Source organism: Falco rusticolus, chromosome Z (assembly GCF_015220075.1).
Source record: "Falco rusticolus isolate bFalRus1 chromosome Z, bFalRus1.pri, whole genome shotgun sequence".
Lineage (NCBI taxonomy): Eukaryota > Metazoa > Chordata > Aves > Falconiformes > Falconidae > Falco > Falco rusticolus.
In genome coordinates, this window is record NC_051210.1 from 17,648,544 (window position 1) to 17,792,722 (window position 144,179).

General features: G+C 41.2%; 4 protein-coding genes and 1 long non-coding RNA gene across 6 annotated transcripts; 2 read left to right on the plus strand and 3 right to left on the minus strand.

The window, feature by feature from the left end:
* Positions 1 to 23,323: 23,323 nt before the first annotated feature.
* On the minus strand, positions 23,324 to 31,731 carry LOC119141385 (transmembrane emp24 domain-containing protein 7-like). Its single transcript, XM_037373672.1, has 3 exons — positions 31,430 to 31,731; positions 28,449 to 28,694; positions 23,324 to 26,229 (listed from the first exon to the last, which is right to left on the minus strand). The coding sequence occupies exons 1-3, from the start codon at positions 31,607 to 31,609 to the stop codon at positions 25,993 to 25,995; spliced, it is 663 nt and encodes a 220-aa protein (XP_037229569.1). The 5' UTR covers positions 31,610 to 31,731; the 3' UTR covers positions 23,324 to 25,992.
* A 287-nt stretch (positions 31,732 to 32,018) lies between these two features.
* LOC119140959 lies at positions 32,019 to 67,540 on the plus strand. Its single transcript, XR_005101797.1, has 2 exons — positions 32,019 to 32,229; positions 50,485 to 67,540. It is a non-coding gene; the product is annotated as an uncharacterized LOC119140959 (long non-coding RNA).
* CDO1 (cysteine dioxygenase type 1) lies at positions 67,213 to 77,710 on the minus strand. Its single transcript, XM_037372614.1, has 5 exons — positions 77,479 to 77,710; positions 75,058 to 75,135; positions 72,890 to 73,047; positions 70,222 to 70,391; positions 67,213 to 68,027 (listed from the first exon to the last, which is right to left on the minus strand). Exons 1-5 carry the CDS (start codon positions 77,673 to 77,675, stop codon positions 67,998 to 68,000), a joined length of 633 nt encoding a protein of 210 aa, XP_037228511.1. The 5' UTR covers positions 77,676 to 77,710; the 3' UTR covers positions 67,213 to 67,997.
* A 9,400-nt stretch (positions 77,711 to 87,110) lies between these two features.
* Positions 87,111 to 91,253, minus strand: ATG12 (autophagy related 12). The gene is made up of 4 exons (XM_037372617.1): positions 90,993 to 91,253; positions 90,679 to 90,815; positions 88,616 to 88,678; positions 87,111 to 88,247 (listed from the first exon to the last, which is right to left on the minus strand). The coding sequence occupies exons 1-4, from the start codon at positions 91,159 to 91,161 to the stop codon at positions 88,188 to 88,190; spliced, it is 429 nt and encodes a 142-aa protein (XP_037228514.1). The 5' UTR covers positions 91,162 to 91,253; the 3' UTR covers positions 87,111 to 88,187.
* A 10-nt stretch (positions 91,254 to 91,263) lies between these two features.
* On the plus strand, positions 91,264 to 126,621 carry AP3S1 (adaptor related protein complex 3 subunit sigma 1). 2 transcript variants are annotated; one of them, XM_037372615.1, is made up of 6 exons: positions 91,264 to 91,533; positions 94,912 to 95,003; positions 97,652 to 97,763; positions 106,361 to 106,432; positions 115,292 to 115,399; positions 125,335 to 126,621. In XM_037372615.1, the coding sequence occupies exons 1-6, from the start codon at positions 91,465 to 91,467 to the stop codon at positions 125,461 to 125,463; spliced, it is 582 nt and encodes a 193-aa protein (XP_037228512.1). In that variant the 5' UTR covers positions 91,264 to 91,464; the 3' UTR covers positions 125,464 to 126,621. The 2 variants fall into 2 exon arrangements, with proteins under 2 accessions (XP_037228512.1, XP_037228513.1); XM_037372616.1 differs by lacking the exon at positions 125,335 to 126,621 and adding an exon at positions 118,380 to 118,430.
* Positions 126,622 to 144,179: the final 17,558 nt, after the last annotated feature.

Sequence of the window (144,179 nt, forward strand, 5' to 3'; positions counted from 1 at the left end):
ACCCCGACCCAGACACCCCCGAGGTGCCGGCCTCGCACGGCGCCGCCGAGAGACCCCCCTGCCCGGGGCCGGGTCCCGCCCGCCGCACCACGGCGGGGCAGGGGCAGCGCGGCACCTCCCGGTGGAGGAAGGGCCCCGCCGCGAACGCACCGCACTTACCGCGGCGCTGCCTCCGAGCGCGCCGCTCGCCCCCGCCGGCCCCCGCCGCCCCCCCGCCGCAGCTCCCGCACCCCAGCGCGCCTCGGCTGGCGGAGAGGCGGGGAGGGCAGGAAGGCAGCCGCGTCGCCCCGGCTCCCGCTGCCTCAGCGCCCCCGGCGCCGCGCCGGGCTCCCGCCGCCGGCCCGAGCCCTGCCCCCGGACGCGGTGCCGCACAGGCGGGCCAGGCCGGAGGCGCCGCCGGCCGAGGGCTTCCACCCTCCCCTCGCCGCCCGCCCCGGCCCTCCGCATCTCCGGGGCCGCACGGGCAGCGCCCGCGGCGCCCCCGCGGACCGGCCCGGCTCACCCCGCGGTGCGGCGCGGCAGCCCCGCTACGGGCGGCGGTCTCCATGCGGGCGGGCGGAGAGCGCCCGCCAGCCGGGCATCGTGGTCCGCCCTCCCTCCTCGGCGCGGCGGAGAGGGGCGGGGGCCCGGGACGCCCTCCCTTGTCCTTGTCCTTGTCCTTGTCCTTGTCCTCCTTCTTCTTGCTCGCCCCCTCCCGCCCCCTCGCCGCCCTAGCGATGCCCGGAGGGTGGCCAGCGCGGCAGCGCCTCCATCGCCCGCCTCTCCGCCTCTGCCTCCCCGGGCGCCGTACCCGGCTTCTAGCCCCCCGCCACAGCTGCGGAGTGGAGGGAGGGGACAGGGGCCGGCCGGGGAGGGGCGGGCGGAGGGACGGGGAGGGAAGGTGTCACCTCCGGCACGGCCGCAGCTGACCCCGCCCGGCCCGGCGCTGCCGCGATCCCGGCCGGCCCCGGAGCCCTCCTTCGTGCTGAAGCCACCGGTCCCCAGGGCTTTCCCCTCTGCCAGACGCCGCGGGGCGAGGAGCAACACGCCCCCCCAACCCCGGAGAGGTTTCTACCTGTCATTCGGCAGCTGCCGAGCGGGGGCTGGACGCGGCCCGGCAGCTCCCCCCTGCTCCTCCTCCCCCGCCCCCCGCCCCGCAGAGCACGCAGCCCCAGTGGCTTCCCCCGGCACCGCCGCGGGCTGAACTGCACGCCTTCCCCCGGAAAGGGAGGGAGGAGGAGACTGAAAGCAGGCAGCCAGGCGAACACACGGAGGGGTGAGATCCGGGCTACCTGTGACAGCATCGGTGCCCCTAAACCCCAGGGATGCTCTGGCTTACAGAACCCTCGCAGCCCTGAGCACAGCGCGTGCCGATGGCAGCAGGGTGGGACCCTGCTTAATGCCCCATCATATCCTATCTGGACTAATTTGCACTGCCGCAGCTGGGAAGATTCCCATCCATATGTTTTCCCCTGCCAAACAACTGTTTTGCCGTTCTCGTCACCTTTGGTCTCCTCAGTTGTGCAGATGGAGATGGCAAAGAGTGCGTAAACACTAATGTGACAGCATATGTGTTTGTCAGTTGGTGAGGTGTGCCTTGGACATGTGCCTTAGCACACAGACTGTTCTAAGCAGCAGGCTGCTTGGGTGCAAGTCTTAGATTATCGCTACTACAGACTTTGAAAAATACCAGTGAACATTGAAATGACAGTAAAAGCTACTTGAAGTGTGGGAAGGTAAAAGTAACCCAACCGATATGTTTAGTCCAATTGCCTGTTTTGCCATCAGCTTCACATGCCTTCATCTAAATACTTTGTGACTCCAGCCCAGTGTGCCTGTAACCTATCTAACCACAAGGGCAATCAGGTTCATGAATTGCAAGGTAGAAGACAAGCTCAAGATCCATTAAGGAAAAAAAAAAAAAAAAGAGGATGAAGCTGGGCTTCTTCACATCTTGGGGTACCCCTAACCTCCAAGGTAGAGCATAAGGTTGGAAAGGTGGGGGTACAGGGACTACATTGTGTTTTATTTTGAAAGACAGATGGTCATACAAGCCCTTTTTCTAAAAGGACATTCCAGGTAAGCTCTTTTAGTTTGAGGTGGGAACATCCTGGATCCTGGTGGGAAATCCTCCTGTGAATCTAGCCCTCACTCAAAGCTAGTAGCCAAGAGTTACTAGAGCCAGTAGCAAAGAACTGGAAGCACCTCAGATAGTGTAGCTGTAAAATCAGTTGCAGAACCCCCATCACCAGCAGGCCCTAATACTTTGGGATAAGCTAAGAGGACTTCTCATAATGTCTGTAGTCTGTAGTAGTCTATAATGCCTAGCAGGACTGGGAGAGCTTTGAATCACATGGGTTACTTTATGTTTTGATCTCTGGGGGCTGGAAGCAGAATACCTGATGCAGTTTGCAGTAACTGCACGAGGACCTGGCACAAGTAACAGTTTCTTGTGTAGAGAGCCCTCATTTAGTGAACATACCTATTTTGTGATGATTTGCACCTGAGGAATACACATAGTGTTTGAACACTGTTGACCTGCAGTGCTGCCCAAAACTGAACAGTCCCAATTCAGTTACTAAGGAGCACGCAGGCAGGCAGACAGGTACGTAGTGCAGGCTGGACGATTCCCCCGTTATAAGGCAGCTTGAAGTAAGAACGGTGTGCGAAGCGGAGCTATTCGTGCTGGCCTCTGGAGGAAAGAAATCTTTAGCTCTGTGATGCATGTAGCACTGGAAGTTGGCAGAGGGACAATTCTTTCCCTCGTGCATAAAAATGCCTCCAAGACCTCAATACAGCTCTGCTACCTTAGATTGCTGGTATCCATTCTTTATCAGCTGTTCGAACAAAACCAGAAATAATAATAAAAAAAGGCCTCTATATCCTTTGCTTAGAAATGTCTGCAACCTCTTCAGCTAAACTGGAATTTCCACTGCTCCTCAGTATGGACCATTTGAAACGTTTTCCTTACTTCCTCTCTGAAAACATAATACGCTTTGGCATGAAGCTGGTCATGCTTTTCAGGATAAGCCTCTCTCACTCTGTTTCTCAAGTAGTAAGTACTTGCTGGCATGGTTTGAAATGTAGGGCTTGCTTCTAAGCCAATAGTTTTGCCTGAGCTGGTTCCTAAAAGTATATCTGAAGAAGATGTAAACTTTAAAATGCTTTGACAGAACTCCTCCCATCCAGCCTCATGGTCAGCTCCTCAGGGATGACGTGCAGGACATGTGAGCCCAGGACCACTTTCTGGGGCTGGCCCACGGCTGCACTTTGGTCAGATGGACATTCAAACCCTTCCTCATATTCTGGTTTGTGTGTAAGGAAGATACTCTAAACAGGCAAGCAAAGAGCCTTGATGGATTCCAGAAGGGCCCATAGCATTGCTGATGCTCCATCAGAGCACTGACTGCACGGAGCAGCACAGCTCCTCTGAGACCTTCTGGAAGGACAGGATGTTGTTTGCTTTTAGCTCTTTTCCTAGCTAATACAGCTAATATCTCTGTATTATACAAACTCTCTATTAAAGTGTTGAAGGAAAAAAAAGTAATCTGTGTATGCTGAGGAACCTTAAGATAGAATGGAAATGCTTATGGCACTGCAAAACAGAATTCCTAGAATCAGAAGACTTTATACCGTAGCAAGGATATATGGAAGAGAAGCTACAAAATAGATGAAGAAGCTCTAGCATGAAACACTTCCCAGCTAGCTACATACCTACTAAGGGTCAGATCTGAGAAGGAAACATTTATTTTTTTATTAGAAGCATGAGGGAAAAGTAATTGACAATGCTAGGTGTTTAAAGGCCCTCCCCAGACTCTTCCCCTTGAACATTCAGCATCATTTCTCCAAAGAAAATAAATTCTCCTATCAAATCCCTTTCATCAGCCCACTTGGTGGAAAGCTACCTTCTCAATCATACCCTACTCCACTCTTTGGTTTTCAAAACTCTCTCCCCAAAATAACCTCCTCACAACTCATTATCCTCTCTGGAGGGCTCCCAGGAGGGCTCAGTGATCTTCCCCCCATCGTTTCATTGTTTACCTCAGCTGGAAGAAAAGCAATTATCCCTGGCTGGGCCAAGCCCAGTGGTTCTTCCTGGGACAGTTGTTTTGTGATGGGTTGTGTCTGCAAACACTACAGGGCTTCCTGACTGTGAGATAATCTCAGCTTAGAAAAGGCAGTGGCGGGTATTCGAAGAAGAGATGTGAGACTAAATTGTATGATCCCCAAGCAAAAACAGAGTCTCATTATTAATACAACTGTTCCGTAAGGATAATGCCTTGCAGTTGAAAGGCAGGCAAGAAGTGTAGATGTTGTTTTCATGTGGTATTTGTTTGTTGTTGTCCAATTACAGGTAGAAAACTATTTGTCTTGGCTCTTTCATACATGTCATCACCCTTATGGCAGAACTGCCTTTCTGTTGTCAGTTGGGTGTTTCTGATTTGCTGCAGAGACATTGTCTTACACTTTTTCTGCCTTCATAATTAGATTGTAGCCACAGGCTAGATTAAATAGGGACAGGTTTTGAATGTTTGGCACCTAGACTTGACCCAGCAAACTATCTGAAAATAGGCACCACATAACATTTCTGAGTTGTTCTGAATTAGAGTTAACATGCTATAGTCGAACAAAAATTTCATGCCTTTAATGATACTAAGAATATGCTTCTTCCACTCAGTGTTGATTAGTTTACTCAGGAAGGAAGGTAATGACATGAATGTGACCATTTCCATTCTTCTGTATTTATTAAAGCAAAGATTTTTAGAAGCAGTTGGAGGTTTTGTTTGCAGACCATGATGCAGTGTAAAGGGACCATTTTCTTTATATTTTAATTAAAGAATAAAACACCAGCCTCTGGAAAAGCAGGCCTTTTGCAATGAAAAGACTGATATCATGAATGACTTCTGAGAAAGGTGATCTGACCATGCTAACAATACTAGAGCTGGAATCGCAAGCTGTTTATACCACATTCTTTGCTTTGCTCTGCAGTTCACATTAAGTCCATTTTTATTGACTGCACAATTTGTCAATCAGAAAATGGGATCATTCTATAGTTCCAGACCAGACAAACAGCTCCCTTGTAAATGCATTTATAAAGTACCTTTATATGCAAATACTTATTTCTGCAGACAATCAACAAGAAAATGCCACAGTACTTTAGCAGCTGCCAAGCAGATTGGAAGAGTAGGAGAGAAGATGCTAAGACTGAGAGCAAGGCAGGAATACTCACTTTCAGAGCTGTTTATCTTCCTCTGCTATGTCCCATTGTAAGAGAATATTAAATCTAACTCTATGAGCAGCAAGGATCTCAGATTCACAGTAGAATTGAGGATACTACTGAGCCAAGCTGGGTCTGTAGTGCATTGTCAACCCAGCATAAGTAATTTTAGGATTGCACATGGCAACACAGAAGCTAATGAGTCCTTCCTTCCTTGCTGTGTGAAGGTACCTAGCAACTTAATAGGAGGTAGGAAAAGTGATAAATTACACTGTGGTTTCGAGGGCTGCAGAAGAAGAATGAGGTGACGGGTTGCTTCTGGGTCAGAGTTGGGGCTGAGCATGTATGGGTACAGAATAATAACCATACCATATACTGCCCAATTTCAACGAACATGGCTGACATAATTGCATCTCCTATTGCCATGTTTCAGCGATCCTACTCACGGGTTGCAGTCTATATAAATATACTGTCATGGCTTAACCCCAGCCGGCAACCATGCACCATGCAGCCGCTTGGTCACTCCCCCCCACCTGAAGGGATGGGGAGAAGAATCAGAAAGGAATGTAAAACTCAAGGGTTGAGATAAGAACAGTTTAATAGGTAAAGCAAAAGCTGCACACACAAGCAAAGCAAAGCAAGGAATCCATTCACCACTCCCATGGACAGGCAGGTGTTCGGCCATCCCCAGGGAAGCCGGGCTCCGTCACGTGTAACAGTTACTTGGGAAGACAAATGCCATAATGCTGGATGCCCCCCCCCCTTCCTTCTTCTTCCCCCAGTTTATATACTCAGCATGGCGTCATACGGTAGGGAATAGCTCTTTGGCTAGTTCAGGTCACCTCTCCTGGCTGTGTCCCTTCCCCATGTCCCATGCCCCTCCAACTCTCTTGCTGGCAGGCCCCAAGGAACTGAAAAGTCCTTGATTTAGTATAAACATCACCCAGCAACATCTAAAAACATCAGTGTCCTGTCAACATTGTTTTCACACCAAATCCAAAACACAGCACTGCACCAGCTACTAAGAAGAAAATCAGCTCTATCCCAGCTGAAACAGGACAGCTACAAAAGATCACCACAGGTATAGGTCATACAGTCATAGATCTATTCCTGGCTGGATAACTCCACTGCATGGTTTTCCCCGCTCTAACACTGACCTTGCATTGTTCAAGTTGATATCTCATTATCACTTTGTCATCACCACTGCCAAAGGAGAGGAGCTGGATGACTTTAGCAATTCATCTTTTATCCCCACCCAAAGAGAAGGAAGAAAAATGCATACCTCTTGGGGTTTATTCTCTCACTAGTCTAGAGTTGTGCAATATTCTCCAAGAGCAGGAATAAAGTGGTGAGTCATGAACGTGTCTTAACTGAAGGGATATGGGAGAGAAAACTTAGGGGAGAAGAAGAGGGTGTCATTCCATCATTTCAGGGATCATCTAAGTAGGCAAACATCTATGAAGGTTTGGAGGTAGCAGACAGTGGTGTTAGAAGTATAGGTGGAGTAGAGGGAAAGAAACCTTTTCTATGAAAGGATGTGCAAAGTGCAGCGTTCAGCAGAGTCCTGCAGTAAAATCTTGTATGTTTGCAGCTGAGAGTGTAAGACTATGTTGACAGAGGTATCTGTTTGTGGATAGTTGTGTTAAAAGCTGCAGGCATGAAAGTTCAAAGAGAAGAATGAAGAGTCTTCAGTGCTTCCAATCTCTTCAAATATTTATGGCGCTGTTGTCTCAAAAGTTGCAAAAGCTCCAGTAACAGACATTGTGTACCTACCTGAGGAAGCATTACATAGGTCCTTTTACAGAGGATTTGGATTGTGACTGTACCTGGTATTTGCTGGTGAGATGAGCATCATAATAAGCCATAACTAACTAAACAACTAGATAGCTTATTAATTTAATTTACAACTACTATCACTTTCTCAATCTCAGAACCCATCGTAAAGCAGAAGCAGCTAAACATTTGCCCTAGGAATCGAGCCTTACCAGAACTTTTCCATTGATTATGCTTCAGAGAAAGGCCCAGAAACTGAAGACAAATCTCTCTGGGATTGTTTGAACCAGTATTTGGTAACCTTCTCAAACCTGTAATATGAAGTCCCTATTTTTGTTGATACAGCTGTAACTGGGGTTTATGTTTTCTATGCTTCCCTTTGCTTTCACACTAAAGCATACTCAATTTTTCATTAGTTTTCCTGGTTTTCATCTTTTTTGTGCACTGCACATTAGCAAGACATCTAAAACACTTAGCGCTCATGTCTTTTTCCATTTCCCATTGATCTATCTATGACCACACATATTTAGTGTTATTATCAAGGTGCAGAAATGCAGTAGCCTCTGACTTTTTGCATGCTTTTTCTAACCTTTGGCATTGTTTGCTAAGGAGTATTTGTAGATTGGTGATCAGTTAGGTATCCTGGACTACCAATCTGTTAATGTGTACACTCTTTGTTTCTCTCTTAGTATGTTACAACTAACTATTTTTGGAGATGAGACAGAGACGTCATAGAGAAAATTTCTGGTGCCCTCATTTTAATGAATAAACCTGTGTGGCATCCCTGTCACTATAGTGGAAAAGAGATACTGAACTTATATTTGAGTATTAGAGGTGTATTATTTGAATGATACTGTAGTGGATTTGCATGACAAAGTTTTAGTAATGGGGGGGACTACAGGCGTGGCTTCTGTGAGAAGGTGCCAGAATCTTCACCCATATGGAGCCAACGCCAGCTGGCTCCAAGACGGACCCAGCGCTGGCCAAAGCCGAACCCATCAGCAACAGTAGTAGTACCTTTGTGATAGCATATTAAGAAGGGGGAAAAAAAAATTAAAATCTGCACCAGTGGGAGAGAGGGGTGAGACTATGTGAAAGCAACAACTCTGCAGACACAGAGATCCTGCAGAAGGATAGGAGGAGGTACTCCAGGCACTGGAGCAGAGATTCCCCTGCAGCCCATGGAGGTCCACGATGAAGCAGATCCCCACCTGCAGCCTGTGGATGACCCCATGCTGGAGCAAGTGGATGCCCAAAGAAGGCTCTGACCCATGGGAAGCCCATGCTGAAGCAGGTTTGCTGGCAGGACTTGTGGACATGTGGGGCACCCACGCTGGAGCAGTCTGTTCCTGAAGGACTGCACCCCGTGGGAGGGACCCATGCTGGAGCAGTGTGTGAAGAACTGAAGCCTGTGGGAAGGACTCATGCTGGAGAAGTTCATGGAGAACTGACTCCCATGGCTGGAGCAGGGGAAGAGCATGAGGAGGAACAAGTGGCAGAAACAACATGTGATGAACTGACCGTAACCCCCATGGCCTGTCCCCTTTGCTACTCAGGAGGAGGAGGTAGAGAAATTAGGCATTAAGTTAAACCCGGGGGGGGGGGGGAAGTGTTTTTTCTGATTTGAATGGTCATAAATTCAACTAACTTTCCCAAGTCCAGTCTGTTTTGCCTGTGACAGTAATTGCTGAGTGATCTCCCTGTGCTTGTCTTGACCCATGAGCCTTTCATTATATATTCTCTCCCCTGTCTGGGTGAGGAGGGGAGTGATAGAGCAGCTTTGGTGAGCACCTGGCATTCAGCCAGGGTCAAGCCACTACAGATATCCAAAGAAGAGGTTAATTTAGGTTTCAAATTAAAAAAAAATAATCAAATTTGTAATAAAAAGTAAAATCTGTTATCTGGTCAGTTGCTGACTCTTTTTATCTGCACTGTATCAGCCAGTTGTGTAACAGCATGGAAGTGTTCCCATGGAAGCAACATGTCTGTGTAGCTCAAGCACATGCCCAGAGGTAAGCAAACAGGTACTGCTTTAGTCCATTTTGGATAGGAATAATCCATCCTCATCCTGCTGAAGTCAGTGAATGACATACCCTTAATTTAAAAATTCAAGTAGCAGCAGAAATGCCTGACAAGTTAGTTGGTATGACAAGACACCTAAGCTCACACTACATGCATTTTCAATGAAAAAATAACCCTTTTGCTGAAACTGTGATTACAGCAACGTGTCAATTTTAACCCACACTTCTTTTCCCAGTTCATTTTGTGATCATTTGTCTATTCTGCTTACCTGTCACTTTCCATCTGATAAACAGATTATCAACTTTCCATCTGATAAACAGATTATCAACTATTTTGAAAGGAAAATGCCCATACCATCTGTCTGATCAACATTCAGCACAGCAAGACCCTGTTTGAGCTGGGAGTCCTGCACACATCTAGACAAATACTTGACCTTAAAACCAAGTGAGAAAAGGGCATTATCAATTAAGCCAGGGATTATATGTACATTTTGAATTAAACAGATGTTAACTTCTGGATTCCCTCAAGAGAATTTAAGGCAGGAGAGAGGTAAAGTGCGGAAGAAATCCATCACTGATGTGATTTTTTCTGTGATGAGGTGAAGTGCCTTATAGTACCTCAGTGTTAAGACCAAAGTTCAGCTGCAATCTGATGTCTGTGCTTCATTAGTAATCATCAGGCCAGCTCTAATCATGCGCCAAACTGGGACAACAAAAGTGCTAAACTGAATGGCTTTTGACCAAGAACTATTCCCCAGCTTAATAAGCTGAATTCCTAACCGCAATATGATTAACTATGGCAAACCACTTACACCTATAGGCGTAGGAAGTGCTAATGAGTGCTACACCAATCCAGGTGGTTGACAATGTAAGTCTGGGTGCTGGTGCACCTGAGAGAAGGAAGCTGTTGCTGTTGATGTGACTTTGTACCTTGCCAGTTGAACAGAACACACTCATAATCAACCAATGACTTTGTTGGACTGTTTTCCCCTTAGCTGAACTTGCCCTGGCAAATAATGTGCATACCAGTCCTGTGAAGGCTTGGTCTTTTCTCTGCTCCTGCTCAGTCCCCTGAAGGGTCAAGGTTGGAAAGTATGGTGTGCGGACACAAAACTGCATCCACATCTCTGTGAAGACAGAAGAGAGACAGCCTCTTCCTGGCTGTCAGACCAAGCTGTAAGCTTGGCTTTGCTTCGTCTGCAAGATATGCTCAGCTAGCTAAATCTTGCTTTGTCTTCAAGATTTTGCTTAGCTAGCGAAAAAGTTCTCTGCCTGTAACACACATTTGCTTCTGCAAGAAAGGCATTTTGTGGTCTAACAACAGACTTTGCTTTTAGGACGGGCTATCTGGACAAACCTGGTATTTAAACATCAGATCTGGTAGTCCCTTCTGGCTTGAAGATCTGAAAGTGGGGCAATGTGTTGTCAGTCTCTTTGGCTGCAGAGTCTGATGTGTGCTGTGGTGGAGAGACCAAGAAAGCTTCTGCACAGGCTGACTCCTGTCAGCTGTACTGGCTGCTGCCACAGCCCAGCTAGGGCCTCATCACTAGGGATCTGGGTTTATACTGGCATATGATTCATGCGATAGAACATGCCTTGATACATGTATGTATTCATGACACAGTATCTGCAATTTGAAGTCTGTCATTCATTTCCAAGAACAGCCAAATAGAGGTTTGGGTTGGGAATTTTTGCCCACGTGGTGGGGCTTCAGGGACTTTCAAAGCAGTCCAGAGCAGACCCATAATAGATGTTGGGTCCTCTGAAAAACTACACTGTCATGGTAGAAGATCCCAGCTGTCTGTGTTGGGAAGAGCAGAGTGACAGAAGAGCTATTAAAGCAGAAAGCTGGGTCCCAGCAGCTGGCAAAATCATTACCTCTTTCAGGAACCTCTTGTTTCAGGAAGGTGCCAGCAGCTTGTGTACATACAAAGAGGTGAACCACCAAAGCACTTAGTCCTTATTATTCTGGCTGCTGTCACACCACACATATAGGATGCGACTTCCAGCTTCATTTCACGACAGCTTTGCCTTGGCCAAGCCACCTAGTCATCCCTGAGCATGTTTTGGCTGGAAGAAGGCTGTTGTGTTTATAGGTTAAAAGTGGTTTTTATTTCAAGTACACTTAGATGGAAATGATGTATCTCTTTGGCCTCAATTGTGTGACAAAGGGTCACCCGGGGTGCCCTGAGGGCTGGACCAGAGAAGCCAGTGTCTGGTGGGAAGGGGCTTGTGCTGACCCCACATACAGGTTTCTTGGGCCCTACCAGCAAGAGAGCTGGAGGGGCATGGGACATGGGGAAGGGACACAGCCAGGGCAGGTGACCCAAGCTAGCCAAAGGGATATTCCATGCCATATGACACCATGCTGAGTATATAAACTGGGGGAAGAAGCAGGAAGGGGGGGACATTTGGTGTTATGGCGTTTGTCTTCCTGAGCAACGTTATGTGTGACGGAGCCCTGTTTCCCTGGGGATGGCCGAACACCTGCCTGTCCATGGGAAGTAATGAATGGATTCCTTGCTTTGCTTTGCTTGCATGCATGGCTTTTCCTTTACCTATTAAATTGTTCAAATTGTTCTTACCTCAACCCTTGAGTTTTACATTCCTTTCCAATTCTCCTCCTCATCCCTCCGGGTGAGGGGGAGTGGGCAAGCAGCTGCGTGGTATTTGGTTGCTGGCTGTGACAATCCTCTGTACTTCTGAAGCAGTGCTTTTCAAGGAACTTGTCTTAAAATAAATTGTATTGGAAAACTAAACCTTCCCAAAGCTATTAATCAATGTAATTTGTTCTCTAAGTGCTGTAACAATATCAAATAGTGCAGTCTAGCTGCTGTTACTGAGGTGCACTTGTTTTTGGAAAAGTGAAAGTGTTCCTGTAGTTGAGGGCAGCCTATGTTTTAGTGGTAACATTATAATAACACCTAAAAGCTCCACACAGAACTCATGGCCCTGGTTTGTTCTGATCTGTGTTGCTCTAAGTAGAATGGGAAATAATTTTTCAAGCTTGTGAACACTGCAGAGAGGACAAATATTTTTCCCAGTTCTGAATCAGGTTGTAATTATTGGCCATTTCCATTAAAAAATGTCCTATGTTTTCATTTAGATCAGACTTTAAGTCCAGAAATCCATTCATTTTACACATTTCTCTGCTCTGTTAGATCAAGGTCAGTATGTGAGAATTATTACTCACAAAGGTACTCTTCCACAGCAATCCTGTCATAGATCAGCCTCCTCTTTGATAAGTGAAATAAGTAGATTCCTTTAAGTATCTCACTTTAAGGGATACTTAAGAAAGTATTACTAGAAAGATTTCTAAGAAGAAAATTAACTCTATCCCAGGTGAAACCAGGACAAGGCCCTAAATGCTGTCTGATGTCAATGGTCAAAATCAACCCCAAATTTTCAGCTGGCCCTTTTCTCATTCTGTTGTTTGTTTTTTTCTTTCCAGATGATCAGTTTGCAATAAACCAAAACTAATCCAAATAAATGAAAAATTTAAGGCTGAATTTTAGACCTGATTTGGAAAGAACATTTCAAATTCTTTAGTTGATAAATGCAATGAACATCACATGTCCAGTTGTAATTGCTGCCCTTCTGTTCTTCCCACATTCCTCCCCTGTGATTTGCAGTATTTCTCATTTGTGCCTTCATCTTACAGCAACTCTATGTCTTCTCACCAGGGGTTGTACTTCCCTGCATTTCTGGTACAACAGAAGCACAAGACTAGCATCCTTCAGACACTTGTTTACCCTTGTGTTGGACAGGTAGCCTGAAGGTGGGGCGATGTGGGCTCATCTCTTTCCTGAGCCACTCAGCCAGTAGTTCAGCCTCTGTGCACAGGGCAGCAGTGATAGGGCCACATGGGTATTAGGCGTACTGCAGTAGAACAGTTAAACTTGCCCATACATATTAGACAAAGGCTGGCAGACAAGGAGGAACAGGGCTCAGTGGGCCTGTCCCTGAAGTCAGTTGCGAATCTTCAGTTAGGTTCAGCAGTTCTCTAAGGACCCCAGGACAGACCCTGTAACATGGATACAGGTATGAAACAAAGGTGACAAGTTACCACCCCAAAATAAAATGGGGACATACCTTCTCAGAATGACACCTCCCATGAGTCAACTGAAGAATACCCTGAGGTCTATGCACAGAGCAGGAGTCGTCCCAGCCATGTAGCACCTTACAGCAACACTGCAGTTTATCACTTTCCCACATCACTTGTAACTTTTCAGTTTCAATGTCCACACAAGCTCTGAGAGTTGCCCTGAGGAAACACAATCCGCAGATGAGTCTCTGAAGGCAAAGGTGGAAAGAACAGATCTCTGGCTATCACCTCAATCTCAACCTAACGCACGTAATCAAAACAGACTCTTGCCGTGCCAGGCTTTTAGAAACTCTGGACATGCTCCAGTCACCAAGATAAACACTGCAAAGTGAGGTTCACAGAAATCTGTCCTTGGTTTGGGCCCTTCTCAGTGAAGTGACCAAGGACTGGTGGCTGCAGCTCCAGTGGGGAAGAAGTCTGCGTGTTCCTCTCCTTATCTCAATGAGTGATTGCATACATACTTGTAATGAATGTCAAACACACACTTTCCCACCCTTGTCTCCTGAAAACACCAATTCTGCAAATGGCAGCATAAGCTTTCCTCCAATTTCTCCTGTTAATTGGTTTAATGGATTTTAGATCAAGGAGAAGAGAATGCTCAGCCAGTGCTGTGTTAAATATATGTAGAACTGCTAGTATAAATGCTTAATAACTCTTTGCCTCTTTTAAACAGCTCTGATTATGGACATGATAAGACAGGAATCAAGAACACTCAGGCTATGAAGTGCTTTAAATTAGTCCTTTGTTTTGAATTAGTAAATATCTCAGTTCTGCATTTAGTGAAATAGGGGAACTAGCACAGAGCCCTTCCAAAACCAGATGTGTCTGTCTGTTCCTTTCACTAATATCATTTAAATCCAGTCAGACATTTGCATATCATGTAGCACATGTTTCTCATTCCAGCTTTGCAGATGAGCAGGTTGGGGTATTTCTTTTTGTACAAGGCTTACTTTTGAACGTGTGTCTAGTTCTGAGGTTTGTCATAAAACAGGTATCAATCTTCTGCAAGCCTCAAGTTGAAGTGGAGATTTTACAGTAGGGAAAGTGACTCTTCCAGGAAGAGCCTTGGGGTTGGAGAGCTGTGTAGTTTGCTGAAAAGCATTGCAGAGTTTCATGGTAACACCTGCAGAATACACTGCATATTACATATCCTGAACATATCGGTTAGAAATTAAGTTCTCTTGGATCATTTGGCCTCCCAAGCCCATCTTGATGCTCATTGATGTCAAACTCAGCTTGATTTCACTGACATAGTTACAGTGCTATGGTAGCAATAAGTGACATCACAGGAGGATGCACCTCCAGAACAGACTGGGGTTCTTCTCGTCATGTGCAGCTGTACCACAGGTTTTCAGGCCATTTGCTGCCAGCAGAATATCTCTGGCAGCATTGTTTACCAAATCCCAAAGAAGCAAATGACGTAACAAAACCCAGCTTCTGGTCTGCTGTGGTTGCTAAAGTTGGCAAATACAAATCTGATAAACATACAGAGCAAGCAGAGCTCTTGAATGAAGCACTGCTCTTTTTTCCTCCTTCACAGAGTCATAATATTGAGGCAGCATCATATTTCAGTAATTGCCAGTGGGAATATCTATAATGAATCCACAGCCACCTGCTCTGTCCTAAGGCATCCCTGGGGTGTGGCACTGTCCTCAGAAAGGTTTTCCACTGCCATCTGCCGTCCTTTAAACAGTGTTTTAGCTTCTACAATAATGGCTTAAGGCTTGTGCTAGATGCTGTGAAACAGTTTGGACCTCTGCGAGTCACCACAGCCTCTGGGTTGCCAGATGCTCCACATCCCTATAGGTGCTGAGCGAAGTGCTGGGAAGCAATCTACTGCATCTCCCCTCTCCCTCTGCTCTGACCTCTGTTAGCCTTCACTCCCACTTCCAAGTGATCTAATCCATGATACCAGCCATGCAGGCCTGGTTGTGCTAAAAGCATAAACAAGAACAAGATTGAGGGTTATTAATTTTCACAAGTGGGGTAGGAGGCACGCGGTGCTGTCCTGGGGTCTGAAAGTTAAGATGGAGTTGAGACAGCCTTGCTCCATAGCCTGACTCAGGTATGGCCTTGAAGTTCCTTCCCCAAGCTCACTGCAGGACTTGAGTCAGAAGGATTTGCCCTGCTCTGGTTCACTGTATTGTCTGTAAAAGGGGAAAGAGAACTGTTCTTGCTTCAAAATCATGTCCAAGAAGCTAATGTCTGCCATGTGAAATTAAATACCCATCCAAATGCACCTGTTCCCTTTTCCCATCTGATACCACCATCTTGGGCATCAAAGTCTGGGCAATTAATAGATTGTGAAGAGTCTGAAGAACACCCACAAGTGGGTTGAAAGTTTATGGGAAACAATAAGAGACCGAGGCAACAAAGGGAACATTGTGGCTGGTATTTACCACAGGCTGCCCAATCATGGCAAGCCTATTGACAAAGCCTTCTTAATCCAGCTACAGAAGGCATCACACTTGCAGGCCCTCATCCTTCTGGGGGACTTGAACCACTCCAACATTTGCTGGAAAAGTTGCACAGTGAGCTGTAGGCAATCCAGGAGACTCCTGGAGAGCACTGAGGATAACTTCTTAAGCCAGGTGATAGACAGCCTTACGAGAAGGGATTTGATACGGGACCTGCTGGTCGCCACCACAAGTGAGCTAATTGGTGACATGAATATTGGAGGCAGCCTGGGCTGCAGCGATCACACTGTTCACAGAGTTCACAGTCCTGAGGGACAGGGGACAGGCAAAAAGCGAAGTCAGGACCCTGAATTTGAGGAAAGCAAACTTCCATTTTTTCAAGGAGTTAGCCAATGCTTCACTAAGGGCAAGTCCTGCCTGACCAACCTAGTGGCCTTTAACAATGGAAGAAAGAGTTCTGAATGTTAATTGTTTGGATTTCTGTAATGCTTTTGACACCATCCCCCACAAAATTCTTCTCTCTAAATTGGAGAGACATGGATTTCCTGGGTAGACTGGTGGATAAGGATTTGGCAGGATGGTTGCATCCAGAGAGTAGTAGTCAGCAACAAAATGTCTGGATGGAGATCAGTGATGAGTACTGTCCCTCAGAGGTCCATACTAGGACCAGTATTGTTTAATATCTTTATCAATGACATAGACAGTAGGATCAAGTACATCCTCGGCAGGTTTGCAGGCAACGCCAAACTGAGTGGTGCAATTGACTAGCCTGACGGATGGGATGCCACCCAGAGGAACCTGGACAAGCTCGAGAAATGGGCCCATATGAACTTGATGAGGTTCAACAAGGCTGAGTGCAAGGTCCTGCACCTGGGTCAGGGCAACCCTCAGTATCACTACAGGCTGGGGAATGAAGGGATTGAGAGCAGCCCTGTCAAGAAGGACTTTGGGAATACTGGTGGATCAAAAACTGAACATGAACCAACAAAGTGCACTCTCAGGCCAGAAAACCACCTGTTTCCTGGGTTGCATCAAAACAAGAGTGACCAGCAGGTCAAGGGAGGTAATTCTGCCCAGCTACTCTGCTCTGGTGAGATCCCATCCAAAGTACTACATTCAGCTCTGGAGTCCTCAGCATAGGAAAGACATAGACCTGTTGGAGTCCAGAAGAGGGCACAAAAATGATCAGAGCAATGCAACACTTCTATGAGGAAAGGCTGAGAGAGTTGGCATTGTTCAGCCTGGAGAAGAGAAGGCTCTGGGTAGACATTATTGTGGCATTTCAGTACTAAAGGGGTCTTATGAGAAAGATGGGGACAGACTTTTTAGTAGGGCCTGTAGTGACAGGACATGGAGTAATGGTTTTAAACTGAAAAGAGGGTAGATTTAGACCAGCTATCAAGAAGAAATTCTTTACTCTGAGGCTGGTGAGGCACTGGCACAGGTTGCCCAGACAAGTTGTGGCTGCCCCCTCCCTGGAAGAGTTCAAGGCCAGGTTGGATGGGGCTTTGAGCAACGTGATCTTGTTGAAGGTGTCCCAGCTAATTGCAAGGGGTTTGGACTAGGTGACTTTTAAAGGCCCCTTCCAACCCAAACTATTCTATGATTCTGTAATTGCATCAGCCTGCAGACTTGCTACATCATGTGAAAACAGTCCTTCATCTAGAAGATCTTTTTGGTGGATCTTGAGATCTGGGGCTTGTCTTTGCTTTGCCCCATCTCTTGGGAGAGTTTGAGACAATGAACATCACCTGCTACAGAGCTTCTTTGCTTTCAACACAGAACGCTTGTGAGGATAGCCCCAAAACTCCCTTCAAAGCAAGCATGGAGGAGCAAATCTGTGTGCAGAGCTGTGTAGGGTCTGATATTTCCAGTACAGTGCCAGTTACCCAAATAGGCAAGTTTTGGGGGTGTGACAGCTCTAAGCCTTTCAGAATTCCCTTGTTTCCACTTCATCTTCTATCACTGACCTTTGTTTCAGATTTGCTAACAGTTTTCCTGCTAGTGTTGCCCGGGAAAGGTTCATTGAGACTTTGGAGTTTGTATTTTATGACAAGCCATTTATTTGCTATTACAAGTGCTGAAGGCACCCTCTGTAGTGGCTGGAGGATGTTCTTTGGGCCCTTCTAGAATAAATGTTTACTTCATGGTGCATCTGCACAAAATGAGATTCAATGATCCACGTAATCCCTGGTTTTGTCTTGCCACATGCTGAGGCGTTCAGTGGAAGTGAAAGGCTGTGTGTGCCGTGAAAAGCGTAGATGCCCTGGTGGGATCAGGGCTCAAAAAGGAGGAAGCACATCCAGATGGCCCAAGTACTAGGCTAGCCCCAGTCTTTTTTGTTATGACTTAAGAACTACTTTTAGTCCAAGCTTATCAGGAATTTGGGCTATATCATTGTACACCATAGGTATCACAGGGATGGAGGGGTTCATCATTATCATTTGAATAAGCAAAAGCTCTTCTGGGCTTTCTTTCTAAACAGCCCAAGTCAGTGAGAGCTGTCAAGTGACAATTTGCATTCATCAAACATGGATCTCCTGATGACAATGCAGTGTTTGCATTGTTGGTTCCTGTGGTGATTTCAGGCTGTTGAAATTCTCACCTTACAGCAAGGCATCCTGATTTCAGCATTTCTGAATCCCTTCCAATGCAGAACCTGGCTCCTGCCACGCATGGGCATTGGTTTTCTTTATGCGTTAGTAAACAAGGTGTGCTACCAATGCATTTATTAGCACTCCCTGCTCTGAATCAGTCATCCTCACCTGCCAGAAACATTGCCTGTATGATTTTCACAACTTCACTATTTCTATTGATTTCTGTAATTAATGGATGCTTTTATCATGCATTAGTGTTGGGATTTACAACAAGAAAATTCAGTCCCACAGAGATGAACTGAAGGTAAGTGGCAGCATCTCTGTCTTGGCATTTATAATCGTATTTATTTAGACTTGCAGACATGTGCCATTCATCCCATTTCTGTATCTCGTTGCATTTAATACACTTCTTCCTTCATACTCTTGTCCAAGCAAGTACATCAGTAAAATCACTGCTTCCGAACAAGTGCTCAAAAGCAATCCTATTTTATAGCAGCCCTGCAGGCACACAAGGTCATGAGAAAATGTTATGGAAACAGATATGCCAGGCCCAACCCTCCAAAGTGCTATGGACTTCCAGGACACCCATAAGTGTTTTCCTTCTTTTGACTGTGGTACGTGTTGGACTTCTGGCTACCTACAGACTCAACTTTCAGCTCTTGGGGTTTTGCAGTATAACTAAGGGAAGCTTTTGGGTTTTGATTATTCTTACCTGTGCGTATAGCAAACTGTAGGATGGCGTTTTCCAAAAGGAAATTCTGGCAAGATAAAACTTCATTTTGAGACGTTGTTTCAGATGTCTTGTCATGTGTTTAGTTCCAGTGTACGGTAAATAATACTAGTCTATAACAGAAAGTAAATTCCAGTATTTTGACTGACAAGTCATATACTTTTCAGTAAAAACATTTTTTCCAGTGTTTTTCAAATATCATGACTACATTTTGAAATGCAGGCAATTTCTTTCTAAGGTGGATTTGCAACAGTTCCCCTTGCTGTGCAACTCCACTTAATGAGGTATAACCCACCTTGGCCCAGGGATTTGTACCAGTGATGAAACAAAGCCTCATTTTCTGCCCTGTGAATTTTCAGGGGTTTGCAGCTTTTGTTCTAGAAATAAGCAAGCATGGTGTGGTACTACATGAGGCCTGTAATGTCTTACACACCTTTGAGAGTGAAAGGTACATACAGAATTGGTGGGCAGCTGACCATCTTATGTCAGTTCAAGATGAGCAATGGCACTGACAGCTGACAAGACATGCTGAGTTTCTACCGGTGGCATGAAAGGCTGGTTTGATGTCAGGCAGAGTATTTCACAGGTGACAGCACCTCCTGGTTGCTACCATACTCTATTATTCTTCCATAAAAGGCTACTGGTCTTCCCACTTCCATTCACCCTTTGACAAAAGTTTCTTCTCATTTCCCTTGAGGCAACTTTCATTGAATTCCTCATTACCAGTGTGCCAGTATGCATTAGAGAGAGTGGCTTCTGGTGTGAATCACAGCTGCAATGTGCAGATTGCACTGCAGACCTGCACTAGGGGCAGCAGCCACCAAAGGCCATCTGCACTCCAGGAGAGGGAGCACCTCTTGTCCATGGGGAGCACACTCCTCAAGCCTCCTCTCTCTGTCCTGTTTTCTCTTCCTTCCTTCCCTTTTCCTCCTTCTCTTCTGCCTTTCCTCCTTCTTTCTGAATTCTGTTGAGATCTTCTGTTGGGATTCTTGCTTGACACCAAATAGTACCTTTGAACATCAGAGGAAAAGGCAGTGTCATGCCAAAAAAGCTCTTATCCTTTCCCAAAGCCTTTTCCCTCATGTTTAATTTCTTCCAGAAAGAAAATGCTGCTCCTCATAACAAAAATATAAATATACTTTCTTTTTGGTAATTTATAAAGGATATTATTTGACAGTAAGGAGTGAATAAGATCTGCTGTCCTTGGCATCAGGAAAATCTGTCTACATAAATGTAGGGAAGAACACCCGAGACATGGATAGGAACCAATCACATCCCTAACAAGAAGGTTCTTGTTTAAACCAGGAATACTGCACCAAGTGGAGACCTCTCAGATATGCATCTGATCACTGACCCCTGTCACACATGCTTAGCAGGAGGTTACAATACCCTTCATGTGGGAGCACACCAACTACAAAACATGTGCCTGAACAATGCAGGCTGTTGAAGCAATGGCATCCTGCGGTATCACATCTCATCTGCTGCACTGCAAGCTGGACAGTGTGAATGGTGAGGGATAGAGGCTATGAAAATATTTAGGCAGTCCTGTTCAACAGCCTCTATTGATAGCCAAACACAGAATTGACAGCAGTGAAATCAAGGAATGTGGTGTTTTGTTCGAGATTGTTTTCTATGCTCTGGTAAAATCACAGCATAAGAGGGTGGGAATATGGGTACAGCATACCCCCTGCGTCACTCCCTTTCTGGTTAGCCCACCAGCAAAACAGCCTTTAATGCTAAGAAACATGAAACATGGGTGCACAAGATGGTTAGTTACTTAAGAACACTGTGTTGCACACCAGTGATGCTGACCAGACTGCTTACATATATACGTCCTGGTTCTTGTCAGCAGGTGGGAGAGAAGATGTGAGCAGGTCAAATCAATCTGCTTATAAGTATCTCAAGTAAAACCACCTTATGCTTACCTAAGATCTTGCCCTGGGGTTCGTAACATGGACTTTTTAATACAAATAACGAAACTTTTGAGAGTTGCTACTGTTGGGTAACCAGAGTATTTCCTAAGCTGAGATGGGTCACCGCTTCCCCTCATGTCTCACAACACCTACTCAGTCAAGATTAGTAGCATCCTCAGTATGCATGCACAACTTTGCTTTTTTGGAGCTTGATTCAACCACCACGGAAATCAAGGGGAGGAATGTGAAAGACAAACTTTGCACCTGTCTCATTCAGTGACCATGTTAAAAGCTTCATTTCATCTTACCCCTGGAGGACCGCTCCTCCACTGAGTTGTACAGAAAAAGGAGTGTAATCTGTTTTTAACAAGAAATCAGGTGATGTTGGAAGATTTTGATCACTTCAAGGAACATGTCCATGGTCTTAGTGACAAGTAGAATTAGCACTCATCAGCTGTAAATGCATAAAGACTACCTCAGTGGCTGAGGAAAATAATTCAGTAATGAACACTACTAAGGATTGCTATACTTAGTTTTAAATAATCCTTGATGTTAGATGACGCTATCCCTACTGGTGGATTTCTCTGTTGGTATCAATAGTTACTTCCTGTGAAGAGCCCCATTGGGCAGAAAGCAAAGGTATGAAAATTTTGCACATCAAGAATCATTAGGAGAGACACTTTGATGGCACCTCCAGTAAATCATAGAATGGTTTGGGTTGGAAGGGACCTACGCTCAAGATCACCTAGCTCCAGCCCCCCTGCCATGGGCAGTGACACCTTGCACTAGACCAGGTTGCTCAAAGCCCCATCCAGCCTGGCCTTGAGCACTGCCAGGGATGGGGCACACACAGCTGCTCTGGGCAGCCTGTGCCAGTGCCTCACCACCCTCAGAGTAAAGAATTTCTTCCTGATAGCTGGTCTAAATCTACCCTCTTTCAGTTTAAAATCATTAGTCCTTGCCCTATCACTACAAGCCCTACTAAAAAGTCAATCCCCATCTTTCTCATAACCCCCCTTTAAGTGTTGAAAAGCCACAAGGCCTCCCTGGAGCCTTCTCACCTCCAGGCCAAACAACCCCAACTCTCTCAGTCTGTCTTTGTAGAAGAGGTGCTCCAGCCTCCTGGTCATCTTTGTGGCCCTCCTCTGGACTTGCTCTGACAGGTCCGTGTTCTTCTTATACTGGGAGCCCCAGAGCTGAACACAGTACTCAGTGGGGTCTCACAACACACAGATCCACAGAAAAACCTCTGAAATCAATAGTAACGACTCCAGAGTTGTATCAGGCAATGTAAAATTCCTGATAATATGCAATAAGCTTGCTTGCTCTCCTTTAGAGAAGTGGAATATAAACAGCAAAACCCCACACTGCTGAAGAAACTGGATCCGTGTCACATGATGAATTTCACTTACATACGAAGCACAGAACCTGTCCTAGAATAACCTGGTGCAGTACACCAGCTTTCTGCACAGTGATCTGTTACATGGTAACTCCCCGTTGAACCCCAAGGCCAGGCTTTAAAAATTTCTTTCAGTAATTTTTGCCATTGCGCAAGTCATACAAAATCCAGGTTGCAGTGCCTCTGCTGCAGTTATGCCCTCAGGCAGTCTGAGAAACTTTATAGTGGGTTACAGTGGTCCAGAGCACATTTCTACTTCTTCTTTGATAAAAGCCTTCATCATCACCCAGGTCAGCTGATCCACTGACTCATCTCTTCACCTATTTTTTTTTTTTTTTTTTTTTTAAGATTATCAGCTTTCGGTGGAAGAGTGCTTCTGACTGCAACTTACCTTGAGCTACTTTCACATCCTGGGTGCCGAGCACCAAAAAAAGCCCCAGAATAACTACTTGACCATAACAATAACCCTGAAAGAGGAGAACCTGCCCATACTTCTAGAAAAAAGCTTTTTTAATCCAAGTACTGTAAAAATTCTTGAAAATTTTTAATGTACAACTGACATACGAGAAACAAACAGCAAGAAAAAGCCATTTTGGAAGATGCCCACACAAAGCCACGATGCCTACTCCATCTGGTTTTTAAAAACTGATACGTGTTAAGATTCAGCAAGAAAGTACACCAAATATCTCAAGTCAATCATTTAGTTGCTACATAATACATGAAGTTTACATCTCGTCATTAGACAATGCTAATTGGATGCACTTTTCTAGCTCATCCCATATTAACCTTCTATCGACAGAACTTATCAGAAAAGATGCTGTAGGTCTCAAGTCATTCCAGGCATCTGTAGTCACATACTTGGAATTCCACTCCAACAGGAACAGATTTATGAATATTACTGCCTGCACTGCTAATGTTCTGAGCAAGAGCCAGTAACCACACTATCTTGCTGAAACTTGTGACTTTCCAGTGACCTGAAAGCACAGCTAACTATGAATACCAGTGAACTGATACACTTCCTGATGTAAGCAGCAGAAGTAATGATCAAGTGTCAGATGGCAGATCAACTCTGATGTGTTAAGACACAAGCTGACTATTCCAATCATTATTCAAAGCTTTTTTGAAGAATAATGCTCCCACTCCCACATGCAAACAGAACAACCAGACCACATTCATATATTAATTTTTATTTTCCCATACAATGTTCACAGGGTCTGTTTTTTGTCTTATTCAACCTAAAATTTTTGTCCCCCCAAATGAAACTGACGTTCCAGGACATGAAAAGTTCTGTAAACATAAAACATCTGAGGAATAGCTGAAAATTGGGGTCTTTAGCAATTAAAAACACAGTTATATCCCCTTTAACACAGGACATTTACTTGTGTATTTCATCATTAACCAAACTGTTCTCTTCATACGTTAAAAAGGTGCAGCTTTAACCAAAAGTCACAATGCATTTCTCCAACCACTGCATGTTAGCATGTGTTTTATTATATCCTATTCAGTCACTTATTTTAAAAACTATACACAGCTATGTTTAAACATGTGTATTTGTGCTGTGGTTTTAGTAACACAAAAATAAAGGCATTTTTAATCTACTGCTGCATATTATGCAGGAGGATACCAGAGGACTGGTTTGGATACCTAACTTCAATGCAAATGTCAAGTCCACTAAACCTCTGCAGTGGGAGTAATACCGAGCTGAACAGTTCCCACTTCACATATTCAAACATTACAAAAGAATTAAGAAATGTGTATGTCATGGCCGACTTACCTGTTTTACCCCATTGTTTACCACTTTTGACAGCACACAGAACCACTCAGTGGAAAAGGAACCAATACATTTCAATCTTTAAAACAAATGCTGTTGTTGTGATTAAAGCTACACAAGCGATACTCAAATTCCTGAAGGTAACAGTGGACACTATCAAAATTAAATCATGTTTTCATCCAAAATATGCACCCAAAGTGTACCACTTGCTTCATTATTGTATGCAATGCAGCACAAAATGTATCAGTTTCTGAAACACAAGAATAAAGCATACAGGTACAGTCAAGAATATTGTGTGCAGGCACAGATTTGTATTGTAAGAAAGCACTGGGTTTTTTCTGTTTCCTGACCTTTGTGAGTCTATTTCCAAGAAGCTTGCATCCCAAAATGGGACTGCAGTATGCAAAATTCAGTACAGGATAGAAAAACATTACATGCAGTCCAGAATTTTACACACATTAAGCTTTTAAATACCCCTGTAACCTTTTAAATAATTTTTCAGCTGTTTGAGGTTTTTCCTCAGTTTCCAAAGGAGCAGTCATTTGGTTCACAACATTTTAAAATCAAGTCATCTTAGACCAATTCTTCAAACCGCTCAAGTGTCACCTGTACATGCAAATTTGAATTTTTGCTACAAATAATACAGGCAATTAATAAGGGTTTAGCATTCTTTCTCTGCTTGCTGAGAACCTGTTTAAGAAGCATCTTTTGATTCAGCCAGTAATATATAACAGAGTTTTTCACCTTAGTTTACTTTGTGTGCACTTAAGAATTGGTCAGTCTACTCATTCCCCCAGAGTCATGTGAAGGAGTTTAGCCTTATTTTGACCAGCTCAATTCAAGCTACTTATATGTACAAATATTTACTACCTTACACATCAAAATAAAACAAGACTTTACAGTACATAAGCTACTAAAGACATGAGCAGTGGAAACAATTTAACTATAAGTCTACCAAAAAGATAACCTGAAACACATTTCCCAACCACTAGCAAAAAAAGTGGCAATTAGATGCACAAGGCCATCACGTATCAGTGCACCACACACAGAAAAGTAAAATTTACAGCACTTGTGCAATGCAGTATCAATATCAAATTGGCCTCTTAACAGGAAAAGAATTCAGTAAAAAGCTCTGTATGTGCCTAACACATAATATAACCTCATCCAGTGCTGGTGCTGTGCTGCTTAACAAACCAAGCTACTTCTGGTCTTAAATCCAAAAAGCAGCAGCAACATGTATGAGTACAGAAACTGCAGTTTCAGTGACAAAGTTAGAGGATTTCCTATTTTATTGCATGTTTTTTAAATAATCTTGAAGATTTGGGCTTTTGAATACAGAAAGTGGATTTCCTGAGTAGTCTCAGCTTACAATTTGTTCAGTAAAACAAACATTGTAAAAGAGGAAATGCATTTATTTTAATACAGAAGAATGTGTATTTAAGCAAATATACTAAAGTATAAGATTTAGCAAGGTTGGAAGATGGTGACTTACCAGGCTGGTGAAGAATTTGCACCATGATGTAGTGTCAAGCTTGCAACAATTTTACAAATAAACGAGGGGTACCACTGGATTATTTTTTAACAGCAAGTCAAAACAGTGCATTTCATTGCATTTGCTTTTTTATAATGCAATACATTCATCCTGAAAATTAAAAGCCAAATCAAATTTTCATATATATATATATGTATGCATATATATATATATAGTCTCTCATATCAGACACTAGACTGTTGGGTTATTTTAGAAGTGTTATACTGCAGATTGTTAATCTTACTGGTCAATTCAAACTCCGTTTGGATTTCAATCAGTAGAAATACAGAGGCTGGCCACTGCCAGATACTTAATACAGGAATCGGGAAACACATAAAGTTCCAAAGTATTTTAAAGTATTTCAAATCATGTGTTCCTTTCATAACTTTTTGGGTCTGTTTCGTGATTTTTAAGGGATGAGGGGTAGAGACATTTGAATGTTGCATATACTGAGATCTTTTGTAACTACAATTAACTGGAAAACAGTTATTTCTACAGATGAGTAGCACACAATGACCTGAAGCATTACCACTACTAGTTATGATCCAACACGGGTTGTTGTGGTCCTTTTATCTGAGAAGAAGCTTTTGAGGAGAAATACCTGCCCAATACTAACAACAAGAAGAATGATTGCTTCCCCTATGGACCAGTAGGCCACCCTCGTGTTTAAATCCTCTGCTCTGCTGCGGCCCTGTGCTTCCCTCAAACGGAAGTGAGTCTGATAATCGATCACAGACTTCAAAGCTTCATGAATTGAAACACACGCAGACTCCATCTAGAGAAGCAAACAAATACACAGCACTGAATTAAGAATTCTTCTAGTGCTTTTTCTGCAAGATTTGTGGTTTGGTAGTTAAAATTACTATTCATGTAACTCTGCAAGCTAATGATTAACCCTGTCCATTGTCAGATTGAAATACTGTAAATGTAGTAATATTTAACCTACATTGATCAAACTCTACACACAGGAATGCAACAGACTCTTTAACACACAAGCATGTAAAACTAGGTCTAATAAAAAGCAGCAAGCTTTGAGAACTAAATAAATCTTAAATTCATGTATATTTGGCTTCAAAATTAACATTAGAAACACTTTTGAAATGTCAGTGATCTCTCAGTTGTTAATACCATACATACCAGGAAAACAAGTAGTTGCCTATAATATTAAAATGCACACAGTGTATATTAATTTCTCCTGTGTTTCACAAGTATGACATTCTTCATTGCACAATTCTCACTCAAGTTGTACATCCTAAAATCTGTATTACTGAACTCAACTTGCTCTTTGGGCAAGAGAACCTTCTTAATCATGTATGCAAAAAACAACTGAGAAAGGACAATTCTGTTACCTTTCAGTGTTCCTGAATGCTCCGTAACATAATCATATTACAAATACTTAACAAACTGCCCAAATTCATTGCCACTTTTCATTAAAAAAAAGAGGTAGTATTACCAGTTTTCCAAGCCCTAGACCATTTTTTCACATAAACTTCTTGCGCTTTCAATTTATATTCTGTAAGCAAAAGTCAATACTCCTTACTGTGTTTTGATCACCAAGAGATCAATCACAATTTGTTTTACTATTTTATGGCTTAAAATAACTATTTCCTGAAGATTAAACATCACAAACTATTATGAAAGGAAATGCTTAACACTCTGATAGAACCACTCTCAGTTACTTGTATCTGTGCCTGTCTTTCCAAGTCAATGACTTTCAGGACAGGTGTCTGAAGAAGCCCAAGATATTCTCAACAAAATCCAGGAAGAGGTCTTCCAAACTAGCTTCTGCCATTGGTCTCGCTGATAAATTACAGAGCTCTCCTAGTCTGCACAAGGGATTTAAACACAGAGTCACTCTGGTTTTAGGGATTTACCTTTCACTGTCCTACAAAAGGCTGCCCAAATTTGGTCATGATACAAGAACCTCCCCTTTCCCAAATACCTTCTTTGCATTGCATATGCTACAAACCAGTAATAAACTATTTTTTTCATATATCTTCTCCCACAGGCTGCAAGGCGCTGCAGAGATGCTAGAGCCAGGAATTGCACGTTCTGCATTGTCAAAATCCCTCTGTTGATGCCAAGATAGCAAAAGAAAAACCAGATGTAACAGAACACACAGACTGAACAGACTGAAGTCTAAAGTTAGGAGAAGAGATGGAAAGACCCAGGATCAAGAATCAGAATATGAAATAAAGCAAAGCAGAAGAGTGACAAGAAGAAAGAGCTCTAGCTGAATTCACAGCAAGTCATCTACTCATTACAGTTCTCAGCTACTACAGACTTATATGAGATAAATTCAAGTGAGATTGGCATTTGAGAAGTGGTATTCATACTGTTGTGTCCGGACTAGCAAAATAACAATCATATACAGCATTCTTTAACGGTTGTTTAAAGTGAGGTTTTATGATGGTAAGGACATGAGTGGGAATTAATGAAGCAAGCGTTCCAAAGAAAGTTTTGATGGATTTAGATAGGGTAGAAGTACAAAACTGTAAAATCCTGAGAATATAACAATAATGTTCTGATACTTCACAGTGTCCTACAAAGGACAAAGAGCTAGAAGCCAGCTAAATATGGCTGACACTGTTCATTTGTTTATTTTGCTAGAATTTTCTTCTCCATTTCAAAAATGGCTGTTACATGAGAAGTCAATGTAAGTCTGCCCCCAAAAAGACTACTATTTTAAATATAAAAACAATTCTGAAAGTTTCTCTTAAGTTTGGAAATACAATAATAATAAAAAACATAGTAGCCTAGAGTTTAAGTTACTACACTAATTTTCTCTTAAGCAATTGGTGATTCCTTCTCAGCTCTGTTCTGTGTTCTATAAATCTAATCTTCAGAAAGAAAGCTTCTTTGTAGTAATCCAGATTATTTTAAAAGCTCAAATCCATTGATTTTCAGAAATTATATAGATACATAACGCAGCTGAACTTGAAAAAAAACACTGCCTCCACCAAACAGCCACTGTCAAACACAATAGCATTTTACCTGGGTAAGTGCGGTGACTCTGTTCTCACTAGGAAACAGCGGTGGATCTTCTCCAACCTGGAAATCAAAGTACACAGTTTTGTGTGTGAAAGTAGAGAATTCATTGCTGAAGCAGAACTTGTATGTTCCATTTCTGGATGCAGTAAATGTGAAGCTATCGTATTGTTTCTTCATTTCTTTGTACAATACAATGCCATCGGGATCTTCCAGCCGACAGTCAACATCATAGTGACCTCCAGTGATCACCTGAAAACAAAAACCAAAAAATTGCCTTTTTAAAAAAACAGGTATTTATACATTTCTTCTAAGAAGTATCAATTGTCACACGGCACTGCAAAACCTTTTTCTTTAACTAACGTTTTAAAATGTAATTTGAAAATCTTTCAAAGCGAGTCTGCAAATTTTTTTTTTATGGAAGACACAATGTAATTCAAAATACTTTAGGTTCAGCATATATAATGTCAATTATCTTTTCAAATTGTTTAAGAGAGCAATTTTAGTTTGTTATAAATAATTGTACAACAGCAAAGGCTACAGTAGATGAAACTTGATGGGGCAGTGAAGACATTACTGCAACGAAAACAGTTTGCTGTATCCGTGAGTCCTCCGTGGAACTGATTCAGCTGGCTGAAACTGCTAACAAGGAGTAAAACAGCTCCTTTCTGTATGGCCAGAAGAGTGTAACTACCGTATTAGCTCAAGCTGCTTTAGGCTGCTGGAATGGCGTTAGACCAGTAGAACAGGTATTTCAACCTGGGCTTGTGAACCAGCAATGATGGGGAGGGGGGGTGGGGTGTGTCTTGCCACTGCCTCCCTCCTGCACAGTTAGCCACAGCATTTTTCTCGAAACCTGCCCATCTGGGTAATGCCAACTCGCATAATGGTCTCCAGGGCTTTTTAGGCTTTGATTATTGTTGTATAATGTACAGTAATAATGTAATATGTACAGAGCATATTGCTCTGTAGACAAGCTATCCCACCTCAACAGACTCATCGGTAGCTTACATATTCATCACTTGGTGTACCAACGACTCTTACACTAGTAGTTCTACACTTAATCCTTGCTCCAAACTTTTTGATTTTAGGATAAAGCACGCTGAAGGAGGAAAATATTTACATCTAAAGGCATGTCCCTTGTATATGTGTGCAGAAGTCACTGAAATACTTTAGTAGGAGTATCTGCACTTCAGTTCACATAGTATTATTTAAACTCACATCAGTTTAAGTATCAAGTTACTAAAACAACAATGTTAATGGTAAAACTGAAATAACAAGAGATCTGAGCAGTAGCTACTCAGCAAAGAAGAAGTTTTAAAAATAGTCAGGTAGCAAGCAGTATCTTCATAGTTTTTCCAAAAGTGTGATGACAGGATAGAAAGAGGAAAAAAACACTTTGGATTTCTGTATCTCTGGATGTCTCTCCCCAGGTATCTGCATGTAGTTGGGTTTTTCATACAGAAATGCTTACCTTGGAAATAAAAAACAAAAATAAGATTTTTCTATAATGAAACGATGGTTCATTTTTGAAGCATCATACCAAATTTGACAGGGTCGTGCTTTTTACCAATTACACAGAAGTCACTCACATTGTTATATCACACACACTGAAAAGGCCAATTTATATGTACATGGTAAAGATCTGCCACAGTTTTAAAGTGCCCCTAGGATTCCTACCCAGAGCTTGCTTGAGCTTCCTCTCAACTCTTAAGACTTACTGCCAAAAGCACAGAGCATTTCAGTCTACCAGCACTTGGTCACATCCAGACTTTCCTTTTGACAGTGCTACTTCTGTTCTGATTACCAACAAAAGTGACAACAGCAGGCTTATCTGTCCAGCAACCTACAATGATATCCACTTCAAAACAGGCAGGAAAGTACTGCACAGAAAAGGCTTTATGAAAGTAACTGGCAGGGACAAGAAACATTTGGGCAGGGATAAGATATCTAAGAAATAGAACATGCAGGACAGAGTAATAAGGACCAATATTTGGTAGCAACATTCCCCAAAATACTAAAAGCAGGACAGCAACTAGAGGAAAAGTCAGAACAGAAGCACATGGACCCTTCAAAAGACTACAAAGATAACTGAATCCCATTGTCAAGGACGATTTCTCTCTCATGCTGCTGCTGTACAGCCAGTGACTTCACCAGCTGAAGCTGCAGACTGAAAGGTTCCAGCCCTGCTGATACACTCATAGGCACCAAAATTGTCAGAGCTATTTGCTCAATACAGCTGAACAGTGTGCTCTATCTATCATGATGGCTGCATGTTCAAACTGTTAGAAACTGCAAAAGGTAAGAAAAACCGTGCAGCCTCAATACATGCCTGTTAACCACAGTCTTCAGTGTCAGTTTGCCTGCATGTTTTATTTTTAGTGAGACTCCCATCTTACTATATGCCCGGGACTCTTCCTGCATACATACTTCATCACCTTCATAACGTTTGCTAAATAACCCCAACCTGAACCATACTCCGAAATAAGAAGCATTAGCTCCTGAAGTTGTATCGTACTCATTATGCAACTACTTCACAAAAAACACAGAAATTACTTTCCTGGCACCTTGCTGGCAGCACTTTAGGTGTTCTCCAGGCTGTTCAGACAGGGCACCGCATGACAGCGATCAGGGTAAAAGACGCTGCCGGTTTCCAGGGCCAAATTTATGCCTGTTACTTCCCCCTGAACTAAACGCACGCCTCCCCGCCCCTGCCGCAGCGCACACGACTGCCTGCAGTGTCTCCTCAGCTGAGCTGGAAACCGCGCTGGCTTCGGCGGCTGCTCCGTGCCGGGCGCTTCTCCTAACTACTCGGAGCAGCGCGCAGTAAACGAAGGAATCTGCGAGGCTCCCCCACCCCCACAGGCCCCCCGACCACCGCTCGCCGGCACAGGGCCGAGCCCGGGGCTGGGCCCAGCTCCGCCAGCGCGGCGCGCCCGGGCCCGGGGCGGCGCTTCCCCGTGAGTTCGCCCCGTCCGCCTGACTACCTGGAACTCTAGGGTGCACTTGGTGCCCTGGGCGATCTCCTCGTAGAAGCACTGCTTGGCGTTGTCGGGCAGCTCGAAGGTTATCTCGGAGGCCCGCACGGCGCAGGCCGCCAGCGCGACTAGAAGCCACAGCGGCAGCTGCCGCCACGGCCCCGCGGCCTGGGAGCCCCGCAGCAGCATTGGCCCGGCGCGGAGACAGGCGAGGGGGGGACACGGACCGAGATGGGGGCGGGGGGAGCGGGGTGGGCGGAAGGCGAGGGGATAGACGGCGGCTCGGCGGCGGGCGGCGGTGCCGGAGTAGCGGCGGTGCCGGGCGGGGAAGGGCGCTGCCACCCGGAAGCACACGCGCTGGGCGGGGCCAGCCCCGGGAGCACTTCCGGGTGAGCGCCCCGCCCGCGGGTGGTTTTGCAGACGTGGTGCGAGGCGCGGAAAGGGGCGGGGCCGGGCCGATGTGGCCGGGCGGGGGCGGTGGCGTGCCGGCAGTGCCTGCGGGCGGGCCCTGCAAGGGGCGGGGCGGGCCCTGCAAGGGGCGGGGCGGGGCCCTGCAAGGGGCGGGGCGGGGCGGGGCGGGGCGGGGCGGGTTGGGTTCCCCGTCCCAGCGAGGCTGCCGGCTCTCTGTCCGCTTAAGGCAATTACCCGGGGGTTAATTATCGCCTGGGTCCTGCGAGGCAAGATCTAGACTCCAGATTCTAGAGCTGCAATGGGGGGCTTTCGCCGCCGAACGCACCTCGCTACTCCGCACCGGGAGCGAACCTGGAGATCTGCCGCACGGGCCGTTAAACGTTCGTTGCTCCAGCGAGGTAAAACCCGGTGAAAGTGCTCGCGCTGAGTGCCGGAGTGACAGCTTCCAGTTCTACACTGCTAACTGCTTGGTTATTTTTACAAATTAAAACAGATTCAAAAGAAGAACAGAGATAACCCCCCTCCCCATCCTCGTTGTAAGCTTTGTGGTAGATCAGGCAGAGCAGGAAGAACGAAGCCCGGGCTCCCCCCTTCCAGGCCGCAGCACGATCGGGCAGCGCCCGGTGCGGCCCCAGCCGGCGGAGCGGCCGCGCTGCCGGGCCTGGCGCCCCCCGCCCCAGGAGCCGGCTCCGAGTTGCCCTGCGGGGGCTGCCGGTGCCATCCGCAGCACCGTGTGGCAAGCCTGGCTGTCTGTTAGAGGGCTGTGGATTGCACAGGACAGAGGTACCCCAAATTCGTGTGTTGAAGGCTCTGACGGATTTGCTGGTGTGGATTAAAGTGAGAGATGACCGATGCTTTACCAAGTATCCCCCTCTGCTGCAGACCTTATCCACCTACAATTAACCCTCAGATCTTTGCTGGTTTCATTTAAACACACTGGGTTTATTTCAGATTGCACTTAAATGCTGGGTGATAGCTGAGATAGCTCAAAAGCAAATGATGCATTGTCACAGCACTCTCCAAACTATCAAGCTGCAACAAGGTCTTTTGCCATCACATACCGACACACTTTTACATGCCAGTCCCTCTGCTGCCTTCTCCTCACCTCACCCAGGGCATGTGTTCTCTCCCTTCTCTCTGCTTCTCCCTTCATTGGCTCTCAACCACTTCACTTAACCAGCCATGCCTGCACCTTATCTACACCTGCCAACCTGACACCCTGAAGCCAGCCCACAGTTGTATATTATCAATGCTAAATAACCCAGCTTCATTCCTCTACAATGTATCTTTGCATAGGAAGCAGCTTCAGCCATTTTACTTACAACGGGTGACTTCAGGCTTGTACAACCTGTATGACTGAAGAGCATTCTCCCTCATGTGGCAAGAAAATGCGTTTCAGGAAGACTCAGTGATTTTTCACAGGAAATGGAGTGATCCTGTATAAGCTTGCAGTTTCCTAGTTCACTCTTTCCTGCTGTTTTCTTAAAGCCTCACTAAATACGTAAAATCAAGCTTACCTAAGAAGTGACAATTCAAAACCTATCACCAAATAACCAAACAACAAAACAGATGGGGAAAGATGCCTGGTAAAACCAAGGCAATACTGCAGAACAGGCAAGAAGGTGTCTGGTGGCACCTGCAGAGTAAGCAAAACACTGAACATGCCCTCATCCCCAAAATAAGTCATCAAGAGCAAATGAGATCACTTCCTATTTGTTTGAATCAAGGACAGAGAGTATAAAGCGTTCACTGAGTAAAGAAGAAAGAAGGCAAATAGCTTGCAAGGGGCTCTTAAGCTTGATCGCCTTGGCCCTGGTAACTGAGGACCACCATGGAGTGCAGCCGTCAGCGCTTAAGTAGCTGATGAACACCAGCTCCACTGTGTTGCGTGCTTGCAGTTCATCTGGGGTAGATGTAAGGACTGATTGTTTTGTATATGTAGCAATAGTGATTGATAGTAATTAAGAACTAATTATTAGTAACACGAACTGCTAATGAACATCTGTTTCCTTTGAAGCTTGAAACTGGCTTGATTTGGGCATTTCCTAAACACCCTAGTTGCAGTGATACCCAATTCCCTAAATGATACACAGAACTATGTATTAATTTGTAACACTAAGGATCTGAGCTTTCCTCTGTTTCAGAGGAACATTAAATGTGCCTTTTTACTTGTTGATTTTATTATAATCTTCCTTCAGTTAACCAGTTAATAGTAACTGGTAATCCTTACAAGGAGTAAAAAAATCAAGTGTTCGGTTTTTCGGGTTGCTGGCACTGCTGTTTACTGCAACCATTCTTCCCAGTTGTCATTACTCTACTTCCATGTGTCACCATTCTGTCTGTGAAATAGCAAAATTTCATGTTGTCTTTATTATCTTACTGCACAAATAATATTGGAATGTTAAACCCAAAATAAATACAGTAAATATATTTTTTAGGGAGTCACCTGAAGATTTTTCCTTTCCTACCAGACAATCTATTCAATTAGGGTCAGACTCAGTTTCAGATGCTCCTCAGTGTAGTCCTTGCATGAGAAAAATCTTTATCATTTTTTCTCTGTTATGACAGAACATCTGCAAGCAGAATTCTGAATTATAACCTTCCCCAACATACATGAATAGCTAGATAATTTTATTAATGTACTTTTTTACCATATGTCAAGTTAGAACACATTTCTCAGTCAAAGACTGAAACAAACAAGGACTCATTTTACTGTTAGGTTGGTTTGACTTCAGGTTTCTAAATTTATGTTGTCACTTCCTGTCTGTGGAAAATTAAAATGGTCAAAAAGCAAGCATTTATTTCATGGGCATTAATTAGAATACACTCTCCTGAAAAATGCTAATGAACCACAGTGGTACAAACAATTCAGTTCTTCAGAAACACACATGGAAGCAGTTGCAGAAAGATGAAGAAACCTGCCAAGTAGAGGAAACTCAGGTGTATTTCTTCTTCTCACCTTTGTAGCTGAGACAAGTTTCAGATCGGTAGTTAGAGACCTCTTGCCTGTATTAGAGGCTGTAGATAGGGATGTAATTTCAGACAGATAAAATAAGATCTCATGGCTGAAATAACATTTCCTGTTATTTGAGTAGTAAAACAGAAAAAAACTGTTCTTCACCTTTACAGTCCTTTAATATGCAGTCCTCAATACTGGAGATTTTGGAAGGTGTTTTCATAAAATTCCTTAGTCTGCGTGGCCCTCATACCTTTCCAGATATCTGGTTGCATTTCCCAGTTTAAAAAATGTACTTTGCCTCACTGTCATTTAATTCTCACTTAAAGTGCATTGCCTAGTATGCTTTATTTTGCTACTCAAACTCACCTAACATGGTAAAGTTTCACCACTTTAAGCCCCGCAGCTTTAAAAATCTTTCCTTTGGGCTTGCTTTGACAGGTTTCACATAAATAACAAACCTTGATATCCAAATATGAATTCCTGCTTAATTGCCAGTATAGTGCCCAATTTTTCATAGATTAAAATTGCTAAAACAAGCCAGTCAGATTATAATACAAATTAATCTTCCTTTTCACTGTGCTTCATAATTGAAGAAGCAGCCTTGAACAACTTTGGCACCTGCAAAACACTCAAAAGGCAGTCAAGTATACTAACTACTGACACAGTTTCATCCCACAGTTTCAGTGTAATTTGTGCAATGTCATGCTGTGGAGGAAAAAATCACCAGACCTTAAAACTGCTTGATTTTATCCTTTCTTTTAAGGTTCAGTGCATTTTCTAACCTCTGTTCTCATGTTTTCAGATCTGCAGTGAACAAGAAATGAGCTTGTTTGTGTCTAAAAGGTAGTGGACTACTGTCTAAGCTCCTGGTCGGTTGCATAAAAACCAAAATATAATCCAGGCAGGGCACCCCAAGAAAATAACATGTTTAAGTAAGTGTTTTAGGTGAAAAAGAAATTTAGCTGCACCCAAAATTAAGCATTTACTCTATTTCCACATGTACAGCTTCACAGAGGAAGAGGTTGAGAGCTGCTGCAGTACAAGGAGTTGGCCATCATGGCATCAGAAGAAGGGAGGTTATTGGGAAAGCTGTGACCCTTCTTACCTGGTGAAATGCCCCAAATGCAGTCCTGCAGAGTCTCAGGTTTTATTAACGAGAAGAATTTGTAAGCCTGTATTCATGAAAATACAGTTCTTCGATTTGAAATTTTCTTTGAAAGATCTATGTGCAATTAAGAAGTTCAAGCGGAGAAGAATTTAAGAATGCATTTCAAAATGTCAGTTTCAGGGTGGGGGCGTCTTTTTTTTTTTTTTTTTAGATAAATTAGTGAAATAAAGGTGATTGCAAATGTTGGGAGAAGCATTCACATTACAGAACTGTACTTCCACCACAACTCCGGAGGTGCCGAAGCGGAGCTGAGCGTGAGCTGGGGACGCCGCTGCCGGGGGCTCCTCCGCGGGCGGGCTGGGAGCGGGGACCCCCGCCGCACGATGCCGTTGCTGCACCGGGGCTGTCCCGGTTGCACGTCCCGAAGCCGAGACCCGTGCACACGCGGGCCTTGTGCTCCTCCTGTAACGCACAAGAGGGAGCTCTTGGTCACAACAACAGCTCTCCTTCGCTTGTCGCATTTTTGTTGAAAGTGCATTCCGTGCATAAGCTTTTCATACTTTTAAATTGGCTCTCTCAATTCGGTGATAACTGGATATCGGGGGGGAAAAAAGAAATTACAATCTCGGCCGTACATAACGTAGGCATAGCTCAACGGAATGGGTTGCAGCACCCAAGGCATATGCGCATTCAGGCATACAGTTCAGCACGCATGTTGCTTCAGGCACCAGGATATATGTGTACCTCCCTGTATATAACATACGAGATCTCCAGCAGCGAGGCTTACAAGCACCCATGTCCTGATCAGGCAGCTGCAAAAGCTACTCCATTGGAAATGAGGAAATGTTCCCCCATGGGAAATGTCAGTGTTCTGACATCCATGGCAAAGGTGGCCTGCGCTCGGCAGCGGGCAAGAATTCACCTCTGATTAACACCCACAGCTCCCAGCCCTCTCCGGGGGCAGATGCCCTCAGCAGCCTTGCTGCACCGCAGGTAACGCTGGGGTGAAGCACTAGGAACTATCCCCATTAATTCAATTTCTTTTGGACTTGGAGGGCTCAAGCTGTGCAATAGACCAGTTCCTCTCTGTTCTCTGGCTGAACCTGGACTTCAGTGGGCTCTGTGAAGGGGAGAGATGGGGAAGGGCTGAAAAAAACCTCGGAAAGACACAGAAAATGAAAGGTTGGCTGCACTGCAGTAGATAAGAACCCCAAACAATGCTCTGGTCAGATGTTAAGTGAAGAATATGAAGAATTAGGTCACCCTTCCCACAGCACTCCTCCCAGTGGCTCACCTTTTGTTTTGTTTTGTTTTTTTTCTTGTGGTTATGGCTGAATGTTGGTAATGCTGTTACACTTACCTAACGAAAGAAATACTTGTTCTTTCATATGTGCATTTTTATCCACTCAGATTTAAGGTACTTATAATATGCTATAGCACACTTAATAAGAGTAGTCTACTCTTTACAACTATACATAGTTAATCTTACAATAAAATATATCATTCTCTCTACAGAAACTGTTTCAATTAAAGCATTTTAAGCAATATTGTGGCTTCATAAGTCATGGACAGGTTTTAAAAGACCTTTATGCAAAATAATTCTATAAATTTTTCTTTTATATACCTAAATGGTTCTTCCACATTCATAGTAATCCCAGCCATTCATGGTCAGGCTGTAGTTATGCACTGAAAAAATGAATATGTTGGTCTGTTACCTCCTGTCATGCTGTAATTATTGCTTATAAGTAGCAGCCAATTGAACAAATAAAGCCTTTAGTATGACTGGCTCTCTAATAAATATGCTACTCTTAATATTTCCCCAAGGGACGCACTACAGAATTTCATACAAGTGAGTAATGAAAACTGTCTGGTACACTATCTGGCTACCCAAGTGTAGTCTGTTGATTCAAAAAACATCTGTCTTAATCTTGGGTAAAAGAACACCAGATACTGAATATTTAAAAGATACCAGATAAGCATTAGTATCTTAAGTATCGACAGTATTCTAAGCCAAAGAGAATTTCCTCATTTCATCTTAGACATAGCCAATACAGCAATGGCGTTGATAATATCTTGGAAAGCAAAATAATCAGGTACACTATGAATCAGCTGGCATTTTGTGGCTTTTCTGATATTCTCTGTGCTTTGTTACATTTAAGATATTTGTTATGTTGGTACATTCAGGTATTCTGTCAGGAAAAAGAAACATCTGAAAAAGCAATATATTGTCAAGGTGTTTAAATATAGGAGTCTCAGCCTAGTTGTAGCAACTTCTACCAGATGAAGTCTAGGCAAAGATTATCCATTAGGTAAATCCAGGGGGAAAAACCCACATGTAGCATTGCTACGTGTAGATAACAAAGAAGAGAGAATCAAATGTGTTGCATCAGGTGGAGTAAGAATGGGAAAAACAGGATTAAGGGGAAAAGCAAGCATCTTAGGTTGGATTGAAAATAACAACAACAAAGCTGCAACCCAGGAGCTAGTAGATGTTCTAAAATTGCTTTGCCATTCTGCAGAACAGGATATAGACATGTGAATGTGCATTTTGGAACTTACAGTTAGATGAAGAAACATGGGAACTTGTTATAGTCCTCATTCTTCTCTTTTTAGCTGCAAAAAGAAGTGAAGGGTCTGTAATGTGCGTATGACACCGAAAGTCATGCTTATACAATTTTTATGTGATTCACCAAAGCATTCCACAAAAATAGCTGGCACATGAAGAGTGACTAGAAATGCTCAGAACCTGGGTGACGGGTGGTGAGAACTTTTAATTGATAGACAGGAGATGTTGTCTACCATTGCCACTAGGAAAATGAGAGAGGGAAGCTCTTTGAACAGTTTTGAACAGAAATTGCTTCACAAACATTGCACTGAAATAAACACATCCAAAAAAATCTTGGTGCTAAGAGTGCCTCAGTTTATTGAGATGTACAAGGACACTGGAGACACTGGCTTCTGGAGATCATGACAAGAAAAGTAGAAGGAGGAGCAGGAAAACCCAGAAAATTATTTGGCTTCTTTCGTGTCCACGGAAAGATGAATAACATGCTGTTTCAGAGTACAGAGCCACCTTGGATTTCACATGATGAAATTGTGGACGTGACAGAAAATAAGCTGTTAAATCACATTCCTTTTCAGAAAGAAAGATCTATGCGCACACATAATTTCTTTCATCCATTTATATAGAAAAAAGGATTAATTAATAGGCAAGACACACAAGAATACAGTATGCCTCCCTGATTTGTTCTGCAACTAGTCTGTATAAAGAAATACAGATATAGAAATCTAAGAATGATCTTATCTGCATCTAAATCCAAAGCCTAATTTGGTGGAGATCTCACAGAATATGCTAGGACAAAACTGATAATGAGGATCCTCTGCCCAGAACACAGTCTTTTAGAAAATGGTTCTCTTTACTAGAAATTGGCTCAGACTAGAAGCCTCTGAAAAAAAGCCTTACCGCAGACGCACAGAGCTTTCTCAGTACAGATTGCTCAAGACTTTGGGCTAGGAGCCTGGAGTCAAAACTGAATAAAAGCTTGTCTGCTTAAGAATAATTTATTCTCAGCAGCTTCTGTTCTATAATGGCAAAGCTCTACCAGCCACATGAGGCACAGCAGGAGGAAGGAGAGAATTCAAGAGAAAGCTTGGCTTTGTACCTACTGCAGCCTTAGTCATCCTTTCTGAACAGAATTCATCTGCCAGCCATTTGCCAGACAAACACCTGTGAGGAAGTACAGAAGCAGCTGGTGTTAGAGGTGATAGTGCAACCAGTGTCTGCTGTGCTCTTTACCAAGTCCTGCTCTTCTGCTAGTTGCAAACAGTAATGCAAGTCCTATTATAAAAGCTAATGCATTGGGATGAATGAAGACATCCAACAGGCAACTGGGGATAAATTTTCTTTGGAAGAAAGAAAGAGTGAGGATGATGCTGTGTTTTCATGGATTGATCATTGTTGTTGCAGTTCTTTACTGTGTCTTAGGCACAGGGAAATAGTAGCAGTGATGGATAATAAAACCTGCTCACTCTATTCCTATTAAGGTTTCTGTTCCAGACTCATAGTTTCTGTTTCAGCATCCTGTAATTTCCCTAGTGCTCATCTCATATGGCCCTTGAAAACATATTTCCAAAGTATTTGCTCAGATAATCTACCTAAACTTGAATTGTTTATTGTTTGTCTTTATAAGGGATATGATAAAGTCCATGGGACCTATCACAATGATGTAAAACAGGTAGCTTATCAGAAGGTTAATAGATAATCAGGGTTTATACCAGTACTGACTATGAAACTAGAGAGACCTTCATGCTTGTATTTTGAATTACCTACCACAAGCTTTGATGGTGGCTGAGACATTCACAGACTTGGAAAGATGACATGCTTGTGCCAGTCTGCAAAATTAAATGTATACACATGGCTGCCTTCAAAAAATCCTTCCAGTGACTTCTATTGGCAGTTTTGTGACATACTTTGTGTCCCAGGATTTCACAGGTTCTTTCAGTGCAAAGAATTAATCTGTTTTTTTAGAGAAAGTGCCAAACAGATAATCTGAAAAACTTGGTCTGGTGTCATGCAGGCATTTTAAAGCAGATAGGGGAGAATTTTAAAGTGGCTATGAGTGGGAAGCAAGACCAAGAATATAAGGGTTTGCTTCAACAGTTAGATTTGCTTATGGGCAGAAGAAAGGTTGAGACACTATTGAAGGTGAGTAAGAGGCTGTAGTAAAAGTCAGTCTGCTAGGACAGGTATTTATTCCACCTTCTTGAGTGCTTGTAGATCTTCTGGGTGCTAGGAACAGCAGTTGTTCATTTTTCAACTTCTTTTTACAACTTATGATACTTTTATGCATTTTCAGTACAAAAATAAGATAGACTGAAAGCTGACTATGGTGTAGAAGTATGTAACAAAGTTGTATATAGAAATAAAAAAAGATTCTGTCTTAATGTTGTAGTATGTTTTTGATTTGCTTAATAACTTGTCAAGGTACAGACATGATTCTGACAAGGGCTTTTTTCTACAGGAGATGAAACACAAAGTGACATGAAGAAACACTGCAGAGAAAATAAAGTATTTCATGGGATTCAAGGACTGAATTAGAAAACCAATTCCATTTTTGAAAGAGCCTGCATTTTAATTCCAGAGGATTTTTAAAATTGTACCAGTTGTTACATTGCGAAATATTGATGGTGATAATACCAAACTCTGTAGAAGGAGGCTGTAATGGAGGTTGCAATGAGTTTATGATTTTTTTTTCCTGAAATTTAGGTGCTTAGAGTATACATTCTGCTCATTTGTCTAAACTAGAATTTATGTCTCTGGGTTGACGTTATTACTAAATAGCGAGGACTTTAAATTGTAGGGCTGCACCTGCAAAAAATATAGTAATCATCAACAGTCTGAAAGTCTGGACACCAGACATGTGATTCTGGTGACAAAGAGAACAGATAGTTTCTTTCATTCACAGATACCTTTTGCATTTGTACATTTTTAATATACTAGAGGTTGCAAAAAGTGGGAGAACATGAGAAAATAAAAATACTCTCTTTCCTTCCTGAAATAGTAGGCATGTTGTGTATTTGCATTCTTGAAGAAACTTTGGGCTTGGATAGGTGGTAAAAATAAAACTGAGGCTATGAGCAATACTTCTCATATCACTAAATGTACAAGTTGGAAATGGAACCTTTATAACATTACTGGGGTTTTTCCCCCAGTATATATGTCCTTTTCCTTTTTAAACATATTGCTACATCTCTGCAGATTATCACTAGTCATTGATTGTTCTTAACTTCTGTGTGTGTCAAAGGACACATATGCATTTCTTCCTTGTATTTGTCTATTAAGAATATTAGACATAACCTATGAGGAAGAGAAATCTGGCATGCCTGTCTTCAAAAAGATTTCTTTATTTTATCAGAGGTACATGGAGTGTAGAGGAAACTCTTCAGTCCTGAATTCATTTATCCAAGAAAATAAAGGTATACAGGCCAGGAGAATAAGCATATTATATTTTCTTTCTCTAGGAATAGGTAATTCTTCTACTGTGAGATTTGCTCTTCCCAGTCCAAAAGGCTCACCTGTTTGAGTGTGGAGATATCCAAAGTTTACCATGGATCAATACATAATGCTCCTAATGCAGCCACCTGATTACCTGTGCACCTGCACGTACAGGTCACCCAACTGAGGGCATCACATTCTGTCCTCTGTTACTTCTACAGCAGGACATGAATGTTACAACTCAGCACATTTCTAAGAGAGCAAAAAGGTGAACCAGCTAACTAGGGAGGGTGTCATTACAGGCAAAGAACTATGCACTGAAGTGATATATTCAGCCAGAGAGTAGCAGTGTCTCAGAAATAAAGGTGTTCTCTATCATATTTTCTTATCTCTATGTTTTCCAGTTGCAGATTTATACGATTAGTCATTTGCCACACTGATTAGAACAGGAAAAGTGTGCAGTTACATAATGGGATATATGTGGTTGCAATTGCTAGATCATTTGCACCTGTGTAAAGGGAATGCAAAATGCAGCCAGTTTATGCTTGCTTTGCAAAACAGAAATACTAATAAAATACTGGGAAATAGATGTAATCAGAAATGGTGAGTTTGGGCAAAAGAGGATTCTGCATTACTCGTTTCTAATTTGATCATAGTCTGAAACTAAGTGGCTGGGAGCAGTGATTTTATAGGCTGGTATGCCTAAAGAAGGTCTCACTCTAAATTTGTGCTATAACATACTAGTATGTATGCTTCTAATGTTCCCCCACCAAAAAGAGGAAGATCCACTGTCTTTAAAATAGTATGATTATTTACTTTAATGGAAAAACACTGAGGGTCACTTGTTCTAAGACTCATCTAAGCAAATCAGTTTCCTCTATGAAGAAATGCTTTTCAAAGGAAGATAGATGTCAAAATGTGAGGTTAACACTTACCTTCCTGAAATTCCTCCATAATTTACCTATGTCATTCAGGTACTCTTCCAACATACCAAGTGTAATGCTCATCTTTCTGAAATGATGCTTTTGGTCCTCTTGATATCATTTTTACAATTGTTGCTCCTTACATAGAAAAGATGTACACAGCTCTCTTCCAAAATTTAAAAAACTTTGTTCCCCCCCAAATTTTTAGACCCATTTAGGCAGCTCCACAGAGATGTTTGATTCAGAAACAGCAATAATGCTGAAAATAGACTGTGAAGGTTATCTAGTACCATATAGTTTGGAAAAATCAGTCAAAAAAACCCAACCAAAAACCAACAAAACCCTGAAAACAGTGATTCAACAAACTGTAGATGAAATCCAAGCTTTAAATGGAGACGGTGGCCAAACTCCCACTGACACACTTAGGCCAGATTTTCTCCTTAAATACTCAGCAGGTAACTTGAGACATAATACCTTTAGGTATTCACTGCAGTAACAAAGCAGTTGTTACAGCATTGCAGGGACAGATCGGAGCACAGCACTGAGGCTCAAGTTGGTTAAGAGCCTTAACTCAAACTTTCATCTTACCTGTTTATCAAACAAAGGATGTACTAGAGCTGTATCTCTGCCAGATAATTAAGGTCAAAGAAAAGGAGTTTGTAGTGCTTTAGATTAGGTTGCTTACCTTCTATTTAAGGAAATAGGCAGGTAATATGTATGTAAAATTAAAGAGCTTTTTTCCTTTCTTCTCATTCCTGCTTCTTGACCTTGTAAGTGAAGAGTACTAAGTTCTTGTGTTCTAGAGCACCAGGCTTGAAAGAAGCAGCAAAGTTTGTAAATTAGCCTAATGTCTGCATTATTTCACTTCAGAAATCAGGATCCTCGCTACTTTGTGAGTCCTGAGCATGAAGAACAAAGGAAATAGTGAATCCACAATGGAGAAGAACAAAAATTTATTTAGAAACATAATCTTTGTTATGATATTTAAAATGGGGGTGGGGGGTGGGGTTGTGGGTGGTGGTGGTGTTTGTTTTACTAGTTGCTGTCTGCCTTCAGCAACAAATCCTCATAATGAAAATTTCAGGAGGGAAGGACTTATCAACGTGGTATCTGTACTTAGGAACTCATGGTGATATCCCTTTTTCTTCTGAGTCATTGTTGAGCCAGCTCCCAAGTTCAATGTTTATGTGTTACACTTTTCAGGGTGGAGTAACAAACATCCTTCCATTCTCATTTAAAACCTCCCTAACAATGAATTTTCTGACCCCATCTGCAGCCATATTGATGCAATATCATCCAACAGCCATTGCCTTCTAGTGCTCCCTGTGTACCTAGTATGTTCACACAGAAACAGCCTTCCAAATTGCTGGTGATCTGGACAATATTTTCCCCAGCTGAAGCTGTCCAATCGTTTTCATTGAAACACTGTGCTTTTGCACACAAAGCATGCATCTATGCTAATCAAGCACCATTTTTTATCAGCAGGGTGTGCACAATCAAGTGTATTTGATTCAAATACAGAAACATAGGCTGGTTTACACAGTCGAAAGATTTGGTCTGGCAACTACAGGTATTAGGTAGAGCTAAAGGAGACTGTAGTGCTTATGGATTCTGATTTATTTTTGGCCTCTAAGGCAGAATGTTATTTCTTTAATTTCTTAATTAAAGAAGAATTTCTTATTATTATTAAAGAAGAATTAAAGAAAAGAATTTCTTCACCGGCACTAACTCAATGCTCTCATTGAGTTCCTGAGAGCAAGAGATGTGTTATTCCTCCTAACAACTTTGCTTCTTCGTATGTTCTTCCCTTGCTAATCTGACACAAACAGGCTTCTAAATTATCATCATGCCACACGTTACTACAAAATGTCATGCATTCCTGGCTGCCTCAAGACAAAACACTAGCTGCAAGATGTAGGAGCTTCAGTGAGACATACTCAGAAAAAGAATCCTGCCCTTGTTCAAGGGCATAAAATTTACTTTCAGATTTCATTAATTTCAGTGGATGGATGAAGGCAAAACAGGTAATTATCAAAAAGGGTACATAGATTTTTACAATATTCCTTTAGGATGTGCCTGCCATCCTAAGAATTGAAAATAGCCAAAATACTGTGTTCTGGCCAAAGAACTGCTACAACAGTAATATGCGATTTTTATGACCATTAACTTGAAACCAGTGCTATAATCTTCAAAATTACCAATCAAACTTTTTCCCTAGTCAGCTATTTGCTGTGACATGAAATGAGGAAATAGTTGCTTGAATGAGATAAACAAGCAACTTGCTATTATTGCAAAAATGAAGTGTGCAACTGCACAAGCAAAATAGTTTTTTACATTCTGGTTTTAGAAGTTACTATTTGTCTTATCATTAAACTCCATGTGACTAGTTCTGTACTCCTGCTTCATCTTACCTTAAAAAACCAAAACAGTTATTCTTGCTGCTCACTTTTTTTTTTTTTTTTAAAGCATTTGCCACATTCCCAGCTGTTACAAGAAATTTGAGTATACAGGTTCATTTACTCAGGTGTTTTGGCTAACAAAGGTCAAGAGGATTGGGTTATAAATATGTAAATCATTAATTGTAGCATGTGTTCCTTTTACTGTGTTGCTAAGAATCACACAGAAGAAGAGAGATTAAATACTTCCCTATAGGCTGCAGTTGTTCTCCCTCCAAGCTAGAGTTAACTCTGTCCTGGTGCCAAGAGGTATCTGCTAAGTTGCATTGGTTCCTTCTACCAGCCACTTGAACATCCACAAATAGTACATAGAGTTTTCTGTGATTGGAATCTTTGCTTTTCCTGGAGAACAGAGCCTAGGTTTCAAGTGCAATAATATCAAGTATTTGAAGGGTGCCAATGAGCCATTTTGTCAGATGCTCTGATGCACATACGTGTTTATAACATCAACTCTAAGCAGACCTGGGAGCTCATAGCATCAGGTGACTGATCCCACCCAGAGCACTTAACAGGTGAATAATGCCCTGAGTTCTGTGGGAACATTTCTGAGCTTGAAGTCTGTGATTTATTAGTTGCATAGTGGTGTCTGTCTGAGTACAGGGTAAATAAAAGCCTATGTCCCAAAAATATGCTTGCAAGTTATGGGTCAAACCTACCACTGTTCCAATGTGCTACCCTCTAAGGGTAGATGTTAGTTCAGGGGTAAAGACTAGGGATCTAGGGCAAATCCTAGCTGATGCAGCCTGTGACTTTTCAAATTGTGGTGGTTAGTCACTGAGTGCATTTGTACAGTGTTAACAAGGGTCAGGCTCGGGATATTGCTGACAGGGCCACATTGCACTTAACATGCTCCATTTCTGAGTAGAAATTTGGACATATTTTGGGGCTCTAAGAAAGGGCATGCTGTCCCACTCCAAACACGTCTGTGGAGCTCAGACTGAGACGGCCTCTCAGTAGGGATTTGGGGGTTGTGGTGTGGCTGACTGGCAATCTGGACCAAAGAGCAGCCTCGAACTGCAATGAACTGATACCGCAGATGTATCCAGCGCATGCAACACTTGATGTATATGCTTCCCATTGCAGAAGAAGGACTTCCATCAACAGCTACCACTTAAGAGGAAAGTTCTAGTACGCAAGATGCTTTCTCACCAGCAGCAAGATTAAAGCTGAAGAAAAACCTTGGAAAAGCAAGCAATGAAAGCTTATAAAAAAGGCAAAAATTGCAAAGTACCTAGCTTTGAACAAGGACATGTAAGAGCCAGTAGTGAGAACCATGCTAATGTTTTGGCATCCAAATGCAACTAGCAACCTTTGACTTTATGCCAGTTCAGCACTGGGTGTGAAACTCTTGGCAGTTTGCCCACACTTCACAGCATTTTTAGGTCTGGAGACACAAGGAGAGAGCAGAGAGAGAGAGCTGAGACCCGAGTATTCAGATGATTTTATAAGTCTTGTTTCTGCTTCTCTTTTCTACTTATAAGAAACTATTCATGACTTTTGGGACTACAAAGGATCTAACTCGAAAGGATCAGGTTAGGGAAACAAATCACATCCCCCATTTCTTTAAAAGTGGTCTTTAGATGTATTGAACTATATTTTGTGCTCCCTTTACACAAAAAATATTTTTTGTCAAGGGAAATTATTATCAGATGTGAATTTCAAGAAGTGAGCTGTCTTTCCAACTTGAAACACCAAACTTCCTTATTAAGAGAGAAGATTTTTGTAACATCTTCCAATCTCCCAGAAATATTAGACTGCCTAGATTATCTGGAAACAAATGGCCACAGCTCCTAAAAAATATAAGAATGTTTATGTAATTATTTAGTTTGTGTTTGCACAACAAATATACTACATCATGATGCTTTAACCTGATGCTTCAACTGAAGTAATTTTAGATTCAGTGGTTGCTTTTCCAATTCAGTCCGATAATTTTAATTGTACTTGCAGATGTGACTTTACCTAATTCAGATTAAAATATTATATATGTAGATATAATGTATGGTATAAAATCAGAAGTTCTCTCACTAATCAAATAACTCTGTTTCTAAAATTGTAAGTTAATAGGAGCAAAAGTATCTTTGAAATTCTGATAGTTACAGATTTTGCTCAAAGGTCTTCTGCCCATCAGCTGTTTAAGGCAGCAGTCCTCTCACTCAGAACTGTGCATGGAAGGAGAGGGAGTGCAGGCTGTGCTTCCCAGCATTGCTGCTGCAGACCTTTGCAGCAGCAAGCCCTGTCAGGCAGAGGGGGTGATCTAGAAGCAGCAAGGTTAGCAGAGGCAAACGCAGCTAACCTCAGGTCACCGGCATGTGAAAGGATTCCACTGGCCCTTTCCTTCTTTGCTTGTATCACCATACAGCTATGTATACTGATTTCAGTGCCTGTAGTACCAATTTTTATTGCCATCATCTTCCCCTTATAGGCAGAACAACCCACACATTTGCTGCTTTGGTTTTTCCAACATCACTTTGGGAGCTTCAGTGCTAGGCATGACTGTGCTACTTCAAAGCAGGGATCCTGTAGGAAGGGATTATGGCAACTCTTGCAGGCATTACTGAGGGCATAGTGTATCCCACAGTCTGCCAATACACATGCCTGTTTTTTCCCACACTGTCTTGGAGCGGGATGCAGAGCAGCAGGTACATTCATTTCTCCACACTGGCAAATCCCATATACCCTGTTTTGTACTATTCACACTGTTTTGTTCTCCTGCATGCCCTGAATAGAATTAACAAATAGAGTTTTTCCTTTAAGCTCCGGTGAACTTCACTAAGATACTCAGAAACTGCGTCAGAAGTTTTATGTAGTCTTTCTCACTGGTGTTTCTCTTGGCACCATTATTTCTTGTCTTAATAGAGGCACTGACATTTTGTCAGTGACAGTTCTTGTTCTGTATCACCATCAGAGTGTGTGACACATTAACTTCCAAGCAACCCAGAGGTTTTATTTGCTGTCACAGATCTCTTTAAATATTGACCTCTTTAAACATTAAACATTACAGACAAACACCCCAGATTTGACGATGCAGAGATTGCAAAATAAATTACTGTTTAAACCATGGAATGTGCAACATGACAATTCAGAGCAGCTGTCAGGGCCACCCCCAGCTACCCTCTGGAAAGTGCTCTCACCAGCTGCGATACTGGTGCTAACAGTGGTTTCAGACTTATTTCAGGAAACGTTACCATCAAATAAGCATACTGGTGAATTGCTTTAATGACTCCAAATCAATCTCTTATTGTCTGTCCTCTGGTTTGTGGAGTTATTACTTTGAGAATAATAAAGTGTCACTGGTCGTCTGGGCACACCTAAAATGAAAGTATATGACTCAAGAGGTTTAAAACTTCAGTAGTGAGGCTTATATCTCAGCAATTTGTTCTCCAGGTAAAAAATTATTGGTCAGATCTTTGGCTGTTGAAATCACTTTGGCACTTGTGTCTGTATTGCCTTAGGGAGCTTGTTGCCCAGGTCCAGTTTCAAGTTCTTTGAGTCGAACACCTTGCCTGAAGAAGGGAGCGCAGGTTCTAAGCCATTACCATCCCCTGCCTGAGTTTTCCTGCTGGATCTGCCTCCTTTTCACTACACTTGAAAAATAAGAAACAGCTGTTTCTCTGGCAAAGCTCAGAAGAGTGTAAACAGTGCCGTAGTTACATGCTATACACCAGATATGTTTTACTTCAGCTCAGAAATAATCCTTTTGCAAGCAAGCCTACCTCTAATCCAGCAGGAAGACTTTTGACAAGGGCAGAACTCACAAGACCGTACCACGACTGTGCACTTTTTGCAGGACGTACAACTGATGACCTATCTTCAGGACAGAGCGATAAACCCTGTTCCTACATTGCATTTTAGGTGAGGCCAAGAGTGCAACTTGGAAGCAAACCTCCTGATTTTTCCCACATACCACACTGCAAAGGGGTCCTGAAGCGTATTATCTGGATTACCTGCAGATAACACTAACCCAGAAGATGCGCTCTGGAGTCCTGCAATCATTAATGAGTTTTCCATTCACAGGTCAGAACCAACCTGAAGTAAAACCTACTGAAATTAATATATTGTGGAATACCCAGTCCTCAGCACAAATCGTTTTACTCTACAGATCCACTCCTACTGTGTTACCCTACTTGTCAATATATGCATAGCTCAAATGATCTTCTGATATTCAGTTACCATCCATCAGGTTTTCAACTGGAGTATCACTTTTGGAAGAGACTGACTAGTTCATAAATAAACAACCACCAGCCAAAGCAAAACAAAAGAAATTGTCTCTGGTTCAAAAGAGAAATGTCATTTCTCTCTAATTCTTCTGCTACTGCAAAGAATGCACGGGAAACGCTAATAGCCAGGGCTTACAGCCACGGGCAGGATTAAGGCTCAGATGATTTAGGTCACTGTTACTTCATTAACTTCAGTGGACAAAACAACTACACATCCCAGATGAAGATCCAGACAAAAAGTATCTTGCAATACGCACAGACTGCAGATTCAAAACTCAGGGATAGATTTTAATAACTACAATAAGGATACTATGCCAGGACAAATAACAAGGGCCATGCAGCTATTTTCTGCTCTTCATTCCAAACCTCTAGTTTTACTACGTTAGCAAGGATCAGCTAGAAGAATTCCTGGTGCCAAGGTAAGAGCCATGGGAAAATGACAGCTCCATCCTACACAGCTCCACAGAACACAAGCCAAACCCCTACAGTTTAGGCTTTCTTTTGGGTGGTAGATGTTTCTGTATGTATCCCCCCACCCATCCACACATATATATTCTCAGCCCAGGCAGTATTTAGAAATTATCTCTGCCTCAGAAGTGTACGTTTGTTTCTTCCTGTTTGAGCAACCTTGCACTGATTTGTTTTAAATTAATAACATGGATTACACCTCATCATTTTAAGGAGGTTTATCCCAGCCTGCATTCTAGCTAGTGGTATTCCCCTCAGCAGAAGCTGCAGGCTAGTTCTCCACCTAAAGGTTCACATTTGTATCTTAAATTTCCAGATCCTATTTCTGAATTAAGATTGATATGCTAAAAAAGAATCAATCTGGAAGAATCTCTTTCTGTTTGAAGAAAAGATTCCCTCTTGGCACCAGAAGTTACAGAGACGCCTTCCCCATTCATTATTTTTCAAAGATACTGGGGTTCAGCCTTCTCCTGCATTTCCAGTGCTGCTAGGTCTTGGTATTTCAGAGAACTTTTTTCTTTTCCCAGTGATCAAAGAACTGCAGGTCTTCCTACTAAGTGCACCTGGAGGTAAGTAAAATGATTACTATAAGGGGTGTGTTCTTGAATGTACATAAACTGGAATTTTACTGGGGCTAGTTGAATTTTAAAATCTAAGCAGAAGGTTACAGTCAGCTGAACTGACCTTAAAAGACCTACAGATAAAAAGACACAGGTTAATTCAGCTGTAAATCTGTGCAGAATGGCATAGCAACAGGATGACTGTCCGAAGGAGAACTGTTGATCTAACTTTAGGTAGCTGCTGAAAATTATTTTCCTGAAAACATAACAATTCTAGAATAGACTTATGCCCTTCCAAAGGGGCTTAAATAGTATGCAAAAGACGCCAGATAACTAAGAAGAAAACCCCCCAAATCGTTGTATATGAGCATGAAGCAGTATATCCTGTAAAAAACCACAACTTTCCCACAAACGCAGGGCCTAGGACACAAAGTCTTGGGTTTAATTTTCATGAGAGAATTTGGATTCCCAGCCACCTCTAAGCAGACTGACACCAGTGGTGTGGCTCTTGAGTCTGCCAGATGTCAGATGTGGTACTAACAATTGTCCTGCCATCACTGATGTAAGTTAAAATCCAAGACAAGTTACAATGAAAGCAGCAAGATATACTGGCAGCTTTAGCCAATGTGCCCTTTAATTGAAACAAATCTGAATATTCAGTTTTTCAAGTGCGATTGTGCAGCTCAAGATAACTACTCCACTTCTGTCCCAATGCTCTTTAGTTAGTCAGTACCTGCAACGTTTTCTGCAATACACGTCATTGAGACCATCTTATACAAGTGACAAAAAAACATACATGCGCAAAATACATTCTTTGTGTATGCAAGGCTCTTCTTTTCACACTGTCTCTTAAAAAACCTGCTTCTCTTCTCTTCCCTCCATCATGGCTATCTGCACGTCGTGCTAAGAAAGACATTGCTGCAGGAATAACAGGCCCAGTGGAGCCACACATGGAGGATAAACAAAACATCTCAGAAGCTGGCCAGCAGTTCAGCATTTTGTTTTTCTTTCTTTCAACCTACAGATACCATCCCTGTATTTAAAGTCAGGGATACGCTTACATGACTTAATTGAATTGGGACATCACACAGAAAAATACTTTATGTAAGCCTGACTTACCTACTGCTTTCTGCTGGTGCTACTGACGAGTCAGGCTGAGCCTGTGACAACAAGAACAATCGGCATTTAAAAAAGGAAACAACACAAACTCAGATCCTGATTCTTCCAGGTAAGGAAATCACTCACCTTGGGGATTTATTTGGCTGAAGTTACCGTGTATCAGATCTGACTGAAGTCTTGCTAATGCCTTTAGAAGGGAAACTCGCTCAAGATCAATACAATGTCAACTGCAAATGATTCATGAGGTGAATAAAAATGCACCCAACCAACTCACACAGCTAGAAACACTTTTCTAAGGCACACAGCTGCACTGTTGAGCTGCCTGATGGTCAAATCTCAGAACACAAGCTTTCCTCCACCTGACAAAGAGCATTCAATTTTAAAGAGTTTATATGGCCAGCTTTCTAGCTGCAAAAGGCTGTTGAAACATTTCAGTTTTGTTTTTCACACACTGTCAAAAGATTTTTTGTTTTGGCTTGTGTGCTTTCAAAGGCATAACAGAAATATTTACAAAGGCACTATTCATGCCAGAATTTAACTGTTGATTGACAACTCTTCTTCTGTGAGCTGGTAAAAGCTTGATGAATTGTAGCTTTGGCTGGAAAGAGCCAACAGTGAAACTGAACACCTCTTCCTCAATCCCAAATATCTGCAAATCTAAAGGTCCTTTTGTTGAAAGAGTACTGACTTTCAGAAAGCCAGGCAAAGAAGGAAAATAATTATTTTTTCAGTCCTTTCCTTGTTCTTATTGCTACAGAGTCCAACTCTGACACCTGAACTCAGAGCAGATATTCCCATCATCCCCATCAGCATGCCATGTGACAAGAGGCTCTTATCTTCTGTCAGGTGTTTTGTTTCCTCCCACATCAGTTCAATGAAAGGACAAAGCCAAAAATGCTGCCTGATCTTATGTTTAAAATATCTATGTTAGAAAAAAAAAAGAAAAGTTGAAGAAAAAGACCTTGTTAAGTGATGAGACTTTGTTTTCTGTACGTCACTGGAAACTGCCTTTTCAAGGCATGAGTTAACTGAAGAAGCAGACGTGTGTTATTTGGTTCACATCTTTCAGGAAAAAGTGATTTCAATATTTTTAAGCAGTATTTAAACAGAATTGTCTACTAAAAGAAATTCAGCAAAGTTTCCATAAAACAGCTGTCACTTTTAACTTATTCTGATATTTTGAGCTTTCATTTTTAAATCTCCCCTTTTAACACGCTCAGTTGGACTTTGTCTTTCAAATACAACGAGACAACTTGGCATTTGCATGGGCCAAGATGCTTAGAAGGGTTTTCATTTCAAAGGTGGACTTTCTGAATTCTCAGACAACAAGTGAGACAGAATCAATGCTAATACTCTGTAGTATAAGAATATACCTGGAATAAGGCATCTACATTAGCATTAGCATTTGAATTGTCTTGCTGGTGTGAGAATTATTTATATAATTTAATATTTCAGAATATTCTGACACATCAAACGATGTGAAATAATTGAATCAATGGAAATATCAATGATTACATGTAAAAAGACAGAAATACAGTAAGAAGGGGAGAAAATCAGCAAAAAGAGAATAGAAAGCTATTCAGAAATGCACATTTCCCGTGCAGCATTTTGACAAAATTTTGAGTGAGATTTTGTTCTCTGGCTGTCCAGTACTTTCACCACACTCATAAGTGTGTGAACTCTGAAAGAGAGACACCTTTGTCTCAAGAATGTTCACCTGTTCAGGTGTTCCTCCATTATCTGACACAGAACACTTTCTTGCTGCTCACTACTTTTAAAAGAGCAGATGACTGTGGCAGTCAGGCAGAGAAGCCTTATGTCAGCTTTTCACATGGTCTGTCCTATCAAAGGACATGCTTCCTCCCATTACTTTAGTAAAGCTGCTCATGTCATCAGCTTTTCAACAGTCAGCATGTCTAGGGATCTCTTTGCAACCCAGCCATCAAGCTTTCATTTGCAACTGCTATTTTATATATTTCTGTCAGCCTTTTATCATGACCTTAAGATCACATTTCTCCAATTATTGATTTCCCTTTTGAAAAAAAAAAAAGAATGATCATTTTCAGACATCTTATGGACAAGATTTTGGGAATGCAATGGTAGAAGAGAACTTTAAGCAGACAGAATAGATTGAAATAGCAATTTGTCTTCCACTTTTAAACTTTTTCTTACATAAACTTAAGCCATCAAATCTTATAAAGGAGAACTATTTTAAAAGCTTTCAGAGGAAAATCAGGAAAATGATACTGACAAAATAAAATCCTTGCCTGAAGCTATGCAGCCATCATTTTGGTAGGGTCTGTGTACATAAAGTACCCCAAGACTTAAAAAAACCAAACCAAAACAAAAAAAGTAAAAATCCACAAAACTTCTTCAGAATTCAGAAATTCAGAAATGAAATTCTTTGCTAGTATATAAAAGGAAGTCTCTTCCAGCCCTACCTCCTTAAAATGATAATTACCTTACAATCCTTTATTTATAATTCATACACATCTAAGTCTTGTGCATACACATCTAAATACCTAGATACATGCATTAGCATTCTTTCAAAATCAGTTTTCCATAACCGTTTCTGAAATTCAGCCTATTCCAAAACCTGACCCCCAGGTTGCTGCAGGAAAGGAATATTTTAACATCAGAAGCACCCTGCCAAATTTAGCACAAGAAAAAATTCATAGTAAACTGCACAAAATGCCTTCAGAAATGCATACTTGTTTTATCAGCATAATGTGGGGTCTGTCACAAGCATCAAAGTATTTTAAATAGACCTATTCTGTGGTGCTTTCACCCCAGCAGTAGCTATGGTCAGGTGAGCAAGGCTGCCTTAGAACTTAATCTAAACCCTCATTGCTTCTTTTTGTCCTTTTCCCCATGCCTATCCCAGTTCTGCTTCTAGAACTACCTAGAAGTTTGATCCAGTTTATCCTTCTGGACAGCTTTTTTTCACCTGCACTATGAGAGACAGAGATACACTACACGTAGATATAAACCATCCGTTGACCTGAACTACTTTGAGTTGTCATGTGTACTTATGCTCTGCCAGGCACAGTGGTAAATATTTCCCTAAGGAGCAAAACGAAGTGGAAGAATACTCCAGTGCCTTGTCCAGGAGCAGTGAGTGGAGTCCCTCAGGACACCACAACCTCTGGGTGCTCAAAGCTACCATATATAATAATTCTTATTTCTCTGACTAAGATTTTTGTCTCAGAAACTTCGTAGTAATTCTTCCTTTCCCAAAAAACTTTTTGTATTTTTATCTTCAGACATCGTAAGCTTCTGGTGCAGGACATTTCTTGCTGCATCTTTGACTGGAAACAGAATGAGAAAACTCTGTCTCACCTTCCATTTTTGTGTACCCTGTTGGAATGACACTAAAAGAAATGCTAAAAATATTTGGCCAGTTCAGTTGAAGCCATTCAAACTAATATTACTTTTGGCTGTTTTCAGTTTTTATTATTGTGCAAGATGGTAATTTAAAATATGTTATTGCTAAATTAGTTTAACAGTTCATGTATAAACATGACTAGTTACCATCTAAACAGCTAAAACATCATTTTTCACAAGGTGCCTGGTTAGGGGAATTTCCAATAAGGACTGACGTAATACTTCTGCTTGTGAAACAGACGGGCAGGGTCACCTGTGTCATCCCTGGGCTGCACTGGAAAGATATGTCTTTGTGTCAACGGAGTGGTGTGACCTGTACTCATCATTGATGCAAAACAAAAGTACTGGCAAGTTTGGAGAACTACAGTTGGCAAAGTCAGAAGTTAGCTTTGTGACTTGGGGAAGATGATGGGAAGAGACACCTCATTTTAAACAAGCAAAAGAAAAGAAAAACAAGTTTAAAATAAACAACATTTTTTATGTATCCTCTGCATCTAGAGAAAAGCAAAAGCTAACATATTCTGACTGAAGGCCAAATGCTGAGCCTTGGCTGCAGGTGCTTGGCTCTCATTGTAATCAGCAGGAATTCTATGTGAGTATATCGAAGGTCAGAACTGAAACCTGTTTGAGCTCAGATCAATATAACCACGTGATTTCACCAGGTCTGCCTAAGTGTAATAAAGTAGAACTTAAGTCATCATATCACTGAATAATGCATTTTGTGTTTAAGTAAAGATACACAACTTTATTTAAATAAACATCAGCCCAAGGAAATGAAAGTTGGTGTGAACTGAATTAATGCTTTGCTATACAAAATGTGAAAAGCCCAGCTGTTTATCAGAGTGTAGCTTAATTACTCTGCGTGCAAGACATCAAATCTGAAGGAATAAAAGATGTGCTAAGAAACCAGATGTTAAAGCTACAGAAGAAGCAACAGATGGGTGCTTAAGTCAAGCATATCACCTCAACTACAGTGCAAGCAATCTTTATCCTGAAGTGCTGATGAGGACTGCACTCTTTCAGTTGGATCCAAGAGAAAAGTACACAAACTGTTCTTCAGTCCTTCTGCCACTGAAGAGAGGAGTATTCTCCCTTTCAAGACTTCAACTGTCTTGAATTAGCTTTGCATTGTCTGCTTCATCTGTGCCAGCTGCCATGGCATCAGACTACAATGAGTCTTCTCCTTCCAGAACACCAGTTTCCATTCCACCCACTGTCTTGGCTGTCCCTTGGAAAGCTGACTGTATGAAGTGCAGGCTCTGACACACAGCACGTGTTAAACCCTCAGGCTGTCTGCTCTTAGCATTGCCAGGTGTGAAGTACAGGGCAGTTCTAACCCCGTTCCAGCAGAAGCCATGCACCTACTGTAGCTCTGGTAACACTTTTTGTGCATCTCATGAAGGCAGCCAGGCACCAATTGCTGTGTAAATTTAGTCCTTGAATAAATAATTCTTATTTCCTTGTTTGTAAACAGGCATCTGTACATACAGCTATAGATACAGTTTAGAGTTGGTTAACTGTATACACATAGATACAGTTGGTTGAGTTTAACCACCTGTCCTAAACTGGCACATCTCTCATTGTAATTATTTCTATTTAAAAAAAACTTTTGGCAAAGATTCTTCCTCATTCATTTGGGATGTACTATTCAATTTACAATCGTAGAACAGGAAAAATTACCCCTCAGAACCCTCCTGCTTTGCTTTTCTGTGAATATTCAGTTTAGCAGAGTTTATATATTTAGAAAGTTGAAAATCAGCCCAGCCAAGAGAAGTATAAAATGTTAAATAAATCTAAAGTGTTTGCATGTTATGAAACAGGTTTTAAGTTTCTGTCTTCTCAAGTGAAAGTGGAGATCGTGTATTATGGTGTGACATAATATGTACACTATTTTAAGTGGTATTATGATTTAAAATATTTTACTACTCAAGGAGAAGCACTCAAATCTTAAACAAGCCAGGCTTAGAGTAAGAGCCAGATGTAGTTGTAATGTGATGTCTTCCAGATGCTACTGTGCAACATACCAGCAGAGCATTTCCTGTTGGCTGCTAGGATTTATGTTGCATTTAACCTTGACCTGTTCTGGTAATTTAGGGCATGGTTCCACTGGTCACAGTCATGTGATGATACATCATCAACATGGCACAGCAATGAAGATGTCTACCAGGGCTCCCCCAGAAGGTACTGAGCACTTCGTGCTGACAGCAAATCTGGCTCTTTAATTCTCTCTTCTTGCTTCCTTTAGCCATATACAAACTTTGACAGTTTGGTCTTAGGCATTGAAAGGACTCCCAAGGAAATATCTTGCAGATTATGGTGACTTTCCATTCTGAAAAAATTATTTCTTTGCCATTTCAACATTCTCCTCCTTCTGTGCCCTAATAATAACCTCAGCATCCTACCTATTTGACTTAAAGCAAGAAGCCTTAATGATAGCAAATATGGGGTCCCTAAGGAAAGAGAAACCTCTAATGCACAGAGGTCTGTTAGCCTCGATGTAACCACCACTGACGAGAAGGGAGAGAGGCAAGACAGAGAATCCTGTCAATTTGGTACATTTATTTAGCAGGTTAAAGCCCTAAGATAAGATACAATTTGAAGGTGTCTGAAAATAATACGGTAGAAGAGTAGAAGAATAATCTATACATCTTCCACGCTAGATATGTTGCTTTGCCTATCCATTTAAACTATCCACTCTGTTTTGCCAGAGCTTCTCCACATAATTATGTTCCCTCTTCTGGCTGTAGACAATGGTGCATACAAAACAAGATGAAGACAGTGGGGGAAAGAAACTAGGGTATAAAGTCAGGAAGAAAAAGGAGGCAAAACAAGATGGAAAGAGGAGAAAAGGAGGAAATAAAAATGGATTGTGAGCTAATACTACATTCCTACAGAACCAAGATAGTGAACAATAAGGTACAAATCACTTCAAGACTGCTCTTTAAAATGCCTGGGTTATTTTCACTGCTTTTACTGCTATGAGATATTACTGGTCCGCATCCAGCAAAGACACCCTCCTAACCTGAGAAAACATTCAGCCACACTGAAAGATACAGCTGCACAGTGTTCTTGGTGAGTAGTAACTTACTGAAGTAATGCAAAAAGTGGGGGAAAAAAAGTGTCTAATCGGAACTTTAGGGGAAAAAAATGTGTCTGTGGAAAAAGGTAATTTCCAAGTTGAAAACTAACCAGGATGGAGGCTTGAAATAGTGGAAAACAGAAAACAAATTCCAATGAGATGAGCTAACGTGCTCTGCAATGAAAAGTAGTTAGAAACTAAAGAAAACAAGGGGTTTGGAGCCAGAACATGACAAAAACCACCACAGTCTCACATCCCAGTTAGCCCACACACTTCTGGTGCTAGGGACCTCTTGGAAGAACAGTCTGTCTCCTGTTTGATTGAGGAGATTTCACTGGAATTTATAAATGACAGCTGCCTCTGCTGAAGGGGACCTAACAGGTACTGCACTGGTGCTTCCCTGTCCAAACCCACAACCACAAAACCTCACCATCAGATCATTAGGATAGGGAGAGATCAACACCACTGAATCCAGTTCTAGCTCTGTGGGAGTGAACAGTAAAACTCCAGATTTACTACAAAAGCACTTGTCTGGAAAGGTTTTCTGAACTTAACCATTGTCTTATTTTGCAAGTTTCCTGTAAATCACATGTTATTGCCTTCTTCTGTTTTTTGGGGGGAGTAGGTTGGGGGTGGTGGGGTGTGTGTGACTGGTATTACTCTTCTATAAAAGAACCCCAGCTCCATCAGAAACCTTCCTGTAAACCAGAAGATTGCCATCTTAGACATAACTTAGACATACATTTCTTCTGAGTTGAAATTCTGTGTGCGCTCATTGTCTCCAGGCACAGAAAGGCTGTATGTGTTTGAAATTTGTCCACCCTTCCTAATTGTGCTAGCTGGTCTAATGATCAGAAGGTAATGATCTCTGGGGTCTCTGGAAGATAATAGGTCTCTGGGGCATTATTCTTACTAATTTATGAATTATAAAAATTAGTTACAAGGCCCATCTTATCTCAAAGACCCCCCATCATGATCATCTGTAAGTTGGTTACCTTCCTTGTGGCTCATTGGGAAATGCAGTGCCAAAGGATGAGTACATGGAAACTACTGACAAATCTGGAAAAGCTAGTGGTAACCTGAGAAGCTACCTGAGGAATAACCTGAAGGAACTTGAGAAGGCAGCTAGCCTGTGAGGTCCTGTGTCTACACACCGGTAGCTAGTAAGAAATCTGTGCTTAGGAGAAATGCCAACAGAGCTGCAGCATCCCAAAAGTATTTAAGAGCCCAGTGCATACCCCAGAACAGTGGTCCAGTGAGTGTGCTGCAGCAGATCTCTATTAATAAGCAAAAAAGAACAAACCTGATATACCCATGATTCATTCAAATGAGATGGCAACGCTGGCTCCTATAACCCATGATGTCCCCACCCTTGTAGACAAGGCCATGTACTTTGGCCCCTAATAGGAACTTCATGTACTTACTAAACAAAAATCTCTTCTCAGCATTATTAATGTTTGGTATAAGCTATTTGCATCACAATAACATGGGTAGTAATAACATTGAGAAATCAGCACTGCTTTTAACTGCTAAGTCATTGCCCTTTCACCAATCAATAATTCCAGATATTTTCCAAGGGAACATTTTCCCCAGAGTCCTCAAGTAAATCTTACATGGGGAGATCTTACGTGATCTTAGGAAGAAGAGACTGTGAATTGATTGAAGACTTCTATAAAAAATTCATTTGAGATCTGGTTTGTGTAGGCAACTCTGGTCTCAGAATCTCATGATTACTGCCACTAGGACTGCTTGGTCCAAGTTCTTTATCTTCCCTTCTTTGCTGCATGATTCCTCAGGCATGGCTATTTAAATTCTGTTTATTTGAACATGGAATCAGTTCCATGAACCCAGAGTGTGGGGTACTATGCAGGTACATCTGTGTGCTAACTTAACGTGCTGCTGCTTTTCACTAGTGCCATGAGAAAGAGCAAGCTGAAACTGCTTCAGGCCACTGTATTTCTTTAACAACAAGGTTAGATCATCCGTGTAGAGAGTTAAAGCAACTGCCAGCAGTTCCAAGTTGTCATGTCAGTGAGTAGACTTAGTACAACACCAAAATGTCTTCTTTCTTCCCATCCTAAATCTGAAGGAAGTAGCTGACAGTTGAAGTGGTTGCTGCTTCACTGTTCATTGAATGTGACCTGACTGCCATGTTTTCCACCTTGCACCAAGGACAGCCAAAAGTATGTTTAGCTCCTCATGAACTTGGGATTTACCGCTCCAAATCTAGCAAATCTGGCACACAATTTCAGAGTGTCTTAATATGAAAAGATGCAGGCTGTCGTGGCTCAGAAGCAGCTTCAGCCTGCTATGAGGCTCCAGCCTTTGGAAAATGGATGGGCAGGGAGATAGCTGAGGTAGCAACTGCTTGGCCTGTCCATTTTAAATCACTGGTGTGTCTTGGTCCTCTTTGTTCCCCACTGAACCGTACAGATGTCTTCACGCAGTTAACCCCAGGGAGCTTGAGCCTATGGCAAACCCTGAACTTTGGAATCTATCTGTCATACAGTATAGCTGGCTTTCAACAGAGGTTGCAAGCCCAAGCTAGCGGTACTGTGGGCATGCAGTCATTTGCAATCGCTTGGGTTTTTTTTAAGTGACAGGGAGATATCCCTTACAGCTATTAAAATAATAGAGAGAAGCAACTGTTTCAAAGAAATTACTTTGAACTGAGGTAAGCATTTAACTTTGTAGTGACTCTGTGACTCACTCATTCACTTGGGATCCTCTTACTAGCTGCTCTGCAGATGGAAATAAGGGAATTCCAAAGGCAAGTCAATATTTGGGTATTGTTTTGTTTAGAACTAACTGGTTTCCAAAACCCCACCTTTATTTTAGTACAAGTCTATGGAAACAATTTTCCGCTTGTTTTGAATCATTTTCCGTTCTGTGGAAAAGACCTGCACAAGTGTTTGGGAATTTCTGATTATGAAAGATGCTTTTATGGAATGTTATGATGGTGTCTTCAGAGTCAAAGACTACAACAAAATACCTAGTGTTATTTCCTCTGGGAGTGGGCTTTCCCTGCAAATGAGCATTTGGTATTTCTAGGTCTTAGTTCAACCTTTCAGTCTTACAATAGAAGTGCAGGGTAACTCAATTATAGATGCTCTATATGAACAATTAATGGCCCTATATTTTAGCTCTCCACAGAAGATCATATGTTTTTAGGTAGCAACAGAAATACAGACTACCCAATTGTATTGGGAACTAGCAACAGGTTTGAAATACTTTTGTAGAGCTATCTGCCCTGTCTAACAGAAGGTCACCAATTTCACTGTGCCTAAATTCCCTTGTTATTAAAGAATTTAATGCTATTGACCTGCCATAGGCTTGATACCACAGGAATAAATATTTTTAGGATCTCAGATGCTGCAGCAGTTGAGGCTATACAAGTTACTTAGGCATAATTTATGTCATTTTGTGTATGAGAGTCTAGTTCTCTAATACCTGTAACACACTTCCACAATTCTTGGAGGAATGGCACTAGTGCTATCACATTGCATGTAACAAGGCAACAATAATTTACTTTCTTGTACGTTATGCATTTCATTTTCATTGAGAACCTGGAGTACTTTTCCTGCCTGGTTTAAGAAAAGTTTACAACTGGAATATTACACTGCTCTGCAAAATGTCCTAACCACTGCGCTAACAAAAATTCTAAGTTTGAGGAGTCTTCAGGTGACTTTAGCTGTTTTTTCAAGTGCTTTGTGCCAAGAAAGCAGGGGCCAGAATTCAAACCATACATCTTAACCCGAGGGGTTTATTTTTCCAAGATATCAGAACCCCAAAGTAGGTACAACAGATGAAAGGACCTCCTTAATCTGAGTTTAAGTTGCAATGAAGCAATGAAGCAATGAAGTGCAAAAGCAGAGGTGTGATATTTCTTTTAACTGATGCAACGATGTAGGAAGAGACTCTTCTGCTCACACTTGCCTTTTGTCCAGAGACTAATTCTGAATACTCCTGGCCAACATGAAGCACTAGATGTTAAAGCTTTTCTCAAGCAGTGCCTTTTCACTCATAAGTGACCCTGTTCAGGGAGGGCCACCATCTGAAGTCTCACGTAATAAACGTAACCAGAATTAAGCACGCAGTCCTAGTAAAGGCTTAAAATAAGAACCATTGTTTCAACCAATGTAAAACATTGTAAAAGTCAGTTGACAACAGCATCAATATTCCAACCTATAAAGATCTAGCCCAAAAAGGTGATAAGGCTTCCTCCAGCCACTGAGTTTAAACAGGACTATTTTGCACACTTTGTTTGAAGTAAGCTTTCATAAATGCTATTTTCTTCCCTAAGAATATGTTCAGTAAATACTCGCATACCAGCAATCCCAGGCCCATTCAGAGCCCTAGCTGTAACAGAGGAATACCTATATGCCACAGGTCTGAGTGCCTCCCAGTAGGCTATTCAATGTTCCAGTGAAAGGTTCAGACCATGGCTTCTATAACAGTATGTAACCAGACCTCAAATGAACTTGGTCTTTGCAGTAGCAACAGACCTTCAGCATTTACAGAGTAGTTCTCTAATCTCTAGAGCTATTTCTGCTCCTCAGGATTGACTGTCCTTATGCTTAGGGCATGCACTTCTCAGGGCACATCCTCTAAGTGAGAGATCAACAGGATGTCTCTGCATCTAGCGCCAAGCACTTACACAGCTGTTTTGCAATCCTCTTCAGGGCAAAACTTTGTACCTGCCTGCAGATAGAAACAAGGGAAGAAACATTTTTCAGCATGCTTATTTGATCAGAGTGCTCACTGTAAACATGTCATACGTTGCAGAGGCATCTTTTTCAGCGAGGGAGAGAAGAGGAAGTTCATTTTTCTGGCTACTGCTCTCATGGGTTCCTAAGTCTGTGACTTACAAACAAAATACAACCCTTTGCATTCATGGTGTGATTTGAAAGGCACTCAAAAAGATACTGAGTGTCTAAAAGAAGAGAACAGTATGTAGCTGTCTTTTGGAGCAGAAGTTTTGCTTTCTGGTCAGGGAACATGTTTTTGCTCATGGTAGATTTGCAATTCATGTGGATCTCATGGAAACCAGCCAGATCAGAATAGCATGTGCCACACAATCCTCTTATGTTGTTTCTCTAATTATTATGAATTAAGGAAGCAGGCTAATGAAGTTTCATGCCCTAAGAAATACATTAATTCACATTTTATCATCATGTTTTAAAACGTTCTTCACCACTGCTGGCCATAGGTCAGCCAGTTAGCTAAACTAAACCTGGGAGAGCACAGGGTCCTGAAAGACTATAAATCTAAAACCAAGAGCAGAATGGGCATGAAAAATAAACCAGGGCATGAGCCATTGAACAAATATACACTTTATCTTTGTAGTTCATAAAAGGATTTTTTTTTGCCTGCTGGGAAGTGAAGTGCAAATAGAGTTGCTGTTAACATTACGTGTTCCTCTGAACCTACAATGGGACAGGAAGGAAGCACACCTCAGCTATCAAGAAGTCAGGCTTTAAGAGAAAATAATGTACTCATCTGCCTGTACCAAAGGTTTTTAGTGAATTTTAGAGTAAAAGTGAAGAGGAAACAGGTCTGGAAAAGACATAAGATGTTTCATTATTGATCAAAAAAGCCCAGACATTTCTTGTGTAGCATGCAGGAATGATCGATTAGGTTAGAAGAGTTTGTCTATTCCTATTTTGGGGGCCATTCAACCCTGAAGATATACAGTGTAATGTACCCACTGGATTCAAAGATTCAAAATCTAATTATTGAATAAGGCTTCGTATGAGATACAAGTGTCAAAACTAGTCTTGAAGGCCTGCACAATTAGTCCATGGTGGGTTTGCTTCCTTTACCAGCCAGAAAGGCTGGGGCTACTGTCTATCCCCAGAACACAAGATGCTCTGACATTTAAGGACAGCAATATCTTTCACAAGCTACACCAGCAAGAGCAGAATATATGGTATTGTTCAAAATTACTGAGCTTCATGTTGTTCTGCTTGTCTCTGCAAACCAAGTCACTGTAGGCAGGTCACCTCTTTTAACCTTGGGAAGGCTATATTCTTGCAACACAGCTTTCTCTTAGCCATGATAGGAGTGTGAAAAAATAACCGTAAGGATTAGCTAGTGAATAGCACATCTTGTATCTTTGTGGTCTTGGGAAAAAATCTTTGTAGTGGAAGCAGGGTTACATATAGGGTGGATTTTGATTCTGCTGTGTTCCTCTATACATCAACAACAGAAGAAGATGAATAATGCTCAAACATTACTAAGTGTCACGCAGCATTAAGGAACAAATTGAACTAGTTTGGCTCTGCTAAGATTTTGTAATGAGTTAGACAAAAAGTAACTCTAGGCTCAATTACCCACAAGAACATTAAGAAATTGTGTTTACACAGCAAGAAACCCTGTCTGAGCCACAATTCCTGTTCGTGCCTCCAGAGCTCCCACATCTCAGCATGGGGAGAAAAAGAGCTACTCACCTGCTGGCTAGACATAGGTGAAAACCCTCAGAACATGTCCTGAGTTTCTGTGCATCTAGTCCTCATCAGCCACAGACAGACAGATGTGGATAGCATTTCCATTCCCAGAGAAGTCCCTGTTGTTAGCTTTTCCCTTGCATATGGCATATGCTTTCCCAGCAACTGTTCGCTACAAAGCCTTCCCACGTAAAACGTGTCTTTGATAAAAAACTTCTCTTCTCACAAAATTTCTGGTAATGACTCTCCAAAACAAAACCAAAACCACTAAACTCTTGCAATTTGCTCAATACATGTAAATATTGCACTTCACTCCACTCCTGGCATTAGTTTGCCTCCCGGTGTCTTTCTGTTGAAGCTTCTTCACTGAAATCTTAGTGAATGCACCGAGTCATAGTTAGTCTGAGTTCCTCCTGGTGTTGACAGCCTGAATGATTTATTAGTATTAATGGTTTAGGCAGTATCTCTTACCACTTAAAGACCTTAGCTGTAATGCAAGCAAGTGTTAAACTCTTCAATTTACAGTGGCACTGCTCAATAGCACCTTCCCAGAGGAAAGGATATGAAGCACAAAACATGTTCATTGCCACTGAAAGCTAACTGTCACCCACAGCATATTTCTACCTCACCAGCTGGCCAGTTAGCAGTACTCCAAAGCTCAAGTACTCTTATATGTTAGGTTTAGCCTGTTCAGCCATGATAATGTGCAAATACCATTTTGTTTTCACTGGTTTCTATGTTTTAAACCAGCACAGGTTTTATGAACATATTTGTGTAAGTGAAAAAGTGACTCTATTTCTTGTTATAGTGCTTGGTATTTATTAAATATTCTTTCAGTGGGTATTAGCTATAGGCTTGTGCTGTACAGAGCATAAGACACACAGCTAGTGCTTGGGAAGGAGCAAATGTAGCAGTTGTGGTATGTGTTCTAAGGACTCTGGACCCAATTCATAATTTGTCTTGAGGATTCCTGTATTTGTGGCCTTTTTGTTGTATATGCTACCCCCTTACGTTTCTGGTATGGTGGACGTAAGTACCTGGTAAGTACCTTGTTCTGAAACACTGGAATTCCTGTATTATTCTATGCAATGTATGATACCATGTTTGCTGTGGCTAAACAGTGTTTGGGAAACCTATTTTCTGCTGTATTTGCTCTGCATCACTTGCTAGGCACGTCATGTGCGTGGCTAACTGGAGTACTGCCTGAGTTTCTATACCAATGGATCTGGGTACAGCTAGCTGCTGTCATCACTGCTGTGCTTCTTGGCTGTCTCTCCAATCTTTCCAGTTCCCATGACCTGACAACCTGTCATCTACAAGCTATTGGGTTTGTTCGTTAATTTTACCTGGTAAGCAAAAGTGTGATGAATATGCAACATTTGAAGTTAGTTAAGTAAAACTGCTCATTTCCTGTGAGAAGGGGGAGGAGGGAAAGAGGCAACAGATGCAAGCAGAAATACAAGACATTTTGTTTAAACATGAGGCTTCTTTGCTGTGAGAGTGGTCAAACACTGGAAGAATTTGCCCAGTGTCTGTGGTGCCTCCATCCTTGGAGATAAGCAAAATCTACCTGGATGTAGTCCTGAGCTACCTGCTGTAGGTGACTCTGCATGACTGGGCAGCTGGACTGCCATCCTTAGCTCCTCTTTGGTCCTGTGATACTCTCACCACAACTTGAGCCATGCCAAATTAAGATGCTCAAGCCCAGCATCTAGCTTGACAAGATTTTTCAGGAATTGGTTCATAGTTAATGAGAAAGAGACATACTAAACACTGGGGTATACTGGACCCCAAGAAAAGCACAAGGGATTCTTTATGCCTGCAGTTTCATTGTTCCTAATGCTTCTTCCAGTTTTGGGCTACACACTCGCTTGACCCCTCCTTGGCACAGCCTCTAGGCCCACCTCATGCAGACAGTCCCCACTTAACTGCTGATGCTTATCCCTGTACTTTTGCCTTTAGGCCTGCTTTATCTTTTCATTTTTCTTCTCCTTCCATGCCCCTTTCCCTGCTCCCCACCGCCCCCCCCCCAAAAAAAAAAAAAAAAAAAAAAAAAAAAAAGAAATATTTGCAAAGCACCCACTGCTTTTGCACTGCCTTTCAAGGAGTAATTGCAGCCCAAGGGCACAGGTTCACTTAAGAACTGCTACACTTCTCAAACATTTTTTGAAAATTTGACACAGCCTCCTTGCAAACAGGATCTCATTAAGTATTTTCTGGGCTTGTCAACACCGGGAGAAGTATGTGACTCATCTAAAAAGGATACTGTTAAAACAAACTGCTGCCTGTCAACTAGGAGAGTAGAAGACTACACGTAATCTGCTGGGTCTTATGTTACTAGCTGCATTAAATGAATGGGATAAGCTTAGCGCGGCAGCTTTGCAGATTTTGTTATGTTTAATTAGAAGTAACTTTTCTCAAGATGGTTCTTTCCTTGTAACTAAATCTGGAGGATAAAACTAAGCATCAGCGAACTCGATGGCAGAACTCCCACCAACTTAATTGGGATCAGGATTCTTCGCATGTTTCAAATACTTTCAACCTTTTAAAGCCTTTTCTAATAGTGTATTGCTTGGAAAAGACTTAGATGTTCATGAGGAATGTGCATTTTGGTAAAGTGTGATGAATATTTCAGTCACCAGCAGAAAAAGGCTGAAAACTTTGAAATCTGTGCACAAATCCAGTTTTATTTCAGTTACGTTCTTCAGTAGCTATACAGAATACTTTGGAAACTGGACATTAGCTGAATTAAGTATGATTAGTCATATTAAAAACCCAAATCTCTGCCCAATCAGTTTTTAAAATCATTGTGCATGAAGCATTTCACTGCTCCTATGTTAAACAAGATTTGACAAATTAAATTGTAAAAAACAAAAAGTAAAAAAAAAGCACAAAACTATCAAAATGGCCTAGAGCATTAAAACCTAAAAGACTTAATTAGAAAAAAAAAAAAAAAAAAAAAAAAAAAAAAAGAAGCCCCTAAAAGACTTAATTGGAAAAAAGAAGAAGTTAGTTGTATCTTTATGTACTACCTATAGGTACAAGTGACTGGAAGCTGAGAAGTTTATATAGTTATTAATTACATTGAAAGCATACATACACATAGGCCTATTAAGTAGTGTCAAATGATGTTTAAAAACCCTATTTCTGATATTCGCAGTGTGGTATCAGAAGTGGAATTAAAAGGAGGCTAGAATCAGAAAACAAACTACTTAATTCTGACAGGAGCCTAAGAAAGGCATCTAACCTCTGAAGTAGTTTATGGCACTGGTTAGCTTAGTGTCCCATAATCGGCATTCACTCAGGGGAACTGTGGGTGGCCTGGAAGCTGCCCTAGTGTACTCCTATGTACAAGGTATAGAAACATAGTTGGCTGTTGGCCTTAGCCATGCACGTCTTCCGTCCCTGGTTAAACATTCAGCAGGTCTTACACAAACACATGCTGGTGCTTCTCAGTTGTTCTCCTGCGGCACTGCTGTTGCCTACAAGGAAAGAGAAGAGGTTGCCGTTTTAAAGAAAGGGACAGTCACCACCTGCTTCATGTTCTCAGCATGGACTTTTATTCCTCGAGTAGCTCAGCACCTTACAAAACTTAGTGCGTTTATTCTCAGTACTCCTTGCCAGGGTTTGATAGAGGGCACGGTGCACCTGACAAAATAACCCTGTCCACTAGCTCTGTGTGACCACGGACAAGCCTGCAGCAGAAGGGACAACTGAGGAGTACTTCCTCTTTCAGCCCATCTTCTCTCCCCAGTACTCTGCTTTACTTCGTTTTGACAGAAATGCTTGAAAGTCCAGCTTGGAAGACAGGTTGCAAAAAGAAACCACTTCTCCCAGCAAAATTCTTGGCAGCAGGAACTGATGACACCCAAGACAAAATTGGTTTTCTTACATCAGTATTCTCATAGTTTGTACCTGAACTGTGTAAATAGTTATTTTGAGTAACTTGGAAGTCCTTGGATATACTACATACTGTTTTACTTATTAGGCCTACTTAACATTATGTATTTACTGGAGAGTTAGTTAATCTAGGCTTAATCATGGCCAGAAGCCACTAGGGATTCAGCTGTGTGTTTTACCTGCAGAAAAATTTAAGAAAAAGAGCTTTGAATGAGCATTGAATGAGCTTTAGCTAGGCAGATCTCCTCACTCACAAAAGATACACAAGTATACTTTACATTACTCTTTTGGTATTTTTAACTTATAGCTTTCTTTCTTCCTACATCCTTTTGAGATCTGGCAAGCAAAAGAAAGATTGATTATCCAGCATGCTTTCCAGAAATCCTCACTAAGACCAGGAGGTTTTTGTGGTGTGAAGTCATTTCAGGCAGCTGGATGGCCCAGGCTTGCTACCACTTTCCCCCTTAGTGGAATTCCATTTACAGGAAATCATGAAAGAGACCCAATGATTGCAATTTACCTCTCTCCTGTAAGCCAGATCCTGTTTCCCACAAAAGGTAGAAACACTGCCAGATGGTTACAGATCAAGAGTAGGAAAACAGTCCACGCTAAAACATTTAGCCTCACTTGTTATCTTACATACTTCATATTCAATAAACACTTAAAACAAAAAGAAAGCAAGCAAACGCTGAACTCTTGTGCAAATTTTTTTCAACATTTTTCCATGTTAATTTTCCTTTAAAAGCTGAACTATAAATTTGAGTTCCCTTTCTCAAGGGCCTTTCAAATCTGGGAAGGTCAAAGTTTGTGTTTCAGCTGTTTGGTAAAGTTGTAATCATGTAATATGACAAGCTTCAAAGAAATAATTTACATGGTACTTGTTGATTATATAAAACTTTAACTAGGTCTTACTAAGGGCTCACTCCAGGAAACCCCTAAGCACTGAATTTCTGGCTTCAGTGAAAGGTGAAAGTGTTCTGTATCTAACAAAACCAAAGTCTTTGAACCTCTGTGGCTGAACATCAAGAATCTGTCTTTTCTCCCTGTATAAGTAGTTATGCTTCCCAATGCATGGACGAGTGCTAAAAGGAATCCTGTTAAAGTCTCCCAGATGTCCTAGCTTGGTTCCCCAAAGCTGATCTTAAGATTTTTTTCCTATTCAAATAAAATCTCATGCCATTGCTCAAGAATGCAGGCATCAGCCAACCAGCCTACTCTCACTCTCGGAGTAAGTCTTTCTGTGTCAAAGTTTTCATTTAAATAATTAAATTTATTGAAAAATTCTTTACAGTAAGCTAGAAGATTTAAAACAACTGACCTGAAACGTGGTGCTTTTGGGCAGAACAGTTTAGGCAGGAAACGTTTTACACATGGCTGAAGTTGGCCAAAACAATGTAGCTGCTTCACAGTTTTCCATTGACTAGGTTGCATTCACCATCATTTGCTGCCTGAACACACCTAGCTAGTAGCAAAATTTTCTTTAATCCTCCTCTCTACTCGGAACTGATCTCCTACTGATGAAGGGTAGGCAAGCTACAAAGCAAGGAACTCCATGCAAGGGAAGTGTGAATTGACAGCTCAAGCAGTATTTGGAAACAGGTTTGATGCTGGTCCTAGACAGGGATGACCTGGGGGAGGCAGGGCTGCTGGACCATGCACCCGTCCCAGGGCACTGGTGCTCTGCCCAGAACAGGCAAGAGGGCAGCACCTTGTACCTGTCCCCGCAGGGGCTCAGAGCCTGGGGCCAGGAGGGGAAGCGTGCCATCTTGTACTTACACAGAGAGTCCTTTCTCCAAACTGGCTGTAGAAGGTCATCTTGACTTTGTGCTTGTGTCCAGTCCGCTGATCAAAGGTGTTACAGCTGTCGAAGGGTGGGCTGTACAAATGCAGGCTAACAGCAGATTCTGTGTGGCTTATGTTCTCCACACGGTGCAGGCCAATGGAGTCTACACCACCAAGGGCATGAAATGAGAGGTTGCATTAGCGGGAAGATTTAATGATATTTCAGATGCCTGGAAAAATGCTTTCTAAACTAAAACTCATGAGCAAGGCGGTTAGGCACACCCGCACTGTTACGGGCAACAAGGAACCTGATACAAGGAATGTGACTGCTGATCTCTAGCACAGATTCCTACATACACTAGAAATTCAAAATATGTTATTGCCTTCCACACTTCATGTAACTTCTGGATTATCTGCCACAGGATGAAGGACAATATAAATCCAAAGAAACTTAAGGAAGCCTCTGCTGTCAGTAATTTTCTAGCCATCATTCCCAAGAGATTTCAAGGTTATTTACTTTCCTAGGAGATGCTGTTGTAATTGATGCTCCAGAAGCAGGAAGATTTCTGTTTCTAAAAATTAGAAAGATATTTTTCAGGGAAAAAGTTTCTGTATTGCTAATTCTTAGCCCAGTACACAAGGATATCAGTCACATTAAGTGTCAGCTATGTGTATTTGGGCCATGGACTTACAGACAGAGGTGTAGTTGTCTTCAACTGCAGGCATCCGTCTCCTAATTAATCCTTCCAGTTTATTAGTTTGGAGAACAGGCTTTTCATTTGTCTGCTCGTTTGACTAAGGTGACAAATTAGCAGTGACTGGCATACTTCCAACCTCAACTGAACACTAAGCATAACTGAACATGTAATAAAACAAAGCACTGTCTGTTGTGTGGTTACCAATGAAGTAACGGCATTTTCTGTGGTGATACAGAAATCAAACTCTTATGTGAAAACGTAAGGTATGAAGAATCTAATCCTCAAAACAAACCATTTCCATTCTACACTAAACTGGAGTTTTTGAGTTACTTAAGAGACCTTGAATTTAAATTTATGACCCTGCTGTAAAAACAACTCAGGCCTTTGTACTTGAATAAATATATTATATAATACGTAGGCCTGTATTGTGCAACGTAGGCACGATACCCTCAGAATGATTACACTCTTAACCCTGATACATTTGAAGTGTAAGCCCTAAGCATTGTTAACATAGTTTACCTAGTTGGAGGACATAGGGGAAAACAGTCTTAAATCTGTGCTCATCTAAGGGGAGACTCAAATAAACAGTGTTTATTTAAAAATAAAGTACAAGAGCAACCAAGAAGCATGCAATAGAAAGATGAAAGTCATTCACTATTGAAATAGGGCAATCACACTGTCAGTGTTTTCCTTCTACTTGTTTTATCTGTTTCTTTTAAACAAAAACATCTGTTATGAAACATGGCAGAGATCCAAACTGCCTCACAGAACTGGATACCAAATTCATTTAAGACAATCAAGGAAGCTTCGGACCAGATGCATGCAGGGTGCAATTGCTTGCATCGGAAAGGATCGCATAGGTAGGAAAACCTGACAGAGTCTGCTCCCATGCCAGGGACATGGACTCTCATCAGCAGACATGCCAAGCTCCTTCTTGCACTTCCTGTCATATGAATTTTTTGTTTTTACTTGATGTGGTGTACCTTCAACAGAGAGCTGCAGAGCACTAGTTTTCCTTCCCCAATGCCCTTGCCCTGGCTTCATCCATAACCCAACATGAGGCTCCCTCCAACTGGGGAGCTCCCCAGCTCAGCCTCACAAGGTGTGTGCTCCAGTTTTTAACTCATCACACGAAAGGCAGATGGCCCCCTTCTTTGATGCTTTGCCTTTGTTCTGCTGAACTCATTGCTGTTCACCATGATGTGCAGCGTCTTTCAAAGCATCAGAATACGTTACACCCAGCTGGCCACTCCAGGATGGCCTCCAGTCTAGCACAAGGTGGTGACAGTTACAGATACATGTCATGGCATGGATTTAGGTACCTAGAGAGCCTTACTGGTGGAGACTTAGATGTCTCACAGCATCTATGGAGTTAGACAAGTTTTTTGTAGATTGGGTAGACCTGAGCATCTCAATTCCACTGACACTGCACTTCAGCATGACAGTCTTTTGCTGATGTGGACATGTAGCACTGAGGGTTGGGGCCTCTGCTCCTAGCCGGTCAATTTATTCCATAGACAGCTTTTACATTTTTGACCTAGGTCTTCCATGACTAACCAAAATGATTGTTTCTCTGAAAAAAAAATAATCAAGGTGAGTAAGCTATCTAGACTTTGATTCTCTTGTTTCTCACAAAATACTATTCAAGGTCTATGTTTACAAGCAATTTCAGATAGTCATTAGGGACACGATGCTGAAGGCTGCTTGGTCTAGAGGACATACCCGGCATATTTAAGCATCTAGCAATTGCTGCAATGTCTTAAGGGTGAGTTAAAAGGACTTTTGTATGCTTGTTTGTTTCACTGAATCTAAATACAGATTTATGCACAATCTAGAGAGCCACGTTCTTTAGCTGTGTGTATAGCCATTACTGTTAAAGGTAGGAGACTAGAAAGGCCATGAACTCTTCTGTAAGGAGTAAGACTTATGGATGGGTAGTTGCCAAAACAAGTTTAATAGCTTACCATTAATGTAGGCACATTGATTTTCCCTCAAAACTCGTTCTGATTTCTTAGTCATTTCACCATTCCCCTTTTTCTCAGGCCACTCGAACAGAGTCTCCTTTAGATTTCCCTGGAGGATCTTCATAAAGCAGTGTGAGTCAGTGTGATCATGGATGCTGCTATATATGTAAAAAGAATAACCAAACTCAGTCCGATATACATGTTAACTTCAGTACAGCAAACAGGACAGGTGGCATAGCATATTGTACCTGGACATAGCCACAGAATGAAATGGTATTGCACATGGGTCATGCACAAAAGTCTGTGGAAAAAAACGTTCACAGTGACAAAGGTATGCCTACTTAAAACTGCTACTTTAGAAATGTATTGAGATGAGTTCACATACAGCAGGACTTGGAGAAGAGTCAGATATTGATCAGCCTATGACTTTGCCACAGAGGAATACAAAGGTAGTCTAGAGGAGGACAGAAAAATTCTTCATAATGCAAAAACTCTCGTGGGCTAAGAAACAAAATTACAGCTTCCACAGTGACCCCAGGCAGAGGCTGATAGAAACTTGCAAGTATACCTGATATTTGCAGATCCTCCATGCTCACTCTGGAAACATGGGAGAAATGAGTTACTTCTGCATAATTTCTGCGGTCTCTTTACTGCTGTGGTGCACTGACATTTGTTGAAGAAAAAATGCCATACCTCTCAGTCTGACAGTACTAAGTACAACCAGCTACAGTAAACTGTTAACTTCACTAGTTTGGCAACACATGGACAAAACAGCAGGATCTGGTATGAATTGTCTGCTTGCTTTATCTGTCTCCTTCCTCCAAAGTACATTTTAATTGCTACATTTGGAGACATGTGGGCTAGATATGCAGCTTAGTTTTGGTTTTGGTTTGTTTTAAGTAGAGAACTAACTGTTTTAGAAGCCAATGGGATTAGGACAAAGGGAGAGCTCTCCACACATTGGAGGCAAGGGAGTAGGAGGAATATGACCCCCCCTGGAAATACAGTGCTAATGAGTTTCAATCAAAAACATGGTACTTGTGTGTTACTGTTTTCAGTATTTCAGTAAACAAATGCCAGGGTTTCTTACAAACTGAGATGCCAAGAGCCCAGAGCTTGCTTCAGGCACAGAACAGTTCACAAATGCCACGTTGTCACGCTCCTTCCACAAGCCACGAGAACAATCTGATCCTCCTCATGTAGGAAGCAAAAACAACTTGTGGTCTCAGTCTAGCTCTAGCAAATGCTCATCCAACTCAAACACAGTTTGACATAAATTACAGGCTTTGTGGGAATAGCCTGGAAGGCGCAGAGGTGGTGGGCTCACTTCTTATATCCTTCAGAGGATAACGTCACAGCATCCCCTAGAGACTATTGTAAGTGTTCAATTGCACATTCAATTGAAACAAACAAAACCCCACTTCAACATCTCCTTAGGTTTTCTATTTAAATGAAATAATAATTATTCAAAACCTGCAAGTTTTGTTATTCCATATTTTGTTTTAGCCAACATTTTGTAAAAGACTCTCCAAAGGATAGATCCTGCCCTCACTTTTGTGGGGACTACACAACCCAGTGTTCTGTCTGTGTACAGAATTCAGGAGGTAACATCAGCTGTGAGGTCTGTTTTGAGGGAAGAGATAGGATGCATGAACCTAAAGAAAGACAAGTACTGCTGGGAAGGGGCTCCCTCCTCAGCCTGCAGTCCTAACCCAAACCTAACTATTCTCATCTTGTCACAGAGGCGGGATTTAAACACCATGAGAGAACAAAGACTATTTAAATGGCACCAAGTCCTGCTTCTGCAACACATGTTGCAGGGGTCTGCTATACGGGTCAGGCTGAACAGGGTCTTGTCAGCCTGTCCTGCCCACAGGACTCACTGTATCTCTAGGATTAAAAACCTCCTCTGACAGAAGGGAAGCTTAGATTTGGTAGAAAAACAGCATTTTTAAAAGAGTGCTCTAAAAATGTCCATGAGGTACAAACTTGCAAAAGATAAAGCAAATATTCAGGACTGCTATACCAACAGGAGTTCTGCACTGTTTAGTTTCCAGATACTTTCTGATAGCTCACATAAGGCTGATTATTTTTCTCTTTATGTGTGACAGTGAAAGATACAGTCGCTTTATAGCTGCTTAATAAAACCATAGCCCTTGGATACAAACCTGCCATGCCCTTCACCCCAGCACAAGATCATCAAGTTGAACTTTCCATTTCCATTGTCCACAAGATTTCTTGTATACCTGAAATACAAAGTGTTTTCTTTATACTGTACTGATATGCCTATAAAAGACAAAATTATACAAACATGTTTAAGAAGGAAGCTTGCGACATACAAAAATTATTTTTCTTCTTTTTCTTGAAAGCCAAGTTTTACTTGGGGGACAAAAAAAAAATGTATTTTCAACTTTTTTTGTAAGAGTTATTTTTCTGGGGAAAAAAATTGGATATATTTAATATTTTATAATAATTGCTTTTGAATTATATAGCCTATCAGAGTTTGGAACTGTGAGTCTGAGACCAGAATGGTACACAGGATCAAATCAAAATAGTTGTTGAATGAAATCACTTCAGCAGCTGGCTTATAATTAGAAACAGAGGACTGCAATGAAACAAGAAAAATACATGGTTACATTCTTCTGCAGCTCCTTTTCAGATAGTGTTGGCTTTTCTTCTATTACACAGCACTCATTTGTACAAAGCCAAAGAAACAAAGACTTAAGATGTCAGGCTTTCCATACACGGTCCTCCTCCTCTGTTCCTGAAAGTTCTGTGTCTTGTACTGCAGCATTCGTGTGAGGATAAACCACCTGTGCAGTAATTTCTGTCAGCATCTACTTCTAAACAAAGTTTATCAGAGCAAAATTTCTTAAAAAGATCTTTTCACATGCTAACTTATAGCTGGCACAGAATAAACTTGCTTCTAAAGGCTTTATATCAATATGAATGTTCTAGACTGTGATTTGTTCTCAGGGCTGGAAATAATAGCTCTAATAGCAACATCTTACATTTGTTTCCTGGCACACTCCTGCAAGCATTCCCTGAGCTGCTGATCAAGTCGTTCTATTGAAAAGGTCACTAGAGTGGACTGTGATTTTGCTCTATACGTTTCTTTCCGTGGTGGGGCTCTTCTGATGCGGGGCTGGTGCTTCTAGCTGTTACAGTGCAAGTAACGCAGTGGGACCTTTCCATTTCATTTTAGCTGTAGTCATGACTATTCGCACTTTACTTGGCTAAGTAAAGCAAACACTTACGCCAGTGACAGGATGCCTCACTGGTGCCTAAGAGATGCAAGCAGGGACACACAGAAGGTGCACTGATGTCGACTGAATGTTTTTTAATTAGTTTCCCCATAAGACCACTACTCTGTTTTAGTCAAGATAGGATGCTCATAATAAATAACTTTCAAAGCATCTATATACTGTCTCTCACTGCATTCAAAATTTGTGCGTACATTACGTAGACATATTTTTCCTATGATGACAGAACTTAAGCAATCAATGCTGGCATTTGACTGAACATTTCAATGGCTGTTATTTCTGTACAGCAGGTCTGGCTGGCCAAAAAAAGCTCACCAAAAAAACAAACCAACGAAAAAGGCTGCCATGCATACTTCCAATGTTAGCACATTTTGTTTTTCCAATTCTTAGTTTCCTATGTTCTGTTACTAATTTTGTGATTTGCTCTGAAAGGGGGGAATAGCCAACGTTAGGTGAAAGGAGGCTAAAAAAAGTCAAGCTGGAATGATGCTTTCATGATAGCAAGGTTAAAAGGAAAACTCCTGGGGTTGGAATTTTTTCTTTGCTCGTTGTTTTAAAGGACGTGCTCAAATAAAATGCATTTATATTGAAATTGAAGGCACGGAAGCCAGAAATGACAGGAATAAATGAGTTGTTAGCGAAGCAGGAGCGACTAAAAGGTATTTTCCTTCCTCCCGGCAAACAGCAAAAAGCCTCGCCCGGCACAACGCCGGGGGAGGAAGGGACCGAAGCGTGGCGGGCAGGCGGCTCCCGACGTGCCGGCGAGGCCGGGCACACCCGCACCAGCCCCGCCGCAGGTTCGCTCCCGCCCGGCACGCCGCGCAGCCCGGCGGAGCGGCTGCTGCTGCCGGCCGCCCTCCCTGGGCGCCCCCGCCACACACGCGTTAAAACGCCGTCCCGGCTGCTGCAGCGCGTCCTGGCCCCTCCGCCGGTTACTCGGGCGGGCCGCAGCGGCGCCCGCCCCGGCGCCCTCCCGGCCGCGCTGCGCGGGGCCGGCCCGAGGGACCGCAGCCGCGGGCAGCGCCGGAGCCCAGCGCGGGGCCGCCGCCCGCCCGTGCCCGCCGGTGCCGCCATTGGCCGCCACCGCCCCGCCTGCTCCCCGCCCCCGCCCGGCCCCGCCGCGGGGCACCGCGGTGTCGCCCCGCGGGCCTTTGCCCTTCGGCTCCCTCGGGGCGCCGCCGGAGGGGCTGCCGGCCGGGGCGGCACGGGGGGGCGTCCGCCCGGCGGTTCCCCCGCTCCCGGTCAGCAGCTCTGCCCCGCCGCCGGCCCCGCTCGCACGGCTGCGGGGCGCAGCGCAGGGGGTCCCCGCTCCGGCTTGCTCGGTACCTGTACTGGTCGAATTTGGCGTACTGCAGCCACTCCTCGGGGTTGCTCTCGTACGACTCCATCAGCGCCTGCACTTCCTCCACGCTGACTTTGTCCTCCGCGAATATCCGATGGAGAATGCGGACCAGCTCCTCCAGGCTCCGCGCCTTCCACGTCTCCGTCTGAGCCGGCTGCTCCGTCATCGCCGGCTGCTCCATCGCCGCCAGCCGCTGCCCCCGGCCGGCCCCCGCCGCCTCCCTTTATGCGCCGGGAGGCACGGCGGGAGCCTACCACCGCCCCGGCGGGCGGAGGGGCCGGGCGGCCGCGGCGGGCGGGCCCGCGGCCAGCCGTGCCCGTCCCCGGGAGCGGGGCCACCGACCCCGGCGGGCGGGGGCAGCGGGGCCGGCTGCGAGGGCGCGCCTCGCACCGCCCGCCCCTGCCAGCCCCGCCGGCGAGCCGCCGCGCTGCGGGGCGGGTCTGGCTCCGGCGCCTCGGGCTGGCAGCCGGCGTTCGGCTCTCCGGTACCCCCGGCGGAGCGAGCACGAGGGGAGCAGCGGCCGCCGCTGCCGGGCGGGAAGCGCCTCTCCCGGCAGCAGTCTCCGCGCAGCTCTCCCCCTCCCTGCCAGGCCTGTGTGCGCATCTCCATCCCCTTCGGACGAGGTCTGCGGCTGTCTCCCTGTCGTCGTGTGCTCGCAGGTGTTACTTTGAGCCTGGCCTTACGAAAACACATCTAGAAGCTCTATTTAAAAGCGACACAGAACACATGGTGTCTAAGGTCACAGAAAATTGCTGCTGGAAGCTGCATTAGGACAGGCTGCCTGTTGAAAGTGATGTTCCTTGAAAACCGTGCTCTCCGGAGTGGCACTTAGGGCTGCTGTGACCATTACTGCTCTGCATGACACCTGGAAATGGAACAAATGGAACAAAGAACAAAACAGGCCAGGCTAAGATGACAGACCATCCTTGCACTCCTGTTTATCAAACCTATATACTGGCTGCAGAGCAAGCAGATGCCATGCCAGCCATCTTCACTTCCAGTTCATCTGTTAACAGGATGGCTATTAGTCATGAATTCTGGCAAATTCACTATATGTCATAGAACTGTGCTTTCAAAAAAACCATACTTTTCTTTCTGAAAAAGAAGTCCAGCTATTTAGGCCTGCCTGATGATTGTGGGGCTGGAAGAAACCAGATCAGAGGTGTGGTCTGCTGTAGCTCTGGAGCTTGATGGTGCTCACAGTACCAGCAGCTTGTGGTTTCCCTTGGAGATGGTGACACTGAGGGTTTTCTACTGTGCCTTCTTTTCCCTCCTCCTGACCTGTGCATCAAGTGGGTGTGAGGAAAAAACCACACTATTGGTATGGTAGCTGCAGCTCAAGAGGCTGGATAAATGTCTGGCTCCACTGCAGTCAGGAATACGTTCCCATAAATTTAAGTGGGGCTGGGATCTAGTGCATTGGAATGAAATACAAACAAAGTTACTGAATACATACACTGTCAGGCATCAGTCCAGAACCTCTGCTGGCACTCAGAAAGCAGACTCGGTCTTATCACTCGTTTTTTTACAAGTTGTGTTTGTGTGAAAGAACTGTGATGATTTCAAGCAGGCTTTTTAAGATGTGAAAGGACCCAAAACAATCCCAAATCTCTGAAACACAACCAGGATACCCCAGCACTGATATCAACAGCCATTGTGTGGTTAAAGAAGAAAACATCAGTCTTCCTGGGAGAACCGCAGGTAATGAGCAAACACATCACCTCCCTTGGTAACTTGATCAAACTCATGGGTAACAATGAGCACCTTATTCCTTAATGAAATTTTCCTCAAGTCCATTTTAGATATTGGTTGGTGTCAATAGATTGTATAGGCAAGTAATGCTTTTCTTCAGAACTTGCTTGCGTATCCCATATGGGCATGATTAAAACTGCTGCAGGTTGCACTAGAGTTAGAATTAGTGTGAAACACCTTATGCCATTTATTTCAAAGGCAGAATTCACATTACTTTAGAGGTTGTCAGAAACACTGGCCAAAGGAATAAAATATCCTGCAAGAGCAAGTTGTTGTAACCATCACCAAAATGGGTTCTGAAACAAACCACGAGAGAAGCTTTCAAACATTTTTTTGTTTTATTCCAGTAGTCCCAGAATCTGATTTAAATTCTTCCCCAGGAGTTACAGTATCTCTCTGCTTATCTGTACACCTATGTGCTTGGTAAGGTTCTGGTATTTAAATCCAGAAAAATCTGAATTATGCTTCTGCTGTTAATCCAGAAACTTCAGAACATGGACTCTTTGCCACAATTTGATGGGATCATAAGTGATGTCTTTAAATACTGCTAGCAAAAGCAAAAGGACATTTTATACTTTCTTCTCTTACAACTAAGGAATCAGGCTGGATCTACCTATTGCAGTTTTAAACTGATGTTGTTCATTACAGATCACCTATATTGCTGTACCAAATTGTCAAAGTTTTTTCCTTGATTACCAAAGATTTTAATTTCTCTAGTAGAAATAGAAAATCTTACACTTCCGTTTGCTCCTATTCAAAAGCATTTACACAGTTTTTAATTTTGAATCGTTCAACATTACTTGCTGATCCTGAAAACTTATGGAGGAGTTGATTATCTGATTACATGAAAATCGCTAGGAAGGGTACTTACGACTCTTGAGCTTGTGTTTTTGCTAATACTCTATTGACAGAAATGGCACAAAGGTCTGAGCACATATAGTAGTTAACACACTCTAGCCTCAGACACTGAGGGTATCCATCACTGAAAATTTTAAAAAAGTAAAAGACAGCATTGTAATCCAAATTAGTTGTGGAACACCTAGGAATTGTCACATTCTCAGTTGTGTTTCTTACAAAGGAGCGTACAACATTTCACACATTTATTTTTTATTTCTGAAAATCATGTATTTATGCCATTGTAGAAATTATCTCTTGCACATATTTCTCAACTTTCCTGCTATTACAGAACAATATTCAGTCTGTAGGAAGCTTTTTTCCAGTAAGTATAAGGGATGTTGTAACTTTCAATTTTGTAGCAAAAAGTAAGTGAAGTTGAGGCAAATGACACATGGATTCACATCCAGGTGTCTTACAATGCAGGGTGCAACACAGCAGCTGGTGTTCAGCTCCTCAGGAGCTGGACTGCACACTGGTAATGGTATCATGGAGAGTCACACATCAATGAGGTTGAAACCCACAGAAACAATTTTTGATCAGAACCCTGCTGTACCAACATGCATCACATACTGGATCTCTCACCCTTTGGGTCTTTGGGTACTACCAGTTCTCTCAGTCCTTGGCTTTTCATGATCAGCAGGTACTTAGTAATATATTCCTCATCAAATAATTCCGCAAGGATTAATTTTCTAATTCCTGTAATCAGGGTCTCGTAACCTGTTTTTCTGACAAATGAGCTGTTGAGCTTTGCTTAATGATGGCATACCATGGTGTTTCTTGGAGGAGGTATGTAATGACATTCAGTTCTCCTGAATGTGTGATGCTATGGTATCCATTGGATGACACATGAGTACTTCATACTCGTATGTTCAAATACTGCAGTCCCTGAAGTGGATATATATTCTTTGGTCTACAGGGAGAGCAAGCATTTAGCTTCAGGAAAGAAGCATAAATGTCTAAAGACTCTTCCTATATTTCACATTATGTAACCCTTGTGAAAAGCAGAGAACCTCAGGGGGTTCACACAGAAACTGAATCACTCTTGCATTCTTCATGACACGACTTCATTGACAGGCAGAGAATAGACGAACAAACCATTCTTGCTCATACCCTGAGAGTTAAAACCTTGTCTTGGAAAATGGGAGTTTGGCCTTTAACTGCAGAAGCTTTGCCTTACAAATGCCCAACCACTGAACTATTATCCAAAAGACAGGCGTAAGCACTTCAAACAATCATTGGATGATATATAACTCCAAGAGATTTGCCAGCTGAAGTGCCCAAGCACATACAGGCTCCTCATCTCCTGCTGGGGTGCAGCTCACAGGGTCTTCCTCCTGACTTACTGAGCAAAACCTTCAATTAAGATTGATGGAATTAATGAATTCCAGTGTTAAGACACTTTGCACCATTTGGTGCATTCAGTGTATTTGGCCTGCATATGTAGCTTGGGACTGAAGACTTTATGATGCATCTTGTCATTCCAAACAAAAATTGTGAGCAAGTCAAAAGTTGGATCCAAGGTGTCTGAATCCTCAGTGTTGTGGCAAACAACACCATTCTGTGTCTCTGGGGTCTGTTAGCCTGGACAGATAACAGCACTTCAACCCAATAATAAGCACTACCATCTCGTTCTCCAAAGACTGTAACTTTCACACCTTTACCAATGGTATTAAGTCTCTGCTTATCCAAGTTTCTTTACATTTGTAGAGAGGTTTTTTTCAAGAGAAAATCTGGATCTGCAGCTGTAGTGCAAGTTTTGGGGCTACATGACTCAATGGCAATACCCCTCTGAGGAGGCTTAAAAAACCCAATTGTCACAGATCATAATACAGGTAAAAAATTAATAACCTGTGGCAAGGTAATCCACCTTACTGAAACACAACATTGCGTTGCATAGTCCCAAAGCATTTCAAAAGGGTTGCTGCCTTTTCCTTTAACCTTTGTATGATTTAGGGACTGCATCCTGCATCTGAAAACCTGGTGCCTCAGTCTACGATGCCTAGATTTGCATCCCTTTTATTTCACATGCAGGTCTTTGAAATCTTGAACGGATACCAATTCCATAGAAGAGGCTTTTCAGGTTGTAATCAGGAGGAAATGTACGTGTTTGTTACACTCAGTTTGCCATTTAGAAGCAATGCACCATCTAAAGCAGCAGTTCCCAAACTCTGATCTGGAATACCATGCTAAATGATTATGGAGTCCTACCTCCAAGTTGGATGACTCCTGGGACTGTGGAATGGCATGGCAGCTGTTCCTCAGCCAGATAACATGGAAAGCAAGCCTGATCCCTCAGTACACAACAGATTTTGCATGAGAACCTGCTGCTTGCAGCAATTCACAAAAAATTGCCTGAGAACAAATCATATCAAATAGATCACACAGTGAAACTTCATTAGACAAAATGCAGTGAGTGAAACAAGGGTACCACATATTAAGTCCTGCCATACACTGAAAACACTAACAACTACTAAACAGCACGTGTACTGTTGAATGAAAAAGTAAACCACACTGAAGACCTGTGAGGCATTAAACCACATAGCACAAAAAGGACTCTTGGAAGAAATCGGTTCCATCCGCTTTTGGTGGAAGGTTACTAAACAATGCAAGTGTTATAAGTAAAATATTGGCATTTCTCTCTGAGAAAAACACATTAAAGTAAGTTTCCATTTCTTTCAGTTTGTGGTATTTATATAAGAAAGCTAAAATGCTGGCTAGTCTTCTCTGCACGGACAGTATTTACTGTGTAGTTTTCTGTTTGGAACCCTTCTCTTCTTTGAGGTTTACTGTTTCAGAACTGAAGAACTCATGTTTTTTTAGTTCCCGAGATTGCTCAGGTTATTAGTTCTGGTACCAAACTGGGGTTGAGGGAAAGACATTTTTGCCTGCTTTAATATCATATACTTATTTTTGCAATTGGACAATGTAACTCAAACGTCTTCTTTCTCTTTATGCTTAAGCCCTCCATGCAATTATTTTTTAACATTATATTCACTCAGTCCAGTTGGTATGTATTTTTCTCTCTTTCTCAATAATTGTCATGTGGAATTGTTTCATGAGAAGATAGAGAGCAATGACACTGAGACTCCTATACTTTTCCCTAAATCTTACTAAAGTTCATAATCTACTTCTAACAAGGAAAGGTAAGAGTGAATCAAGACATACAAGAAGTACTTTCTCACCATCTAGAATCTGCATCTGTAAAAAAACCCTGCAGAATCTAGCTGCTTGCAGGCATTTAGAGCAAGCATATACGTGATGATTACATGGAGAGAAAGCCAGAGAACCATTTAGAAAAAGTTCTGAGATTGCTCCTGAAGTTCAAAGAGGGACAATGTTTTTTTTTTACCCAATTCTTCTCAATGTACATACAAGGGATCAAATCTCACCTGAAACTGGAGCAGTGTATCTACTAACAAATATCCCAAGGACTGCCCCTGGCACAGAGGCCAGCTTGCAAAGAACAGTTTGCATCCACATTATCTACCTTTTAACCTCCAGAACAGGCTGGTCACATCCAGAGTGCCCACCAGAAATGGTACCTTGCCAACTCCTCAATTGTGCACAGGCCAAAATCTGGGCCAGAAACTGCTGCACCAACCAACTGTACAGATGACTGAATTACAGTGCCTGAGAAAATTTCCTGCTACTACTGAGTCTAGTGACAGATGTAGTTGACTGGCTTAATATTAAGCTTTTAACATACTTATTTTGGTCTCTCTTTAGTCAATAATGTGATTCTATCAACCTTTCTTAACCATCTATTATAGGATGAAACAACTTCTAAATGACTTTGTGTCTCTCTAGACATTTTGGCATCAAGTCAAAAGTTTTGACTAAAAGACAGTGAGATGCACCTGTGTCATAGCATTATGGGTACTGAAGCAAGTGCAAAGCAGGGGCAAGAAAAATATGTAGAATTTTATCATGTTTAGGGATATATTGGATATACTTGGGAGTATATTAAGTATGATGCTGCTGAAGTGCGGTCTGCAAATAAGAGTAAACGCCTTTAACATGCCTGCTTGTCAAATGCTTTTCTTCTCTTGATGATCCAATACAAAACAAGGCTGAAAACACTTTCTGTTTTTTAAATGCATGTGGAATTCTATACATGCTTGCGATAGATTCAATCATGACAAGCCCAGAGTTAAACATATTTCCCCCCCTTTTTTGGCCCTTCTCCAAGAATGAAGATGTAGTATGATAATGCCTTAAGCAACCTTTGTACAACATCCCTGAAGAGAAATTAAGACTTCAGGATAGTCAATAGCATAAGTCAAAATCTTGTGCAACTAAACGCAGAATTTTATCTGCAAGATGAGCATGAACAACAGCACTGGATAAACAGAAGCTGCTTTATAGCTGAGATGGAGTTTGCAGAATGGATGTGTGAATTTCCACCAGCTCACCCTGAATTTACTGTAGATAGTACACTCCAGATTATGTTGTGGGGGTAATTAACACAGACACATGGTCTGTTAATACCTTAGCAGTAGTTCTTCAAGACTTAAAAGTAAAGACAACATTTGCTCAATACGCACATAAGTTACATGACTATGTATTTTATCCTTTCACTCTCAAGTTAATGTTAGTTTCACTTAGTTCCTTCATGTTTTTAAGACTAGTTCAAGCTACAAATTAAAAAATTATAATTAATGCGAGTCTCTGAACTATTATCTGAATAATAATTAATATAAATAATGCTTTCCAGCTTAGAGGGTTTGAGCTTCATGATTGTTACCTTGGAGACAGGGTAATTTAATTTTGCATAGCACTATTTTTTAGTATCAGGACATTGTGAAGTACCAAGTCTTGCACAAAACCAGTACAATAATTTTCCTTTCCAATTATTTCTAAGTCTTTAAAATTTGGTTTATTTACTGAATTTTTCCAGTTTGCCTAGTCTGTTAATTCAGTTACATAAAAGCAAGTGAATTAAATTATATTACAAATATTGGTAGCTCAGTACTGTAGCATCTTTGGGTGGAATACAATGCTCCAAGCAAATCTGCACTTTTTTTTGTTTTGTTCTGGTCTTTTACAGCTCTCATGGACTTGCCCAAAAGGTCAGCCCTCACTTTCATATCCTTTTTCCTCCTACTGTAGCACCTGAAGTCACTTAAACTATACAGCCAATACTTTTTCTCAAGGTACTGAACAGGGAACATACTTCACGTTCTACTTCAGCTTCTGATATTTCCAATTTACTCAAATTATTCTTTGTAAAAGATAAGTGCATATATTTTAAAGTATTCCAGGATCATTATGATTTTAGATGCTATAACTGTCACTTTTTAAAATATGAGTTTCAATGTCTTTTGCAACCTTTGTCTTTTGGAAATTCTACAAGCAACTACAAGCTGCTAATCATTTATTTGTTCACCCAGTATATTATCTACTTGACATGTTTGCAGTCTAGCCTGTTATTTACAAATACGCACAAGGCAAAGTTTCTGCCACTTAAAACAGTCATACCCTGACTCCTGGCAGAGAGAGTCCATGGTCGTTAAGGAGTTAAGAGATAAACAAGCATTGACTACTCCCTGATGTGAGAAGGTAGAAAACTACAGGTAAAGGTGGCAAAAAGGAGGACTCTGCAAAGAAGGCACAGAAGCTACACTGGCAATTTAGTAGAACTGGAACCGGCAGTCATTAAAAGGAAAGGAACAAATAAAGGCAGCCACTTACAGCATTCGGGAAAGGGAAAGCAAGAGCTAGATCAGGTGAGTCATCACTATATATACACTAGGGGCTGAGGAATAATTGGGGCTGGAGAGAAGAGTTAAGAGCAGAAAAATCCTGGAGCAAACAGAAATAAACAAGTATTGTTCAAGGAACAAGCTGAATCTTAAATAAATGAATAATTAAGATCTGCATGAGTAAGTTACCCAAGTTCAAAAAAAGATCAATAATAGAAATTCAGACAGACCATTACTGGGGGCTTTACGTTATTGGACTATTACCTCTGAAGGGATCAAGCAAACATTTTTTTTGTTCAACTTGATAAAAATTACCTATAGATTCAACATGAAAGACAACCTTCTACCATTAGCTGGCAAGATACAATGACCTACAGTTCTCCTTCACCTCAAGATCCTAGTGGGGTTTTATTTGTTGTTGTTTTTTTTTTTTTTAAAGAACAACATAACCCCCCCAAAAAAAACACCAAAACACCCCCACACACGCAAACCAACCTTCTTGCATCACTTCTGAAGAGCACATTTGCAGTGTATCAGTAGTTTCATTTGTTGAGATCAAATGAGGTAAAAGGCACCAACAGAACATTCTTTAAAGAGAGCCAGACTGGTAGCTTATCTTAGGTAAACACACTGCCACGCAGGAGAACAAACTACTTATGTTTGTGAGGCGGACAAGTGGACATATTACGAAAAAGATTAAAAAAAACATCCAGGAAAAACAAGACAAACGCCTTTGTCCTCGTGTGCCCCCTAGCGGCTGTGCCAGGTTACGCGGGCCCCACGGTAACCGGGCCGGCGACCTCCTCGAGCAGGCCGGATCTGAGCGCTTACCTCTGCAACAGTTCCCTTCAACAGATAATGGTTCATGGGATCAGGGCTCTGAGCAGGCAAAAGTACGGCTTATTTGACGAGTTTAAGTTTACAGCCAATTCTGACTTCTTAGCTTAAACCAATGAATCCAGGTTTTCCAGTTAAGAAGTGACAAAATGTATCAAGCTGTCCAGGTAGGGGGCATTCAGTGCACGTGCCTGTGTTACTGTGCCATACAGGCAGGCTGCATGCAAACTGCAGCAACAACAGCAGATTAAGCTGAGTATTAGTTCTCCAGAAATCCTCTAAGGGTGGACACAAGTTGCAGAGACCACGCAAGAGCTACTCACACATGGAAGAGCAACCAACTGCTCAAGACTATCACACAAGCATGCTTCTAGAATTACATCAGGGACCAAAACTGTCATCCAGCATAAGAACATTCTGCAAGCAAATGACTAATGTTTGATTTAGTCAGCTTAAACAAACATAACAGATTGTACAGCAGGCATTTAAAATAAACTCACAAAAAACCACCCCCACCCCCCCAAGCCCTCCAACAAAAGCAAAGGTCAGCACCATAGTCCAGATACCAAGTCCTCCCAGGATGAGAAAAGAAAAATTCTCATTATGTTATTTATGATTTATCAAAAGGATATAAATGCATTCTACTTTGTTGATGGAACATGCAGCTGGTGAACCTGGAAAATAACAAGGGCCAAAAGGAGAACAGATACCAGTAGCTTTTTAGCACCTCATGTCCACTTCTTCATTAGCTGAAGATGCAATGAGTAGTTGCATCATTCAACTAATGATGCTAGTTATTACAAGAGAAACACTTTGTCAGCTGCTAGCTCAACCTTCAACGAATCACTACACAGCTTGGGCGGGAGGAAAGTATTTCTGAGGCCTACCATTATGGTGAACCGTTTAAATGAGGTACCTAAACTACTGACATGATGAAGGCACAGGGTGGTATATAATCTAATTACTTCAATACCTACATATTAACTATGAGGAAAAAAATGAAAATACTGCCTTGCAATGACATGAGATGGTGCATATTCAAGATGAAGACTTCACAAATAATAGAACGCACATAACAGATGTACAGCATGTCAGAAGTTAAATGAATCCCAGGCTACATGTACAATAAATGTCCCCTTTAAAAGGTAACTGTTATCTTCAGTACAGCATACAGAGTGACAGGACCGTCCAGTCAGTCCTCCAGACAACTGTGAAAGAGTTTCCCTTCAGATACAGCAACCGAGAACTCAGCAGCAAGACAGCTGGCTCACTCTGTAGATGGCAGATGAAGATTTTTTCTGCATCTCAGATGTACGTCAGAAAAAAGCTACATGATCGGATAGCATAGGTAACTCTTCTTTTATGGTATTCATCTGCGTAATTTTTATAAATGTACATAAGCAGAAATACAAAATTCCTTCTTTCTGTGTGTTTACAGATTGAGTTTAAGTTATTCCCTTCTCCATTTTTGAAGACAACACCTAAACAACTGTACGGCTTGTCATTCATCCCCATGCCTGAGTTTTGCAGTAATGCAGTACAAGCTTGCCATCACTTCCAAAACACTGCAAGAAAAAAAGAAGCCAAAAACAGAGCCATTAGATTATTCATCAGCTTGCACATACATGAAGCGAAACAAACAAGCCCCCCACCAGGTAATTGTCATGGAATACTGCAAGTGATAACAAAGCTCTTAATCATAATGGGAGACATGACAACATGCTGCCTGTGAAGGAATGCATTTCCAGAGACTGCATGCAGTCATGTCCCTTCAGATCATACTCATACAGATCTGTGAATATCAACTACATTACATTCAATCCAAGATATTACCAGCATAGCTAGGGGCAGTAACAGATTTCAAGTGTTTTCAGAAGTGTACTAACAAATTCTGCTAAGCACATTTGGAAAGGATATGTAAAATGAAAGTCACCTCATAGAGGGTCCCAACTTCTTGGTCTGGAGATGGAGCAAAAGACTGGTTTACATAGATGAACTGCAACAAAAGAAAACAGAAGGACATCTCCCATAAATCTTGTAGACTGCAAAGAATAAACATTCTGCAGGCTCAGGTGAGTAAATCTGTCCTCTGTTCACCATTTATTTTATTATCTTTACGGTCCACACAAAAATACCACAGATTAGTATTTTCACTTCAGTGTGGAGGGACAACATGACTTCCAGGAGACACCTCAGACCGGCTAACCAGACCAAGCCAAAGCAAGCATGCCGACTTCCTTCTCCTGCAAGTTCACCCACTAGTCTTCCATACAGAAGCACGAAGTGAACTCACTGGTTCAGTTCTTGCTCTTATTTTTAGTACCCAAACCATTCCCACTACTCCAAATTTGCTCAATTAGAACAGAAGTCATAGAAATCAGAATTATTTTGTTCTTTTTAAAGTCAGCCTTCTCACCTCCTCCTCCAATTGTGTATATATATATACAGTACTTAGTCCATAATGTTAAAGAGGGCCTTCGGATCTGCAGTACGAGATGGCAATTATAGCAGGGTATCGTGCTATTTCCAAAGAAGAGTTAAAAAATTCTTGGGGCTTTGTTCCTGAACACTAACCCCAGCCGACAACTATAAGTACTATGCAGCTGCCCACTGAACCCTCCCCTACCCCCGAAAGATGGGGAGGAGAACTGGAAAAAATGTAAAACTTAAGGGTTGAGATAAGAACAGTTTAATAATTGCAACAGAATAAAAACAATATTAAGAACAATTGTAATGAAAAGGAGAAAGAAGAAAAGAGGAATGAAATCCAAAGGGAAGGAGAGGAAAGAAACCCTAAGTGATGCACAACACAATTGCTCACCACCCGCTGACTGACTCCCAGCCAGTCCCCCAGCAGTGATCCGCAAGCACTGGCCAACCCCGCCTAGTTTATATACCGACCATGATGTCCTATGGCATGGAATATCCCTTTGGCTAGGTCTGGTCAGCTGTCCTGACTGCGTCCCCTTCCAGCCCTCTCACTGGCAGGGCCTGAGGAACTGAAAAGTCCTTGACTTACTATAGACATTACCCAGCAACAACTAAAACCATCAGTATGTTATCAGCGTTATTCTCACACCACATCCAAAATACAACACTGCACCAGCTACTAATAAAATTAACTCTAAACCAGGACACTGAAGTATAGCCTATAGCTTCACCACACTGGAAGATTCCATGCTCCTGGTTTTTGGTGGGTTTTTTTTAAGACAATGAGATGGCAGTTAATGAATTAAATTGTTGAGAACACCCACAACTAGTAAATAACTGAACTATTACTGTTCTTTGATGTGTTAAGCTTTTGGAAAAAGAAACACTTCATGATTTCCAATGGATGTTAATAGCTCACTGCTAATCGCAAAATCAGTACAATCATATTTCTGAATCTGTTTCAGCTCTTCCAGTGTTATCCGAAGGCCACTTGGGCTTCACAGGGAGAAACACATAACCAATACTAGTAACACACTACCAAACTGTGCACATTTCCAAGCTACTAATTTTAAAAGAGAAATCAGTCCTATTAACAGTAATTAAAATTGTTTGAGAAGTTCTAAAGGAAACAGACACCAATATTCTGAAAGCCAACCCCAAACACTTTACACTTTTCCCCCAAATACTCCTCCTGTGTACTTGACTTCTAGCTACACTGTGCGTATGAACCTTCCACTGAAATGCATTGCCGCACAACATGCGCACAGCTCCGCATGCCCACATCAGGGAAGAAGAAATGGAGACAGTGCAAGAAGCCCACTGGAGCACATCCAAACCCTACGGTCCAGCTCATCTCAACCTCACACCGTGAAGTTTACTTTGAACAGTTTTACTGCAGCCCCTACCGCAGGTTTCCTGCCCAAAGCCACACGGTGTGGGTTCCAGCGGTGCCCCTGCGGGGTGTGCCCGCCCAGACCCCGGCGGTGCGGAGCCCCCTGCCGCGGCTGGCTCCTGGCCTCCCCGCGACGTGCAGTGAGCGCCGGGCGGCCAGGCGCCTGCCCCTACCAGCTGCTCGGAGGTCATCAGCTTGAGGAACTTCTTGATGAAGTCAACGAGGCCCTGGATGGTGCGGGTCCGCTCCACGGCCCACTTCTTGGTCTTCATGATAGGCGTGTCGCCCACGGCCTTCAGCAAGATGTCAACTGCGGGGGAGGGGCGTGCGTTAAAGACACGGGCCGTGGAACCGCCCGCCGCCTCCTCATTGGCCGAAACCAACTGCTCCCACCATCGATTGGCCAGAGCACCCGCCCGTCACCGCACAAGCCCGCCCGCCCGCCCGCCCGCCCGCCCGCTTCGACGGTAACCTGGCACCCCATTACTTTTCTTCTTCGTGTCGCCGGCGGGCTCCTCGGTGCCCGGCGAGCCGGCCGGAGGCGGGGCCGGGTTAGCAGCCGCCGCTGCGGATCCGCCTTCCGGGGTCTCCTCCCCGCGCTCGCTTCGGCCCTCGCTCTGAGGCGAGGCAAGTGACTTCTTCTCCGCTTCCGCCATGCTGCTCCGCGGGCGGCGGAACTGACGCCACACGCGCCCGCTCCTAAAGGTGCTTTGTCCCTTGCGGGCCACCGCCTTCCGGTCAGTTGACAGGGAAGGGCGTGCGGCCAGAGCAGTTGCACCGCTAACGGCTGAGGATCGCCGGCGCCGTGTTGCGCGCGACCCGCTGCCGCCGCCCGGAGAGCGGCGGGGAAGGGCGGGAAGGAGAAGCAGGCGCGGGAGGGGCGCGGGCGCAGCGCAGCGCAGTGAGCACGGCGGCCGCCGCCGCCCCCCGCTGCCGCCGCCCCCCACCGCCGCCCCACCATGATCAAAGCCATCCTCATCTTCAACAACCACGGCAAGCCGCGGCTGTCCAAGTTCTACCAGCGCTATGTACGGGCCGGCGGGGGCCGCGCGGGGCTGGCTGCCGGGGCGGAGGGCGGGGAAGGGGGGGGCGGCCGGCCGCCATCCTGAGGTGACGGACGCTTCCGCTGTACAGCCCGCGGGTTTCCTTAGGAGCGGCCGTGCCGGGGGGTGGTACGCGGGGCCCCGCCGGCCCGATCCGGCCCCCGCGCCCGCGGCAGGCCCGGCCGCCCGCGGCTCTGCGCTTAGGGCAGCGGCGTGGGCCCAGGGCGCGGGGAGGGAGATGGGAGGTGCTGAGACCTTGGGAGAACCGTCCGTAAGGAAAATGGGATTTCCAGGAAGGCTGTTTCCCCAGCCAGTGTTATTTTCATTGGAAATTGCCTTTTAGCAGTACAGAAGGCGAAGGAAGGGCAGCGGCAAACTCGACTCTGAGCTTGTTTGTGCAAGCGCTACTCCAAACTCCGCCACGATTTTTAGCCTGACTTTCGGCGTCTGCGTGTCTCCATGCTGTGGCAGAGGTGCTGAAGTTGGGGAAGAAGAGGTTGAATGAGCAGATCCTTTTCTTTGGAAACTTTCAGAGCACTGTCAAAACACAGTTGACATGAAAAATAAATTTAATTAAATGGAAAAGTGCATAGGAGAAGACAAGTGGCAGAGCAGCTCTGAAAGTGCAGCACATGCACTTGATCTGAATGAAAAGAAAGTGTGGCCACAGGGAATTAAGAACCAATGTGGAAACAATTGATTTAATTCAAGGATAGGAGATTTTAAAGTAATGTTTTGATCATGCACTGTATTTCCTAGCAAAGAGGCTAAGCTCTGCTTGGGCTTACTGTGGGCATTAAACAAGAAAACTAGTGATGCTTTCTGGAATTACATAAAGAAAATACTCTTTATTTCAGTAGTGCTATTACTTACTTGGATTTGTCATCACTTACTTGCAATTCTGACTGTTACCGAAGTCATATTTAACTTTGTTGTTGGAAGGGATGTATTATAATTCTACCTCTCAGAGCAGAAGTGGTAACTGTGACACTCCAGTTTGCACTGTCAGGCTTTTAATCAAGAGTGTAACTGATATGGGTCACTCCTACAGGTGACTGAATTTGATCCCTTCTCCTTAGAAAGGCAGTATTTGAAAATTCTAACGTGTTTGTGAATGCATTTTCTTCTCAGTTTTGGGCTATCATGCAGATGTCTTTTGTTTACTATTTCTAATTTAAAAATTGAAATGGAATCTTCTCACCTGCACATATTGATAAGTATTCCCCTTGTGGGAATCCCCACTTGGTCTTGGTAACTTCTATTGCAGAGCTACAGTAACTTACTAAAGAAGTTTCCATTTTATTTTCTTTTTTTCCTGTCATTGTGGAGGTAACAATTAAGTAGGTAAATGAAAGACTTTGGAAATGTATACAAAACTTGCATTAATGTGAAATGATTAACTTCCATTTTGATTTTCCATTCAAATGTAATTAAATTCTTGTGTCTTCCCTTACTGTTGTGTAATCAAAGTCCTGGGAAGGAGAAGAAGCAGGGGAAGGAGAGGAGTGAATGGCAGGAGAAAGCCAGGTTTTTCCTGTCAACTTGATTCTGCTCTGCTACTTTCATAACTGGAATAGAACAAATCCTCCGTGCTTAAAGTAGGGTAATATGTCTGTATAAACAAAACACCTTGGAATTTGGAAAACATGAATAGCAAAAGAAACTAAGGAATTGCGTGATTAGGTGATTTCCCTAAAGCTTTGTGGTGCACAGAAACAGGTGCAATTGTCTTGGATATCTTTGCATGTGTGACTTCAGTAAGACAGGTTTATTTATAGATTTTGTGAGACTTGTACGTACTTGAGTATCAATTGAACCAGTACTGGAGGTGAATCTCAGGGTTTTTTTCTCAAGTAGAAGCATCTCCTGCTTTCTACAGAGATGAATTTTGCCAGGTCTTTGAAAGAGATAACTTGTTTGCTTCATGATACCAAAACTTATAAAATGTGTGTAACTTTTTTCCCTGATATATATGAGAATGAAAAGAGTTTCTGCTGCATAAAATGAAGTTAATAATATTTTACAATCACATTTGCAAATTGTAATTTGCAAAATAAATACTTCATGGCAATTCAATAGGAAGACAGATGTGCCATGGTTTTATGTTTCAGAATGGAAGCCTGTGGCTGTAATTTCCAAGTCAAAAATAAGTTTCTGAACAACTTGGTGAATAAGGACAGATTCTGAAAACAGAAGTTGTTTAAAACAGTCAATATCTTGGTTTCTTAAGGGAAGAAGACACATTGTCTTTTGCCTGCCACGCTAGAGAACATGGGGGAAGTAACTGAGAAAACTGCAATGGAGTAAAGCAGGCATAGTTTAAAGAATGCACACACCATAGAAGTAGAGGAGTCTGCACTTTCTTGTTCTGTGTTTTATGGAGCAATTTAATTCTGCTGGAGCTTTTTGCTGATGTCTTTTTAGATTCTAGAGCTTGTTTGCAAAATAACACATGAATTTAAGGTGGTGAATGCAAACCACACCATTGCCAGGCTTTGTATGCTTAGCAGTCGTGCAGGGTACTGCACTGTTCTAGCTGAAATAATTTTTATGATACATGCACCAGTTTTGCTTAGAAGATTTTGTTCATATAATGGTTTTAAATGATGACTTACATGCTTGGGCAGGGATGGGGGCTATCTGTGCTTGATAACTTTAGGGTTCTGTAAAACAAATGCAGGATTTCAGGAACTGTCTAAATTTTTTTTTTACTATGGAAATACAGACTTGTTAAAAATGAGTCCACTTTTACAGAAGTGTAGCAAAAGCAAGTTTGCAGGAATGATGGAGTCACAATAGGGACTGCTGAAGAGTCAAGCAAATTCAGACTTGGAAGTGATGTTTCTGGTCTGCTAGCCAAGGAGTTAATGGCTTAGGAGAGTCTGTTGCTCATGATGTCATTGTGTTGTAAGCTATTTCTGAAAGAGTTATGTATTCTGGGATTTTTAGCTTCCCCATGACCTTCAAGGTTTTGAAACTGTTATCCCCCTTGTTCATGGGTGAAAGTAGTTTCAAAGCAAGTTCATAGTTGTTCAGGCTATGATGGAGATACAAAAAATTCAGAGTGCTTGGGAAGCCTTCCTTGAAGAAACTATTTTTAGATTCTTCAGGGCTTTTCAGAAGTTTATTAAAAACACTTTTTCACCATTGTTTCTCCATAATGTATTCTTCTGCAGTTAATGTTGTAAAAATTTTTTTGTTAAAATGACAAAACCGATATGCAGCTTGTTAATTGGCAGAGTTGAGGCTTCAGAAGTAGATAGTTTGAGGGTGCTGATACAGCTAATGAAATAGAACATAAAGTGTGTGTTATTATTTTTTAATCCCTTTTAGCTTGATAGCTAAATATGTTTTCTTTCATAGAGTGAAGATACGCAGCAACAAATTATCAGAGAAACTTTCCATTTAGTATCGAAACGTGATGAAAACGTCTGTAATTTCCTGGAAGGAGGGTTGTAAGTATCAAGTTTGAAATAAACGACCAATACTTATTGGCTAGCAAATATTACTGCTGATTATAATATAACTTTTAATGTAAATGCTATGTCACCTGAGATATTTTAATACACAAAGAATGGTATTGTGGTGCACCAGGTATACATATTCTTTACTAGCTGAAGTATACATGTATATATGTATCCAAATGAGTTAGGCAATAAAACTAGTGTGTTTCTAGTGCTGTAACTGACACAGTGGCATATCTAGTGCTATAATTGTTTCAGGCTTAAGATGGGGAAGGAACAAGGAGATGATACCTAACCAGTTTCCCTATACTCAAGCTAAAGATTTCTGATCTCAATTGAAGAGGCATTGGCATTTGCCATACTAATTGCGAAAATTAAAATATTTTGTAGCTGGTGCTTTGGCTTGAGCTCCTAAAATTTGAGCGAATAGCCTCTCATAGTAGGATTCCTCAGCCTTTTTATCAGGGTTCAGGCTTTCTATATAAACTAAAAAGGAACAAAAAAATAGGTTTTGAATGTGCTAATTAATGCAGTGCCAACCAAGATTTTTTATTAATGTGGGTGGAACAACCTATGAGAAAAGCTAGAGTTAGATCTTCTGTCTCTAGAAGACACACACAAAATACCCTTTCTTGAATCATCTTGGTTGTTTTTTTCATAGAATCATAGAATTTTTTAGGTTGGAAAAGACCTTTAAGAACATTGAGTCCAACCGTTAGCTTAACAATGCCAAGACCGCCACTATACTGTGCCCCTAAGCACCACATCTACACAACTTTTAAATACCTCTAGGGATTCTGATGTGGTCTTGCTTTAGTTGAAGAGAAGGAATTCTGAAATGGAAAAGTGGTTTAGAGGTATTAGTCGTCAAGAATAGTTACAAAGCCACCTTCTAGGAAAAAGTGTCACAACTGATGGAGTAAGCTCATGATCTCCATTCTAAACATAGAGGTTGTCATAGCCTGTTAAATACTGTAATTGTGGAAATTTCTGATTACTGAAAGTTACTATGCTAATGGCTAAATTTTCTGTGTGCAGAGTCAGTTAAAATGCTTAGCTGTACCATGTCAGCTGTGATGTCTTTTTCCTGATAAAGATGATTCCTGATTTTCTTTAAATTTTTTTTTAATTAAAATTATTCTCTTCCAACTACCCAACTGGTGATTCTGTCATTAGGTTCTTGGAGATTATTTCAAGCTGGAAACATGCTGGCTTGAATTCTGTAAGTGAAAGACAGAAGCTATTTGGAGCCTTTTAAAAAAAGTCACAGCTGTGCAACAAAAAGAAACTAAGACAAAGGGGACAATTCTAGCTTTCCTCCTACTGCTCAATTCTGGAGTTACTATTTCAACGTTTGGGTTTTTTTCAGGACAGGGATCACTTTATACTTTGCAGTTTACCCAAAAGCCTCAACAGTTTATATATAGTAACTAAATTTATATATACTAACTCTGTGTACTGAAGTATTTGAAAAATGTGGGTAAATAAAGCACAAAATAGGAAATGTTAATTGCTACTTCTTTCCACTTTCACATTTGTTTATAATATTTTTTTCTTCTTAATATGCAATATTTTGCAATATTTTGAACTTCTTAAACATAGTTCCTGCTCTTCAGGAAGAAGGGGTTCCCTCTCCCCAAGCATTAATGCAAAGCAGTGTGCTTAAGCAAAAGTGACTTAAAAGATTTCTTGTTCTTCCTATTTAGGTACATATTCTCTCCCTATGATAAAGGCAGAAACTAAAGGGATTAATTATGATATACCAAACAGGTGATACACCAAACAAATTCAGTTCTGGTACAGAATTGAGGGAGAATTATATGTTCATAGCTATATAGATTGAGGCTACAAATATTTTTGTTTCTATTTGAGCAGGCCTCCTACTGCTCAAAGCAAATGTTGGTGATCTCAAAAACATCTTATGATTTATATACTTTCTTTGGGAAGGGTACAGTAGAATAGTGGAAGGAAATGCCCGTTCAGACCTATTTTTGTTTAGTAGTTTGATGATTAATGAGTCCATAAAAATTTAATTGCTTCTGTGACTTTAACACTGCATCACAATCCACTGGTTGTAGTACAGTCTTATTTCTCAAGGTGCCAACCATTTTGTAGCACAAGAGTGTTAACATGTTCTTGGTTATTAAGCAGATTGTAAACCCAATTTAAGGCTTTTTCTGTAATTCAAATGCCAGTCTGAATAGTTTTCTTTTTCTGTTGATGCTTCCCTGAGAAGGGCAGGAAAGGGTTCAGAGGCATATGCTCTGTTGATCTGTAAAGCAGACTAATCTCTCTACAGTGTCCACTAGTGTGTAATGGAAACACATTTAATACCCATTTTTTGATAGAACTGCGTAATCTGTTTGAATTGATTTGAATAAAAAAGTGCATATGTTGTTTTATTATTATCCATATTAATAACAGTAACTGTGCTTTTGTGGTAAATGTAGCTTGGGCTGTCTTCGTACTTAGTATTCTTCCATTGTAATTACATCACAAACTGAAAGTTCTGATATAGTTGGATTTGGGATCTGCAGCCAGCCATTAACAATAGGTTTCCTTTAACTGAAATAACTGTGAGGATTTGCCCAGCTTATCCTGAGATGCTAACTAAGCTTTCCTGTTTTCTTCCTGTTTAGATTAATAGGTGGATCTGATAACAAACTAATTTACCGACACTATGCCACCTTGTATTTTGTCTTCTGTGTGGATTCTTCAGAAAGTGAGCTTGGCATTTTAGACCTCATACAAGTAAGGTTTTTTTGCTGCTTTGTTTTTTAACAAGTGGAATTTTACTTTTAATACTTTAGAACTTCAATATTTAGCTTTGTCTTTTTCTATACTGTTTGGAAGTGAAGAGGGCTTTCATACTGTGAACACACCCGAATTTTTTGCAGTTTTCTGGATGTCTTTGAAAAAGGTGTAAGGAAGCAATTTAAAACCTACTGAACAATCAGCAGCTATTTTTTGCTGCGACTTTCAAGGCCTTGTTTTGCTTGCAGGTGAAAATCGTACTGTTCAAACATTTGCTAGACAAGTTTAGATTGTGAGACCCTTGATACATAAAGGTGTTTATGTCTCACTCACTCATTGTAAGTATATAATAGGTTAACACATCCAGAACCTCTTTGCATGAAACTTCCCTTGTGGCATATGAGCTTTTGGTCAGATATACCTTAGAAAATGAGTGCAAATGCTGCTTTAGACACGTGTTCTGCCTTGGGGGTGTGGGGAGAGGTGAGAAAGAAAGCTGGTATAGGTTCTTCCTGGATCTCAAGAAAGGCTTGGCAACAAAATGGCTTTATGACGTAACTGTTTAATAAAACAGAGTAAGATGAATGCAGACAGTAAATCTTATACCCCTTCAGGTGCTGGGCATCCCATGTTCATGCAGCATACAGTGGAGCCCAGGTAATTTTCCCATGGTGTGCTGTGCAGAGCAGATCCTGTCCCTGGCGAGAAGCTGTCCCTTTTTTGGACCTTTGAGCTGGTACATGATTTCATCAGAAGAAAGCAACTCTATTCCTAGAGGATGTTCTCATGAGAACTTGTTGCTGCAGTTAGGGGTACCGGGCAAGGCCGTGTAGGTGACGTAAGCACCAGTACTAAGTTGGAGCTGCCAGCAGGCTCCTGTGTTACAGTGTGCTGGCTGAGTTTACCGTGCAGCCAGAGAATTTGTGCTACACAGCACAGGCCTGTGCCTGCTCGGGTTGAGTGGTATTAAACATGCAACAGTTTCTTGGTCAGGATCAATATATTCCACTCCTTGATCCACCTACAGTTCACCTTTCCCAAAGACATTATAAATTACAGATTACATTAGTAAGGGACAGGCTTCTCAAGCGCAGTAGAGCAGACATGGCCTGTTCAAGATTACTAACTCCTTGAATACTTGTCTTCTGCAAGGCTCCCAATACAGTATGTATGATTTACACTGTTAAATGATCTGTATCATCTCAGCAACAAAACCCATGTCTGGTGATATGATCACTCTTATGTCAAGAGAACTGTTGACTACACCAGTGATTTTTCAACTTAAAATTTGCACATAAACAATTATAGTGATGCATGTTAGTGTAGTCAGATGTGGCAAAAAATACATTCACACCATGAAGTGATGCATGTCATTACATAAAATGGGTCTTGGAAGCTTGCACATCAAGAGAATTGATTTATTCCATAAGTAAAATCTGCAATACGCTGAGATGTGGGCCTGTATCTATTGATTATTCACTGCAGAAAGCACGGTGAGCCTTGAAGGTCTCACAGTTCCATGCAGACCTTTATTGGAGCTGTATAGCTTCTCATAGTCACCTATTAGCATTCAGAACAGAGGGCTTTTCTGAACAGTAGATCCAAATTGTCTTTCTGAGGGTAGCAGGGAATGAAGCTGGTTTTTGAGATCCTTATATCATCTTTGGTTATAGAAACATTCTGCAATACCTGAACAGTACAACTTACTGAGTGAGATACACAGTGGCCTTACATGTCATTAACAGTTTGTTGTACAGAGTTGTTTAGTTGCTTGTTGCATAATGTGTCTTCTTGCTTGGAAGTGCTAAAATAGTTATGAACTGAGAAAAGAAACAATATTTCATATGACTCAGGGGTGTTTTTCAAATAAACTGGATATTAAAAATATCTTATGTTTAATAAGGATAAGAAAGACTACCTAGGTCAATCAGTCTGCCCTGTTATGTTTTGCAGGGCCACTATGCAAGTTCAACTAACTTTTTATTTATTATGGTTTATTAAAAATGTTGTATCAGTACCTCCCCATCATTTCCAGTTGCACAGTGTAACCTGAATTGTACTTTAAGGTGTTGAAGCAAATCACTCGAGCTTATTACTACCTATATTTGTATAGCCTTCAAGCTTTCTGAAGTAGGGAGATCTTAAACTTTACTCTAAACTGTGTTGCTTCTTGTGCCAGAAGTGCTCAGATGGATTTCAGTCTCTCTGTCTTTACATTTCACATCCTCTGCATTATGCTGCAGTGTTTGATTACTTGCCAGTATAATTACTTGAAGGAAGCATAAAAAATAGAACTCCTGTTTCTATTTTTCCTGACCCATACAATTTTGTTCATAAATACAGTCTCACCACAGTCCCTGCAGATGTTCAGTTTTCACATTTCTCATGATCATTACTTCAACCATTTGATTTTAAGGTATACAAAGATTAATGAAACATATTTTTTTTCTAGTCTGGCTCACAAGAAGGATCTGTTTAATCCTCTTAGCAATAACAATCAGAATTAAATGTATCTTACACTGGAAAAGTACCCTCAAAGTTTGTTATTGCATCTGAATGCTATGTGCAATGCAGACTGGCAGTATATACACCAAAAAGAGCTTTGTTTTTTGTAGAGAAGTGTTGAACCATTTTCATACATCTTTGTGTACTGTAGTTCAGGGACAGCACAGGTAAGAGTAAGCCATCTGTGGTTTGTTATGAATCATACATAGGCTGAATTGTTTGAATAAGTAGTTAGGTAGAGGGCCAGTTTATGATTTCATGAAAATGAGCTGGTGAAATGAACCTAGAACTCAGTCTAGCACTTTAATCTCTTATAAACTGAATGAATCTATAGTGGATTAGATTACATATGGCAGTCTGCAGTTCTTTTCAGCATGAAGTTTTTGTTGTAATAGTTAAGATACTTCTGTGAAGGTCACTTGTATCACCATTGGGTCAGAGCTGTTTCACAGGGGGGTTTTTGGCTCAGCCTTAGTGAATACATTGTATGTATGTATTCATAGACTCTGCCTCAGATTTTATACTGTGTTCAAACTATATGTGTTTGAACACCTCAGGCAAATTCATACTGTAAATTTTTGTTCAGTTTCTTTTTTTTTAAATACAAAAGCAAGGTTCTGTTTATTGGTTTTGATTAATTGGATGGGAGATAGATCAGTATCTGTGCTAGGTAGGTTTTCCAGTCTTTTGGATTCAGTGTAAATTATGTCATGAGTTGTAGCTATTTCAGACGCTTTAGCCTGTGAAGTGTAAGGTTATAGCGCATGGAAATAAAGTACATAACAAGATATAACTAGCTGTAGACTGCCATGAGGAAAAAGTTGAGTGACAGTTATGATGGTACCTATGTTATGGACGTAAAAGCCTATGTCACCTTTAAGCATTTTCGAGAATTTTAGCCCATTGCTGTACTTCCAAGACATGTTGATGCAGTAAGCAGTTAAATCAGTGAGATCAGTCTTCCATGAAAAGTTGTATATAGCCATGCAAGATAATGTTCAGTAAGATGCATGGGGGAAACGCAGTGCAGTTCACAAATGATATTTTTCTCAGTTCTTAAAGATAAATCATCCTGACCAGAGATGCTTTTATGGAATTAAATAAAAAAAGGAGAGACGTACAACTAGGATACATGTTTTGGCAGACAAATCCATTAACTAGTTCTCAGTTAACACTATGAGTTTATTTTAGAGTTTGGTGGAAAGTAAAGGGCAGGAATTAATTAAAAGTAAAAAAAACCATGTTGACCTTAAAAGTCTTGTTAGTAATGTGTTTGTCTATTGATAGGTCTGCTTCAAAGACCACACTTCTGTTTTGACTAATCAGCAGGACTTGTACAGTCTTTTGCTTACACTGTAAGCTTGGCATTCTCTGAATAATCTATGAATAGTTTTTTTTAAAAAAAAAGTTTTTGAAAGAAAACTGGGATGTCAGTGTAAGTGTGGACAAATGCAGCAGCTGCTCCAAGGATTTCCCAATTAGAAATGCTGTGAAAGCTTGGTAGTTGATTTCATGTGCTTGCAACGATATGTGAATGATGACTTACTAAAGGCCACTCTTAGAGCAGAACAGAAACTAGTCTTGCGTATGGAAAACTGGTTGCACATTCAGACTGTTATGTTTTAAATGAGTCTGAAGTAGCATTTGAACAGTCAAAAGCAGTGAAGGACAGGGCTTTCCACGGGCTGATTGAATGAATTCTATCTTAAGATTTACCATTGCTATTTAGCCTAGGAAGAAGGATGGGATATTCTTTATATGAGTTACACCTATTGATTTTACTTAATTTTGGTACCTGCTTTTGTTAGTATTTGACATTATCTAGTATCAGATGCATTTAATTGATTTGGTGTTCTGATTTTTCTGCTAGCCTTGTTGTCTTCCCAATATTAATGTATATTTGATTCCTGTGTTTTGTTGTTTACCTAATGAAAAAATGAATCCTTCATGGTAGATGTAGTGCTTTACTTTTTGTCATATTGCTGAGTATAGGAAGCACCTGGCTTATATATAACCAATAACAATTTGTTATTTTGATTCATATACTTTAGTCTCCAGGTGTGTATCTGGCTTTAATATTAAAGTATATTTACTACAAAAGAAAGGTGTGGGTTTTCCTTTTGGGTTGGTTTTTTGTTTGTTTGTTTTCTTTTCTGGTTGCCTTGCATAGAGATAGATGTACATGGGTTTTTCTTCGAACTGTAAAAGATTATGATTTCAAAAGTGAAGCACAAGGGGGAGCTAGTAATTCGTTGTGCATGCATAGTTATTTTACTGTTACTTAAGTCACTTATTTATGTTTCTTTTCCAGTAATATCACTAGGTGCATCTGAAGTCATTACTGAAGTACTTAAATTCTAGCAATGTTGCCATAGTGTGGAATTCATTTGACTCTCAGCTACAATGATGATGAAAGTGGCTTTAATTTTATTTACTATAACAATTGTTTGAAAGTGTCTTAAAATAGGTCAAGGAACATTACTGTAAAAACCTAGTTTACCTTGTAGACTAATGCTTTTAAAGACCAGTTATTTGTAATAGATGTATACCTTATAAGTGCTGGCATTACTGTGAGTGAACTCTCCATTGTGAATGGAAGATTGAGGAAGTTTCCAAAGTTTCCACCAGAAGTCCTTAGCCAGTTAGAAATTTCTTTGAAGAGTACTTTGTGCCATGTGATTTCTCTTAGATTAGAAAATGTTTGATGTGGATTACTGGTCATGCATTGCAAGCAGAAGTCTGTGAGTTCATTCAATGTGTGGTGTTGTTGCAATGTAACATGTAAAGGTTTCAAAGTAACCGTTGTAACTATGAATCAAACCTTATAGGAGAAGCCCTAGTTAGTGGACAAAGGTCACAAAAGTAAGACTACGTGGTGTTGATGTGTGGGCATACGTACTACTACTAAACACACACACCTGTGGGGGATTTTTGGAGGGTTTTCGTGTTGCATTTGTTTTCAGCATGTTCCTTTGTTTTTTCAAGGAACTAAATAGATGTCAAAACCAGAGTATGCAAGTTCATGTGCAAACTTGGTGATGTATATGAGGAATATTTTATTTTCTTTCAAAAACAGTGTCAAACTGTTATCTCTTTTAATTAATATATTTGGATAAAAATTACGTTTACACTTTTATTTCCAATCTTCTTCCTGCAGCTAATACCAAGCAGCACTGTCTTTGTAACCTCATTCTCCTAAGGTACAAGGAAAGTAAGAGAACATCTCTGGTCATTTGTCTTGCTGCATTATATTTGTGACCTGTGTAGTTTCTTCTGCTTAACATAGACTTTTTTTGCTTGCTTGCATACCTTCTTCGTAGAAGACTTACTATCACAACAAATTAACAACAACCTTTAAGACAAAAAAAAAAAGATCTGCTTCACTTAGCTTCAGTATAATTTAACAGAAGCATATCCAGTTAACTGTTGTCAGTGAACCTTACTGTCTTGAGTCTGCCTGTGAAAATGCTCTACATTCCTTCTTTAAGTTATGAATTGGTATTTTGATATTAAAGAAGAATCCTTGTTCTAAATGCATGGAACATAAGTTAGATGTAGTTTGACGTTAAAATGGAGATTGATAATAGTAGTAATAGCAACAGCAGAGTATGATCATCTTCTCTTTTATAATGTAAGCAGGATCTGAGACCAGGGATTGAGATGTGAAAGTAATCTTTCTTGATATGCAAGGTAGACAACTGGAAATGGCTCACATCAAGTAGACATGTTTTACTGGGTCTGTAGACAAATACCTAACTATAGAAGCAGGCTTTTTACCCACAAAGAGTTGTGGTGAATGGAGTTAAACTCGGTGGCTGGTCACAAGTGGTGTTTCCCAGGGTTCAGTACTGGAGCCAGTTCTGTTTATGATGAACTGGACGAGGGGATCGAGTGCACCCTCAGTCAGTTTGCAGATGACACCAAGCTGGGGGGAGTGTTGACCTGCCTGAGGGCAGGAGGCTCTGCAGAGGGACCTGGGCAGGCTGGAGCGATGGGCCCAGGCCAGTTGTGTGAGGTTCAGCAGGGCTCAGTGCCGGGTCCTGCCCTTGGGTCACACCAGCCCCACGCAGCGCTACAGGCTGGGGCAGAGCGGCTGGAAAGGGCCTGGTGGGAAAGGGCCTGGGGGTGCTGGGTGACGGCCGGCTGGGCAGGAGCCAGCAGTGTGCCCAGGGGGCCCAGGCGGCCAGCAGCACCCTGGCTGGTGTCCCCAGCAGTGTGGCCAGCAGGACCAGGGCAGTGACCGTCCCCCTGCCCTGGGCACTGCTGAGGCCGCCCCTCGAACCCTGTGTTCAGGTCTGGGCCCCTCTCTGCAAGAGGGACGTAGAGGGGCTGCAGCGTGTCCAGAGACGGGCAGCGGGGCTGGGAAGGGGCTGGGGCACAGGTCTTGTGGGGAGCCGCTGAGGGGGCTGGGGGTGTTTAGTCTGGAGGCTCAGGGGGGACCTTGCTGCTCTCTACAGCTGCCTGACAGGAGGCTGTGGGCAGGTGGGGGTTGGTCTCTTCTCCCAGATAACAAGCAACAGGAGAAGAGCAAACAGCTTTCAAGTTGCGCCAGGGGAGGTTTAGATTAGAGATTAGGAAAGCTTCCTTCACTGAAAGTGTGGTGAAGCACTGGAACAGGCTGCCCAGGGAGGTGGTTGAGTCACCACCCCTGGACGTGTTTAAAAGATGTGTAGATGTGTGGTTTAGAGATGGACTTGGCAGTTTTAGGTTAACGGTTGGATTCAGTGATCTTAAAGGCCTTTCTAACCTAAAGTATTTCATGATTAACAAACCATGTTGAAAGGAGAGAGAATAAAAATCAGATGTTTAACTCCTTCCATATTGCTGCTTCAGGGTTTCAGTTTAGAGTTGCAAACCCCCCCAAAATACATTTAGTGATTAATAAATAGTATCAATGCATATTGTGACAAAATGGCCTTAAACCATCTAAAACTAAGATTAAAATATCACATAAATTGCAGCCTATTTACTGGTCATTAATAAATGATCTGTAAATTCTTACAGAAAATCTTCTTAATTTTGAGGATCCGAAGCTCTCAAACTCAAGTATATGTTTAACTTGGAGGTCATGACACACCTCATCTAAGTCAGTAGGTGTTCTCTGTTGCATAAAGGAACTTGTGCTTATACTTCCCTAGGACTGGAATCTTTTGTCAGCACTCACCACAAGCACATGGTGATTTGCATTTGGGAGCATTAGGAGTGTAAGTACAGTCATCTTTTCATTGTCTGGCCTAATTGGGGCCTGGGATGCTCTTGATGTGCCAAAAGTGGCTAACATGAGTACCAAGGAATCTGTTACAGAAGCACCCAGAGCGGGGTAATGTGCAGTCCATATCTGGCAGAGATCAGTGGCTGGACTTCAGCAGGTGCTATGGTTTTTTTCTGCTTTGTGCACTCACATTCTAGATTCAGGGAGAGGTTATTTGACTGGGTACAAACTGCTGGACTTCTCTAAATTTATGTGGTGTTATGCCTGATAGGATCAGCAGGTGTGACATTAAGACAGCTACCTTTTTCCTTGGTCCATCCTGGATTCAGGAGGTCTAAATCAGGTGAAAGCTGCTGTACTGTTGCTGGAAGTTGTAATGCTGACACTTGCATGATGCTGACAGTTTGTTTGCATTACACATGTGCCTATGTGTGGCAAAGTTAACAGTAGTCTGGATGACCAGGAGATGCCTGCAGTATAGTAATGGTTAAAAATAATAATAATACTGAAAAAAACCCCTAGCTGATTGTTGCTTAATAATTGGGCTCTAATGAAATGGAAAGGAACACTGAATCACAGCTGAGAAAATTGAAGCATATATGATATTGCTGTTTTTTCAAGATGTAACTATTATTTAAAACTGTGAGTTTTAGCAGAGTTATAACATAAACTGACTTGTGCTTAATGGTTTTGCCCTCTACAGATAACATACTGTTGACATAACAATGTTAACTACATAATTTCTATAGATGCTTTTAATGCCTTAAAATCTGCCCAGTGTTTACTTTCTGTATTTGCTTTTGTTAAACCTCACACCTGATGGAGCTATTGAGTTTCTGTTAAAGCTTGACCTCAGGCTTTTTTTTTCTCTTTTCAGGTATTTGTGGAAACATTAGACAAATGCTTTGAAAATGTCTGTGAACTGGATTTAATTTTCCATGTAGACAAGGTACTGTGGTGAGCTGTCATAATACTTCTTGTCAAGTAAAATGTTAGGTTCAAATGGCACTTGATATTAAACTCTGCAGTGATTCTTTTATTGTCAGTGAAATCTAGACAATTTCTACCAACATACTGTTTTTAAGACTTAAAAGCTGCTATGGTGGAACATGTATTTCTGAGGAAAAATAAAATAATGCAAGAGCTCTTTGTAGTGTTACTGCATATATAATTGTCAGATTGGAGACATCTGAATATTCCCAGAGTAGGACTTAGTTTCAAGAAATAATTTGTTCTGTTTTGTTTATGGTTAGGTGTTATATTACTCAACTGAAGTTACGGGGTTTTTCCAATTATGGCTGGCAGTTGCCTTTCAAATGCTATGATTGTGTAATTTAAATACTGTGTGGATCTTTTTCTTCTAAATCAGAAACAGACATCACATCTTTTTTCAAACATTTAGAAACAATCTTGTTTGAATATTCCCAGCTATCAGGAACAAGTATTTTGTTTATTAACCCAGTTTTCAGAAATGCTATTACTGTAGTAACGTTTCATTTAAAAGGATATACCTAAAATGCTAAGAATTGACTATACAGAATTTATTTCTTCAGTTGCGTTTTGTGCCTACTCTTGCTTTCTGTGCAGTCACCTTTCCCCACCTGTGAACATCTTTTCGCATCAACAGCAAAAGACACAAAAACAAAATAAGACAAAAAACACTAAAGTGAAGTAAAAATAGCAACAAATATCCATTTGGATAATTGGATAAATAACCATTTGAAACTGGCTGAGTTTGTTTCAAAATTGGGAAGTTATTTTGGAAAAAACACCTGTACCTTGACCAGGCAGTGAAATGCAAATTACCTTGAGTAGGTATTTTGAACTGATACTGTGCTCATGAAAAGCCATTACGATTTCTAGCCTGGCTGGAACATGTTAGCTTTTTCTAAAATGGCAGGTTAAAATACAAAAGAATTTATGAGTTGTTTAGATATTGGCTTCTGAGCTTAAAGAACCCAAATACTGCCATCATTTTGTGGTAAGAAGTTTGATCTTTACCTTTAGCTGTGGAATACTTCAGCTGCTACGCAGTCCAAGCTGTTGCTCTGTAGCATGTTTCATTCAGTAGCATTCCTTAACATAAGTAGTCTTTTACACTTTATAGGAGAAACATCTTTCCAATAAATTGTAGAGAACTTACATGCTTCAGAATGTTGAATTTTTTGAAGAATATTTTATTTTGTATCAGATATAGATGATATTTTCTTCTTGAAAACTATTTGTCAAGTGGAAGCTAAGATTTAAGTGTTTTATTTGATTTACCAAGAAACTGCATGAGAATCCCATTAAATCTTGAAGCTATGATTTTCAAACTCTGAGGAAAATGTGAACCCTAAATACTAATTAAATATTTCAGAAAATGTAACCCATTTCCAAAATATAAGGTCAGCAAAACCTTGAGTGAAAAAAAATTTTAGCATGGTGCTAACCACTGCAGTAATTTTTAACTTGAGTGTAAGTCAGCAAAAGAATACAAAACAGAAACCTGAACTTACACAGTAGCGCAAGGTTACTACCAGCAGTACTGTAGCATTAGTTGTGCAGTTATGACTAATCTCATGCCATCTCCATTCTGCTTTTTTTTTTCTTCCAGTGTAATTGGTTTGTAAGGCTTACTTTATACCACAACATAGGATGAAAACATTTGATTCAGTACAGTTTAAGTTCATTAGTATTCTTGTAGATCTGTAAGAAAAAAACCCAGGAAGATGTATCTGTGAGAATGAAACTGCAGCATTAAATTCTCTCTAAACTGCTGGGAAGTTCACTTTGTCAAGCAGCAAAATTAACTGAGTCTTCTGAGTTATAACACAATGACTTTCTCTTGTCAGATATTCGTGGCCTGGCTTGTTAATAAATTTCAAGTGTGCAACAGGGAAAACCAGCAACTGCTGCTGGATGTTTTGTCTAAACAGAGTCTTAGTTATAGTGGATACTTACATGTGGGATGTGTCTGGAGCAAAACATTTCAAATATTTGCATTTTGAGCGGCCTGGTGTTGAGAAGAGTGAGGATGTGACTAATCGATTTGGATGAGAGTTGATCTGTGTCTTCAGTTCTTGATGTAGTTGTGGAAGGTAACTTTATTTCAACCCTCTTGCTAGAATGGCCTAAAAAACAAGAAAGACCTTTCTTGTAAAAAAATTATGTAGCATTTAAGAGAGTTAAAACTGTGTAATCTCAACAGCTGTTGCCTCTTCAGTAGCATTTTATGTGGCATTTCTATAAGGAAACATTTACCTTCATCAGGCAGCCATCATTATACAGGACCCAGTGATGGCTTATAGTAGCCTGGAGCCAAGAGAGATGCTTATTCAAGAAGACTATTGGTATAGTACTAGAAATTGATTTGGAGAGAGGTATATAGGTGGGAATTAAATAGTGTTTTTTGTGTGCTGTAGCAGGGTGCTGGGAAGTGTAATTTGTACAGGAGAGAACTGAGCATTTTTACAGATGAGCTGTATTAAAAACAAACTTGCTATAGCTGGAGCAAAACGTTTGAAGAGAAGGAGCTTTATTTCAGTCCTGTACTGATTCCTACACTGAGTCCAGGGGTGTAACACTTTCTGATGGAAAAGATGTCACGGAAAGCTACTGTAAACATCTTTTACAACTAAAATATTAGAATATGTTCAGTTAGGGATGTAAGGAAATACTTCTATTTTTCCACAAGATTTTGGCACGTAGTGAAATATCTCTGGGAGTATCATGATCTCTTCCAAGAGCTTATCTGACCAGAACAGTGAACCCTCCAGAATCAGATTGCAGCTTAAAGACAAGAAAACATATTTGCCAGATTTTCCTGGGAGAGTTTTTTCTTGATGCATTCCTTCTTCACATTTATGAAAGCACACATTCTTGCTTTTAGACAGCTCATGGAACAGAAGTAGAACTCTTGATTTTTGTAAAAGCACCTCAGAATTCTTACTACAATGGAAATTTCAGATTTTGAAAAGGTGATGGTCTCAACAGTCTGATCTCTTTTAGAATATAAATGTAAGAGGTGTACTCCATGTGTCTTCAGTTTTTCTTAGACACTATTTTGAATACACTGTTGAAGTGTATTTTGCACTTCATTGCCACTTAATGCTTTTTAATTCAGAATTTTTTTTGTTTATTTAGGAAAATAATTAGTGATTTTTTTAGTTAGAAAAAGTAGAGAAAATAAAATGTTTTTGATAAGTTAATATGTATTTGTAATGAAAAATAAAAAATAGTATTAAAAATGTGTGTCTTGCTACTGCTTATGTCTGGGCAAACTTGCTAGTACTGTTTTATTCTTATAGTGTATTTAAGAGAAGGGAGTAAATCGATTACAATGTTTACATAATATTATTAGTCATAGTTGTGATTTCCTTTCATTACAGATTAGTGAGTAAAATTAATTGTATTGTTATTTGGAAAATCGTCCCTTTAGAAGAAAAATGAGGCAAGACAAAAAAGTGGTTAGCTACTGTGTCAGTTCATGCTTTATAAAGATTTCTAAATACTGCTTGTTAGACTTCCATATTACATACTAAAAGCAGGGAAAAAAAATAGTTAAGCACGATCCAAGGTTGGAACAGTTTGCATGGAAGAAGTTGTTAAATATTCAAGATACTAGAGGCAGGGAAGTAAGAAGTGTATTGAAAAAGTGTTAAAGGGTCCGAAGAAAATAACAACTCTTGTTTCTCAGGAATAGAGAGCAGCAGGATATTAGATGACATTTCAGGAAGTACATTTGAAATAAATAAAATGCGTTTTTCGTGATTGATAATTAAATTACAGAATGTCCAATTTTATCATAGATACCAAGAATATTATAAATAGGTTAAAAAGTAATAAGATGTGTTAACCAAAGGAAAATCTGGCAGGGGTTATAAAATACAATAATATAGCAAGAGACAGCAAATAAACTGTATTTCAGGAGTCCTTAAAATGGGGATATTTGGAAACAGACAGTTTATGTCAGGATAGATCATACTCTAAAGATTTCTTGCATAATTTTTTTGAGTGTCAACTGGTGAATTTTTGAAACCAGATAATGAACTAGGTGGATTTTGCTTTCTGATTTAATAAAGCCTTTTAAGCATGCGTGAGTGTAACTATGCTACACTTGAGAAGTAGTAAGTGTTAGTATGCTCCTGAGCAGTTTTATAATCTCATAATCTGTTTTTTTATGAGGTTGGCTGATGCAAGACCATTGTATCTAGAAATGCAATGAATTGGTCTTTCCTAATTTCAAATATATATACACACACGTGTTTTTTTTTTAATTTCCTATTCATATATATATACACAGACATTTTTAGTACAATTAATATTGCTGACATATGCATTACACTTACATAGTCTCTAATTCTTTCTGTATAGCTTTTCCTGAAAATTTGGATTTCCTGCCTATAATGGATAGAGCAAGGTTCTGCTCTGAAGCATTTGTTTTTACCAGTGAAACTTTCTCCACATCATGAAGTACCACGTTTTTACCATAAAATTCTAAGAGAATTCTATTATAGACCTAGGGAGGTGCCTGGTACAAGGCGTTGCTCCCAGCAGGGTCAGCCATGGGGGTCAGACCGGGCTGCTCAGGGAGGGAGGGAGCCTGCACAGCCCCTGGGCAGCCTGTGCTACCGCCTTGCCTGCCTGTCCTCCTGGAGAAGTGAGTCTTAGTCTCTCCTGTCCCTTGCCTTTCTGCCATGCCCTGCTGAGAAGGTCCCACTCACTGACAGTCCCTTGTAGGCACTGGTGGCTGCTGTTAGGTACCCCAGGCGCCACCTTGTCCAAGCTGATCCAACCCTGCTGCTCCAACCTCTCTGCGCAGGACAAACGCACTAGTCCCAACAATTTTAGTGGCTCTCTGCTGGACTCACTCCATTTATTGATGTCTTCCGTCCACTTGTAGGCCCTAGACTGGACACAGTGTTGTTCTACATGTAGTCTAATAATACATTATATATTTACCATGTCAGTAGCCCTCTAGAGGAAAAAATTACATCTGTTATGAGTAGTGTTGACAGGACTGTAAATGCTTACCTTTACCTATTGTGGAGGGAAATAGTGCCTAAAACTGGCATAATTTCATTACATTTCTTTTTAAGGGCACCTTGCAATCTATTTCAGAGAAGCCAGAGCACTTGTGAAAACTTAATCAAATGCTCAATCTCTTATTTTGTTATAGGTTTCGTATAGAGTTCAGCCTGTTATTTTAGAGCTTCAGCTCTCAGTGTTTCAGAGTATCATGTGTATCATCACATCATGAGTGATGCCTCAGTTTATCAGTAAGCTGTTTTAGAAAGAGATTACCTGAGAAAAGCGGTGTCTTGGTTTAACCCTGGCCGGTAATTAAGTACCACGCAGCTGCTTGCTCACTCTTTCACCCTGAGGGATGGGGAGGAGAGTTGAAAGGAATGTAAAACTTAAGGGTTGAGATAAGAACAATTTAATAATTGGAATAGAATAAAAATGAAAGAACAATAATAACGATGATAACAGTTACAATGAAAAGTGGAAGGGAGAGAATAAAAAACAGAGGGAAAAGAGGAAAGGAACATGCGGTGCTCAATGCACCTGCTCACAACTGGCCAACCAGTCCCTGAGCAGCGACCTGCCCGTCCCATCCCAGCCAACCCACCAGGTATGGTATCCATACCAGGCATGCCGTCCCATGATATGGAATACCTCTTTGGCTAGTTCGGGTTGGCTGACCTGACGGTGTCCCCTCCCAGTTCCTTGTGCTCCTCCAGCCTTTTTGTTGGCAAGGCCCAACGAGCTGGAAAGTCTCACATCAAAGCCAAAACACAGCACTGCACTAGCTCCTGAGAAGATAATTAAGTCCATCCCAGCTGAAACCAGGACAAGAAGTCTCTTTTTTTTTGTTGTTCGTAAAAACATAACTCATTATTTTTTGTTTTATTTTAAAACAAATTAATAACCTGTAAAGATCAAGATCGCTCTTCTTCATTCTTTTGTTCTGTCCTACTAGACTTCCACAGCCTGTTCCATGAAGTTCTCTGCTCAGCAAGTCGGACTAATCAGGAACGTATGGAGGTGTCACTTCTTGCCACTTCAGTCAGAAATACATGTGAATTATTCCTGTGCTTTAAATGAAAGGGCCAAGTTCTATACTAAAGTTTTCAAGAATGTTAAGTGGAAATTGAATTAAATTCCTTTGCTTCTCCAGGCTGTAGGCTGGAATTTAGACTCTTATGACTTCTCAGTGCAGTTTCAGGTATCCTCCACAAATTAAAACATATTCTTCAACAATGGAAATATTTTTTTGACTTTGAAGTGAATAGTTTCTGAATTTTGGGGCTACCAGTTCAGGCTAAAGTTAAGCTGGAATTTCTTCCTTGACATCACCAGCTCTGCCAAAAAGAGCAAAATGAGAAATACTCCTCTAAAATCTGGACGTGATGACTGTGGTTGCTGTTTTGGAGCCAGGTGCATTTATGCATTGCATAAAATTCAAATCTATTAATCTGCAGCAGCAAGTGATGGTGTTTGCATTGTTACACTGCATTTTTATTGAAAGATGGAAAAGAACCATGTCATAGTAAATTCTCAGATTAGATAAGACTAGCCAGAAAATTTTCCACTTCTGTAGGGAGAAATGAACTGTTTGTTAGTCCTGTAAGTCTGTATAATGCCCATTCAGAAACCAGAAAAATCCCAAAATTTCATAGCATGTGAAAAATACTTCTTTAGTAAATTATTGATAAAATATAACCAAAATCATCAGATAAATTTATGTATTGTTATAAATAAATGTATTATGAAGATCTTTGTAGGTTTTATGTTTTGTTTTTGGTGGCCATGCATATTGTATTAGCTAGTCTTCCTATATTCCGAGGAGAATGCCACATGGCTTACAAGTTGTGGAGTAGTCAAGAAAGCTTGCTAAACGTGTGCGGAAGCTTAAAAACATCACTGATCTTGGAATGGAGTGTGATTGTGACTGAAGCTGCAAATCTGTCTACTTCTACTCCCTAAGGAATTATCAAATCTAATACTGTGTTGATTAATAAACTGTGATTCTATAACATCTTTAGACAGGCCTCTTTAAAGTTGCCTACTTTATAACCATCGCCAGTGGCAGAGATTTGTTGTCCTCTAAGTGCTGTTAGTGGTTGTTGTTAACCTTCTAGTTAAGGAAAAATAAAAAACCATTTTTGTGTCTCTTAATTTTTTTATAGTAGCTTCCATATTAAAATATTTGATATTTTCTTTTTGATACTAACAACACTTTAAGTTAACTTCTTACATCATCAGCTTATATTATCAAGTCTTCTGTATGAGTAAAATTGAGAACTGCCTGGAAAATCAATATTTTTCATGTGATTCTTCACCAATTTGTGACCAAATGCAAATGTAAATTTTTATTTTATTTTATTTTAGTATTTCAGGTAGCCTATACACTGTATTTGCTAACTCCTATTTGTGTACAGCTATAAGCTGTTTCCTTATGCTATGAACAAGTAGCAGTAAATAGTGGTGATGTCTTTCAGTGTATTTGGATTGTCAGTGTGGAGTAAATTAATGTTAGATTACCATGTCTTTAGCTTTTAGCTGATTGTGATGTTAAAAGCTTTTAAATCCACTTAGTAACAAATCAGGAGAATTATTGGCACCACTTTGAAATTATGCTTTTTACCTTGGTATGTTATGAGGGACATATATATGCCAGGAATAAGAATGGCTCACTAAGGATTGTTGGTCTTTCTCATAAGTATTTGATTCTTAAAGCTATATTGAGCAGCAGTAGGCAGAGAGGAAGAGCTATTTTCAGCCTCTAAACACATTCATTGTAAGTTTCTACAGAAATATACTAATGATTTCTCAGGGGAACAAGTCTTCAATCTCATTTTTGAGATGGCACAGAATTGAGAAGTGTAGTGGGTTTTGATATATTACCTGCAACTTGCCTTTGGCATTGTTTGATTCAGGCATTTATTTCTATCCTTGATCGACAGAGAAATTGTAGTAATATCCAAAATAGTAGCACAATTTTGCTTTGAAGTCTCAGATTGTGCAATGTGTTTATATCAGAAAAGTAATAAAATGTTCTTTCAGAATTATAATGGGATTAAAATATTATACATTACTTATAAACTCTGGATTTTTCCTAGAAAGTATGTGGAAGCATGCTTTTTTTAAAAAGTCTTTAGTGCAAATACAGACTCCGAAGCAGAGATCCATGAATGTGAGCTTGCATCCCCAGATCAAGGTGGCAGGGAAGAGGGATATTTAGACACACCCATTTCATTAATGTCTGCAGCTGGCTTATGTAGTCTTTCAGTTAGTCCTAGCTGTCAGTCTAGTCTCGGATGCTGAAGACTCCCTGTTTATCGTAAAAAGTACATACTCAAGTATGGGTCAGCTCAGGCATGTTAATTCTACTTCTGAGCCTAGTCTTTGTACCCATGGCGGGTGAGCATCACTGCTTCTCTCTTCCTTCATAGGTGTAGCCCAAAGTAGTTTTTACACATATATTTGTGAGCAGTTTGTTTTATCTTGTAGAACCTGCTCCTGAGAGGTATTACCGCTATTGATACTAACTAGAATTCTTGTTCCAGTCCTTGGATAGAAAGCAGGTACTTAAATAAAGATGAATGTGAAAGTTTCTTCTAGCATTGATAAGTGAAGAAGATACTGGAGAAATGAACGTCAAGTTACAAGCTTTGTTCCCAAATGGGTTTAAATAAATTGCTGACATTAATTAAGTCACTTACAGAAAGCAGGCGTTCCTGTATGGAGGAATCTATATATCATCTGTCAAGGTGCATGTAGGACACTTTACATTTAAAAAATTTCTTTTGGTCTCTTTTAGGTCCATAATATATTGGCTGAAATGGTCATGGGTGGAATGGTTTTGGAGACCAACATGAATGAAATTGTCACTCAGATAGATGCTCAAAATAAACTGGAGAAATCTGAGGTAAGAGTGACATGCTGTGTAGTTTCTAAACTAAAACATAGTTGTAGTACATGCATGCTACATGATATTGTTTGTCCTTCAGTAGCATACTATATACAACTGCTTGTTTATAATGCGAAAAATTGACAGTTATTGTCAGCTTAGGATGTCGTACCTTTCATCATAAGTAATAATCGCTTAGAGTTGCTGCTGATTAGTTTTTGCAATTTGTATCTAATAGCACTGTGCACTGTTGCTATTGAGATACTTCCGCAGTTTAAGCTTCTCTTGCAGAAGGCATGTTATTTGTAGTGTATTTATTATGCTGGACTACTGACTATAACACTTAAATGAAATCAGATCTAAACCAAAGGGTGTATACAAAGACGACATATATCTGTCTGCAAGCATGTTTCTGGCAGCTAAAATAAAACAGCAGCATATTTAGTGTCTAATACTGCAACACAAAGTAATAAACTGATCTGGAATGGACTAGCTAAAATTTAAAGCCTAGTTTTAGTAATTTCAAGTAAAAAAGAATTCTGCCATTTTGATAATCTGAACATTTGGTCTTCAGTTGAGTAGATTCAAGTGAGAAAGTGATATTCTGTATATGCCCGTAACAATCTGGGTGAGGGATACTCACCTAAGTTGTGGGAGTCCTTTTTGAATTCAACAATCGTTGAATCTGTGTTTAGGAAAGAAACTTAGACTAAAAAGGATTTTAGAACTGCTTTAGCTATCACACAGAATATTACGGTTCCTTTAACATAACCACATGTCTTGTAAGCCAGAATACTACTAGCACATCTTAGCTAAGTCTGTGATTGATTCTTACTGATGAGAGTATTTCCATAGAAGAATGCATCATCTGATTTTTGAAGCATAATACTCAAATTTCGAAACAAACCTTTGCTTGAATTGGAGACTTTCTCTAAAGTTGAAGTTGGCTGAGTGGATTGAAATATTGCAGGTGGCATAAAGATGAAGTAAATTGACATTTTTAGGAGAAGACCAAGAGAACTTCCTAGTCTTCACTTAAGTGCAACAGAGAGAAATGAATGCTTCAGGTTTTTTGTGGTACAATGTATACTGTTCTCCTAATTCTGCACCACCTCAAGTCTTTTAATGCATTTAATTGTCTGTTTTGCACAACTTCCAAACTGTATCCAAGAACAGGACAACACTGTATGAAAAACAGGAAGAAGCTAGATATGATAAGATACAGTGCCTAGCAATGTACATCCAGAAGGACAGTATTGTAGATAATGTAGGTGTCCAAAATGTTAATTTTAACATTTTTCTCAAACCCAGAATGAGCCATTGATCACAAAGATTAATATTTGGAATTATTCTCATAATTTTTTACTATATTTGAACAACTTCTGTATATATATGTTCTTCTTTATTTGATGGAAAATAACATAGTCTCCCAAAAGCTGAACCTACTGAACAACTATTTTCTACCCTGTATTATGTGCATATCAGTTTTACCTGAAAGCTTTTACTTAAGGTATTTATTCTTAGTTGTGTGAATTCTGTTACCAAATCAACTGTAGACCAGTCTCTGACTAGTCAACTGAAACTCATCGATTCAGTGCAGCCTGTTGCAATACTTGCTGTGTTCCATTATTCATCAGTAGGTCATTCTTTTAACATGCTCTTGGTATAAAAATAGGTGGTAGAAGATATAAAAAAACAAGTAGAGCGCAGACCATATGCAAGGCAAATAGGAACCTGTTCCTTTACGTTCAGCAATGAATTATAGAAGGTAAAGAAGTAGCAGTGGTAAAACACTTGGTGACTGGGATGGAGTAGAACATTTCAGTCTGCTCACCACAAATGAATTTTTTTTGTTTTTGTTAGCTCAGTGACTGTTTCTTTTCAAATTTAACAGTTACTGTAATGCTGAGATACTTCAGAATACCTGGTAACTACCTCCTCAGTTCATTAATCATTTGTTTCATTTATAGTCACAGAAATTTCCTGATTGCTATTTCTTTTATCCTTTTGTCTTTTTGATCAAGTTCGTAAATTTTTCAACATGTCTTTCCTAAACATGTATTTTCAAGATACAAGCAAATCCAGTACATGTAAATCAAATCAGTAACAACTTGATATTTTTGAATGCTGGTCAGTAAGAAATCAAAACTAGTGGATCTTATTAGTTTTCTTTAATTTAAAAGAAAATTATATTTTAAATTTAGAAATTACTATTGATATAGTCTGTAGTTCATAGGACTGCCGCCTATGCCACAGCAATCTAGCTTTAGTCTGTTTGGCTTGTTAGACCTCTCACAATTCTTGCGTTCATAAAGTAGCTGCTTTAAGTTTAAATTGCCTTTTTTATAGTTGAAATGATGAAGCTAATAAAGTTGTAACTGAGCTACGTTTTCAGAAGTGTTTTAAATTTTGTATTGTGTCCACCTGGCTTCCCTTAATATAAAAATTTAGCCTTTTGACATCAGGTATTTGTTTAGTGATGTGTTAGGTTTCTAAACAGGCTTTCAGTTAGAGTTTAGTGAAGAACATTGAATGCATTTATTAAATACACAAATATTTGAGCAAACTTAACAACTCAAAGAATCTGTTAATCTCTGTTTAAAGCATTAATTATTTAAACCACTATGAGGGAGTCCCTAGCTTTGATTTCTGATTCAGCTTTTACATTGCTTGGATGGGCTACACAGGAAATTCTATTTCTACCCTGAGAAATGTTGTCATAAATGCATTTCCCTACCTTTTAGTTTAGTGTTTATCTGCAAATGGATTTCTGGTCAATCCTTCTAAAGAAAAAGATCATTGTGATTAAGGGAGGGAATTTTTGGGAGAGGGGTCATTGGGATTTTATCTGAAGCCTGTGGAAGTATTGTAGGTAAACCTGGGCTACCTCTGCTCTATTTGGAGTGTTCAACTGCGTGTGATTTAGACTTTTAAGTTGGACCTCATTTTTCCGAACCTCCTGATCTTTTCTAGCTCTTTCCATTCTTCTCTCTTACAGACCTTTATCTTTCAGTCTCCCAGACAGGACAGGTAGACAAAGGTATTGCTGACTTTTAGAAAAAATGTACTTTTAACAAAAAGGGAAAGCAAAATGATGTCAAAGGCAATAAATTATGTAGGCCAGACTCAAAAATTATGTGTAAAAATACCCATACTAGTCCTTGTAGCCTACTTTTTGTGCTAGTTTCTTCTTGTAGTTCCCTCATCTTTTTATTGGCTATAGTGTATTTTACTAGCTTTCCATTGACGTCATATTTTTTATTTTATTTCTCTTCCAGCATTTTATAACTTAACTTTTCTTTGTATCATTGTTTAAGAAACAAAGGAATATGAACTTCTATGAATATTACAAAAAACCCTGCAAAACTAATCTGAATAAAAACTGAACACACAGATAACAAAATACGATGTGATGACATAATAGAAATAGCTTCCTTATTGGGAAAATTTTGTACCTGGTAATCTAAAATAGGTAATATGAACTCCTTTGCTTCAGTATTTAGTATTTCCAAATGAAGACAAAAAACCTTTACTTGCTTGCAAAGAGAAGCTTCAGAGTAAGCATCAGGTGAACAAAACATAGGGGAAAAAAAACACCCCAACATGCAAACCAACAAACTCAAATAGTTTTATACATACAGAATAAAATTACCAGTGCAATTTGTAAAGGTTATGTAGAAATACCAAAGCTGATCTTTCAACCATAAGTATATCAAGCATAAAATGAAATGAGAAGGGCTTTCAGTATGTACTTAACTTCAGATGTACATTTGCTGCCCTTGCAATCTGAATCCCTGGATTTTGCTTTAAGATATCTTGGTAACTGCAATCACTGAACATGAGTATTAACAAGGAACTGGAAAAGGATGAGGAAAATGTATATTTGAAGTTCAGTTTATGGTCATTGTCCCCTGTCATTTGCTGTTTGATACATTTAGTTCAGCTCAACAGTTTGAATGTCCATCAGTGTTAATTGCAGTACTCAAAATTCATTTCCACTCATTTTAAGTATCTGTGTATTCAAACCATAGGTATTTTAAGTAGCTGGAACCTTAAGCAGATGAAGTTTATTTAATTTATTAATAGCTTGCTCTTTTTGCATTATCTTTCTAGGATAATGTAATACCTGTAATATTTAACAAATATAATTCTGTAATTGGATTTAGTAGCACAAAGCTATAAAGTATTCGCTAAGAATATTTTTGGGTAGTATGAAACATTTTACCTAAATTTGAATTATGCTATAGCACATGAAGAAAATTAAGCAGATGACCTTCCTCTGCCTAATATCTCAACACTTGTAACATAATCTGTATTTCATTTGAACAGTAGGAAACTTAATTTCTGATTTGGTTTGGTTTTTTGGTTTGTTGGGTTTTTTTTATTTGTGCAAAGCTACTTTTCTTTTTCTCTGTTCTGCTTACACATACTCTGTTTTTATTTTTGGGTCTGGCAATGAAAAATAAACAAACAAATAATGAATCATTCCCATCCATTACTCTCTTTGTGATTCAAGTGCTTAAAATCTCTAAGAGTATGTCTTAAGTCTTATCTGTTTGGCCTCATTTTGATATACTTGCAGACTTCATTTTGTTTTTTCTCTAATTATGTTCATTTCTTTAACTTCATAAGCAGGGGACATGATCATTCCTTTATATTATGTATTGCATCCTTTCATGATTTCATAACCCTGCTGCTTTGAAGTCATACTTGTTCTGGAAAGAAGCATTGGTATGAAACACCAGCAGCAGAGAGGTCCTAGTACCTCCAAAATATCTGCAAAAGGGTGGCTTATTTTGCAAAGTGTTAGCCTTCATTATTTTGTTTTCCAGTAGGCTGTATATTTTTATATGCTTATTTTAGTGATCGCTAGCTCGGTGTAAAGTTGTTTGGTGTGGTGGATTGAATCTTTTTTTTTTTTTTTCTTTCCTATTTGTATCTGCATATTAAATACGTGCACAATACTTCTCCAGATGATTTGGATTTCTTTCTAAAGAGTAAAACATTGCTGGGATCACTTTCATGTGAAGTTACCAGTGGGGCATTCTGAGAAAGGATGATGATAAGAAAATTGATTCCTATAGTGATAAATAATGACCTAAGTAAATGAACAATAGGTCATATTTCTCACTTGATAGATTAGGACCAGTAGAATAGAAGTTCTGTTATTAAATATGTCTATTTCAGTCTTTTAAATAGCATTATTGTTTTGCATATGTGGCATTGCTCTTTCACTCTAAAAGTATATGAACATGTTTACAAGCATTTTTTGTAGTAACTGCTACAGCATTTCAATATTAAAGCACAACTTTCAGTAATGAATGAAATTGAGAATACAAAGCAGCTGTGGCAAAAATGTGGTGTATTGGCTTGTTGTAATACCAGCTGTATGCAATTCGTACTGTATTTCTGAAATTTCATTAGTATGTCTTCAGAAGTTTCATTTTCACTTGTTTAAGTCATTTGCTTGCTGTGACGAGACAGTTCCATCATTCACTGCATGTTTAAAGCTTGCTACGTGTTTTGGGTTTTTTTCCAAGTGAAACAGTTTTTTCTTTGCACCTCACCAACTTACCTGCTGAATTACTTGATAGAAAAGGCAGTTGAAACTTGTCCAGCTTAATGTTACAATGATGGCTCTTTTAATCAGGTACCTCTATAAAACTCCTTAAAAGCACAGTGGTCTGGAAGTACTTCTTGTAGTACCTTTATGTTTCTAAATACAGTTTTCACTTTCTGTAGAAGAAAAGATAAATAAATGGAAGGACTACATACTAGTTCACTGTTTCACCTGCTAAAAAGGAATGCTAAAGCATTCAGATAGAATAGCATTTGAAATAATGTATTAGTTACCCAGTTTGGGAGTTTAAATATTTTTCAGTCATTTTATCCATCAGACATCTTTTGTGAACTGTTTGCTCTCCCTTAGAAATACTGTATTGTCTGTATTGTGCTTGATAGGGTTGACATTAATTGTGATAAATGGCATTCTATTATGCATAATATGTATACATTGAATTATAAGCCCACTTAATATAGAGAATTACAGGAGAAGATAATGTAATAGTTTGAAAATCTCTACTCCAGCATATGATAGTGGAAGACAATCTTGCTGGCAAAAAAAAGAGGTAATCTGAAATTCGTAGTGCTTTTGTCAGGGATCTTTGCTGATCCTGATCCAGAATGGTCCTCGTGAAATGAGACTGTTGGAAGTCATGACTGTATAGGGGGGGTGGAAGGGCAATGGTCATGTCAATTGTGGTATTTGAAATAATTCTCAATTGTGTCTCCATTGAATCCTATGCCATTGGGGCGGGAGGCAGGGACTGTAAGTCTGTGTAAAGAGGATAGCTGCAGGTAGGTAAAAATAATGACCAGTTATACTAAAACTTTTATTTGTCCATTAAGAATAATTAACTTTCATTAATTTAGGGTAAGGAATCTCCATCCTAGTCACCTAGAAGGCATCTCTCTTTTGAATTACCAGCCATGCCTGTTTGTGTGGACCATGTCCGTCACTTCCAATATTTTTCTGGTTTCTCATTGTTTCAGTTACAAATTGTATAATTCATTGCTTTTGTTACTACTTTATTAGTATTTTCATCTTCTCTATGGAAAACAGTTTACATTGCCCCACTTTTGGTTTTGCGTAAAGAATTTTTCTCCAGTTACTGAATATAGAATTTAAAAGAACAAAATAAAAAGGAAATGCATTTTTTGTTTTATGTGATAAAACTTCACTGGTACTTACCTCTTGATTTCAAATTCTCAAATATAAAAAGGACAGTGTTGAGCACCTTCCTATTTTCTATACCGTTTTTTTAATAAATAGCAAGAAGTGGCAGTGTCTAACGCTGCTCCTTTAAGATACTGCAGATCCAGGGATGCAGATTTTGGATACTTGCATTTCTGAATACTTTTAGTGTTAGGTCCAGGTTTTCCCCTTCATGAAGGTATTGCAATTGAAACAGCCTCTGAAGTGAATGACCTGATAGATTCGGTGATGTTAAGGGAAACCAAGGAAAAAGAGGCTTTGAAAATGCTTTTTTGTACCTTTTTAGTTTTACTTAATCTGTACTTCTGAGAACTGGTAATTTGGATTATGTCAGGCCAAAGTGAGAGCAAATTAATTGATTGCATTAGAGATTTGAGATTTTTCCAAGCTTTCTCCTCTACCCCCACATGCCTTTCCCAACTTTGGCATGTCTCATATATGAGTGTTTGGCAGGGGCGTTGTTACAACAAATGACTTCATGGCTTTCTGGTTCTAGTTCCTGGTACTGGGAATCCTCCTGTGGCTAACATCTTCATACATGATATAAAAAGCTTAGTTCAAAATCAGAAACTTTATTTAGTTTTATTTTTGACTAATGGTTATGGTTTTGAAGGGAGGAGAACAGTAGGTAGGATTTTAAGGGGAAATCCTACATTGACTTGACCTTACATTTATAAGAGAGTAGTAAAAGGGAGAAAGCATTTTTTGGACAGCCTTCAGAAAGTAAGAGTTGTTATTTGAGACGTATATGAGGTGTCTGGATCCTTTTCTGCGGTAGTGCAAGGTGGACACCATGGAAGTCAGGTGTACTACTCAGTGATTACACCTTGTAGTTGCAAAGAGTTTCAGTGGAGAGCAAGGATCTGAAAAGACTATAGTTTGGGCAGTAGTCACCTATCAGCATTGTTTAATAATCAAATATGACACAAACTTTTCCAGAAGTTCTTATTTTGTTTTGCTGTATTTCTTGCTCAGAATTCTTTTATCTGGAAATGCACTGGTTTCTTCAGTCTTTGACACTCATAATGTCCTTCCATTTCTACAGGTTTAGACTTTTGTTTAACCAGTTCTTAGCATGGTACTTTGTTTCTTGTGGATTCTTCCTTTTTACTGGGCCTGCAAGATGCCACACTCGAAAACCACAGTAGTTCTGAAAATCACTTCATGGTTTTTATTCTTTTTGAGTATTTTTAATCCTGCTTTTAAAACATCAAAATAAAAGTTGATTTTTGTACATATTCAATAGAATTTGGAATATTAATGTCTTTTTCTGCAAATAAGAGCTTTTTTAAAATCTTCCAAGCCTTTTATTTTTTTCCCCAGCAAGAACACAAATTATTTGTGCGGTTTTGTGGCAAGCCTGAAGTAAAACCACACAGCTAATTCTAAATACACATAGAGAATCTCAGCTTTTAGGAGAAACATCTCCATACTTAAAATGAATTGTACCTTTTCTATGCAGCATCAAATACAGTAACAACTTAATTATTAGTATTTTTTTGATAGTCCTTAAAATAACGTTTTGAAGAGGTGTTCTTCAGAAGCAATAGGGAAGGATGGTGTTCTGTATGTCTTCAGACCTCTGAGCTGTCTATCACCTTTATTAGCATTTCAGTAATACACCCTAGTGTGTAAACTTGGCAGTTGATTTACCTAAAAGGAAGAACTGAATGGAAGTCAGTAATGAACTTACCTCTGTATGGTAAAACTTAATGTATTCATACAGAAAGGCTCTGGCTTTAAATGAAGGGAAACTACACACGGTAGAGGACTTTAATACAGAATAAGTACGTCAATGTTTGATTTGGCATAACCACATTATTATGTAACGTTCCAGTGTGCCCTGGGGGATGCAGATATGCGGGACATCAGATTACTCCTCTTGGTCTATAGAAATGATCTCTCTGCGTGGTCTTTTATCACCAGCAAATGCAAGGTGTTTATCCTTTTATTTTAGGCTAAGCCACCTTGAAATGACTTATATATAAATAAAAATATATATGTATTCATTTAGATAAGCAATATAGTTCAACTGACATTTAGTAGCTTGTTACTTCGAGGTTACGTATTCTGAACCTGCAACCAGTGTTGGTCAACTGTGAACTGTATGTATTTTTAGAATAGGTAAGAGACAAACACAGCACATTGGACTTTAAATACCTCAAGATTGTCTGTTCTGTGATGTACACATTATGCACGCTTGGATAAGCCTGCTGTTCCTCCCTGCATACTTGTCCATCAAGTTGACATTGTTACCAACATCTCAGAATGAAGAACTTATCGAGACCAATGTGATGTAGATAAGCAGACACTTCTTTATTGATGGCCAGGTGCGTGAGTGAGTCCTCTCACGATCAACGCACACCAAGCTTCAAAATCAGACACCATATATAGAACTTATTCATACATATTCATTAAATATTCATGCATAATCATAATATTTCCCAAAAATCATTAACATACCCTTCTCCCAAATCTGATTCTGCACAGTAAAGGTTAGAAAAGTCTAGAGATGTGTCTGGGGTACAATTTGGGTAGGTGGTATATGAGCCGGTGGTCGCGATCTCCCCCTGCCGGAATTACCTTTTACTAAAGTTCACGATTTCTTGGCAGGTAACTCTTAAGTTGTTCCTGTCGACTCTCCCCAGTTCCCTTTAATTCTACATTCTGACATTTCAATGCATTCTCCCAGGCTACCTGTAAATACTGTATCCAGCTATCTTCGGTCATCTTGAGTCTTAAGTCTATTTTCTAAGTTCTCATCATTCCTACTAGGTGATTCTGACCTATTCTTTTGGCCTTGGTACAGGGCTGTATAGAGGATTTCATAGCAGCTTTTGTTGTGCAGCTACTAGTTTCATTAAAATATATTTCTTATTCCTCTATATTTCTATTAAAATTATTTATTAAAATAAAATAAAGTTAATTCATTCCAACTTATTAGCAGATCTGTAACAACATTACATGTTTTACCATATAAAAAGGAATGTGTGAACTGTTTTCTCTATCTGGTTTATATTTCCAAATAACCCATTTCATTCCAAACACAATTACCATCTGGTCTTTCTAATTGTGTAACCATGGAAATACTTGAAAAGTTACTGTCTGTGTATATTCCTAGTGAGTCTTCTTGTGACCAGCTTTGTCTGACTTGAATTTTCCCTCACTTTATACACAGGCTGGTTTAGCAGGAGCTCCAGCCCGGGCTGTTTCAGCTGTAAAGAATATGAATCTGCCAGAGATCCCAAGAAATATTAATATTGGTGACATCAGTATAAAAGTGCCAAACCTGCCCTCTTTTAAATAACATGGCTACTCCAGGTAAAACAAAGGAAGAAATGTAATAACAGATTTACTGCATAATTGTTTACTGAATGAACAACATGTCTAACTTTTACTATTTGAATAAAACTCAAGGTACTGTATAGACATAATTTGAAACATCAGTGTGTGGAATTGAATGTTGCTTTTGTCTTATTTGTGAAATTAAAGGAAATGGATGGTCCCCACGTGATTTCTGAATTACATTCCTATGCCCTTGTAAGGCATATCACTGTGTCTGGGCTGCTGCAGTATTTTGGGACAGTATTTAAGATGTCTTTGTATAACCTATAATGCTGAGGTTTTTTGTATATTCACTAAGGTCTATAATTAGTGCATTCCTTAACTACTACTGCTGCTTGTCATGGTTATCTAAGATATTGTTGCATGAAATCATTGAACTCTAGTTTTCTTTAAATAAAATCATAACCAACTGGACTTCTAAATACCTGTTTGTCTGAAACCTATTCTTCCAATAAATCATGTTATTTCCTATTCATGGAACAAATTGACTATGTATATAAATACTCTTGTAGCAAGCATTAATGTTGTAGTTTAATCTCTGAAGGAATTACACAGAGGTATTGTGTTGAACATACGGGCTCTACATTTCTCACAAAAGCTGTTCATTATTATTCTGAAGGAGAAACTGCATTTACTGAAGATCTGATGACTTCTGTTTACATACAGCTATTGAGAAGATACTCGCACAATCTGATAGACTTTCCTTAATGGTCTGACTTTGTTTTGGGAAAACAGATTGCTCTGTGTGTTGTGAGAAGTACAGAATGGGTTGAGTAGATTGCACAGCTCAGAATTGTAAATGTGAGTGTATCAAGTAATGTGATAAAGAAAGGCACTCTGGAAGAATAAATGAGGAGGAGACTTTAGCAGGGCCTCTGTGCCTCATGACATTTGTGATCCTCTGCTTTGAGAATTACATTTATGAGATACTTAGTATTGTCAAGACCTCAGAAAATCCAAGTGCTATCACCTCTGTGTAAGATGTTCAGCTCTTAAACTCTTCTGTGATTTAAAAAAAAATAAAGGGGGTAGCGATTGATTTTTATAATTATATTCTTAAACTCTGTGTGATGTACAAGTCTATTTAAATGATTAATAAAAATATCATTGGGATATTTAAGAATTCCTGTAAAGTTTTCTTCTCCAAAAAAGTGTGCTATTAATATTGTGTATGAAAATACAATAACATTATGTCAAGGACAACACATTTCAGGACTAGTCTGAGAAGTCCTGTGTTACTTCAGAAATTTGGATTTGATATAAATAGAACATTCTTTTCCTTTTGAGTTGAATGTTGAGACATACCCCATAGGATAAACTTGGAATCACATCACATTCTCTGATCCACAATAACATCATTGATGCCTTTTGAGAGCATTTGAGATAGAAAAAGAGAAATTACTTTTGAAGTAGAAAATCTGATACAGTCCAAGAAATTTTAATATATTTCTTAAGGGGGCCGGGGGGAGGAGGGGAAGGGAGGAAAGTTCATTTACATTGTTTGTGTTACATTTAGTAATCATCAAGTAACACTGTTTTATAAATGCTTTTACAAGCAGAATTTACTCTCTTCATACCTCTTGAAAAGTTTGATTATTTATGCTTCTGAATTAACTTTCTTAGTTTGAAGCTTCAAGAAATTTCAGGTGGGGTTTAAGTAGAAAATTACCACTTTTTCATTTCCACTGAAGAAATTGAGAGAATGAAACATGCAGCATTTTTTTCCCCCATGAAGTATTTAGTATTCCCAGGTTAGACAGCTTAGCTAGTACAACTCTGGATCTGTTATAATTTTACGTGCTTTTGCCAACTTTTGTTTTTCTGCTTAACGTGTAGAACACGTGACATTCAAAGTAAAGATGTTGAAGATTTTCCATATTGTTCCCCTGTGCAGATTTAGTGCTTCTGCCAAAGGAAGTTTTGAAACACTTGGTACTCCTGACGTGCGGAATTAGACTCTATAACTCGAAAGTTATAAAGTAGGTATGTTTATTGCGCGCAGATGCACGGGGGATCGCTCCTCCACAAGCGTGCATGCCCGAAGTGACCAACCATCTCACATTTAGACAATGAAACAAATGAATATTCAATTAACGCCTATACATATTCGTCACCTAAACCCGCTTCCTCTCGCTTCCTATGTTAATTAGCTTATCAGTCCTTTGCCTGGAATGTGGTGGTCTTGCAGGTTTGTAGGTGATTCATGTCCTTGTGACCATCCGATCTTCTCCAGCAAGGAGACTTAGCACTCTCTTCCTCTAGAGAACATGGGAATGTCTCTCATCCTGTTCTCATCCTTTTTATAAATAGCCCCTTTGTTAGAGGAAGAAGGGCAGGGGTCTCCTCAAAGCTGTGTGGCTATGTGACCAGACACCACACCCATGACCAGTCACCATACCCACATTCCTGGGCAGACATATACAATCACAATCGATGTCCATTGTCCCCATTTCACACTATTTCTCCATATCAGTCCCCCCTTTTCTATCAAACTAAGTAAATTCTTTTACTTAAGCAGTCTTCCTAATGATATAAAGCATCATACGTAAGTGTTACCCTTTTAAACATTGTCCAAACCCACAAATGTAACATAATGGTTAGTATTAAGGAAATTCCTAAACTGATCAAGAAGATCACAATGGGGTGTACCATAGCGTTAAGAATTCCTGTTGCAGAAGGTGACCAGCCAAAGAGAGTATTCCACCAATTATGGTTTCCATCAGGAAATCATTTACATATTCATTACAATTCTGGGAATTCATTTACATGTTTTGCTCCTGCGCAATGTCCTTGAGGAGTGGTCGTCTGGGGGTCTTCAGGATGAAGATCAGGAGTCTTCCTCCAGTGAACCTTTTTTACCTTCTTGTTTCTGCGCAGACTCTGTTCCTCAATATACTAATGAGCGTGATTCAAATCCCTTGTTTAGGTAGTTATATACACAACAGAAACTTAGGACCAGATGGCCCTTATAAAGATAACGAATCCAAGGACCTTGCTTCTAGTACATCTGTGGTGCTGACGCTAAGGGTCTTGGTGTATTCATCATGTTGACAATAAGGGTCCTTGAACACCTCCCAACTTTGGATAATTACATATAAGCACATCATTTTCTAAAAAAGTAGCATACCATTCATCACTCATTGTACGTAGCTCATTATTCAATCCCCCCTGTTCTAAAAACTATCATTGTGCTCTCTGATCATTGTTCGACAGCATCAAACAGAACACTGAAGTAATAAGGAGTATGTAATTGCCAATCTATTCCCAATACTGTACTCACTTGTTGTACTATTTTGGCACAAAAGTGTGAGTCTCTATTGGAAGAAATTGTTGCTGGAACCACAAAGCTTTCATTTAACAATCCCTTCAATCACAATCACAATCGATGTCCATTGTCCCCGTTTCACAATATTTCTCCACATCAATAGGAGGCACCTGACCAACCTTATTCCTTGTACTTCGTTGTCAATGCGGAGTTTCATCTGCACATCCCATAACAAGTCACTGTCATGGCAAAACACACAGATTTACATTAGTAGAACTACTACAGAGTGCATTTTATTTCAGTTTTTCTGTCGATATCCCCCACAGCCCTGCTGACCCAGGGATATTGTTTTTATGTGAACTGGGCAAGCCTCCCCCTTATCATTTTTACTGTAACAGGTAAAGCATTTTTCACCTTTCCTGGAATTTATTTTCAGATACACCTGGTTACAAATTTCTTTTACTTCAGGGAGGTCCTCTTTTCCTCTTTTCTGCTGAATTAAAGATAAGCTCAATATTTCAATTCCTTGATCATTTTTAACTTTTTTCATTTCTCCTTCTTTAAACGTCTAGATGTTCTAATAAATCTCATCCCAACAAAGATTTTGGTGAATTTGGCATTCTTATTTGTTTTCTTAGTTTGTACTTTAAAGGTTTCAGGATGTTTTCCTGGTGGCCAGCAGCTCCCACAACTGTAAAATTATTTTTTTATTTTTTTTTTTTACTGAAGTGTGACAAATAAGTTGGTTTTGTATTCACTAAAATTCCACCTCATACCCATTGCCTGCCCTAGAGGGGCCGTTACCGGTCCTGTTGTACTGCAAATGCTGCAGCAATTGGGGTGACATTGTCGGGTCCTTCTGCTCAATTGTCAGCAACAGCAACCCCCTCCTCCTCACCAGCAGAAGGGTTCGGGGCAGGAGATGCTCTTCCTGCTCTGCAGGTTACACAAGCCTGCCTCTGCAGCAGCACTTCTGTTTTAACTCTTTCTTACCCTGAATGTAAATATGCTCCTTGCTGCTTTAAGTCTGTGTTCTTACATATTCGCAGGCAAATAGCAAACATCCTGCCATGCATCCCAGCATGACTCAGTCGCACCTTCGAGGGGGTACGGGGGTTTGTACAAACTCACCCACAAGGTCTTTGATTCTCCACCGCCCAACCCCCCCTCCCCCGCCCCGCCTCAGGTTTTACATACATTAGTACAAGTTCTTATCTTACAACGTGTTTCATTCTGGTTGCTCCACAGAAGGAACCGCAACCTGAGCTTTTTAACACAAAAATTTCAACAAGAACGTCTTTCTAGTTTAGGTCTCAGGTTTTTTCCTGTCCTTTTCTAGAGCCATAATCAAAGATCAGGTGATGTTAATCCCGCACTCTTTCTAGTGCTAGTACCATAGGATCCCGAGGGGGTACTAATCCACAGTCCTTTTGCCACTCAGGTTTGTCCTGGAGGACGAAGAACATGTCTGCATATGATACTTCGTCCCATTTTCCTTCTCTTCTCAGAAACAACATTAATTGCAGGAGAGTTATAATCTAACGTTCCTCCCTCCTGAGGCCATTTCGCATCACTCCCCAATTTATACAAAGGCCACCACTGATTACAATATTTAATCAATTTCCTTCTATTTTCGGTGCCACCCTGTCCTACGATGTCCCTCCAATTTTTTAATATACAGCCCAAGGGCGATTTTCACAGGGCTTACTCCTTCCATTTCCTATTTCGCAGTTTTAATTACTTTGTTTTTCTCCGGCCGCCTTAGCCACCCAAGGTCGGAAACGCGGATGGAGCTCCTTACTCGTTTTGCACTCAAACGCCTGTCTCAAGCACTCTTGCACTCACACTTAGGCAAAATAATTAAGCTATACACGGAAAATCAAAATGCGCATCTCAATCACACCATTCACACTCTCGGGGCAGCCCTCAGTCACACAAGCAGTATGTTATACGGTACCGTGCACTTACGTACAACCTATAGGAACACTGACAGTTCACAAAGTATGCATTTCAATGAACAATTGCCAAAAACCAAACAATAAACAAAAACCCCAAATTTTTCCTGGTCTTAAGCAGAGTGTTAAGTTTTCGGCTATTTGCCTAGAATTACCAGAATATTTTTTTTTCAACATACATTTCATAACTCCAAGTTTTGAACATGTAACAAGACAACACATAGAACAAGACACACAGCGCTATTTCAGTTGTTACATGCTAGGAATTCCCCAAATCTTAAGACAACCTAAAGGAAGTTTTTAGCTTCCCAAATCTTTATGAATTATATAAGATTTTGTTACTCCCACGTTTTCCCTTTTTTTTTTCTTTTTTTTTTTTCCTACGCAAAAGTTTCCCTTTTACTTTTGCTGTGAGGTCCCTCTTGTTCCTGTGAGATTCCGCCTTATTCCGTCCCGCCCCCCGCTTTCCGTCGCGAGGCCTCCGGGCTTTTAGGAATGGCAGTCACCTCGGGTTTGCTCGATCTGCCCTCAAGATCGCTAGCGGCCACCCCTCGGTCAGCAAACCCCCTCCCAAGGTACCTTTCCTCCTGGGGACTACGCTGCGCGCCGGACGTCTCCGTGCGTCTCACCAGCCGCCCCGTTACTAAACATACCGTTTTACCCGTGGATCCAGGGGTTTCTCTCCTGCTCCCGGGGGAACAGCTGAGAAGAGGAGGCTCCTCCGAGGAGATCTCCCGGGGCGCGCCTAGGAGCGTCCGCTCCGCAGCTGGTCCCTCGGCCGAGCAGAAATCCTCCTGCCTGGCTCGCCGAAATGACGGCGGAATTAGACTCTATAACTCGAAAGTTATAAAGTAGGTATGTTTATTGCGCGCAGATGCACGGGGGATCGCTCCTCCACAAGCGTGCATGCCCGAAGTGACCAACCATCTCACATTTAGACAATGAAACAAATGACTATTCAATGAACGCCTATACATATTCTACATATTCGTCACCTAAACCCGCTTCCTCTCGCTTCCTATGTTAATTAGCTTATCAGTCCTTTGCCTGGAATGTGGTGGTCTTGCAGGTTTGTAGGTGATTCATGTCCTTGTGACCATCCGATCTTCTCCAGCAAGGAGACTTAGCACTCTCTTCCTCTAGAGAACATGGGAATGTCTCTCATCCTGTTCTCATCCTTTTTATAAATAGCCCCTTTGTTAGAGGAAGAAGGGCAGGGGTCTCCTCAGAGCTGTGTGGCTATGTGACCAGACACCGCACCCATGACCAGTCACCATACCCACATTCCTGGGCAGACATATACAATCACAATCGATGTCCATTGTCCCTATTTCACACTATTTCTCCATATCACTCTGACCTCCAGAAAGTTCTTCTGGCTATTTATGAACGAGCTCACAATTTCAGAAATTCTCCAAAGTCTTCTATTTTTGTCTCACTTTTTCTTCTCTGGTTCATTTTCAGATTCATATGATATGGAGAAATAATGTGAAATGGGGATAATGGACATGGATTGTGATTGTATGTGTCTGCTTAAGGAATGTGGGTATGGTGACTAGTCATGGGTGCGGTGACAACTACAGTTTTGAGGAGACGCCTGCCCCTCTTCCTCTAACAAAGGGGAGACGGGGAGACGGGGAGACGCCTGCCCCTCTTCCTCTAACAAAGGGGAGACGCCTGCCCTTCTTCCTCTAACAAAGGGGCTATTTAAAAGAGAATAAGAAAAGATGAGAGACATTCAAATGCTATCTAGAGGGAGGGAGTGCTAAGTCTCCTTGCTGGAAAAGATTGGGTGGTCACAATCACCTGAAGAAGATCGGATGGTCACAAGAACATGAATCACCTACAAACCTGCAAGACCAAATTAACATACGAAGCGGGGTTTAGGTAACGAATATGTATAGGCGTTAATTGAATATTCATTTGTTCATTGTATAAATGTGAGATGGTTCCTCACTTCGGGCATGCACGCTTGTGGAGGAGCGATCCCCCGTGCATCTGCGCGCAATAAATATACCTACTTTATAACTTTCGAGTTATAGAGTCTAATTCCGCACGTCAATAAGCTTATGTAGTTAAAATATTTTTCATTCCTCACAGAAGAGTTTGAATCAAACTCTTCTCCAAATCCTTAGAGAAAATGTGTCTGAGATGCATTTTGACATTAAATGTATTTCAGATTAATTTCTCACCTCGTATCACCAATACCCAGGGTTTCATTCATTTTAGTGAACTAGATCTTAACTCTTAACAATTACATTATTTATCTTAAAGCTCCTTTTTTTTTTAGCTTTGCGTTTTGCTTTACTATTGTTTCTACTACCTTTCTTCTACCTGACAACATGGCTTCTGCTGGAAATTACTCTTCTCTGGACAGCTCTTCCACAGATACCAGACTTTTCAAGAACTTTCTCTGTGACTGGCCAGCAAATATTTAATGCAAGGCTGTGGCTAACAGCCAGAGCTTCATTACTCAGAAAATCCTTGAATGGGAAGAAATGCTTAGTCAGATTTTCACAGTAAAATTGCACTTCTTTGAAAAAAAAATTCTCTCTCTCACACAGAAAAGCTACTGTGGAGAAAGGCTGAGTGGTAGTGTTCTTTTTCTTAAAAGAAAACAGATGGTGTGACAATGTGGGCTTCCTCAGGGTAGCTAAACCTATTTGCCACCCCTTTGCCAGAGGCATGTCTTTAGTTTGCCGGGGGAGATACTATGCTTTTAGCACGTCATTTGACACTGCCAGACCTTAAACTAAAACCAGAGGAAGATGGGATACTTGATTGATAGAAATGATGGAAATGGTATTCTCACTCTTGACTTTTTAGGGCTTGCCTTGTGTAGCAGATATTCAGGGGTTTTCCACAATGGTGATCTGCTGTGTTCGTCACCCCCATGAGAATACTGAGCCTTTTGAATTCTTTCTCCTATTTCACCAGTGTCCTTTTAACTACTGCTTAGGATTTCAAATGGAAATAAGCTGTAGGATTAAGCTCTTGATTATAAATGTAGATTTTTTTAATGCTTTTGTAACAGTAAAAACCCCCCAACCTTTCACATATATATAGGGTGGGTGGGTGTAAATAGATGTATATATATAACATCGGTCCTTTGCACTAGCTGCTGTTAAAAAGGAGTCATCCTTCAGCTGCAAGAAGCCAGGTAACTCACTTGCAGTACTCCACTTTCATAGGGCCTGCTTTTTAAGTGATGTTTATTAGGGTGCCAGCATGTGTAAATGAATCACTGAAAGCCATTTCCTAACTTTGGGCATTTCTTAGAACTGCAAATGAAACATTATTAAACAATAGCTGAGCCTAAGTATCTGAGACACCACCTGGTGTTTTTTTCCTACATTAGGCTTTCTTTCCTATTCAGTTTAGTTTCTCTGCTAGCGAAATTCTCTAGGGATAAACCTTTTCATGTGATGATAGCAATTTAACTGTAGCAAGTGTTATCTGTAATACTTTTTGATAGTCGATAAATCATGCACAGAGATAATTTTAAGGAGACTGTAACATTAATAATACAAGTTAGTAATTCAGCCTTCAGGATGTCCTAACTAATCTATTTTTCCTGCATTTCCCCACACATCCTCTTACTCTTGTCGGAAAGTAAGTCCCTGTGTCACAGGTGGTTATTTGTCTCTCTATTCCACAAGATAAGTATTTTCCACATTTGTTTTTATTCAGGGATGCGGGGTGAAATGCCCTCAGAAAGCAAGCTTCAGGCTTGGGTGCAGTAGTTCTTCAGATTGCTTTCTCCAGACTGACTGTCTCTCTTACGAATTATGCCTTTCAAATTCAGAGACATTTATTGTGAAATTTAGTAATGGGGAGAAGATCACATCTGAGAGCAACAGCTAGTTCTGGCAAGTAATTTTTTTTGTCTCTGACAAGACAAACTTTTCTGGGGCACAGACTCCCTCTCAAGTATTGACAGGAGAGGTGTTGGAAACATTTTCCTTTCAGAAGCCAGACTTTGTCTGAAGGCCCACGTGGAGCAGATAGGTGATTTTCTTCCTTCTTGCAAGATGGATTCTTCTAAACAAATGGAGAAAGGGCAGAAAAAAAATAGGCTTGAAACAGAGCAGTTAGTTTTCCCACTGGGGCAGGGGCAATGAGTACTGCTTTAAAACTTTTTTTTTTTTATTTTCTTGCTAAAGGGAAGTATCTCATGCTAGAATCAGCTGAGAATGTTGTCTGCAGCATTGACAGCACAGACAGTACAGGTACTGTGTAAACACACTCCCCTCTCCTCCCTCAACAGCGAAGCACAGTTTTGAATATATTTTGGGAAAAGGGAATATTTTACTTTACAAGTATATACAGAATTACTACTCTTAAACAGATGTTGCTGCTCTGATTTTTTTCTACTTGACAGGAATAGGTGGTGGAAAGTGTCACTTGTTGCAACGGAGAAACAGGTTCAAGCCAGAAATTCACATTGATGCTGCCTTCCTGTGAACACATTTGACCTTTTCTTTCTAGTAGCACATTCCAATAAATGCTAAAAATAGTCATGAATTTTACATAGACCTATGCTGACAACCAAATGTGAACTTGCTAATGTTTTCAGGGTTACCTCATAAAGCTCCTTGGTACTGAATTATAGCATATGCAGGGCATAAAATACTGAAGGCACTGGAAAATTAAAATGTCACAAATCAAATAATCTGTTTATAACTGTTAAAGAATAACAAAGCCTAAGTTTTGCACAGGATACATTTCTCAGCTTCTGCACAGAGCACTAATTTTACTGGGAACAAGGAGAGCAGCCGAGTACTGCCAAAACTGACTAGAAGTGAACTGTTAATTTTACACACACAAAAATCTTTTGTTATTTACTTTTCTAATTATAATAAATTGTAAGTCTTCATTTAAGGAATGGTCTGTCCTTGCAATTTTTGGTGTTCAGAATTTACCCTGAAACACTCAGTGAGCTCAGGTGATGTTATCACCTCCATTGCATGGGTGGAAACACTGCAATGTCAGCTTAGCATGACATGCAGATTTCTTGTCTGAGCAAGTTTTGACCTTCTGGTGCATTAGGAGTGCTGTGATGGTGTGGTCTGACCAGGGAGGAAACAGAGGCTGAGACGTCCCCTCTTTGTGCAGACTGAATATACCTGTGGCTGGAGGCATTTGAGGTGATCGGTCATCCATCCCACGAGGCAGAGTGACAGGCACATGTGTCATATTCCACTGCTTTCCTGCCCAGTTTGGCTCTTCTGAAACTCAGCAGCACACACAGGCTCCAGGTGCCCCTTTCTGGACTGGCCCTGCTGTCCAGCCAGCCAACAGGACTGTACCAGGAGCGAAGTAAATCACCCTCAGGATATTCTCTGAACAGGTCTATAAACACACCACCAGAGCAGAGTTAAAAGCAGGCCTATAATGATGGCTGTGGGCTGCTTGGATGAATGAGTGTATGGTCTCCCTGTTTTGATTTGGTTTTCACAGTCCAATCTGTGGACACTTTTCTGGTACAATTTTCAGCACTCAGCCAGCAGAGCTGCTGTGGGACACAAGTTGAATTTCACAGCTTCAGATGTGGTACCTGCATGACCCATGCATATGGTAGGATACCTGCATGGTCAGTACTCCATGTGTGCATCTAAGAAACTTCTGCCTTTACTGTAGCCGTGGCAAATGGCACCCAACTTTTCTCCACCAAAGGCCCACAAGTTTGACCAAGCAGTCTGCAGAAGTGGATAGAAAGAAGCAAAACTGGAATGGAGTCTGCATTCAGAATAGTCTTTACAATCTTTTGTGCTGATGTGTGTCAGGACAGCAAAGATCTTTCATGATTCAAACAACCATCCTGTTCCTAAGTGAGGTGCTGGTTTATGTCAGAAATTATTTGGGTCACCCGAGGGCAGAACTCATGGCTTTGTTCCTGCCTGAGACACCCTGGCATCTTGTGTATCATAGACTAGCCTGCCTGCATTCTCTATACAAAATCTGCTTCACCAGGGAGGGCTGGCTGGCCGTCATTCTTTTGTGTCTTTTCAGGATAGGTATCATCGCAGATGCCTCCAGCAAAGTCCAGCAGGGCATATCCTGTCTGCCATCCCTCTGCAAGATGTTGTGCACTCATTCAAGATGTGATTGCTCTAGAAATACATAGGATATGTTGCTGCAGAGAAATATGTTGATACAGGCATCTGCATGCTGGCTTAGGTTTCCCCCTCTTGCTTAAAACCCAAGGACAGACAAATGTTGGTTAGGGACAAGCCTTTATATATAGACCTGCGTGCTGGAGTCATGGTGCAGGCAAAGGAGAGAGAAAGTTAATATGAGAGCCTTTTGCCAGAGGGTAACATGAGTTTTTAGTGTAGGACTTGGTTGTCTGAGGAAGCCTCATGAGGTGTTACAGTTCTCCTAGGTGGTATAAGGCTACAAAAAAGTCCTGAAGTGCAGCTCTCCAGAGAGAGGTATTATTGCTGAGATGATCTTCAGGAAAAAAACAAGAGCAGGTGTGAACAGCCAGAGCATTTTATGATTTGGAGTCACCCAGGAAATCTGTAGCAGGGTAAGAAATAGTGCTTGTCCTTTTCCTCCTAGTGTCAGTGCAACAGGTTGCGAAAGCTTAAATATGTGAGCCCTCTTGCCCCTGCGAATTTCAGTTCCTAGGAATCTGTTATAGCCCATTTAAGTAGTTAAATGCCACTACATTATCTTTTTAGTTGAAGTTAGATTGCAGTTTACTAAAATACTCATATCCAAGCATTGTGGGTTAGCACAACACAAATTACAGCTGTTCTGGCTGTGTCTCCTACCAGCTTCTTCTGCACTCCCAGTCTGTTCACTGATGGGGCAGCATAAGAAAAAAACCTAACACTGTGTAAGCACTGCTCCGCAACAGCTGAAACATGGGTGTGCTGTCAACACTGGTTTGGTCACAAATCTGAAACAGCACTGTATGAACTACTGTGAAGAAAATTAGCTGTCCCAGCCGAAACCAAAAAAATAGTAAGCCAGGCAGTAGGATGTGGGAAGAGAAGGTCGTAGGGTAGTAAATTAACAGGACTTTGCATCAGGCGTGAAGTTGTTATTTTAAATTCATTATTTTATAAGTATGTATGATGAAGGGCTTCCTGCTAAATCTCATTTAGGTTTCCCATGAGGGAAGTATTCAGGAGGCTTGAGTGAAAAGAAATCAGTAGTTTGCAGAGCAGCTTGAAAAGAATGCTGCCTGAAAGGAAAGCCAGAAGGAAAACAAAGATAAGGAACGCTGCTGCTGTTAAAGCAGAAGGAGCTAAACAGGTTATTTTATAACCTAGGGATAAAAGTGTGACAGAGTTGTGAAATAATTAATTAGGTTAACTGATATATATATATATATGAAAATGGGCAAGCCTTTGCAAAAACAGGTCTTTTTCAGGTAAAGACAGGCAGAAAGGTTTAAACTGCTCCTAAAATATATGTGTTTTTTCTGACATTTGCTGGTTGGTCTAATTTTACTTTTCATGTAAAGTTGGCATGAGTGATTGTTGTGGTTTAACCCCAGCCAGCAACCACGCACCATGCAGCCACTCGCTCACTCCCCCCGACCCAGAGGGATGGGGAGGAGAATCAGAAAGGAATGTAAAATTCAAGGGTTGAGGTAAGAACAATTTAACAGGTAAAGCAAAAGCCGTGCACACAAGCAAAGCAGAGCAAGGAATCCATTCACCACTCCCCATGGGCAGGTGCTCAGCCATCCCCAGGGAAGCTGGGGCCCATCACACATAATGGTTACTCGGTAAGACAAACGCCATAACACCATAATGCCCCCCCCGCCCCCTTCCTTCTTCTTCCCAGTTTATATACTCAATTGACATCCCCATGGTATGGAATATCCCTTGGCTAGCTTGGGCCGCCTGCCCTGGCTGTGTCCCCTCCCATTTCCCGTGCCCCCCCAGCCCTCTCGCTGGCAGGGCCCAAGGAACTAAAAAGTCCTTGATTTAGTATAACATCACCCAGCAACATCTAAAAAATCCGTGTGCTGTCACATTGTTCTCAGATCAGAACCAAAACACAGCACTGTACTACTAAGAAGAAAATTAACTCTATCCCAGCCGAAACCAGGACCAGTGATGATGCAGCAACAGAGAAAGACGCAGAGAAGGAAGCAAATGGATTTGAATATGAGAGAAGAAACTTGCTGGTTCTTAGAGCTGCATTGTATTAAAAGGTTGCAGAAATAAGAAATATTTATACCATTTTTGTGCATTTTCTGATGCAAACAGGTAATGGGGCACTGGTGGGGTGAATATTCAAGGTGTGTAGTGGAAACAGATGAGTTCCCTAGCCTCCCTTTCCCCTGGCCCTCCTCCTAGCAGCATTACCTATTAAGTAAATGACAAGCTGAAAGGAGAGAAGGGTTGGATTCCTTCAGTGTGTAGGCTGATTTCAGTGCCAAGAGTCTGAGATTCCCTAGTCATATTTCCTTTTAAGAAAATTTCTCTCCTGTCCACCAAAAGAATGAACAATATTCCCAAGTCAGTAAGTTTGCTTGGTATCTAGACTTTTAAGTTTTTAGATAATATTTAGAGTTCAAGAAACAAATATAAAAGGATATAAGCAATGCAAGTCTCTTGATTGACAACAAGAGTGAAAATAACAGGTTGTTTCTTCTTTAGAGGTCTATTTAGCATTAAACTGTTAACTTGTTCCTCTCCAAGTTTAACTGTAGCAACATATACATCTACTTGCTGATGTGCACTGTGGCCATCATGCCTGTTCTTATGAGAACACACTGTGGAATTTCAAATGCCTAGTCATTCCTGCTGGCCTTTCTCATCATATTTTAGCAATGAAATTTAGCATTTCAAATATGTGGGAAGATTGCGCCATCTGAAAGGGCTAGTATCACCAACTGAGGTGAGAAGGGTTATAAGTTGAGTTTTCAAAGTGAAGGCACACACTACTTCCTCCGGGCTGATCCTGTGGATTGTATCTGTTGGCTGGAGATGGCACCAAGCCTGGATTCATTAGAAGGGACTAGGAAACTGCAGCCTGCGACAAGCCCTGTGATGCACAGCATGTATGTGTGTGTCTGCTTCTTGTGTTTCAGTCATGCAATTGCCTTTCCTTCCTTTTTCTTTCCAGTTTGAATGAGAACTGTGTGCACTCTGCCCCATGATGCCAAGACCCTGCAAGCGCTGAGGATGTGCCACTGTGGCTTCAGGCTGCAGACCCACCCTGTGGTGGATGGCAAAAGCAGAGCTGTGTCTGGACAGCACTGGGGAGGTGAACGTGGGATGTTTCAAGTAGGGAGAGCAGTAAAGAGATTTCATTGCCAAGACATGTGCCAGTGGCTTTTCACTTACGTAGTCTTTTTATTACTTTTAACGTTGTGCCGAAGGTTTGGGAGTTTCAGTAACTGATGACCAAAGACCACTTGTTTAGCACACAGTTTCAGCACAGGGCCAGTGCAAATAGAATATGATTTATGTTGTCCCCAAGTTAATTATTACACCGTACATTGCCTTAACAAAATTGCTCTTTTCTCCTCTCTAGACTTTCTGGATTTCGGTATTAAAAAAAATGTAGGTTTTTTTCTCCCTCAGAGTTTTCATAGAGGTGTTACTGTTCTTTGTAATGATTTAGCAGGTGAGAATTTTGGGGAGGCAGTTCAAGTGGAGCATTGTTATAGGTGATCTGATGGACACCTAGGCTTCACAGCTTTGTGTTCAGGCAGATCCTCTAACCCATGGCTCAGAGCACACATGAGTTGCTTCAGACAGCATGTTTAGCTGGAGAGGCAATTGTTACAGTTTTTCAGCATGAGGGGCCACTTAGCTCTTTCCTTGGATCAGGCAAGAACCTTGTTTTTGACAAAATCTATTAATGTAATGGGTTCAAAGAAAAGATAGAAAACTTTGGGATGGGAGTACAAACTGAAAAAGGGAGTTCTTGGCAAGGAGAGAGCAGAAGTTGAGGACATTTTGGGAGAAAAATTTTGAAAAAGAGGTGGTGGAGAAAAACATGGGAGGCAGAACAGGCACACAGAGGGCATATGAAGAAAGTTCTGAAAAAAGCAAAGATGACTTATTGCAGAAGAATGGCTGCAGAAGCATGGCCTTAGAATCTCCGAAGATCTGCACAATCCAGGGTATTAGAATAGGCCTGTAATCAGAATTGTACTGAAGTTGCGTGCTGAAGGTAACAAGAAAGGTAGCCTTGAGCTATTCTTGAATCCTGAGACCAGAAATTATGTTGTGCCAACAGGCCGTGGCTGCAACAAGCTACAGCTGCTGGGAAAGCAGGTGCAGGGCCAAGAAAGATAGGGACCGGTATTGGAAAATAGGGAGTAACAAACTACAAGGCCGAAGCGCAGCAACACGATTAGCCATGGATAGAATGCTATTTTAGTCATGATAATTAGGGGTGTGAGAATGGCACACGTTTAGAGACTACTAACCAATTATATTCTGCTTTACGAATATGCATGTGTATCAGTTCTACGTAAGTAGTGTTAGCAACTAATAAAGTAGAGCAAGATGCATAACTCTTATTGAGCGTCTTCTTGACTCTGGCGAACCCTTCTTCCAACAATTGGCGCCCTAACGACGGGAAAGCTGGTAATTGCTGGAAAAACTTTGCCTTTGCATCGCGAAGGTGGGCTTTGCAAAGTTGGGAGTCGCTGTGAGGAGTTCGAGCAGGAAGATGTCCGTAATGAGTAAAGGCGTCTGAATCCGGCATTGACGTCGTGCGCAGACTGGCACCGGTAAGACCGTTTTTATCTCGATGATGGAAAGAGAAGCAGCACTCACGCTATTAACTGATATTCTTGCTAAACGAGAGGCTAGCGTGAGCACTAAGAAGCTCCATGAGCTCTGTAGGTGGGCGGCTGAAAACGGACACTTTAAAGACCCGCAATTGCTGTTTAGTGTGACTGAGTGGCGAGAGGTCGGGGATTCCCTTTGTGATGCGATCCTTAGCGGCAGTAAATCGGCCAAGGACTTGGGGATTGCCTGCCGGGAGGTCATAAACCATTTACGATCCTGGTTGCGGAAAAAAAATGGCTATGGCTGCCTCAGACCTCCTCGGTCAGGAAGCCGAGTCGCAGTCTTCCCTGGTTGTTTAGTCTGGCGCTCCATCTGCAAAGGCACATTGTGCCCATTAAAAAATCTGTGACCGAGCTGTTAAACCCGACACCATCTCCGGAGGGTGCCGCGGCATCGGGTGCTCCGCGCCGCCTGACAGCTACCGAGAGCCCCCCTGTTAGATGAGGACGAGGGTACTACGGGGGTTGAGTGCGCCTCTGAATGAGAACGCGGAGTCTGCTGAAGACACTGAACCCCCCACCTGCCCTGCCCTGATCCCCCGTCCCCAAACAAACCCTCCGACCGACCCTAAACCGCTTGCAGCAGCAATTGACTGAATGCATCTGCCTACTGCCGGTCGTGATGTTCAGATCCTGACCCAGGAAGGTGTTATCCTCCACCCTGCCGCTCAACAGTCGTTGGTCTGGGGTTGTAAGGGACGCTATTGGAGGGAGAGTGGGAAGCTGCTTCTGCTGTTGCTTGTCCGGTGCGAACTACTGCTTTACCTGCTGGTTCAGCGGCCGCTGTGTGGAAACCTTTTGATTGGAAATTTATGCAGCAGCTGCGACAAGCGTTACACAATATGGATTACAATCTGAACCGGTCAAACACTTGTTGACTTATTTGTTTGACTCGGAAATTATGACACCTGGTGACTGTGCTTGCTGGCTAGGTTGCTTCTTACTCCGGCGCAGTATTTACTTTTTGAAAAGGAATGGGAACAACAAGTGCGTAAGACTTTGCTGCAGCCCAGGGCTCAGGGGCATCCCCTGTGCGATGTAAGGAGAACATGCTAGGTCGGGACATTTATGCCACCTAAGGTACAATTAATGTTTTCTATGGAAATGCATAGTGCCTCTGCCCTGGCTGCAGGCATGCCCTGATGCTTGTTCCCTCGGAGTAAGACCCCTTCCTTTACGGCGGTGAAACAGGGAGTGACGGAGCCCTTTGATAGTTTTGTAAACCGGCTAGTGCAAGCCTTAGACCAAACCTACAATATGACAGAGGACCTTAAGGCACAAATGCTCCGGAGCTAGCTTTTGAAAATGCTAATCCACGGGCCAAAACGATTTTGTCCTCCCTTCCCGAACGGCCACGGTGGAGGACATGCTGGAGCAGATGGTACACAGCATCTGCCCAGCAGGCGCCTTCGTCTCTAACGCTGTAAGTTCTGCTGTATCCACAGACACGCAAAACCATACCCAGGCGCTGGCTGCTGTACTTAAACCTACTGCGACCGCGAACTCCAGCAAAAGTTTTATGGGACCTTGTTTTCGCTGTGGGGGGAGAGGTCATCAGCGCCGTAACTGCTCGGCGTCTGTATGGTGTGAACGTTGCCGAACTACTTCTCATGCTACTAAATTCTGTTGGCGTCGGGAAACTACAAGCGCAGCGCGAACGGCGGCCGCGCGCAGACAAAAGTGGTTCCGCCACCGCAGACCCGCCACCGCAGACCCCGGTCTCCCAGCAACCCGGGGAAGCTTGGCACTCGATTTGGCAACAGCAGTAGATGTCACTCTGTTGACACAACGCCGCAAAAGATTCCGGCCACGACTTTTGGCCCCGTACACTCCTCGTGTCACGATTTGGAGCTCTCCTCTTAGGCCGATCTTCGGCTGGACAAAGGGTATCTTTGTAATTCCGGGGTTTATTGATGCTGATTATACGAGACAGATTATATTGTGGCTTACACATTGTATCCGCCTCTACATACCGCGCGGCAGTAAAATTGCTCAATTAGTTCCCATGAGAGGTTTCACTGATAGCGTATGTGCGCACCTTGTGACTCTTTAGCGAATCGGGCATACTACTTTGGCTCTCCAACGGACTTGTACGCTTCACTATGCCGATGAACACCGCCCGAAGCCAGAGTCACGTTACGGAGGGGAAACGAAGCTTGTACTTTTATTGCACTTTTTGACAGGAGCTGATGTTACTATCATCACCCACCATGTATGGCCTAGACATTGGCCTACTAGACTGGCTGCAGAAAGAGTCAGCGGCATCGGAGGCATCTCTCTCCCACATTCTAGCACGGAGCCAATCATTATTCAAGTGGAAGACAAAATAGCATCAGATATGTATGTTTGCCTTTACCAGATGGCATCTCTGCCCTCATCGGCCGCGAAGTAATGACTCAGCTGGGAGTTGTGTAACTACCCTGGTCCGGTTTTCTGGCAGTGTCCCCTGCAGGGCAGCCTCCCTTCTAAAACCCTGGCTTACAGATGAGCCTGTCTGGGTGGGAGCAGTGGCTGCTGCAACAAGAGAAGCTGCAGACAGCGCATCAGCTTAGTACAAGACAACTGAATGCCACCATATTAAGCCATCCAGCCCCTTGGAATACCCCCATCTTTGTTATACCGAATAAGTCTGGAAAGTTTTGCTTATCATGACTTACACAAGGTGAATGAACAAATGCGAGCCA

Bases quoted from the DNA above. Each gene is read 5' to 3' on its own strand.
- AP3S1 (XM_037372615.1), top strand. From the start codon at position 91,465: ATGATCAAAGCCATCCTCATCTTCAACAACCACGGCAAGCCGCGGCTG. The intron at 91,534-94,911 runs GTACGGGCCGGC...TTTCTTTCATAG, and splicing joins CCAAGTTCTACCAGCGCTAT to AGTGAAGATACGCAGCAACA. The intron at 97,764-106,360 runs GTAAGGTTTTTT...TTCTCTTTTCAG, and splicing joins GCATTTTAGACCTCATACAA to GTATTTGTGGAAACATTAGA.
- LOC119141385 (XM_037373672.1), bottom strand. From the start codon at position 31,609: ATGCTGCTGCGGGGCTCCCAGGCCGCGGGGCCGTGGCGGCAGCTGCCG. The intron at 28,695-31,429 runs GTAGTCAGGCGG...TTTTGTTTTCAG, and splicing joins AGTGCACCCTAGAGTTCCAG to GTGATCACTGGAGGTCACTA. The intron at 26,230-28,448 runs GTAAAATGCTAT...TTGCTTCTCTAG, and splicing joins GAGTCACCGCACTTACCCAG to ATGGAGTCTGCGTGTGTTTC.
- CDO1 (XM_037372614.1), bottom strand. From the start codon at position 77,675: ATGGAGCAGCCGGCGATGACGGAGCAGCCGGCTCAGACGGAGACGTGG. The intron at 73,048-75,057 runs GTTTGTATCCAA...TTACATATATAG, and splicing joins TGGGGTGAAGGGCATGGCAG to CAGCATCCATGATCACACTG. The intron at 68,028-70,221 runs GTAAGTACAAGA...CTTTCCTTGTAG, and splicing joins TTGGAGAAAGGACTCTCTGT to GCAACAGCAGTGCCGCAGGA.
- ATG12 (XM_037372617.1), bottom strand. From the start codon at position 91,161: ATGGCGGAAGCGGAGAAGAAGTCACTTGCCTCGCCTCAGAGCGAGGGC. The intron at 88,679-90,678 runs GTAGGGGCAGGC...CTTTTGTTGCAG, and splicing joins TGATGACCTCCGAGCAGCTG to TTCATCTATGTAAACCAGTC. The intron at 88,248-88,615 runs GTGACTTTCATT...TTTTTCTTGCAG, and splicing joins AAGTTGGGACCCTCTATGAG to TGTTTTGGAAGTGATGGCAA.